Source organism: Spermophilus citellus (genome assembly GCF_964194105.1).
Source record: "Spermophilus citellus genome assembly, chromosome: 1".
Classification (NCBI taxonomy): domain Eukaryota; kingdom Metazoa; phylum Chordata; class Mammalia; order Rodentia; family Sciuridae; genus Spermophilus; species Spermophilus citellus.
The window spans coordinates 264,128,251-264,250,146 of NC_138182.1; the positions used below are offsets into that span (position 1 = coordinate 264,128,251).

Consider the following 121,896-nt stretch of genomic DNA (forward strand, 5'->3'; position numbering starts at 1 on the left):
GTTTACTTTGACTGTCACACACATGCACATGCACTGTCATACACACAGGGGGCAGAGTGGGGGATGGGCATTCATTCCTCATTGAAATCCCTTCATTCCTGCACACTACAGTTAAGTCTCAAGAAAGTGATGTATGCACCTTTTCTAGTAGCAGCACACTCAGGTAAGTTTTAGATTGGCAATTTGGATTGGTAGAGTCAAGACCAGCGATGCCAACATTCTTAACCAGGCACATGGCTTCAAAAGTAAATTCTTTTCTTCTAATCAAAAATAATTGTTAATTATCATGAAAAATTTTTAATCAGATAATCACTGCATACAGATGTATATTATTGAAAAAAAGTCATGGAACTTGTGATTATTTATTTATATGAGTCCCTTTATAAAGATAAGATAGTCTCTTAATCATCTAAAGAGAGATTCAGTTAGAAAATCTTTCATCAAAATTAATATCCCTAGTAATGGTCTATAAAGGAGATTCTTTTAAAAGTAAAACTTTGCAAGCTGTAAAAGGAGAGGTAAGGTAATTTTGATTAAGACATATAAAATAATGAAATAGCATGAAAACTGACGAGCTGCTTTTAACCATATGGCACTACTAAAGAGAACATGGGCAATGGGACCTTTGTGGATTGCCTTCCCAGAACACAAAGAAACCTCCTAATGCTCCCCTTGTGGGGACCCTGGGGGGCCTAGCCTAGACCTTGTAACCCTCTGCTACCTCTTTCCCCAGGCTCAGCCCCAGGTCCAGAAACTGCCTGACCAATCAGAGCTGCTTTCTGTGAAATTGGAAAAGGAGCAAGAGAAGAAATTTACTCTTTTTCCCACAGCTAAGCTCTGGAACTACAGATGATGCTTCTCTGCCCTGTGGACTGAACAACAGAGGAGGCCAGTGTGCAGGGAGACCAGACAGGCTGAAGCACAAACAGGAGAGTGCTGATGGCCTCTCAGAACCTGCTTCTAGGCCTTTCCCACAGCCCTGCAGTGTTAGAGTCTGTAAACAAGTCGGGATGGCGCCTGGCATTTTGCCAGGGGGAGTGGTTTGTGGAGTAATGCCAGCGAGCCATTAAGTGTGGAGATTCCTTATTGGTTGACTGCTGTATCTAGTTTATGTTAATTAAGATAAGCTGTGTGGAATGTATATATACCCCTCCTGTCCTACAATAAATGGCTCCTACTCCTGCTGTATCAAGCTACACAAGTTGTTCGTCACCCCACAGTTATTTTGCTGCAGCCGGACTGCGGCACTGCAGAATTCCCTCTCTTAAGTTTCCTGGATAAACTAATTCTGCATATTTGCATCGATCCCATACTTTAGGGTATTATATCTTACTAGGAGGCCTCAAAAAAATCACATAAAATTTTGTAATACAAAAAGTGCTATCCTTTATGTAATTAATGCTGTCACTTGAACTGCTCAGAAGCAAATTTATCTGTTCGTTCTTAAAAAGTAGTTATTTTAACTATCTTTGATTGGTAGCTTTATGGGATTTGAAAGATGGTATATGGCAAACAATTAGAGATTTCCTTTGTGATATATTAACTGGTTCAATGGATGGAAAATCAACTTCATTATGATTCTTCTTATACTAAAAAAATCTGTATATCTGTCTGCTACAGGCAATCTTAACATATAACTTACTTTTATTGACATCTTCATATATTACATGCACCTTTACTAATTTATCATATATGGTAATAAGTTGATAAATTATATATACACAAATAACTTGTGGTTCAGTACATTTGCCTGCACCCACATCTGCACACAGTTTGGCCAATAATCTTTTCCACCCTGTGATTCCTGGTTTGATTGCCTTGGACATGTTACTTAACCTCCGCTGTGTCTTCAGTTTTCTCTGTCTTAATGGGGGTGGGGAGGGGGAGTCACACCACTTGTTGATTAGAATTAGATAAAATAGACTATTAAAGTAGTTTTTGAACAGTAAAGGACTATATGGACATAAAAAGCTAGTTTTTCAAGTTAAATGTATAAGAAATTCATAATCAGAGGTATGGACTATGAATGCAAAACAGCTTCCTTCTAGTTTAAATAACTACATGAAGAGAAAATGTTCAGCCTCTTTTGGTAAATTGATGTCAATTCTTCATTAGGGGGAGATCTTTTCAAGAATGAAACTCAAAGTCTTTCCACCATGCATGTGCAGAACATCTGTGCTAAAACCATTCCACACACACTTCTTTGAAGCACTAGCTGCCTAGAGGAAATACTTTGATTTTGGCTTTATTTAAATGCCTGGACTTCTATTGGAGACACAAAAGGTTTTCTAGTAAGAGCTCTCTTGGGAATAAGACCAACCTCCAACCAATTTAACTGCTCAGAGGCCAAGTGGCCTGGAATTTCTTAGAGCACTGTGCAATGGAAATCTCCCTGAGAACTTGCAGCATACACAAACACAGCTGGCATGGGATGCTACTGACCCTGGCTGCAATCACTGTGGTAATTAGATTTAATTTTCCTAATCCAACATCACCTGACTCCATCATGTCTACGTCTCCTATGTAGAAAATTGTCACTCTCATTTAATAGTGCTTGGACATGTTTAAGGCTTTTGCAGCTTAGTACCTTAACATTAGAAATCACTTCTTTGTAACTGTAAATACAGCCATTCGCACAGCCATGTGTACCAAAGAGTTTTATCTGGAGATTATCCTATTTATGTAAGTTTCCAGAAAGATTCTTCAAATAAAAATAAAAAATTTAAAAAGATCTTAAATGGCATCATATACCCCTCTTCTGCAAGTCTTGTGGATCCTTGCATTAGTTCATCTAGAAATATGGCATCAGCCATTAAGTCATTGGCGAGCCTGAAGGGTTTGGATTTTGAGCTGAACGTTTCTGCAAGCCTAGGGAAGTATGGCTTCATGCTACAATATCCTGGGGTTACTCACTCCGCAAGAGTACCAGAGACAGTGGGGCTATATTAAAATCTGTCTTTCTGAAAGCAGAGATGGAAAAGCATTGTGAATCTGTGTCTGCTTGCATCTGTTTATGTTGCAAACAACAGCCGTCGGTATTGCTATCTCAGGAGACCGGGGTTGTTCTGTGTGTGTGCATGTTACGCGTGCTATCTCACGAAGCTGGCCAACGCACAGCAAGACACGGTATCGTGTCCCTGGGAATCGTAATTGCTTGGTCGAATAAAAAAAGAACATCAGACCTTTGCTGATAATAGTACGAGGTACATTTTGACAACATACAAAAGGGATCAGATAAAGTCGCACAAGTTTTCAATATGTCATAACCCACCCATCCGCCCCCCAAAAAAATAAATAAGAAAGAAAGAAAACGAAGGAAAAGCCTGGGGCTGAGGGAGTGTTACAGAGAGCGAATTGCTCAGGACTTCAAACACTGGGAGTCATTCTGTCAAGGGGAGGGGGCGGGCGGGGGCAGGCTCTGGGCCTCTTTAACAAAGTCCTCCTCTCTTTGCTCCCTCCCACTTCATTCACTTGCAAATCAGTGTGTGCCCACAAGAGCCAGCTCTCCGGAGCCCGTAACCTTCCCATCCCGGGAGCTGCAGTTTCAGCCGCGACAGTAAGAACGCAGTGCCCGCGACCGCGGCGGCGGCGGCGGCGGCGGCAGAGGCAAGAGCAGCCTGGGCGGGTCGCAGGGTCTCCCGGGCACAGGAAGGCGAGCAGAGGTGCGTTCGGTCTCCGTAGACGGTGCTGGTGGATGTGCATGCATTTTCCATTTTTTTTTTTTTTTAATTCTGTAGCGTTGATGGAAGCCAATCAGAGAGAGAGATCCCTCTCCGCCGGGTGGGTGCCGCGCGCCGGAGTTGGGAGGGATGCTCAGCCTGCGAGCCGGGGTTGGGGCGGGAGCGCGGGTCCGGCTGCGCTGGCGGCGCTGCTGCCCCTGCCCAGGACCGGCGCCGCTTCCCGGGGAGCCTGGGCGCCGCTCCTCCGCCTGCTGGTAAGACCGATCTGCCGTGGGGTTTGACCGAGGCACATGGAGCGGGTCCGCGGGTGAACCAGCTGCGTTGCTCTCCGCCGGCGGAGGCTGCCAGGGGAGCTCCAGCATTTGCAAAGTTGGCTGGTCAATTACCAAGGGCGCTGGTGCGTGTAGGACCGGTGGAACTGTTCGGGGCTTGATTTATTTTCATCCGCTCACTTTACAAGGTGGTGCCTGCTTGGGCTGAGTTATAGCTCTTGGCTTTGGGAGTAACGCAGAAATTCAGGTAGTCTGAAAACTCTGGAATGCTCCCAATAAGGAAAACTTAAACGAAAACGATGGTTTGGCCGAGAGAAGGAGCCTAAAGCGAACTGTTAGCTTGCGTGTTCGGGGCCACGTCTGCCGGTTCACGTAGGACACAAATGCTTAGGTTGCAAGGAAAGTCCAACATTGGACTCCGAAAAATGGAGCACACTGTCCAGGGAAAAGTCATGTGCAAGACGCAGCCCGCCTGTTCTCTTCCACAGCTAGCCAGGCACAAATCTGGGGGGTGGATAACGCCTTTCTCAGACTGGTTGGCAAGCAGCTCCTGGTTTTTAGGTTTCAGATGCAAGAAAAGTGGAGCCCCCAGTGCGATCATCCGGAATTTACTGAAAGGGGGTGTTGCAATGTTGTGTACTGCAGCAGTTGCAGAGCTGGGATTACTTCTGTAGTTAGATATTCTCCTGCCAAGAGTTACCATACATCTCGAGATAGGAGATGCTGAAGAGGTCAGCGTGGTACTGAGAACTGTTGTCGCTGCTGCAATAAAATCCATATTTTATGGGGAGTTAAATGCAGGTCTCTGTGAGTACAAGAGCTAGTCACCTGAGTTAACTACTACTGAGAATGAGAACCAAGAAGTTTACTCATCCGGAATAGCCTTACATTTTCTCCTCTTTCACTTTTTTTTTTTTTTTTTTTAAGAAATCGTAATTAAGATAGTCACAGTGTAGAGGTTCATCATCCTGTGTTTCCAGGCCATCTTCATTTTCACTTACAGAAACACATAATGTGGGAAAGAAAACGTTTATTATGTGTGTTTGTGTGGTCCCCCTTCCCCCGCCTGCAACAATGTTGCTGGAGTGATTGTGGTGTACACATGTAGTTGCTGGGGGAGAAGTGGGGTGCAGTCACAAAATATGGGCTTTCTGACTGGTTAATTATCCAGGGAGTGCAAACTCCTCCTGGTGTTGGGGAAGGAACCCAGAGATACACCTAGTTAATGCACAACTCTTCCAAGAATGAGTAATGAATACCTTTGTGTGAATGGTGGCCAAGGGCTGCTTATTTCCTTTCTTTTCTTGCCGACAGATTTACCTGAAAAGGAAAACCCTCAGGATTCTACTTTAGAAAAGAAAAGAAAAAAAAAATCTCTTTCAGTTTAGCTTGAGCATCGCCTTTTGTGTACTAGCACTTGCAGGGCTCTGTGTTTGCTATTTTAAAGAACCAGAAAACCAGCTATGTGAAGAAAGGGGATACCATCAAGCAGATGTCTTCATGATGTCATAAAGAGGAGGGCAAAGTATATGCCAGAGGCCAAATTTTCAATGCACAGCTCAAAAACTTAAAAGAAATCCAACAATTGACTGCAAAATACGATCACTAGGATTGTACATCATCCCCTTTTGCTTTTTGCTGTGTTCTAATTAAAAAGATATTGGGGCAAAATAAAAGGCAGTTCTCTTCCTACCTAGTTTGATGGTTCATGCCACTACATTTGAAGCAGAGGAAGTAACCAGTTTCTTCAGAAAAAAAAAAAAAATAAGAGGTAGCAGCACATTTTTAAAGGAAAATGGCAATGATTTAGTTCTATCTTATTTGTCCACAATTATCTTTTGGTGCCATTAGAGGAGACAGGCTGGTGTCTCTAGAGGGACTTTTAATCCCTTTACTAGCTGGCTTTTACACCAATTTATTGCAATTACATTTCTCAATGCTAACTCTGCAAAGATAATATATGGAAACAAAATCATTTTCTACCAAAAATGTATACCTTTACCTCCTCCCACCACTTCCATCAGCTTTGCAAAGAGAAACTTACTGTGAGGCATTCTTCCCTTTTAAGAAAAAAAAAAATATCTTGCAAAATACTGCTTGAGATACTGGAAAACAGCTAAAATTTCTAGAAAGTGCAGCTACCATCACAAGGCATGAAATGATACTTCCTTACTGTATCAGTAAGTTGGAACAAGTCTACATGTCTAATTAGTCTAATTGAGTGCCTCACAAAGGGGATTAAAAAGAGAGAGGAAGAGAGATAAACTGTGACAAATATGTATCTTCCTAAGGAATTACTGTTTGGTCCCCTTTCTGGCCCTACTTGTTTTGCAGTCATGAATGCCAACTTGCTAAGGCTGCATCTTTTGAACTAGTGAAACTTTTTTTAAGTTGGAAGGGACCTCTAGTGGGTCACTCCATGCATTTCTCCCTGTAGCTCAGTTACTCATAAGATCATAAGAGTAACCTTTTCTTCATAGAAAAGTTAGCATTCTCCAAACACCATCTTGATATTCATGCCAGGTCAAAGCCATGATTACTATCATTCCTATAGTTCCCTTACTTAAGAGACTCGTGACTATTTTTACACTTTGCTGGGTATGTAAATTTTCAGTATCTGCTCTATGATAATAAAGATTTCACTACCTTCGATATAAGATTTGCCTATTTCTGACCTTGTCAAGGATCTACTTTCTAAATTCCAATTAACCTCATAATTATAATAACCTGATAGTTATGACTCAGAAAGTATCACTTAAAGAATTCCTACCACTAAAGACTTATTTGCAGAAAAAGAATTCAAATAATCATATATAAATAGCCCACAAGGTGTTTAGGTGAGTGTGTTGCCCCTATTCTGGTTGTTGTTGTTGTTGTTGTTGTGTATGTGTTGTAATTTCTCTTTGATATATCCACAACACATTTTAGCTAACCTACTCTCTTAAAAAACTGCCTGGAACTTGGAATAAGATAAGTACTATAGGGCGAATCAACCTCTTCTGCTGACAGTCTGCAGGTTTCAACATCCAATTTAGAAATCTGTTCTAAAATTTGAAATGTGTTCCAAATGAGATAACACCCAGCCGAAGCCAGTTGCCTTGTGCTGCTTCCTTAGTCACTGCAGCCCATTCTTTGGGGTCCATCAGAATTAGGGTCTGGTTTATAAAAATAACAAGCAGTGACAGTCTGAGCAGCATTTTGAACAGTGTTTGAGCCTAGCTAGTGTCTACTGAGCCTACATTTTGCTTCACAAAAAGTAAAAATGTAGATGATTAAACTTTCTCTGGCTTAATTCTTTTCCAAATAATAATACTAAATACAAAGACTCAAGAACATTATAGTGATAGAAGAACTGCAGGCAAAAAAGGGGAATTAATCACACATACCCACAGAGCACCCAGTTTGAAAGTTCCAAATATGAGAGAAGAAATATAGAAGCATAGGGAATGGGTTGATTTTCTTTTCAGGCTCTTTCTCTCTTTCTTTCTTTCTTTCTTTCTTTCTTTCTTTCTTTCTTTCTTTCTTTCCCCCTTCATGGGGATTTCTATTATATTTTGAGGACAGATGAGAAATTGGGACTCTTTTCTAGATCTGAACAGTAATATTTTTGTTTGAGCTTGCTTCTTGAAAAGATTAACTGGTCTGCACTTTTAAAAGACCCTATTCCTAAGGAAGGCTCCCTTTTTCAAAACAGTCCTATGAGGAACTTCAGGTTCTCTCTAATTAATGACTGAATCCACAGAATATAGTCTTTGTAACACTATCACCCACAAAGAAGGTAGATAAGGGAAGAAGGGGAAAGTACAGATAATCCTTCAAAAAGATGGTGTGATTCCATTTACTAGGAAAGTGAAACAGTATCAACTTGTAAGAAGCCAAAAATTGTTGAGCCAGAAGAAACCATCTTCAGTCTGTGGTCTAGTTGTTCAAAACTGAACTGTCCAAGAAATGTTCAACTCTTCTAGCAAAGAAACTCACTGAGGGCTGGATGCTCTGGGCATACGTACGCTCTTGAATGTAGAATGGGTACCTGTGCAGAGTGCTGATTTTCCCTCCTGCAGAATATTAGAGATTATGTCTGCTTAATCTGTTTAATACCTTTATGTTAACACTGTTGGATGCTTGCTTTCTCCAGCAATCTGATCACCTTGTTGAGATTTATAAGGAGAGGAGTTTAATTAAAGCCAGGAAGTTACTATTAAATTTGGTTTACAGTATAAGTAGGCAGCCTGGATCATAAGCTTTTACTAAAATGTGTAGTGTTAAATTATGGAAGAGAATAATTTATGAAGAAGATGAAGAATATGAAGCTAGCCACACCATAGGGTGTGATTTATCTTCGTATTTCATCCCTTGAAAGATAGTATTTGTCTCCTTCTGTCATTTCCTAAGTGGGTAGATCTAGTCAAAAGATGTTCAAGAGACCTAATAAGTTATAGTAATGGCAAATAGCAAGAAAACATTAAACTGAGGAGATGTCCAAGGGAGTAAAATGTTAACAGGTGAGGAGGTAAATATTTACTTGTGAAGGAAGCAAAAGAATTAAAATTGCCACTTCTCCACAAATATATTTCCTCTTTATAAATGGTGCTATTAAATACAACCTTATAACATGATTACATCATTAACGTGTTTGTATACACTCCTCTACTCGAAAATTATCCTTTAAAAAAATCACCATCTAAAGGAGACGATGTTGGATGGGTCATAAATTAACCAAAGAGTGTGTTTTTTAAAATGTGGCCTGAAAGTCCATTGGAATCAAGGAAGTTGTTTTCTTAGTGCTTTGAATAATACCAACTCATTCCTTGTATTATATTTTTGTCCTGCAAGCTAAATAGATATATTTTTATTCTGAAATCTAAAGTATATAAAAATGATACAGATCAAATATTCCATTTATTACCCTTTTGGACCTCATATATGATTTAACATAATGAAAGACTGAACTACCAAGACAGAACATCCCCACAACCATACTCGGTATAGGGGAAATCTAAATCTACAATATTGTTATTTATAAGTATTCAGCCAAGATTAAAAAAAAATAATGATGAGTATTCTCAGAATTTTTATATATCCAAATAATAGTAATGATAAAAAATAATAAACTAACCTTCTAAGCTTCTGTATGTCACACACTGTTCTAAGTATTTTACATGAATTTTTGCACAACAATAAAGACACAATAAGTCAAAATGGAAATTTTATACTCTTATCTTCTTTATTTAGCCCTCTTTTGGTTTGAATTTCCAGGGAATCTCCATCTGAGCGAAGCACTTAATGAATGTTCACAAATACTTGTGAGATCTTAGAAGGGAAAGTGTGACTGAGAAATACAGAGCAGCAGAGGACTTGGGAGGGACTTTATTATTTTGGCCAGAGAAAGGTACATTTTAAGGTTAAGAAAATGTTTTTATTTTTTTAAAACAAACATTTTCAAGCACACATTAAAGTGTGTAAGTGTACTAAAAAGCACTGTGTAGGTCATTTGTCTGAACATAATGATGGTACTTTTTATGGGAGAGTAAAGTATCATATCCTGCCTTCAGAGAGAGTGTCATGATGGAAAGGGTACTTCAGAAAAGTAGCTAGAATTGAGAACTGTTCATTTCATTGATGGGGAGGGGACATCCCAACCTCACAGTTTCCTCTAAGGACATCAGTCCATTCTCAGCACATGGACATGCCTCACTATGTCCATAGCATCTGGTTGTCTAGGTAAAGCTGAGTAAGCTTGTATTTACCACCTTCTTTATCTGGTAAGTAAGATTGATTATTTTCTTCTTTTATGATCATAAGTATGTTTCCTCATTATGATCATAATTCAGTATTTGTTCTGAATTATTTATTTATCAAGTAAAATTCCACACGTGTGCCCATGCACACATACACACACACCATAAAACACCCCACAAAACACAAAAACAAAGAAAATGAGGAAAGGATGGGGGAGGGGAAGAGAAGGAAGGAAGGAGAAACCCTCTTAATTCACGTTATAGATGATTGACATTTGATGAGCCATTTTCATTAGACTCTATTCTTTCTATTGCCCCCATTCAAAAAGTCATGTTGTTAATCTAGCCTTCAAGGGAAGTTTGATAATTAGAAATAAAATCAGAGAATATAAGACACAGGAAGGAGCTTAGAGATGATTTCACCCAACACCCATCATTTACATATGAGATAACTGATAACCAGAGAGATGAAGTAACTGGATGTACTAAATTCATTTTGTTCTTTTATCTCTATCTTTCTCTTTTGAAGCTTGATTTCTGGTTGCCGGATGTCATTGCATTTTGTCATCTCCACTTAATACCAGCATTAAAAATTGAAGAGGAAATTTAAATCTACAATATTGTTATTTATAAGTATTCCATGAAGGAGCAGACATGGAAACTTAATAGCAAAAATAAGGATATAGGCTTCTTCGGGATTTTCATGTGTTTGTACATTTTGTAAAATGCCTATTGCAAAGAAAAATTAAAATTTTTCTTTATAATTTTGACCTCTGCTTGGGGGACACATGTGAATGAGCCTTAAACAAATCAGTGATTCCCAGGATACCCAATGTCAAGTGTCGACCTTTCAAAATAAGTTTAGTGGCCAATGAACAGATATAAAAAATGATGACAACCTCTTGTATTTTTTCATAAGTCCCAACTTATTTTATTTTAAAAACTCAGTGAACTTCCCACTTCTTTGGAGTTAAAATGTCAATTCTTTCATGGAAGCATATGTATGGATAGATTATGCTGGTTTTTGCTTTAGCAAAATTAAAATCTAGCAAGCAATCCAATGTCATCTTCCCCCCACTCTTTAAAAATAAAACTGTTAATGTTCCATGAAACCTGAAAGTCTGATGACAAATGGGTTAGATAATGGATGGCTTTGTTATTAAAAAAAAAAGTGATTGACTTAATTCTTTTCTTTCCCATTTGGATGAGCAAAAAGTAATTATATTTAAACCAGCCAAAAGGACAAACTAAACTAAAACCACTAAATTAAAAGGTATTCTTGGGTCCCTTCATTAAAACTTATACACATTAATATTAATGTTAGAATATTAATATGATCTTTGACCAAATTAACAGGTCCTCTAAACATGTGTTTTGTCAAACTCCTAGTCGGAGTGTGTCAGAAGCAATACATCTGCCCACTTGACTACATAATGGATGATTCACTGGGAAGTGAAAAGTTTTATCTAACTGTACCCATATAATTCATGAAAGGGGTGTCTCTTTTTCCCCTAAAACAAACTTTAAATAATTATGGAAAAACAAAATTTTTATAAGGCATTGATTTGTATTTTAAGGTACACATTTTTGCTTCAAAAACAATTGCATGCTGGGTGTGGTGGTGCACACATGTAATCCCAGCAATCTTAGAGGCTGAGGCAGGAGGATCACGAGTTCAAAGCCAGCCTCAGCAAAAGCAAGGCGCTAAGCAACTCAGTGAGACCCTGTCTCTAAATAAAATACAAAATAGGGTTGGGGATGTGGATCAATGGTCAAGTGCCCCTGGTACCAAAAAAAAAAAAGAAAGAAAGAAAGAAAGAAAAAAAAAGTGTTGCCTTTTAGGATATAGTACAGATTTTAGTCATGAAAATAAAATTATATTTTTAACTGCAAAGCTTACACCTCCTATTTCAGAATTTTAAAGAGATAGTGTTTCATTAATCCACTATCATCCATCTTATAAAATGTTTGAAACTGTTCAATTTCATATTCAACTAAAATATTCTGAGCTCTCCTTAGCAACAGGTTCTAATTTAACACCAATCAGAATGGTGTGTGGTCAGACTAAGAAATCACCAATGCAAAATGATAAAACCCATCATGAGTCTTACATTACTGATGAATCCTAATTTGAACCAAGTCAAGCTACTATATCTTCCAGCAATTATTCTCAAATTAAACTACTTGTTTAAAAGTATCTAGTTAGGATTTTGTCAGTGTTTCATAAAGAATTAATTCTATGAGGATGGCCTTGTGATAAATATCAATGCCAGTGTTTTATTCTCTGACTTGACTGCTTTTTATCAAAAAGAGAGAGGAGAGGACAGGAGAGGAGAGAAATGTTTGGGCCAGGTCTTAATTAAGACAAAAGAATGAAGTGTGGTTCCTTACTAGTTACTCAAGTGCAGTGATCCCATCCCACTGGTACATCCCACCCTTGGATACCAAAAATACCAGCTCTATAGTAATTTTTGCATTTGTGGAAATGTTTATCTGCAAGTAAACTGTCTTTGGAAAAGAAAAAAAAAAGAAGTACAGGCATGCCAAGCACAGATCTTATACTTAACATATTTGTGTCATGCTGCATTTTCCTTCTCCAGTTTCCTTATAATTTTTTGCTACCATATTCCAAACTATCTTTCCAAAGAACACTGTGGTTTTATTTTTCTGAGGGAACTTCCCCACTCCTTGAATTTAAATGGCACATACTTTGTGTCCTGAAAAACAATTAATTAAAGAGATGACCACAAAAAGGGGGTAAGCAGTGCAAGATGTCTTGTGCTAATCCAAATAAGCACTTTGTCCCCAAGTGGGACACTAAATAGGACAGTGGCTTCATTTAAAATGTGAGTTTGCAAGGTACATAAGAATAAAAAACTCTCAAACAAATGAGTCTAATGTGATGTAATGAAAGAGTTTTATGTGGTGGACAGAAGAGAAATTATTGAAACCCTAGGCTAAACTGATTGGGCATTAGAGAACAAAAAATTTGCTCTGCACCCCGGATGTTCTGAACATTAGTAGAGCATATGTTTGCTTCCCAATTTGCCACTAAGCTAAAATAGATTTTTAAATGACTTATTTTTTTCCTTTTTTTCTCTGATAATCTTTTCATCATGGTTGATTAGAGAAACCAGTCACAGAAGACAAGAACCAGGCTTGCCCTACTTTTAAATTAAGAAATATACATTAATATCCATAATGGTTTGAAGAGAGACTTTAAAGCAAGGAGAGAAATTTATACAGGGTTAAACTGAACAATCCAGAAAAGCAGCTCTGAAGACTCTGCATGCTAAAGAGATGCTCTGCCTGTCAGACACTTCCCCATTTAGGTTTTAGCTGATTGACAAGTGTTCCTAAGAATGATATTCAGCCGAGACTTTTGGGAAAATCTTTATTTGATTCCCTGCCCACCTAATACAAATAGAAGATGCTTTACAGAATAGATAAACCCAAGTTGGGGGAAACTAGAAAATGGTTTTAAATATCACTTTTCCATTTCAAGTTCAGAATTTTGAGGTGTGGGCATCACTAGTAAACTGTTAGTATAGATGCCCAATAAATTCTCACTGGGTCAAATTCTCATGCAAGCTCCAAAAGATCTCTTAAATAAATATTTTCCCAACTTATTTCCTTTTCAAGCTCATTCATGCCAGTGGAAATATCGTTTTTCTAGCCTTGCCGACAACTTAATTTTTAATAACTCTGACTTCTTTAGAAGGAGTCTGTTTCAAAAGAAACTGATTCCATGATGTCCTGAGAGCCAGAGGAACCAGGGTTGATAGGGCTGCCCAGCTTTCAAAGCCCAGCCACCAGCCCTCTCTTTCCTCCAGGCAGACTTTTATTAAAGTTGGTATTAAGCATTGTCACCTGGAGCCTGATTAACAATTTATGCCTTCCTAAGCAGATTAGCAGACGTCAGTCATTTTGATTTTTTAATTCTCAAATTGTCTTTGGAAGCAGAATATACCTCTGAGTTTACACTTTCAACGTATTTTATTTTGGAAAATTCAAACCTAAACCAAACATTGTCCTTTCCAAGTTTTTTTTTTCTTTTACGATTTTAGTACCCACGTGTGTTACTATATATTTTCTCTGATAAATGAGGCAATTGCTTATTTGCTAAGTGAATGACTTTTTCCCCACCCCCTTATTCAAATAATCCTAAATATTCTCTGGAAAATATTTTTGATTCTATTACTTAAGGAGAAAAATGAGCAAGATGATTGGGGAAATAAAGTAGTATAGTAAATAATAGCTAACACTTAACAGTGTGTCAGACACTATTCTAAAGGTCTTACATGAATTTAATGACCTCAACAAGGCTCTGAGGTAAATATTGTGCATCTTCCCAATTTCAAAGATAAAACTGGGGAACAGAGCAGTCCAACAACTTGCCCAAAGTCACATGTGAGCCCAAACTAAATCCTAGCTATCTAGACAACCCATGTGGTTTTAACTATTATATTCTTGTACCTTTTGTACCTAATATAAATGTATGTGTTACATGTATAAAAAGCAAAATAAAATAATAATAATGGATGGATCTATGGATAATAGATTAAATAGGCAGATGGATATATCTAGATAGAAAGATGTGTGTTTCTCAAATACAAAAAAAGTCAAAGGTACAGAGGTTACGTATATGTAAACAAATGTGCGATGTACACAGTTCTCATGACTCAAAAATACAGTTAGAAAGAAAACTCATCTTTTTTTTTTTCATCCCTCAATGAGGATATCAATGTATTCTGTAATGTGAGATCAATTAATTACAGCCCAAGCTTCAGATTTCAGCCTCACGGAGGCCTTTTTGCTCAAGGACTGTCTCTTTAAGTCAGTCTTATAATCACTTACTGTTGATCCCAAGGGAGACCTGGGCAGAATGTTTGGTAGATTCATATTCATCATTGATTTATTTATCCATTTCATATTTATTGAGCACTTCTCCTGCCATCCTTAGTACCAGAGAAACCATAGGTAATTGGACAAATCTACACTAGAAACTTAGGGGAAATGGCTCCCTTCCTCACACCCCACTCAAGATCAACCATACCAGCTTTGGGAGCGGGACATTCAGAGTTAATTATATTTTCTCTTTGCCCCATGTTTACATCTTCCATGAATACAGAAATCGGCTTCTTGTTTCAGGTTACATCATGATTAGTAGGGTTTCTGCTCATTTTTAGGTTTGGCTTTTGACCTCCTGCCCATCATAGAAAGAACCACCACATCCATCTTCACTACCACAATCTTGAAATAGTTTTATGTTTTTGACAGTATGTCTCAGAATATTTTTCACGGTATTTTTTTCTTTCTCTAATTCATAAATCTCTAGGGATTTTGTCATAAATCTCAAAACAGTATATTTACCATCAGGAGAAATACCTTTCAGCAAGAAATCATTTCATGGAACAAGACTAGCTGAAATTTGGGATTTAGGTGATGACATTTCAGTTCAATAACCATTTAATGAACATTTTTGTGCAAGTTGTGGTGGGTGCCTTGAATGACACAATGCTTTGATACCAGTCTGGGTGCATTATGTATTCAATATTTAACATAACTGTTGGTGTCATTTTATAAACTCATTCCATGCATAGAGGGGTGTTCTGTCAGGATTCAGTCTTTTAGTCACTAAGTAGATTAGGATCTACCATTGTTATATCTAGAGTTTAGTTGACACCAAATCCTGTGCACAGTCAGCTTGTGTGCATGTGAACAGCTGTCTTGGTAGCTGACACCCCTCACCCCTGTGTCACCACTCATCTTCACCTAGCCAAATCTTGGACCCTTCAGGGAAAAGGTCAGGAATCAGTCAGGAAAGGGTGCCTGGCCTCCACCTACCTATCCTGCCCTCATTACTTACATTACTCACTGTGTGGTTGTGTAAGAGTCTTTACTGACTGCCAGTGTCGCTGTCAAGATATGTTTCAAAAAGTCCATGTGACTATGGCTGGGGTTGTGGCTCAGTGGTAGAGCACTTGCCTAGCATGCGTGAGGCACTAGGTTTGATTCTCAGCACTGCGATAAATAAATAAGTGAATAAAATTGAAATCCACCAACTTCTAAAAAAAAGGATTAAAAAAAGTCTATGTGACTGTCCTAATGAAGCAGCCGGCAGGTACCACTACCATAGACACCCCCACCATAATTGTAACATCTGGTCTTTCACACAGCTTCAAGAAAAAGGCCACAAAGTCTTACTTTAGTACTAAGATCTAACACTGCTTTTGAAAAACAGCAAGAAAACATCAAATGTTGGTTGAAAGAATAAATGGGGACTGCTCATCATGAAATTCTGGGCTACCTTGATATGCTTTTCCATTATTCATGTTGAATGTTAGTTTTCCTTCCTTTTAATCTTATTTCCTTTGGATTCATTGTGGGAATATAGTTGAGAAGCAAGAAAGTCCATGCCAGCCTTCTAGACTGTCCAAAGAGGTACACCCAACAGTAGGAAGATGCCCCAAATCCCTAGGATGACTGTGGTGCTTCTGGCCAAATGTCTGAAAAATTGTTACAGGTATTATAAGCAATAGTTCTCCCAGAAGAATAATTAAATATCTTATCTGTAAGTTGGCATTTCTTTGGTCACTCTACCTCCAGGCATAGAATTATTGCAGTTTTTATTTATGAGTTCATGTTGTTAACTGTGGCTGTATATTTTTTCTCATTGGCATAGTCTAGTATGATAAACTCGGTTATCTTTTGCTTTATCATCCACCCATAGTAGTACATCAAACTGAATCTACAAAACAAACTGTGAAACACTCTGATGTATGTGTATTATGAGTAAAATCATTTTTTTTCTTAAATTACTACCTTGGAAATGTTTCTCCAGGTTCTATAGAAAGCCAAATACCAGATTCTCTATACCTTGTAGCCTTGAACATGGCTGTACAAAATAGATGGAATTAAACTCAACTGATTATGCAGTCCCATTTGATTCTTAAGTGGCAGTCAATGCATAGAACAGGAACTTCGTAAATCTTGCTTGGCAATGAAGTATGCATTTCAGCTAAGTTCTATCTCCACATGCCAAAATGTCTTGTAAGGTGATGAGATGAAGTGGGAGAGGTTTGGATCATGGCTCATATTTCCCCTGTTTCATGTGATATTCATTAGTCTGAAGTCAAAGGTACATAAAGAATTTTAAACTCGCTAATTACCAAAATAGAAATTAGTTTGTTTTACATAAATGGATTTACTAAACTGGAATAGGTACCATGGTATCATCTGGCAAATATTTCTCTTGCATCTGACCTACTGTGGGAAATTATAGCTTCCAAGAAAGAACAGTAGAGAGTATGGGTTCTGAAATAATTAGAACAGTGATCCCTGATGTCGTTTTTCTGCCTTGTACTGTTCCTTTGATTAACACTTTCCAATCAGTAACATCTCTGATTAGCACCAGTAATCTAAACAGGTTAAGGGCAGTCCTCTCCTATGCTGCACAACACTAACCTTAGAATAAGTAGAGAATTAAAGGATTTCCAAAAGTGATCAAGCTAGTGGGAGTAAAGTAACCCTATTAACAGGAAAAAGATGATCAGGAGAATGAGCTAATTCATGTTCAACATCCTAAAGATCAGATTACTTACTTCTTACTCTTTCACTAAGTGTTTTTAGTCTATCTATTAGGATGCTTTGGGTTATGGGTAAAAGAAAACTCTCATCTCAAACTGAATTTTAAAATAAATAAAATTATCATTTTTACATAAAGAACAGCCTCTAGGAAAGCAGACTCCCAGAGATCCATAGAGCAATAATATAACCGAAAACTCTGGATCTCTCTCAGTATCAGTCATTCATCCCATGGCAGATGTTTGCCAGTGGCAATTGAAACTACAAGCTTCCTTATTCATGTCTAGCTGAAAGGGGATGGAATAAATTCATAATCAAGGATTAAAAACAGTGCCCTTTAGTTGGATTGAGCCAACTTAGGTCTTAGGACCACCCCAGTGTATATTAATCCCTGGGCACTCTTCTATTTGGCCCTTAAGACTAAAGATCCATTCTTGGAATCAGCTCTCCTTGAAGTGTGTGTGTGTGTGTGTGTGTGTGTGTGTGTGTGTGTGTGTGAGAGAGCAGATACCTACCTGATATCTGAACAAACCCAGAATTCTATTGGGAAGACAGAAGAAGGAGAGAAAGGGATGCTGGGTAGTCCATAAGCACTGTCTTCTACAGTTGAGTCACGTCAAATCAGTATTGCTCTAAGTGAAAATATAAGCATTGTATAAGTAAGGGGTCCACTTTAATAAACTACAGCTTTAGAGGAAATAGATTACAAGACCAAACCCATCCACCCTATTCTATTGAGGGAGGGTTACCTGAAAAATGGCAATTTAGAGCAATCCTGCACCTTTCCTTTAGTCTGTGTGTGCAATGGGTTTTTAGTGTATTTGTTTTGGGAATAGACTGACTAGAAATACATCACTGTCCAAAAAGAAAACATTTCTTTTCATCTAGGGATTTGAGTCTTAACTAGCTGGAAGGAAAATATAATTTCATTTTGTTCTCATAGTCTCATTTAGAAAATAACCTTAAGAGATTCAAAGGACACCATGCCATGTGAGTACTTTCTCTGCTCTCAGGGGGCTTAGCTTGGACATCAGCTTTTCTAGCATGTTCTAAAGTATTTTCTCTGCCTTTAGCTCTGTCCTAACCACTGGAGCTTTGAGAAACTTCTAAAAGGTGTTCTTTAAAAATAGCATCACAAAATAATTTTCTTTTTTCTTTCTTACTATAAATATCCCAGACCTTTCTTAAGATTTTTTTTCTTTCAGGTTCTATTTGAAAGGCAAATAAGTGAAATGCATATGTTTATCTGGATCCACATCAAAACAGTACAAAAAAATAATTGTGAAATATAAAATAAAAAAAAATCTACAGAGTTCCACCCCTGTTAACTGGGAAATTTGGCATAAAAGTGATGTTCTGAGTATGTTTTATATAAATGCATTTATGTACTTGTGCTATATGCCACACAAAGGGATGTTCCTGAAATGCAATACAATCTATAACTTTTAATTTTTTCTTGGATTTTATTTGTGGTCTCTTACAGCTGACTTGGCCACAGTCTGAGTTCAATTCTCTGTGAATCTAAATACAACAGAACATTCTTCCCCTCACCCCACCCCGAAGGAATTCAGGGGACAGAATTAAGGAGCCATGACCATCAAAGCTTCATATTTCATTAGGAGATGAGCTATATTGCAATTCAAAGGAAGAGAGCATCTTTATCATTGAGCTCTTAAACTGTCACACTTCTGGGTGACAAAGAGAGTCTCAGGTTGACTGTGTAGATATAGTGACTACCCTACAAGACAGATACCCTGGTGAACATTTCCCTAAGATTGGTTTCCTCCAAACAAATGAGAACAGGGATAGTTTTGACTTTGTAACAGTGTTGTGAAGGAGTGACTAGGATATATGCTGAGAAGAGCGTAAGCATGATGCCTAGCCTATGGGAAGCACCCTAAAAATGTTAGCTGTTTCTTTTCCTGCTACCTTGGTTGTTGTTATTATTTCTTTTGAATTTTTAATCAACTTGGATTGGGTTATTTTTAAGCATTTTTCAAGCTTTTTAAAAATATTTCACTAATTGGAATAAGCCACCACTTTTTTTTTTTTCTTATGTCACAAATGTACTGTGCCACTGGGGGCAATATGCCCATAATTCTTCTCACTGAAATGTGTTTTGGCTGACACAGGGAATGTGCCAAGTGTGGATTAAATTCAGAATTTCCTTAGAGCCTCTTCAGCACTGTTCCCCAGAAAATATGCAACCCAAGCTGGGTATCTCATTTGGGTTTGTGACGGTGTGAACCAGCTACAGCCAAGATGAAGTAAGAATGGGACAGGCAAATGTCCCATGTAAGAAGTTTGTTGCTTTGACCTTTGGATATCACTCCATCCTCTTTGCCAGCCTATGCTTGTCCACGTGGTAAAGACTAGAGAAAAGCAAGGGATCAATAACTTTGTGGCGCTCACGTGAGCTGTGTGCACACACAATAGCTCCACTACCAAACGTAACTCAAATAAATCAGGGGAAGTGAGTTACAGTTCTAGAATCAAGGCTCCTAGCCGGTTGGAGCTACTGTTCTAGTCCAACTCTGTGCCTGTGAGCACCTGCCTTTGCTAGTCTCAATTCTTATTTTGCCAATGGTCATTCATGCATTTTTTTATGATTCACTTATTCACTCTTATTTCCAACAAGTCCTCCTTGCTAGCCTACCACGTGGTAACTATGGCAGGAACAATGATGAATGTAATTTCTTTTCTTCACTGGGAGCTTTATGTCTCCAGGAAAAGCCTCCCAAAGGGCCCACAGAAGGCATTTTGAATGTATCTTCCTCACATCTGAGAACACGATCCACACACTACATCACTGGCTGGATAACAGATGACGGAAAACAAACAAACATGACATGAGAAGCATAAAGGCTGAATACACCCATCAGAACCCGTCCCAGGCAGCACAAGTTGCAGACATTCAAACGTGGGACAGAGGGCATTTTATTGCAAGGATGAAAAGCTTAAAATCCAAACTACATCTCCAGACCACACAACAGGGACCTCGCTGTTGGTATCTCTATGGCATCTGAAGCTCAGCTAGAAAACAGAGGTACCTGGCTCTAAATAATGGGTGGTGGGCTGGTGGGTTTGTAGGTAAGGGAAATCAGCTGACTGTTAAGAAGCATCCCAGTCTGAGCAATAAACTGCTGCTTAAACAGGTTTACACAGGATGTGCTTGTATGTCTTTTTAACAGCCTCTAAAAGTCTTTTTTTAAAGCCTTTTCGGAAGTAGTTTCCTCTTTTCCTGTTGGACTGTCAGTTGGCAGATGCCTCTGGGAAAGAGGGATCTGCTTTCTAAAAGCCTCCTAAATAATGTTGGTTAAAAATTACTTTTTAAAGCTATCTGCTGCATAGCACCTTGCCCTCTTCCTCTCGCCCTCCCCAGCCCTATCTGATTTGCCCATTATTTCCTTCAGAAACCGCTCTCATTCTCTGACACCTGTGCTGACATAACATCCTATCCTGGCAGGCAACTGCCAATTCTCATTGAAAAATGATTGCTAAACACTTCAGCACCAGCTCCCAAGAACAGTTGCCTCCTCTGCCCATCGGTGCCATAGAAACCACCATTGTTACTCATGGTTGTAGGTCCAAGTCCATTTTGTAACTCTCGGCCCCTGTGACCCTCTGCCTTCTGGAACAGTACCAGGTTGTGGGGAGGGGTGAGACTTTAAAGGACCATGGCTTACCAGAGGATGCCTTGAGGACCAGAAAGTTTCACAAAAAGGAATCTTTGCTTAAAAAAAAAAAAAAAAAAAAAAAGCTGGACAGCAGGCCGGGAAAAGCCAAAGCATGGTGGGGCTGATTTCAGAAAGAGGTCACGGGGGCATGTCAAACACCTCAACTATTCTTGTTTTTAACATTTTTCTGGATTAAATTCTGCAAACCATTTTCATACATCCTAAAGAGAAAGAAATATCATCCATAGATTTTTAAAAGGCATTAATTAAGTTTAGATCTGACACCCAAGAGTAATGGTCTCTGACCTCAGCCCCGACCTCCAACTAGGGAATTCAGATGAGGCTAATGGTTGTTGTACAATCAGATCTGTGTCACAGATTGAATATAGGTCAAAGGATGACTGCTCCCCGCAGAAAACAAAAATAACCTTTCTAAGACACCATTTCATATTAGCATAGGCCCATATGCTCAGGATCAGAAAGAAATTATGTTGTATCTAAAAAGAAATCACATTGGGAGAAACCTGCACTCAAAGCTAAGGCATTGGCAATGGAACTACATTTCTATAAGCCTTTATTTACTGATTGCAGATAAATCTTGACCTGTAATTAATGAAAAAATGTGAGCACATCCTGGTAAAGTTCTGTCAACTCATATGAACTGCTGACTTTGAATGATTTTAATGACTCTCTTCTTTCTACTATCAAAATATATGCCTTCAAAATGTTTGCAACACTCATGTAAAAAAAAAAAAAAGTATTGCATTTCACGTTAGTTCCTTCATGAAAGTCAACAGAACAGGATCAAGTCACATATACATTTAATAGTGTTTTTTTTAATCCATTGAAATTATAGTTCTGCCGCTGAGGACATAATTTACCCAATTTGAGATAAATTGGCAATTCCTGTCTACTGTAATTCCCTCTGAATATTCTCTTGAATGATGTCTATAATTAACGTTAATATATTTTTCAACTATAATTGCAAGAAAAGTCCTTTCGTAAGCACCAATCAACCAGTCAGTGATACTTTATATGGCACTTTACTTTTTTATTTAAAATACTGAATGATTTTTTATTTAAAATACTGAATGATTTAACTACAATACCAAGTAGAATTAGATACATTTATTGGGCCATAATAAATTGATGTAGATATGGATATTGTTTAATATATGCTTCAGTGTAGTTCCTACATTGGGTTCCCAAAGTAAAACATTTAATTTTCTATTTTGGCTAAAACATTTAGTTCCCTGTTTTGACTAACTATGTCTTTAAGAATTCAGCAAAGGTACTAGGTTTGCGATACCACCAATACTTAGGTAATAGAAAATGTATAAAAAGCTTGGGGCCAAGTTAATTCTACCATGTAAAATAAGTGTTGATTGAAACAAATCAATGCTTTGATAATAGAATCTAATTGAAGAATATAACTTTGATAAAGTTGAGTAAATTAAGAATTCTGTGGAGGGTGTGCAAAAGACTCATTACTTGTTTCAAAGCAGCTATTTTAATATTTCTGTGTCTAAACTAAAGAACACTGCCACATGTGAGCAGATTCTGAGTGACAATTAGTTTAGGAATCAGGGTCCTCGTCTGGATACTCACTCACAAGGTGAGCTTCAGTTAATCACTCAATCTTTCTTTTTCTTTCAGTATCCTACTTCTTTAAATCATTGTGAAAGATTGAGTAGGATTTGCAGTAAGGACTTTACGCAGTTGGTGTCTCATAGTAAAAACTCAATAAGTCTTAGCCATTTTGATTATTATTTCAGGCTTTAAAATCTATGCATGAAAAAAATGGAACTCCCAAATCCTCCAAGCTATACACACACACACATACACACACACACACACACACACACACACACACACCCTACCACCACCATCACTACACCACACCAAACACTTATATGAAAACCAACCACCTCCTTTCATAGAATTAAATCTAGATCATCCAATTTGACAGTGGACAAAGAAATTCCACATAAGTACCAAGAGACAGATAACTTAAAACCTACATGTCCTGACAGTGACTGTGCTAAAAATGTCATACACCAAGAGGAAGACTCCGGCTCTTTTAAACTCTGTGTCCTCCTACATCAGAACTCTATAGGGATCTTTATAAATTCTACCAGATAGTCGATTATATTACTTAAATTATTCATTTATGCACACATTCAATGTAGTTTTAGAAGTCCCAGTACATCTGACATTGTTTTTAACTTGTTTTTTTTTTTTTCTTTTAATGATATAGTTTCTGGGCCTAAGAAGTTTGTTTGCAATCTTATGCTCCTTTTATTGATTTGGTGGAACAAAAATATTACGTAAAATTCTTGGTCCATAATCTATGGCTTCCAGGCCAAATCCAGCCATTGACTGTTTTTGTATGGTCCACAAACTAAGAATGTTTTTTTTTCATTTTGTTTATTTATTTGTATTGGTGCATGTTAGATATATAGAATGGTGGGCTTCATTGTGGCATAGTCATATATCTGTAAAAAAAACACAATTTGACCAATTATATTCCCCAGCACCCTCCACCATGCCCTTCTCCCACCCTGACCCCTGTTCTCTACCCCGATGGTCTTCCTTCTGCTTTCATAACATCCCTTTTGTTCCCCCATTTTTTTCCCTTTCTCTGCCATGTGAGAGAAAACATACATTTTTATTGGTTAAAAAAAAGAAGAATATTACTTCATGAATATATTTTATATTATAATCTTACATGTTATATAAAACTCAAATTTCAGTTCCCATAAATAAAATCATATTGGAACGAATCATTTGCATATTATCTATGGCTACTTTCACACAATAGCAGAGTTGAGTAGTTGCATCTGAGATTATATATGGTCCACAAAGCTTAAAATCTTTTATATCTGGCCCTTTAGGAAAAGAGTTTGCCAGGATACAGATGTAGTTCAGTGGTAGAGTGTTTGCCTAGCATGTAAGAAACCCTTGGTCAATCCCTAGCCCTGGAAAAAAAAATCTACTGACTCCTACTTTCATGTAACAAACCCTCCAATCATTTTTTTAGAAAATTGTATGAGCAATATCAATTTAAATTTCACCAGATTTTATACTAAAAAAATTCATTTGAAAGTCAGATGTTTGTGAAAACCAAACAACAATCTGATTCCTGGGCTAGCCCACAAATGCTTATGAAATTATAATTTATTTTAATTGTAGTACCGAGCCTGAGTTATGACGTGCTATTGTTTGGAAGTGTTCCCCAAAGGTCCATACGTTAAAGGCTTAGTCCCCAACCTATGGTGCTACTGAGAGGTAATGGAATCTTTAGACAGTGGGTCTAGGGAGAAATTGCACCAGTTGTCAGAATACCCTAGAAGGGGACATTGGGACTCTTGTCTCTTGTCCTCACTTTCACTCCCTGGCCACCATGAGGGGAGCAACTTAGCTCCAACACACTCTCCTCATAATAATATTCTGCTTCACCAGAGGCCCAAAAGCAATAGGAAAACCAACCATAAACTGAAAACTCTGAAACCATGAATTGAAATAAACCTTTCTTCTTTTTAGGTTGATTTATACTAGGCATTTGTCACATGACAGAAAGCTGACTAGCACATGAAGTTTGGCAGTAGGTGGCTAAAAGTTGCAGAACTTTTCCTGGTTGAAGGACTATAGTTAGACATAGGTAGCCTTAGGACCTTTCTGCTGGTGTTCTCATGCTCTTTGAGAAGAGCAGTACATTTTAATATTCCTCTTTGTACTTACCAAGGGCATTTTTAAGTGTACAACCTATACTTGTTAAATAAGGTGGGTTCTTTTTATTTCTATGTTACATGTGTTAAATGGTCAATGTGGCCTCAATTTTACCATCCAGTCCTTGTATCCCATTATTAGGCAAAAATTTTCACAAATTCAGGTTCTTTTTTAAAAAAAGGTTATTTTAACTTTAAAACCTAGACCAAGTGGTTTTCACCTTTTAAAATTACAAACTGCACTAAGAAATACACTTTACAGCACAACCTAGCACACACATCTATAAATATCTATAACTAAAAGAGAAGTTTTACTGGAAATAGACAAAAAAAACCACCTTTCTACATGTGAAATTGTCTATTACATTTTATTTCATTTAATGATTTTTAAATTCTTCTCAGACCTACCAATTTACTGGCCTACTGATGGGTAGTTTGATCCATAGTTTGAAAAGCCAGGTTTACAGTATTTCAAAATAAATAGCTGGATACTCACAGGTGAATTGATCTGATCCGTTATTTTAAAACTTTTTTTTTTTTTTTTGGTACCAGGGATTCAATTCGGGGACATTCAACCACTGAGCCATATCCCCAGCCCTAATTTGTATTTTATTTAAAGACAAGGTCTCAATGAGTTGCTTAGTGCCTCACCATTGCTGAGGCTGGCTATGAATTTGCAATCCTCCAGCCTCAGCCTCCTGAGCCACTGGTATTACAAGCATGAGCCACCGGTAGCACCCAGCTATTTTAGAACTATTAATGGAGATTCTTAATAAGGCCTTGTCCAGACACTGAGCCAGACTCTGAGATGCTGTAATGAGCAATAATGAGCAAGGTGCCTTCCCTCAGGCTAAGGGCTAAGTGCCTAAGTGGGTAGGTAAGACAATCAGTGATAGGAAGGCAAGAACTTCTCCACCAGTTGCAGCAGCAAATCCACAGCAGGAAGAAAAGAAATTCAAGTGCCAGGCCAGTTGGACTTTATTTCACTAGTATTTTCATTAACCTTAGGTTTAGGACTTGGCTTCCTGTTTTGCTTTTTAGATTTAATCACTCCCCCAAATTAGAGTTTTTGAGAATAGAAAAAACATTAAGCTACACTTGCCTTAAATACAGATATAAATTGAGTACAAATAATGCAGTTGAGACTAGGATTAGGTTTTTAGAAATTTGCTTGCTTAAATAGAGAAGGCATTTATTTTTCCATTTTCATTAAAGTCTTTAAGTTTATCTTAGTTCAGTTTTATAACCAAATTATAAAATAACGGTATTATTATTATTATACACATTTAAAATTGAAGAGCATTTATAATTATAGAAAGACCAACTTGAAATATACTGGTAACTATTACTATTTTAGGCTTAATTATTCAATGAAGCAATTAGACATTTTTAAAGCAGAGAAATTCACAAAAACAACAAAAGGACACAATACCCTATTATTGTACTTTAAATTATAGCCGAAAGAAAACTGTACCTGAAAGAGGTTTATCTCATATGTCTGAAAGATTTATAGTTAATTAAAGTAAAACATGGGTAGGTAATTCCAAATGCGCTGCAATTCCCTTCATTCAACAAAGAACTTATTTTACTGGTATAAATTGCAGATATAAGAAAACATAGTCTGTAGTCTGTCTTTCTTTCTGTTGTTTTTTCAAGAAGTTATACCTATGTCAATAGAAAAACCCCCAAGTGCTTTCCTCCTGGCCTTCCCCATCAAAGTCAACACCTGGGGAAAGAGCTGGATCCCTCCTCTACCAGCCCTACAGTCAGTGCATACAAGCCCCATCTGCTTCCCGGATACACCCAAAATTTGCCTCTTCCTCCCTCGCCATTCAGAACTGAAATCCAAACCATCGTTGCTTCCTGCCCAAACTCCCACAGAAACCTCCAACTTGGCTCCCTGCTTTCTGTCTCTTCTGTAAAATCCAGGCTGTACTCGGAGTCTTCTGTAGGATTGAAATCAGAACGTGTTACTCAAAAACACCAGATTCCCACGGCATTCCCCTGCCTCCTGGCCTCCCAATACTTTCTGTACGTGACATTGAACTTCTGTCACATTGAACTGCTTCTCTTTTTCTAGATGTGATGGTTCATTTTAGCCAACAATCTGGCTGGGCCAAGGTGCCCAGATATGGACAAACGTAATCTGAACATCTCTATGAAGGTGATTTGGGTTGGTTGGTTGGTTCCTTTTCCTGTTCAATTTTTTTTTATTGGTGCATATGAATTTTGATGGTGAGTTTTACTGTGGCATGTTTGTACATGCACATAATATAATTTTATCAGTTTCACTCCATATTTCCTCCCCTTATCCTTCCCTCCTGCTTACCCCTTACTCTGCCCCAGTGGTCTCCTAAAGGTGATATTTTGATGATGTTATATTAAAATCGGTAGATTTTAAGTAAAATAAATCATTTTCCACAATATGGGTGGGACTCATGGATGCCTCTGCTGAAGGCAAGAATAGAACACAAAGGAAAAAGGAATTCTGTCAGCAGACACACTTTGGACTTGAACTGCAACAATTTCCTGAATTTTTATCCTACCTCTCTGCTGCTGCTTCTGATTTTTGTGTGAGCCAATTCCTTAACATTTCTCCTCCCCTATGCATAAATTCATTAAGTCATCTACATTTTCTTGTTTACAAATTGGATATACACACACACACACACACACAAACATATATATGTCACACATATGCACAAGGTCACACATGTACATTCTTTGGTTCTATTTCTCTGGAGCACCCTGGTCACAATACACCACACATGCCAAACCTTCTCTCGCTGTAACTCCTCTGCTCTTGTTGTTGCCTATCTCTGAGACTCCCTTCCCAGGATCAGCATAGAACTACCTCTTTCACACCATTCATGCCTCAGCTCAAAGTTGCTCCCCTGAGAACTCCACCACATCACTCCGCATTCTCAAATGACTGCTGTTCATTCATTTACTTATATTTTATCTATTTGACCCTGGTGGATTTCAATTCCAAGAGGAAAAAGACTGTAGTACCTTGCTCTCTGTTGGGTCCCTAGCACCTTGAACAATGCCTGGGACACAGTATTCAGAAAGTAGTTATCACATAAATGAAAGAACAAGTCAACTAGAAAAGCATGTTTTCTAAGTTTCAAATGATTTGCTAAACACTACCCTGCACCAGAAGGTGTTGTTCTGTCCAGAAGGTGATTCTCCATACAATGAAGTGGAAAGTCAGAGAGCACATGAAAAAGTGTCAGTACTCCTCTTAATTTCCACACATAATTTAGTTCTTCTGTCTTAAATAGGAAAACTTGATATATACTAAAATTGTCTTAAGTCTGTCATCTGTCTTCTTCTTCTTCTTTTTTTTTTTTTTTTTGCAGAGTCTACTAAATCTGATTGAATCAGAGCAAGAACCTTACTCTTTCTTTATAACTATCACAGGTGAAAACAGTTCATTATATTTTTCCCATGACAAATCTTCACTCTTGGAGAACCATAAGGGGTCCAAACACAAAGTGTGTGGACTTAGTTTCAAAGGTTCTATCTGCTAACCAGTTTCTTTTTTGAATTCATGAGATAATACTGTCCATATTGCCAAAATCAAAGGGAAAAAAAACATTGATTTTTTTAAAATGTGAGAGCTTGGGAAGCAGGACCAACTCCAACAGATATGCTAAATCCATTTAAAGGGTGTTTGGAATATTTTAACTTCATAACCACATTATATTACTCTCCTCGGATCTCATATTGTCTTATTCTATTAATTGTTAGAAACAGCGTAGGTGATTAAAGCAAGGAAGGTCACATTCTCCATTCATTCATTCATTCGCTCGTCTATGCATTCATTTCCTTGTGATGCGTTTTCCTTGTGAAGCATTCCATAGCCGGAAGGAAGACAAGGAGAGAATCAAGAAAGAAATTGAGGTGGAAAGATGGAGACAGGTAGAGAGCATTAGGAGAGAGGGCAGGATGGTAACAACGGGAGGAAGATGTGCAGTGCAGACTGTTTTCACCTGTGATAGAGCCAATGAAGAACCAAATGGGTCTTTTTTCACGGGCATCTCCTTGACATCTTGTGGAATTTTTCTTTCCTTAGCCTTTGGCCAAGTTCTTATAGTGTCTTGCCTGAATTTTTATCCTATCCTGGATACCTCATGTGGAGGGAAAGACATTTAAATAGAAGCCATGTAGTTTGTCATGCACATTGAACCTCTTGAACAGAATTTGTTCAATTTAATAGCTGTCCAGGTTGCTCACTATGCAAGCTTAGCCTGACCGCACATTGACAAAGTCCTTCATCAGCTGTGGCGACTCAGAGGGTCCCTGGTCACTCCTTGTTCACATGTCAAGCCTTGTAGCACACTACCAGAACCCTTCAGAAAGTAAACACTTATGATTAGATGCAGGGATCAATCGTTCTTTTCCTTATATACCAAAAGTGTTGATTTTGTAAGCCAAAGTCAGAAACCTTTTATTGGTCTTGCTCTCAGCCCCATAAATTTGTCACCTAAAATCAGCTTTAATTCTGTCCTTCAGAATTAATGCATAACAACTCCAGATCGTACTCTCTTGGAATTAAGGGAGAACATTGTTCTCCAGATTTTTAGAAAATTTCTCATTGATGAAGATTTTACCTTTGTTTGAGTATTTTTTTTTCACTGACCTTTACTCGACATTTTATAAAATACACTGAGAGAAGATTGTCATCAAAATTCCATGAGTCATTGAAGGAATTGGAAGGAATCAGAAAAGCTGACTTAGAATCTTGATGGAACTTAGTGGCTGTACTTGATTGATGACATCATGCCATCTTGCACTTTCTTTTATCCATCATTTATGAATAAGAGAATGAATACCATATCTGTAATGAAACACGTGAATTAGCAGACTTAGGCATGTCACAGTTCATCAATGTTGTTTGAGGTATTGAAGGGAAAAGCTGTTAAAGAGAGAAGGAAGGCATGACATGATAGGCAGGCTCGTGTGGGGGGAGTTGTTCTGGAGACTTAAGATTCCAACTTGGACATTGCTAGTCATGAGCTTTTAAGACAGATAGTTCCTCGAGTTCTTTAAACCTTGGTTCTTTCATCTGTAAAAGTATGGATGAGAACTGCTAAATCCATAAGATGGATTATGTGAGAAATCATATATAAAACCATCAGAGACACTTTATCTTTACCGTAAGCTCTGGGTATATCTTAGTTTGTCTTTCTTTTACCTACTAGCATTTTCAATAAAAATCATAAAATACCTTTTTCCATGGTACTTTTAAGAATAGGAAAGACTTCCCAAAACAGATTTTCTGTAAACTCCTTAAAAAAGAGAAATAAATCTTAAAATGACCCAAGAAACTTAACTTTTTGTGGATAGAAATACTTTCTCTTGGGATGTTTTAATATTAAAAATATATAGCCTTTAACACATGATATACAATGACTAAACTCTGCCAATCGAGTGAACATTCTTTAGTATCAATTTTTCCCTACTCTAAGAATGTAATCCTTCCATCTTGTAAAAGTGATTGGTAGCGATTTAAAAATTAGCCCTGCATGTAAACCACAGAGAATGAGGTATGTTAAGTTTCTTATTTTTCTGTTTGTCACACACATCAAAGTCTTACACACTTTTATTTTGCCTGGCATAATGCTACAGATAGTTTTTTAATTAGAAAAACTTTCCCAAAGAATACATTAAATTGAGCTTAACGTGAAAATGTTTTCTTGTGATGATTCAAATATCAGTATAATCAGAACCAGCTCCTGGGTGCCACAATCAATGCTAAGACTTTAGTACACTTTATCTTACTTAAACCTCTCAATACTTATAAGATATAAATGCTCTGTATTTGCATATATAGACAGATTCATTATACAGATGAGAAAAATTGAGATTCAGAAAAGGTAAGAAACTGAAGGTAGAAAAATCAGTGAATAACAATTTTGTGACCTAAATGGAAGTCTAATTCCACATAGCCTTGATTCAAATTGAAAATGGCAAAAATAAAATTAAATCAATCCAATATAAATTTTAGGCCATCTGCTAATTTTATTATTTTGTTCGTTATCCTAATTAATGCCACAATCATTAGATATTTACATGTTCTTGCAAAGTCCACTTTGTTCTTCTTGAGATGGTGAATTCTTTTGTCTTTCTGCAACACCACCCCTCAACATACACACCACGCACAAAGTTTTCTTTTTAACAGCATACAGATTGTCTTTCAGAACCTGAAAAAAATACTTCCCATTTTCTCTCCCAGTTGCCTGGTCTGTAAGCTCATTGATACCACCTTTATCATTTGAGTAGTGGAGATTTTGTTTAGAAACTTTTGAAAATGAACCAGATTTTAAGGCTGTAGTTCATAGTGAAGGATAAAAATTGCCCTTAAGATTTGCTTGAAACATTTTCATCTCTCTTTTTTAACTGCTTTGCTCACATTACTCTGGCTTAGTGTTTATTTCTCCTTGAAGAATTTGTTGTCACAAAAATTAATTACTTTGCTGCTAATAAAATTAGGATTTCAGAAAAACGGAAGCTTTGTAACATTATCCCTCCTTCTGGGAAACATACTTGTGCTCTCTAATGTGGAACTTAGGAGTTTTATAAATCCAGTACTTTGTTTAAATAGTTTAATGAGATTCTTATTTTATTCTTTTTTGTAATTATTTGTAGAATGTGCAGCTCTTGGTGATTTAATTCTTAAAAAACTAATTAGTGTGCTATGGGATGATTTGTCTTTTGTTAATTTCCATTGACATTACATTTTGGTTTTGGTGGTATGTGTTGCACTGGGGTTCCCTGTGGGCATCACTGGATGAGATGCATATTTAACTGTGTCCAATATAATCATTACTAATGAATAAATGAGACAAAAGAAAAAATGGATATTTCAATGAGCTTTGCATTAAGAAGATTGAAGTTTGAAATTCTATAAAGGAGTGAAAAATGTACTTACCCATATGATTATCTTTTTGAAGCTCTACTTTACTATTGAGGAATATTGCCTTACAACATAGAGAAAGGTCTATCGCTGATGATATGATGATCGTGGTGGTAGTGTGGTAAACAACAACAAAAGTACAATCATCAACACTTACTAATCCTTTTGTAGGCCCAGGATCATGAAATAACCTCACTAATCTTCACAACAATCCCATGGACATGTGTGATTTTTATCCCCATTTCACAAAGGAGAAAACTTAAACTTTGAGAGGTTAGTCATCTAAAGTTACATGGGTAACTAATGATAAATTCAAAATTTCCAGAGGCAAGGATTTTTTTGTTTGGGTTTTGTTTGTTTGTTTGTTTGTTTGTTTTGGTGCTAGGAATTGAACCCAGGGGTGATTTACCACTGAGTTAAGCTGCCCTCTCTTTTTATCTTTTTCTTCTGAGATAGGGTCTTACTAAGTTCAAGGCTGAGACTGGCCTTGAATTTGTGACCCTCCAGCCACAGCCTCCAGAGAGGCTAAAATTACAGGCATGAGCCAACCCTGGCTCTAAAGACAAAATTGTAAATACTCTCATTATCATTTTTAGTCTTTATGAATACAAGTAATCTTACTATGTGTATAATTCAGTCTAGACCTCTGCATTGTTTAACTAATAATTTTAAGAACTAAGGGTTCTAAAGTAGGGTGACCCCATCCCTCACCCCACAGAACATTCATCAATATCTTGAGCAATTTTTGGCCTTTACAACTGGGAGATGGTGCTGCTTCCATCTGGTGGATAGAAGCCAGGAACACTGGTCAACGTCATATTTTGCACAGGACAGCCCCACAACAAAGAAATATCTGGCCCAAAAGTCAGTAGTACCAAGGTCATGAAACCTTGTTTAAGGAGTTGTCCAGTGAAAGATTTTTCTGGTAATCGTGACTTTATATGGCTTGATTTCTGTTCGAACTGCTCTAATGCATAAATGACTCTGGGCTTTGTGTTTATAAGAGACTGCATAAATGCAGAGAGCTTAGATCATCCCTCAGAGTCTCTGAGGGTTTAAGCCATGTGTCCTTTGGGCTGGATGACATTTTTATTATTGCTGTAGACACGGACAAGAGCCCAATCTAGACATATCCATGTATGTTCCATATGCAAATGTTCACAAAACTGCATGGCAAGCACTATCTTCCCTGAGCAGTACAAAGGTTAAATACCTTTTCTAAAATTGCATAGCTACTAAGTAGATGAAGCAGAATTCTCATCCTAAATACAGGCTCTGTTCAACATACCCCAGATATAATTAGCCAAAGAAATGTAGAGTTCTAGTTCTACCCTAATCCTTTGCAGCACTTAAATAGAGTTTTTCCTGAAATAAAGTCAAGCGCTTATTAAGTCGGCTTGGATTTAATTGAGTAGCCCATTGGATGGGAGAATTTGAAAGGAAATGTTCTCATACCACAGAAAAGCACATTCCAGTATCTCTTAAGCATTCTATAAAAACAGAATTGATTTAGGATGGGGTATGAATGACCATCTCTTCTGCTCCACCACTTGCTTTTATCCCAAGCACAGAGAGATTGTGCAACCTGACAGTGTTCACACAGCAGGTTAGGAGAAGCTGATGACCTGGGCACGATTCTACTTCTGGTCCCTTTGCTACTTCCCACAATGTGCCCACCCCTTTCCTGACTGAAGGATAGCAGTTGGTTCATCTTCCTTTTGAACAAAATGATTTTATAAATTAGATATACAAATTCATTATCTTTGTTATTTTCAGAAATTGTTTAGGACCGCAAATATGTTGTGAAAAATTGGGCATTTGGAGAAGAAAGATGAGGCCCATGAAATCCCAATATTCTTATTATTATGCAATCAAATCACTCTGTGAAACTAATTAAGGATTTTGGAGTATTTTATTCCTCTCAGAACCAAATGGGAAGAAATGTGATCTCGTGATTTCATACGAAAATGGTGGGGCTGTTCAGATCACAGTAGTGCAAAGCCTGGAAACTGCTCCCGCCTGAAAGCTAGTCCCCCTCTCCCAGCACAGCAGGTCACCCTGGGTGCAGACACATGCCCCTTCAAACAAGAGTCATACTCTAGGCCGGGTGTGGTGGTGCATGCCTGCAATCCCAGCAGCTTGGCAGGCTGACATAGGAGGATCATGAGGTCAAAGCCAGCCTCAGCAATTTAGCAAGGCACCAAGCTTGGACCCTGTCTCAAAAGAAAAATATAAAAAGGACTGGGGATGTGGCTCAGTGCTTAAGCGCCCCTGGGCTCAACCCCCAGTATCAAAAAAACAGAAATAAAATAAAATAAGGCTCTTTGGGTCAGGGGTGTAGTCCAAGATAGAGGACTACACCCTGAGTAAGAGACCCTGGGTTGGATCCGCAGCACCAAAACCAACAAAAACAAAAAAGACCCAGTGCTCCAGCTCTACAGACTTCAAAGTGCACAACTTCCCTACCTAGCAGCTTGCTCACGACATCCCACTTCTCTCCCTTCTGAAATGTAATTAGGCAAAACAATGAAAGGAAAATGTGATGGGGGAGCACCTCCACCCAGGAAATCACATTTCCCAAACCTCCCTCATGCTCTATAGCACCATAGTAAATGTGGAAGACAATCTGCTAGAGTGTGGTGGGAAAATAGTTGAACTTCTATATACATGGTGAGCATCCCTAATCTGAAAATCCAAATCTGCAATGCTTCTAAATCTGAAACTTTTTGAGCGCCCACATAACAGCACAAGTGGAATAATTCCACATCGTGAATCCGTTTCACACACAAAAATTATTAAAAATAAAATTATCTTCAGTCTATAAGAAACACAAATGAATTCTGTGTTTAGACTTGGTTTCCATCCCCAAGATATCTCATTATGCATATGTAAATAGCCCAGAATTAAAAAAAAAAAATTGAAACACTTCTCATCTCAAGCATTTTAGATTAGGGACACTCAACCTGTGTGATTATTATTATCACACATATTTTCAATTTGTATTTTTGTTTGCTCACTATCACAGACTACATGGTGTGTATGGAAATACTTGAATTTAATAAATAAATATGTATATTTGGGGGTTCTATGCTTTCTAGTTTGGGGAGGTCACTGCTGTCTACCCTGGGACAAAAGTACTTCCTGGGTTCTCTCGCAGGGTGCATCAGAGGCAGAACACCCCAGTTCCTTCAGCACCCATTGTATGTCACAGGCCAAGGTTCTTATGGCCAGCATTCTTCCAGAATTCACATCTCTGTGGCCTCCAATTCCAATTTTATTTCTCTAAAAAGTCAATCATAGATCCCATCCCAGCCACAGGACGTTGCTGCCCTTCTCAGACACTTCCTGCCATCAAGCCCCTAACTTCCATGATTCATCCCACCTCTCGAGTGACTGAGTCACCCTATGTCTGAACAATGAAGCTTGAGGACTCCTGGGAAGACAGGATCCAGCAGTAGTTTCTTCCTTCTGCTGATACATTACCACACACTTTTGTTTATTAAAAATTTTAATTTATTCTCTTACAGATGTATAGGTCAGAAGTCCCCTAAAGCTAAAATCAACCTGTCAGAATGCTTATACTCTTTCTGGAGACTCTAGAGAAGTGTCCATTTCCTTGTTTTTTTCCAGCTTCTAGAGGTCACCTGCATTCCTTGGCTTAGGGCCCCTTCCTCCTTTTTCCCAGTGGCTTAGCATCTCCAAACCTCTCTTTGTCATGGACTTGTACCTCAGGATCACATCTCCTTCTTGAAACCTCCTGCCTCCCTTTACAAAGACCTTCTAATTACAGGGGATCCCCCAAGTTATCCAGGATAATCTCCCTGGCCCAGGACCCTTAACAAAGTCCTCTTTCCCATGTAAGGTCACGTAGGTTCCATAAACTGCAATGTGGACATATTTGAGAAACCATTTTTCTGCCTGCCATAGATCCCTAATGCCAAGGCATAGGAGGTGAATCAGCTAAAGAACAAAGCTGCATTTGATTCCAAACTTTTAGAATTAGAAAACAGTATGATCCCAAGCCAGACATACCTTGATTATCATTCTAGTTTTGTCAATAGCAAAGTCGTGGGATGCTTAAACATGTCACTTAACCTCTGTGTAATTGTTTCTTCTCCTGTAACGTGGAGAAAATAATACCTCTCCCATAGGGCTTTAAAAATGCAAAACCACCCAGCATACAGGCAGACCCTTAGTAGGTATTCAATAAAGACAAACCAAATGTTTTTACTTCATATTCTGTACTTTTTTAGTTCCTAGACCAGACCTCTTACCCTCTTCTGGTCACCACACTGGTTAGAAATTAATTGTTTGACCAAAATAGGTCGGTGTATAAGAAATGAAGCATATTGCCCGTTATCTTTGTGAAGTTTGCAGAAAAGCAAAACAGGATGAGGAACTGTAGGCTCAGGAAAATATTTTCTCTCTGGAGCTGTTAGGCATTTCCAACGAGTTGTTAAGGCAGCTTGGCGGTTACGACTGTATGGCTGGTGCCAATTTGGAAGCTTTTATAGGTCTCCAGTTCCCCTGATATTATTGGCTAAACCAGTAAGTGTGGTTAATTTTTTATGTTAAAAGAACTCTGAAAACACTTGTGTGAATTTGAAAGGCACTAGAGGCCCACCTAAAGATTTCTTAGCAAAAGAATTAATTATGACAAAGAGAAATCCAGTTGTCTGCAATTACAGTAACTGAATAAACATTTCCCAGTACTTACTATTACAGAAAATAAGAAGTTTTCATTGTTTTATTGCTGGTGGTCCTAACTGGGACTATTAAGGAGCAGTATAATCATGGCCAGAGGCTTCCTGCCCTTGGTGATGGAAGGTACTCTTCTATCCATTCTCCTGGCTGGTGATTAACAGGACAGTGAGTTGGAGCCTGGCATGACAATTAAGATTGGCTAGTGTCATCTGTTACATAATTAATTCCTATCTTCCATGTCCTTTGAACACTACATTGGTATTTAATTGGCAAATACTATTTCCTCTGCAACCAGGGCTGGTCTCCCCAACAGTGTCAAGATAACAGTGATCCTACCCACAGCAGAATACCCCAGTTGAAGAAAACTTGCATAGTCTTTGGCACAGAAAGAGCCCTGAAGTCCCAGTTTAAAATCAATAGTTAAGAACCTGAGGCCTTTCTGTTCCTCCAGGGTTTCACTCAGGCTATTGTTTAGGGTATAATATTAGAAGATCAACTCAGCACATATGGGAGACAGTTCTTTCTGTCCAGTGGATGACTTTTCCAAAGACAGAACTCACTAAGGGATGATTGATATTGCTTAACAGACTATACACAGGATTGTCTGTTTAGCCATCACAGACAAAAATTTTTAAAAAAGAAGAATGAAGCCTGGCTTGTTACCACTCTTGCCAAATGAACAGCCTTTGTGAGTATATATTAAACTCTTCATGTTCAACACCATGAAAATACATTTCCAATTTATTTATTAACAACGAATCCAGAAGTATCAGGCTTCCTCAACAGGCATATCTTCCTGTTTCATCTTTAAGAAAGTCACCGAAGGTGTTTAAGACCATGAAGTAATGTACTTAATAAAAAAATGAGGAAAGAAACTTAAAGACAAAGCAAAGAGATACAAATCCTCCATGAAAACAATGAGTGATATTTTTGAAAAGACACGAACCTGTGATTAAAAAACCATCTGCAAGATAATCCTGATTCTGTTCTCAAGTAGAACAACAAATCCATTCGGTTTAGTCAAAATCAAAATAATGCCGCAGAGAAATTGTAGACACATATAAAAGAAGCTTAGCAGTGCAGTATTCCATACTGTTAAAAATATTATGTGTTAATTAATGAGTAAACAATTGTAGGAGATTTCACAAACTATGAATGAAAAGATCCACATGAATCTTTGTGCAAAATGCTTAAGGCCATGTTAAGACAAACAAAGTCTTTAAAATGTAAATCCAAGCACATAAAGAATATGCAGAAAGCACAATATGCTCTTTTTAATTTTCTTCTAATCACATGATTATATTTTAATTATAGTTCTCATTCGTTGAAAGAATATTCAAATGTGTTATTTTCCTTTTCTTCTGGATGGCAACCTCCATTGCCTTATTATGATCTTTATATGATTCAGTCTATAATGATTTAGGGCCAAATGTTCAAACTCTTTTTAACAGATCCATCATGATGCAATTAAAACTAAAATATGTGCATACAATTGATATTTTAATCAAATCACTGTGCATCTCCCTAGTGGCTTAGAAATAAGGAGACTCCTGGAAACTCCTTGGTGGCCCTTGGGAATCTCTTCCTTTTTTGGTATCTTTACCAGATGATTGTTTGGGGGGCAGAATTCCTATGAATCATATTTAAAGAAATTATTGCTTATCCACTAACGGAAAGAGACAAAGGGGCGGTACCATGCCCAGTTTTAGAACTCTGCTCTTAAAGGGAAAAATATTCATTTCAGAAGGAATGTTAGCCTACTCTAATTATATTTAAAATCACTCTGATTTGTTTCTCTGGTTCTAAGGGGATTCTTTCGTATCTTCCCATACTTGACCTCTAAGTCAAATGACTTTTTCACACTTTGCAACTTAGGCATTACCATTTAGCTTCTACTTCTGGTCTTTCGCTACTTTGTTTCCAACTCTTTAATTAGAAATGGCTAATTTGACTTCTTGTCTTAAGGCAAGGAGAAAATGAGTCTTAAACAGTATTAAGCTCCCATAAATATTTCACTTTATGCTAATTCCCATGCTTCCAGCTGAGCTGTTTGAAGTTCTCAAAAAAGTGTTTCTGTTCCCCTCAATTAAATACATAACTGGAAAACAGTAAAAAAATAATTATCAGTTTTACTACCTCATTTTTTTTTCAAAAAAAAAAAAACTTTTATTCTGGACATTTAAGAAATTCACATTACCCAAGCCCAGCGCCAGGGTGCCTGTCCCAGGGTTGGTTAGACACTAAGACCAGACTGCGGAAAATCTTAGAGCTCCCTCAAGTGGAAATATGTTTAATGCACCTTTAATCTTTAGAAACATGTTTGGCTTCATCCTCCATTCAGAACAAAAACATTTAATTATCCTAATTTAGAAGCAAAAGAGGTCTCCTCTCTAAGCTAGAAATATTCCAAAATGAAATGAAAATTCAAATCCCTTACTTCAAAACGTGAACATGCACAGCCAGTGGAAAATATCAAGTCAGGCTTTTTATTATTGATTTGAAGAATGTACATTAGAACAAATAATTACTATATATTCTATTTGTTTGAATAAAATGCTATTTGCCAAAGAAATTGCGAAAGCAACACTTACCTAATACTTGTGTTGTGTGCCATCCCTTCTCACAAGCTTTGCACATTAATTCATTTAATTTTCTCCACATCATTCCAAAATATGTACTTTAATACCCCTATTGTACAGATGAAGAAACTGAGGCAGGGAGAGGTTAAATAACCTTTAGAAAGTGACAGAACTGCAACACGGGAGAGCCAGAATGCAAACCAGAGAGTCTGAACCCCTCTATGCCATGCTGTTCCTTACCATGCAAGGAACAACTTGAATATACAAGTACACACACATGCACATATGGATGTGCCTATATATAGGCATGTATAAATACATGTGCAAGTACATATTCACATATATATATATGCTCACATATAACATATGCACATTCAGCTATACACACAGAGTATGTATATTTTAAGGAGCATGTTTTATACAAAAAGTAATATTTTAATGTATAAAAGCTGAAAGAAGAAAGGAACGTTGAAAACATTTCAACCACTCAACGTGGCTCCTTACTTTGCTCCTGACCTTGTTTCCTTATTGCAGCTTATCATTACCCATGAAGTCAAGAGTCATCTTGCCTCAGACTCTACCTATTATTCTGGCCCTGTTCTATTAAGACCACTGAAAATCTGTTTCCTCTACAGCTGTGGCACTTGTTGCTTGCCATAAGCCTCCACCAGCTCTTTCTGTGACTGGCATTTATCAGAATCTCAGTATCTCCAGAGATGTTCTCCGTGACATTATATAAAATACTCACCACCTCACTCTCTCCTGATAATAGTATGGCTATGATCAGGCTAGACATTTAAATTATGATATCAGTATTCCTTTACCTGGTCCATTTTGTCTGCCGGAGCCTTATAGATGATTCAAAAATGTATGGTCTTCCTATCATTCCCTCATTGAGAGTCTGTCTCCTCTACAGCACGCAATCCCTGGATGCAGGACTTTGTGTCTGTCTCAGGGCTGGACAGACCCTAATACCAGGTTTGGGACATGAAAGGAATTCAGAAGATAATTCCCCATGAATATTGAATGATCGAATTTTTGGTTCTGATGACTGTTCCGAGAATGAAAATTTGTAACGATGGTCAAATTCTCAAAATTTCGTTTGCCTAGCACTATTCTGTTTAAAAGTACTTCTTACACTTTATATCATAATTTAAATATCATATTTTAAATGTCTAGCCTGATAATAGTTATATTTAAAGGTGTATTTTTGTCTTTATTAATATGTTAGTGTTGTTCAAAGTTGTAACAAAAACAAAAAAAATTATGCTAAAATAGTATCAAAAAGAAAATTTGGAAATTTCCATACACTAGGATAATTTTTTTAAAAAGACTTTTTAAAAAAAAAATTAATGGACTGTATCATAACTTCAGAGTCATATCACAGTGAGTATATGTATGTGGCTAATTATGTCATAGTTTTAGGTTTAGCAGATCTATCAAAGACTGGCAATGGGAAGATAGGCACAGAGAAACACCACCAAAAGAGTTCCTAATAACTACATGCCATTCTTCCAATGCCCACCATGCAGAGCCCTGCAGGTCAAGAAGGAAAGACAAAGTGAATAGGGAATCACATCTTCACTCCTCCACTGGCCTCACTAAAAAATCACTGAACACCTTCATCTTTCCCTTCTACTTTTTTCGCTTTCCTTCTTCTGTGTCTCCCCTCCACCAATGATGTAGTTAGAATTTGTAAATGATATACCTGTCTTCTTTGATAGGATCCAGGCCTCTATTATTATAATGATGATTAGCCCAAATTACATATATTTTATCGAGAGAGATATACGCACACATACATAGATGCACACAGAGACATGCATATTTATGTATAGATACATATACATGCAAACATGTACATATATATATATATATATATATATATATATATATATAGACTTAAAATATACACACACATATATACTCTTTATGCATTGGAGCTATATAAGAATTATTTTCTTGTCCATTTAGTCTAATTAGCTCAAAGCATTCAGTACCCAAGTACTCTATTATCCACAGAAGTGCAACATAAAGGTCTTCCCAGCACCACCATGGGGGAGGGAGCCTGCCACACTTCAGTTAACATCATCAGTCAATTGATTGATTTGATCTATTTTAGATTTTGAGATACCGAATGAGTTGTCAAGTCTCGGAAACTAGTTGAGGAAACCAGGGAGTAGAAGGAAATTTTCTTATCACCCATTAAATCCAAGTTTTTACTACTGTAGGGTCTCTTTAAGGTTTAAAGTTATGCTTATAAGGCTGAATTCTCCTTCTTTTTTTCTTTTGCCTTCTTTGCTTTTTAAGACATTGTTTCAAGCCCCAAATTAGAAAAATTCCACTTTGTGGTCAATATATTATGACAGAGCCAACAAAAGAAGAGTAATTTTGTGATCGGAGAAGTTTCTCTGTGCCCCTATATTTGTAAGGAAATAGTATCCTGCAATTTCATTTCAAAGTCGACAGTCATGTCGATGTCCACCATCATGGTACATTTAGAGTTGTCCTCTATTTGATTTCTGCTTTTCTCCCTATTCTTCTGTCTCCAGTTTTCTGTAATGACAACTCATATGATTTCTCTGCAAGCAGCTAGCCGACTAAGTGGAGGGGAAGGGGGGGGGGGAATATGCATGATTGACTGCATAAACCCTTCATTTTAGAGAAACAAGCCCCAACTGAGTAATTTATAGCAATGGAAACCAAATGAATAATTTCTTGTTTTCAGAGAGCAAATGAAAGACAATCTCATTTCCAAACATATTTTCTGATTTTTTTATGTCAAAATGAAAGGTCAAAAGCTGAGCATACTCTACATATGTAGGAAGCAATACTCTAGAATATTAAGGAAATTATGGAATTTATTATAAAATAAGTGTTTTATACTTTTTATATTACTTTAGCCAATAGGGAGTTGTGGGCATTTTGAGACATTAGTTTATCTTATTTGTATCAATTTATGTTATTATTTATACTAACTTGATTGATATTTGCATTTTTATTTGCTTTCAGTTGCTAAGGATTTTATTCTTTTTTTGCCATTCATTTTTTGAACCTTAGAAAATATTTGTCAGGTTTTTTTGAATAAGAACCAGATGTCTGCAAATATATAACAGTTTATTATGAGGTACAAATTTTTTATTAATAGCTTGAGTATAAATAGCAATTTTATACTTTGGCAAATGATTTTTATATTCTATACTCGGTTGGCTAAATGGAAATAATTTTGTTTAATCACAGGAAAATTTGAAGACAATACTAAATAACGATAGTGCTCACACCAATTATTCTCATTGCACTTTATCTTTTGCTAATAACCATCTCAATCAAGGTGTCTTTCATTGAAACAAATCACTCAACTTTATTTCAGTTATAGTTTATAATGACCCATTGAAGTGTCATAATACACTTCCCTAATTAAGAAGTGACAGGAACACAATGTGAATTCTGGTGACGTGAATCAAGGAAAAGGGAGGTGATTTTCTATGTGATCTACCTAGTTCTGAGAGGTGCATGCTCTGCCACATGCTTCATCCTGCCACATGCTCTGCCACATTCTCCATCCTGCCTCAAACACCTTTCAACTCTCTCCAACTTTTTTGGCTGGCACTGCTGCTTTTAATCTACTGAAACTCTAGGGGGGATCAACAGGAACACTCTACTTGGAAGGGATCCCTGCCCCCATCTCCCAGTGTCATTTTGTCCTCCACCTGAACTTGAGTGTGCTGGCTATGAACCTGTTTTGATCAGCAGAATTTGAAAATCTGGTCTCTCGTGCAGGGATTTTATGTCATTATTTGTGCCCAGGATCTAAATGGGGAAGGGGGTCCCCATGCACCGCCTCTCCTCTAACTGTCTTTCATCCCAGTGTCTGCCTTATTCTATGCGATTCCTGATGCTTAGGGAGTACTGTGAAATCATGCTGATAAGATGGTAAAGAGCAAAATTTATCTCATTTTGGAAGGAAATCCACATAGGTTTGTACATTTAAGAATACATTGCCATTTAGCCATCCTGTATTTTTGAACATGCAGGGGGGAAAAAATAGCTTTTTGGCAAGAGAGTGTGTTTAAGAATGAATGAACCCAGTTTGTTTATTTAAATCTTGCCTTGTTCCAGAGAGGATTTAAGGCAGCTGAACAAGACAGGTAAGCATAAGGAATAATGTTTAATAAATGGTTAGCAGTCAGAGATAGGTTGTTTGGAAAAGAATGAGTCAGAGGATCTGTGTTATCCCAAGGCCTAAAGGAGCTCTCAGTAGGATCTCAGGATGTTGTACAGCCTGAACAGATCTGTGCCCCTAGGTAAATGGAGATGTCAGCAGGTGATGAGAGCCACAATGTTTCCCACATGGTATCAGTGCCCTAGAATATAGGACATATGCTGTAAACCACATTATCCATGAGCTTTATATTTATTGTCCAGAGAGATCATGTTTTACATGGCTTATACCCGGGTCAGAGCAGGCTGGAGGTGGAGATTCCAGTCTCTATCAGGGTTTATTCCTCACAGATAGTGATAAATCTGAGCTTCTCTCATATTTAATCTCCAACCTTGAACTCAGCATTTTTGATGGTTTGGCCCCAGGCAACTGTACCCTTATAATTAAAAATTGACTTTTCAGTTTTGAGATAGAGGTAAGAAAATGGATTTGACCTTTTTTTCCCCCAATATTTCTTTGTGTGTAAAATTAGGTTTCACATCCTCAATTCTTCTTTCCTGTGTCATATTCTTCCTTTCATGTTTTTTCTGGAAGACCAAGCAGGAGGAGCAGGAAGACAGAATGAGCTTCTCAGTCAAAAAAGCCCAAATCTCTTGACCCTTACCATCATTCACAGTGGGCCATTTATTCAACTTCTCTGAAACCCCAGAGTCTCCATTTCTGCATCAGTCAGTGGAAATGATAATGTTCACACCCGGATAGGATTGTTGCAGTCATTAATATCCCAAAGATTTTTAATCTCCTTCTATAAAAACAGGTGTATAGAAGATACTCAATAGATGTTCATTTCTTTCTCTTTAGGTTCTTTCCCTCGGTGAAAATTTGAAGGAGAGAACAAAGGTAAACTCTGAAATTAGGACCACTTAAGTCTTTCTTTGTCCTGATATTATTGTGCTTCACTTTTATGAAAATAACACATTGATTTTTTTACATTATTCTAAAACTTTACACTTAAGGAATTTTAAATCTGGGGAATAATCAGAAGACAGTGGCAACTGATGATAATTTCATCAGGTTGTATTATGCACTTTAAGTATTCTAAAAAACAACCAAATGGAAGAATTGCTTTGCATCTTGAGTAGAATGCCGTATGCACTCTAGCTGAGAACTAAAATATGTCCATTGCAAAATGCTATTTCAAAGAAACTAAGGCCGGGCATAGAAGGGACCACTCTATTTTCATACCTTCTCACCCCAAAGCTGTTCTCCTTTTCCCCAACCCAAGTCAGTCTCTTTCATTTCATCTGTCCCCTTGAAAGTAGACAGAAAGAACTGTCTAAGTTCTCTCTCTCTCTCTCCTCTCTCTCTCTCCCCCACCTCTCTCTTTTTTCTGTTTTTGCTTAGTTTTGTTTTTACTATTGTCATTCAAAACAAATTACTGAAATCATGGCAATAAATAAGACACTGAACGGATTATACATGACTTAAAAAAAATGAAAACCATAAATTTCAAAATAAAAATAGCATACGTGAAAGGATTTTAAATCTTTGGAAATGCCCCCAAAGTCCTCTGAAGAACTACATTGAAAGTATTCATCTTGTCTTTCACCATTGGTTAGACAGGATTGACCCAAGCATAAATAATCAAATAATCAAAAACGTTTCTTTTTATTTTGCTTGTTAAATTATTGTCACTCCAAATAGTACTGTTTTCTAATTGCTTATGTGCAAAATTTTAGTTGCATTTAAGAATAAATAAGCTTCAGCTCTGAGCTGGGAAACTAATCAGTCTTTCATAATTGTTCAATATAAACTTTGTATTATTTCATATTGTTTCAATGTAAAAATCATTTTAATTGAGAGAAAAGTAACACAAAAATTTAGAGCTGAGCCTGTTTAAATATTAGGAGCTGCTTATATTGATTAATACCTCAATGGGGATAAATTAGAATAATTGGAATATAGTGTTGATAACCTAAAATATCTTCACTTTCATTAGCATCACAGACCTTCTTAGAACAGTACTGTCCACTAGAAATTTAATGAGTCACATATGTAATTGCAAATAGTAACCGTTTTTAAAAAGTAAAAAGAAGTAAGATTCATTTTAATAATATATTTTATTTAACCTAACATATTCAAAATATCATTGCAAACAAGCAACCAATATGTTTAAAATTACTAATGATGCATTTTCACTCTTTTTTTTTTTTGCACCCAGTCTTCAAAATCTGATATTTTATTCACATCCCAATTCAGACTTGCAATCTCAAGTTCTCAATAGGCCATGTAGCTAAGGGCTACTGTATTTGGTGGCACAGCTCCAGAATTGTGGACCTCTTTTTGATCTTACTCTTAATTGCATTGTAAGGTATCCAGAAGTTAAAAGCTAGTCTGAGTGTTGGATCATATGTTTACTTCTCTATATAGGTTTAAGAGAAAAATGACACACTTAGGTAGCCAAATGCCAAAATACAATTTTGACTGATAGCTAAAAAAATGATGCCCATTCATCCTTTATAAAATAATGGGGATGATATTGCCAGTTAGGGCATCTAATTCAATGCACCATGCGTGTGTGGTTCTGGAAATCATAACCATTCCTCTGCAGGGCATCACAATGATAAAGATATACTGAAATCTGGTAGATGTGGAAATATTAAAAGAAATAGTATGAGAATCTTAGAATTTTATAGCTTGAAATGTCCCTGGAGGAGAACATCTCCAGCCCTCTTATTTTACAGTTGAAGAAACCAAGGACTAGAGAAGTTAAATTTGCCAAGGGCCACAGAACTTATTAGGAATACAGGGAAAAAAAAAAAAAACAGAAAGTAGATATCATGGTTTCAAGTTCAGACCTATTTTGTAAATAATGAAAAGTTGTTTAGTTATTGCTTGAATACTTTAAATTATTTCCCAATCCATATTTCTAGTTCATATCATTTCAGTGGGAGATTGTTTCTCCATTTATGTTTAGAAGCTTTTAAAAATAAAATTCAGCTTATAAGAAAACATTGATATAAAGACATGAAATGCTATGAAGAACCATTCCTAGAAGTATATAGAAATACACACTTGCAAATGAATGGTTAATAAAACCAACCTTAAAAGCAAGTTGAATTTAGGCTTTGTCCTGATTGTAACAAAATATGTGACTTGCCAGGGCTACTTCTCTTTATCCTCATGGGCAGTTTAAAGGTGGTGCATGTGATGAAAAGTGAAGACTCTGACAAGGCAAAAGCACAGTATTCATTTTAAAGCCCACTTGCACAAAGGTTATATATTAGATGAGTCACAGAGGAATCCACAGCTCTTTGGCGCTGGATGAAACATGCTTTCCAGTTTTACCAGCCTTCGCTTTATCAAGAGATGGTCTGGCTTCTCTCTAGTCCAGGGGAAAAAAAAGCCCATAATTTTAACACAGACTATTCTTCAAATGGTCTTTTAGATAAATGAACAGAATTTCACTGTCTCTCTCTTTTTATTCATATCAATTCATTACCTGTGAATTTTTCTGCAAAGCAGGGAATGAATTAGACCAGCAGGTCTCAAAGTATGGACTGATGAACCCTCAATCCTCCAAGACAATCTGGGGTAAAAAGAAAGTCCCTGGACTTAGAAGTCTGTGAGATTCTGTTCTTTGTATCACTGTCATAAGATCTGCCGCACACGTTAGCATATTAAAGACTCTGAGAAGACCTGTGATAAAGGAAAACCTATTCCCCTTTGTTGAATATTGATTTACCCAAGTTATATGACCTTAGCTTTTTTTTTCCTCTGTAGCATCTGTAAATATCCCAAGGAACAAAGGTTCTGTGGAACACAATTTGGGAAATGCCAGCTTTGTGTATTCTTTGATTTGGGGTGAAGAGGAAGCAGCTGCACCTCATCAATGATGAGAAGCAATGATGCATGTAGGGCACTAAGGGAGTATGGCCGCCAACATTGGCATTCTGAAGCACCTTGACCTTCACTTAAAGACAAGGTGTTGTGATACAGATAATTCAGGTCACTCTTGGAGCAGAAAATATGACGCTATATAAATGACACCACCACTTTATACCCCATGAGCAGCAGCTCCCTCAAGAATTCCCCACCTTTATGAAAACCTCACTCTTGCCGGGCACAGTGGCGCATGCCTATAATCCCAGCAGCTCAGGAGGCTGAGATCGGGAGATCACGAGTTCAAAGCCAGCCTCAGCAATGACAAAGCGCTAAGCAACTCAGTGAGACCTTGTCTCTAAATAAAATACAAAATAGGGCAGGGGATGTGGCTCAGTGGTTGAGTGCCCCTGAGTTCAATCCCCGGTACAAAAAAAAAAAAAAGAAGAAAACCTCACTCTTCTCAGAAAGCTACCAGCTGCCAGGAAGAAATAGCCATTTTTATTTATTAATATCAATTCATTTTCCCCACAATTAGAAAACAGTGCCAGGATTCATTACAACTCTTCTCCGTGCTTATCTGAAAACAGAGTAGAGAGTAGAAAAAAAGGGGCTGTAACAATATTGTCATTCTAAGTTGTGTGGAACAGAGTGGAATAGTATGGCATGCTTTTATTTTTCTGCAATTGCTACATTCTTTCATGCTCTCTTGAACCTTTTTTCCAACCCTATAAATGCTACCCTGGACAAATTCCTCAACTTTGTGGTTGCTCTGTTATTTTTATGGCCCAGTGTAGTCCTGTTCAGCTTGGCCTCCCCCAGACTGGATTGTAGATAGGCTGCTTCCCCTTTTTCCCCCCCTCAGTCTTCTATTTATAACTCCTCATCACCAGGTGCAAAGAGGAGAGAGATGAAGAAAGCTTGTCTTCCCAGTTACAGTGTCCCTTGACCGACCCTTCACTAGCCTCCGTGCTCTCTCACATGGGAGCCAAGTATGAGTTTTCAAACGTCCAACACACACCTACAATTTCCAAGGTGAGAGATCCACTCTAGCTCAGCCTCTTCCATCCCTGTGTTTGACCTCCTTGTAGTCTCTAGCTGTTTGGATGTCCTCATCCACAATGCATCCCTCTTGGATGGAATACAGCATAAAGGCTGTGACCAGGCTGTCTTCTGAAGTTCCACTGATGGATGAGGAGATCATCCTCTGAAGTAGTGTGCAATCAGTTGAGGTAATGCCAGCTGCTGTAACAGGAAAACCTGAAAATTAAAGTGGCTGAACCTAGCAAATGATTTTTCTTTTAAGTAAAACTCAAAGAAGGTCAGATGATGATGTCCTTCAGAGACCCTGGCTCCTTTCATTTTATAGTTTTGTCCTTCTGTCGAGCCCTGGGGTTACTCACAGTCAGCCTCTGAGGAAAGAGATTGCAGAGGATTACAAGGGAGGTTTTTAGACAACAGACCTGGAAGTTGCATATAATACTTTGCTCACAACCTATTGATAGACATGTGTCATATGGTCACACCTAGCCGCAAAGTAGATTGGGAATTATAGTCTCTCTATATGCCTGGGAGGAAAAAGGAAATGTGTTTCCTTTATTAGTGACCATATTGTATTCTCTTATGTAGAGTTCCCTGCTCCTCCATAACATTTCACCACCTTACATGGCAGTACTTGGTGTCAGATTCCTGAGTTTTGGGGCTCTATCAAACATTCCACAACACACTGGCATCTTTTTTCCCCCATTGACCCAATGGCATGCAGAGCCTAATAACCATATGACAATCTCAATGTTCAACTAGTGGGCCTGTCACGACGCCCCTAATAGAAGCAGTTTTCCTTTGCATTATAAAATCTTGAATCCAGCAAAGCCCAAATCTGTGGGTTTGAGCAATAATGTTTTTTGAGATCAGATTTAGATGTTAATAATAAAAGCTGTCATTCTACCCCATTAATTCTGCTTATAGAGAAACTGCACCCTATGTTACTGACTACATCAGAGGATCCTATAGGAGAGTCATCCAACTTCCCAACGTTGTCTCTCAACAGTTGTTATATATGAGTTCTCAATATGGCCAATCCACTCTTTTTTTAAACTTGCTGCTTCAGGTTAATGGGGTACATGGTAGAAGTCAGAAATTTCCATGGACATCCACCCACTGCTTTGCTTTTCCTTCCCCCTTGTCCAGAAGCAATGTTAGGGACTCACTGTATCAAAAAAAAAAATCTTGCCACATAAGTCCATGGATGGTTGTAGTGACAGAATCATGGCACTCAGGGAAGGCAAATTCATATTCAGGGTTAATGTCTGTTCCAGGAGGGAAGGGATCTAATGGCACTGACCTGGAACCAAGTTACTGCCTGGTCCTCCCCATACAAGAAGAGTTTATTTGCATTTGGAGGACAGCATAGGCTATATTTGGACACAATTCTCCAAGTCATTCTCTGCTTAAGCTGTAACACTTTGAAGAGTTCCCCAGCAATTGAAGTCTCTCTGATCCTAATCAATTTATGGGATGACTCAGTTTACTACCCCACCAAGAAAATAACCACAGTGCATGTTCCCAGACCAATGGACTGACATAATGATCCCACTAAGGGTTGGACTTCACCCAAAATTCCATTTTTCCTTTGACTTCCATAAATCTCCATTCTAACCAATGTACCACAGCGGTGTCTGGGCCCCTGAATTATCCTCGGCTCAGAGCCACTGTCCATAGCCCTACCCCAAATCAGTTACTCAGCATGTAGTTAGAATAAATAAATCCAGGAACTAGATCTCTACGTTGCCTCCCTAACTTTTAGAATGTGAGCATGATAATGGAAAGACCAAATGGAAGTCAATGGTGGTCCCTCTTTAATAAGTACCATACCACCAGTCGAGTCTTCGAGATCTGCAACCATCAAAAACATGAAGAATACAGGATGTCTCCCTTTCTTTATCACAGTAACTCTGATAAACAGCCACTGTCCCTTGGAGGAAGGCTAGAATATGACATCAAAAGATACTAAACCTCCTCTTTGTTTAAAAGTACTAAGTCATGAAACTATCCTGAGTCTTGGAATTTGCTTAGTGATTTGGTGTCTCTCTGTGGTGATTCTGCATTCCAAATCTGGAGTTTTTCAGCTCTACAGATGAAGAAAGACCTTAGCAGACTATCTTAATTCTAGGATTTCCATGCTGCATTGCCAAAGATTTCTGGGAGTCACCCCTCTCTATTCACTATTCTGCCTGTGGTACCTGCTATGATGCCACACCCACCTCACCTCTTGAGGTCACATGCTGCACCTTGCCTTTGCCACCTGGCTCTAATAGGTCACTGTGGCAGTATCAGCATCTCCATATTCATCATCAGCCTATAGAGAACAACTTCTCAGCACTTTGCAAAGATGCTGGTGTATTTTATCAATACTCCCTTAAAGAATGGAGCATTCTCTGTGGCAATTGGGGGCTGGAACAAGAAGACTAACTAATGGTGATAGATGAACAGTCACAAAAGATAAGGGCACTTCAGCCCCCTGTCCTGCTAAGTCCCTAGATTCCTTCTGCTATGTTATATCAATGAATCTGACCTTTCAGCTAAATTTAACATGGGCCATAATTAAGGCCAGTTTTGAGCAAGCGGAAGAATATCTTGTGAATGCACATGTGCCCAGTCTATAATTGTGCTCCTCTCTACTTGGTATAACAGTCTTCAAATCCATTTCCATGCATATTTCTGGAAATCTGGAAATTCTTTTGGTGAAAGAGACCCCTCGTAGATCTGACTTTGTAATGGCCACATGAAATCTGCTGAAATCTACTGCTGGATATAGAAGTAGGGGCAGTGAGGGTTGGTAGGATGAGAACCTGAGGAGAATCGGCACCCCCTGCAAGCTTACTGTCCTGATTGGGGTCACTAGGCCATTGTCAAGCCAGACTGCATCATTCTCAATAGACAGAGGAGGAGGGCCTGCCTTTTCTAGCAAAGCAGATTCAGGGAGCTAACAGGCTTTCAAGTATTCAGGTCACCTGAATCTTCAATGTCTCAAAGATTTTAGTGAAAATAGCTCTTGCAGTTTCTACTTGCAACCTCCCTCTCCCTAGGACTCACGCCTGAGTCCCTGGGGGGACAGATCCAAATGGCAGCATCGTGCTGTGCTCAGAATTGTTCTTCCCCATGTGATGGCTGAGGTTTCACTCCTCGTTCAAGCTTGCCCGCTTGACACTTCTCCCCTGAGAACCCTTGTCTCCTGGGAAGCCTCATAGTGCCTGTCTCATGCTCAGAGAGTCTGGGCAGTCCAACCCCAGGAGTCTGGCAGACACATCTAAACCCGTTGGATCCCAGAGGTAAACACAGTTCATGCTCAAACAGGGAGTCCTGCTACATATATCTTTAAAGCAAACCTGCATTTTACCCACTGTCTGTTCAACAGAGTCAAAGATATCACAGGAAAAGTTTGCTTCCCATCTCTTACAGATTGGAGACCAAATCTATAAATATTACTGTTAAAGGAAAAGCTCACGATGTGAGTTTGATACAGTTTTAAAGCTCATTTCTTTTTATGACAATTTCACACCGATTTTGTACAGACTTGGTTTTATGGTCAAATCAAACTCTAAGTGCTAGGTTACCTGCCTAGGGAAGTTAAACATGTTGCAATGACTTCCTTTTGGTGTCATATTTATGGGGTTTTTTAGTTTTATTTATTATGGGGAGTTTGCTTATTTTTCCTAACTGAATTAAATCAGATTTGTATATCACAGGGATAAAGACTTTTCCTAACTCAGCTGAAACTGAGTTACAAAATAATGAGGAAAATGATCTATAATCTGGGGCACAAGAGAAAGGGCTGATACACTGTTTAGGTGACAGTGCCTTGCTGGAATCAGCCAGAGTCTGTTAGCAGATAGATGTGTGAATGTTTCCCAGGGACTGGCCCCATGGGAAAGGATAGGCCTGGGGCCATCTGGGGCTCTGTACAACAGGGCTGCCTAGAGGAGCAATGCAGCCCCAGCAGAGTCTAGAAGTGCCTGGATTCTGTGGAAGATGTCCTTCGAGACCAGTTCGAATAGAACCATATTTGCCTAGGGCACAGGATCTGTAGTAGAAGAGAAACCAGAGTTAGGGGACCTCTGAGAATCTCATCAGAGTGCCTCCTGGACAGCAAAAGCTCATTCTGATCATATGCCTGAGCTTGAACAAGCGTCAGTTTGAATCATTTTCCAAGCCCAGAAACATAAAGAAGCATCCCATAGCCTCGCCATTCCTCCCCAGCAACTACTTAACCACTTACCCAGCACAGAACTCAGAGCTAATGGATTTGGGCTAGGAGCTGGGGGAGAGGGATGAACCGCACTTCTTTCCCAGTGGGGACCCTAGCAGAAAGCAAGATGCAGCTGAGGAGGGAGCCTCGCAACTGAATGTGAAGTTTTGATCACAGCAAGCACATGACTCAGTCTCATTACTGAAATGAGAAGTAGCCTGTGTCTATGAACTGAAAAGGGCCCACTCAGGGGCCCCAGAATCAAACATTGCTTCTACTGAATAAAATTTCAACAGACAATTGGGAGACCGTTTAGCATTTTGATTTTAATCTTTTTCTCTGTTAAAATTATAAATAGACCATCACAGTTTGTCCTTATTCTTCCTTTTTCCGTCTCCCTGTTCATCTCCCTCTCCCTCCCTCCCAACCACTGGGCTTAGTCCAAGTTACCAAGCGCCATCCTACCTCTGCAAGTTTCTCAGCCTGTGTGTTTTAGCTTACGGGGCCAGAAGGACTGGGGCTAGCAGGGGAAGCAGTGGAAGTTTTACTTTTAAGTCAAATAGTTGTTTAACCTATCAGGATGGCAGAAAGTTGAGAGCCAATACAAACCATAGCTGTTCTTTATTGTGAACTTTCATTTATGAGAAATGTCCCGTAACCTGATCAAATGACACAATTGTCTATATAGCCAGCCTCCCAAAGGATTTTTCTAGCTTCCATCTTTCTTACTCTGCAAAGCTATCCACAAATTTCCTGAAATTCCTAGGATGACATGCGACCTCTGTTGAGCATACACCATAATCTCCAGAGCAATTCTCCTCACCTCAATGTTTCCATGATGAACTCCCAAATAAGGATGTGCAGAGAGCAACATAGAGGAGCACAGGCCTTACCAGTGAATATTTAGTAAAGAATAGAAATTTGTTCTCCCCATTCTCTACCCCCATCTAATTGTTCTCCATTCCTCAGCCAAATGAGTTAATAATGTAAATTAAAATGGTGAGAATAATCTAGAAATAGGAAACCTACCTTGACTGTATTTCAATTTGGGATGAAGCAGATCATCGAAGGGAAAGAGCTCCCCTATCATTTGCACATGGCACTAAAAAGCACTCTATGGACGTACAAGTGTTTTATCCCACATGTCGCAAAAGGGCCATTCTTAGGCCCAACATTGAGCCAGACACACCATAATATCAGATTACAAGAAAATCTGAGATGCAAAAATGATTTTGTTAATAAAATAATTTAATTCTCTCATTGGGGAGAATGCAAAATATGCATAAGTGTTTAAGACAAACTTAAAGACTTTAAATTTCCCATTTGGGATTCTGCCCTCCACCCTCCCTGGTATTTTTACTCAGGACATCTTTGCTGAAAAGTTTGAAAGTAAGCCAGCTGCCATAAAGTCAAAAGTTATCAATGATCAAAAATTATAAATTCACCAAAACTTTGCTTTTAAAAAAGTGATAATAGCTATAATGTCTCTACTCCTTTTGTACACTTGGTCTTTGTGTCTCCACATTAATATCATAGGACCCAAATATGGTCATCCTTAGTTTACAGGTGAAAAAGGAAGAACTTCAAAAAGTTAAATAACATGGTCAAAGTTACACAAGTAAAATTTTCAACCCATTTCTCGTTGACACAAAGTCCATTGTCTTGACAAGAATATTCCACCTACTTCTATCAGGTGGCTTTTTGGTTTGCTCCCTTCACACTGACTGAGAGAGATGCCTTGTCCAGGCAGACAGCCAAGGATGCTATGTGGCAGGTGTCTTGGTGTCTCATAGGACAATTTCAACTACAATCCCTCATCAAACAGATAAAGTGCCAAATTCATTTCTTTTTAGTTATAAGCAGTAGGAAATGCTGTGCCTGCAGACAGCAATCTGTTGAGCTATAAAAAGTGGCAATTCACGCTCTTTTTTAAAAAACTTTTCATTTCACTTTAAATTAAAACAAATATTTTCCAGTTGGTGGAAGCATTTGAATATAAAAAATTTTCAAAGCACTTGTATTATCAAATTTATTACCAAAACTTTAGGATGACCCCTATCTTAGTTCTTCTTAGTGGTTTTTCAGGTTTATATGGAGTGTGGCTAACTCTAATTGCATTAGCAAAATAAAAGATCCTTGAAAATTACTCCACAGCCCAAACACATACAACCACAAAAAGCTCAACAACAAAGAGCTTTGAGAGGTTATTTATTTGCTAAAATCTTATTCTAGAGATTTGTTCCATATGGTTCAATGTAATTTGGTCTTAAAAACTAAAAGCCTATCATATAAACTCAGGTGCCTAGCCAACATAAGGAAATAGTTTTAAAGGCTTTTATTAAATATGTGTGTTATATATTTCTTCTTTTAAGCAATTACACTGTTCACTGTGGCCAAGAAAGCTTTCTTCTTAATGATATTAAAACAAGAAAAAAGATTCATTGGCATGAATACGATATTTAACTGTTCAAATTAAAAGCAGACCTCAAAGCAGTAATTCAAAGCAAGTATTTGAAATAACTTTTCTGTGAACTAAAGCTGGTAATGACTTAGCAGGGGGAGAAAAAAAACCACCTCTCTTTCCTTTTTCCACTCATTTCCAACTATTCTGGGCCAAGGTATTTCCTGCTAATCATACATATTTTATTTTCAACCAACTTACTAGGCCCCTTAATTTTAAAAAGAATCCCATAGTAAAATACTTATTCAACATGATGAAAGTTCTCGTGCTTGTGCAATTGCTATTTCATGACAGCCTTCCCTTTATATAGCTCTTTTCATCTCTTTGCTTTAAGGACTTGTTTTAGACTATAATTATTCTTGAGAGTACAGGTTAATACTACCATTAAATCTTGTATAGGTGGATGATAAATTGGAGGCTAACAAGTTGTACTGATCTCTTCTTCAGAATTCTCCTTGTTTGAACTCAACCACCATAAAGCAACATGAAGAAATGTCTACATTCCAGAAATCTCCCACAATCAAAACATCACACACACACACACACACACACACACACACACACACCTTAAAATATACTGCCAAAGTGTCTAGATATTATGAAGGATTGTGGGTTGTCCCTTGTAAATATCTTCCACTGGTCCCATGGCAGGCATTCTGGGGGAGATTTCTAAGTAATATATGTCACACTTTACAAATTTTGTTTGGTGGCTTTAACTACTTCTATAACATCTTAATCTCTTTCTCATCCCCTCAGTGGCAATTAACGTTTTCTTAAAAACTGGAAAGTGTTTCTTTTCTAAAAATCTTCTTCAACACAAAAATGATAACTAAATGAGATTATGCATGTGCAACTTACATTTAACCATCCCACAACCTATATATTTATCATATGCTTCAGAAAATTGTGCTGGGTATAATAAATGCATACAATTTTATCTGTCAGTTTAAATAAATACATTTGAGGGAAGGGAAGTCCAGCTGAGCTTTACTACTCAGAATCCATTTTTCTTCTCTTCAAACTGAAAGGAGGATGTTCCATTTTCTACCTTTTTATTTTTGTTAGCTGATATAGCTATGCTATCCTCTGTAGCTGTGTTCGATTCATTGTCCTCTACCCAGGTGGCAACACCATTTGGTATTATCCATGGCTTGACCCTGAGAACAATCCAACATAATTTTCTTATGTTACTCCACTGACATCACCCAATGGACTTGATGGTGAAATGAAGACTTCAAGAATTTGGAGGGAGTGTGAAAAGCAGACTTGTAAGGAGGGGCTCCCTGGATTTTCAGAAATGTAGCCATCCATGATAATGAAGAAACAAGAGTACATGAGCATAACAGAGACCAAAAGGTTTCCATATATCAAAACTCAGGGTCTCAAAATCAAACATATTTGGAAAAATGATTATGAGAAAGGCCAAACTCCTGGTAGCATCTGTACTTCTACTTAAAGTTCTACTTTCTCTGACTTCCTCTGAATCCCTCAAGGTCTTAAATAATTGATATAGGGCTAAACTGGAAGGATACCTAAGAGATGGGTGGGCCAAGTTCCTCTGAACCAACAGAATTCCAACAAAGGAGAACAGTTTTCAAACGTGAGTCAAAACCTTGCATTGTTTGAACAGAACCCATACCCAGCTATAACTAATGGAGAATGACTGGCCAAAGAAATAGACATACTAGAACACAGATTTGGTTTCAAAACCAGAGATCACAACGCCTCAGGCAGAGTCATTTGGGATCTGGATGCTCCTCAGGAGAACACCAACATCTCAGCCTGGGAATCAAGAATGTTTACTGAAAACGACAGGTGAAAATGGATGCCTTTCACTAGATTACAAACCAGTATGCTTGTTCAAGCCTTTGAGAAGAATCAGTTATCTGGAATTGCTACCAGGGAAGAACTGTCTAAACAGATCTTCTAGAATTCAGAATTCAGCTATGGTTTCAGAAAAGAAGGGCCTGGCACTCAGGCTGGAGTGGAGGTGAACTTGTGAATTGCTTGGCAGGAAACCCAAACCAGAGAACTCACATGACTTTTTGGCCAAAGCAAAGTAACCACTTTGTGCATTGTCCCAAGCAGCTCTCTTAATGTCCCTCCAATTCTTTCTGCAGCAACCAGTCATTTGTACCAGTTCTTCCTCCATACTACACATCCTCAGTTCTTGGTATCCCTCTAAGGGCTTTTTCAGCCAAGCACCATGAACCAGGGTGCTCCAGCCATCCTAAGCTATGCCAGAGAGAATCCTCACCTTCCTCTTGGTTTTTCATGTGTCACATGTCAACAGTACCAGTGCTGGAAGTGGGGCTTTCATGTACTCAGGCTCCTTCCAGCCCCCACACTGAGAAAGAAGGTAGGAGATAAGACACCAAGCACACTCGCTGGCAGTTTTGCCTTTAAAAGACTCTACTCAACCTCAAGGTCATCATCCCAAGCAATGGTTGCAGGGGCTGGGTCAGTAAAATACTTATGGGATGGTGGGCAGAGGAGCAGCATGGTGGGCAGGTCTAATAGGCAGCTGAAGAAGGGCACTTTTTTCAGCAGCCTGCACACACTCAGACATGACTATGGCAGACATGACTGTGGAGGAGCCACCTCAGCCACTTGAGCAAGGCCATCAGCCCCCTGCAGAAACCTCAAGCCATTTAGGTCAACTCCTACGAATCTCAGATTCAAAAAAGGGCACAAGGAAAAAGACCACAGGATCTACAGGCACGGACCCTCACCACTCAAACCAGCAGAGTTTCAAGCTCTGTTGGTCATGCCCTCCAGAGCACCAGCTATGAGAGGTGCAACCCCATCCAGGCTTCCCTTCCTTGGATACAGGATCAGTGTGAAACACAGGAGGATGAGTAGAAAACACATTGCATTCAGGAGCCAGACCAAGGGAAGAAGCAGCAGCAACCGCTCGAAAACCCAAGAGGAGTATTTTGACTCAGTCCTGTGACAGCACAGGGCCCAAGTGATTTCCACACTCCATCCTGCCCCTGGAGACACCATAGACATGAGACCATAGACACCTTCACTGAATTCTGAAGAAACAAAGCATTTTCAGAGTAAATATCACCTCCTCTTTGCAGTCATCTCTTCCTGGCCAGTCTGAACCATGCACGAACTGGAATCAAACCAAGGTGAGAACAGGTTTCAGGGGGACTTATCTGCCATTTTACTCTTCTGTGAAGTTCGGAGGTCAAACATGAAGGCAGATGGATGGGTAAAAAATAGGGAAGTGCCAGATTTCCTTGTCCTGTGAGTCCATGACAAGGAATTTTTATCCTGGCCCTGAGAATTGGAGAACTGAAGTTTCCTTCGCCCTCCATCTCTCAGGGATGGGCTCCACATGCTTATTCATAACACTGAGTAGTCTTCTTGTGTGGTTTGCCCTTCAGACATTGAGACAGAGAGAAAATGACAGAGAAACTTAGAATAGCAACTGCACAAAGTCACTGAACAAAGTGTGCGACCATTAATCTTCCCACATTCTTAGCATTTTTGTATATTGACAAGCCCATCTACCCGTGAAGTGATCCTCTTTATTATAAATAAATTATATGCCAAGTTTAGAAAAATACAAATGAGATTCCTAAAGAAAGCAAGCTTTTTATTTTCACTTTCAAAATGACACTTCAGAACTTTTATCAAAAACTCCAGGTCAAGCAAAATAAAGATTGTACCTAATCTCCTCATTTCCAAAGAGCTGGAACTGCATTTTCTAGATACTTTAGTCCATATCCATCAAAAAAAAAAATTCTGGGACAAAAACCCTGTATTGGAGGCCTGTACTGCTGATCCCTTGCATCTTAATTAATGGTTGCCTATGACCTGGAGCTCCAAGTATTGCACTTCTCGCTTTATTTGTAGTTGGCTGTGATTCAATTAACTGAAAATTTTTGCTGTGGCTAAAGAAAATGTGAAATGGGGTATTTATAACCATGGATACCTAATTTTTATTTACAGTTATCTAAAAGAAATTCTACATTAGTGGCAGAACCATCACATCTTCTAAACTCAGAAGGTCAGAAACACCTAACTTTCGAAGATGCTTTTAATGTGTGTCATGTGGTGTGTGTGTGTGTGTGTGTGTGTGTGTGTGTGTTTAATTAGAAAAAAAACACTTTTTTACAAAAAATAATTTTAATGTGTTATGGAAAAAATAGCAACATTCAATTCCATTAAGCAATTGCTAATCAAATAATAATCCTGGATGCTGCAAGTGAAACTATAGCTGGGTTTGACAGTAGCTTATAGGACTAAATTATGTTTTGGCTTAGTTTTCATATTCAGGGAAACTCGTTTCATAATTGGTAGGTGTGCAAATATGCTGGCACTTCAAGTTCTTATTTTATAAGGAAAAAAATACATTAGGAAATTCTATTTCCCCTGCCAGCTAAAATTAATAAGAGCAAATCAATGGCATGCTTAAGTATCAAATTGTGCTTTTTTTTTTTACCCTAGGTATAAAGTTTTCCCTTTTTTAAAAAAAGAAAAGTAATGCATACATATTTGTTTTGGTTTTTAAGAAGGTTGCCTTTTATGGTACTTTGACTTACATTCTTCACTGATATCGACTGATGGTTCTATCTGCTCTTTCCACACAACTTTTTATAGACAATAATATTGAAAACAGTCCTGGCTAAGATTTATTCATTGCTTATGGGGCACGATAAGAACACTAACTCTGTACTTCAGGGCTGTGCCCTCATGCCCTAGTCACCTCCCAAAGGCCTCACTTCCAAATACCATCACATTGTGATGAGATCTTAGGAATTTTGTGGGGACACAGACACTTAGTCTATACCACTGTGTCATACTTAATTTTTATAACAAACTTGTGACATGTAAGACTCACAACTCTTTTAGCTGGAGTGGAATTTCAAGCCAACCTCATTTAGCAGACCTGCACAGGCTCCTACCAGACGTCTGGGCTTGAGAAATTTGGTGAATTTCAGCAGTGTGGGAACAAGCGACATCAGGGCTACATCAGGACTGATGTAGGTTGTCTGTTTTTCAGAAGCATTTCTGAATGAAATTGTTAATACTGGAATAGTTTATGCGAGATCTATCTTAGCAAATAAATCTTGAAAAAAATCTTTGGGGCTGGGGATGTAGCTCAAGTGGTAGCGCACTCGCCTGGCATGCGTGCGGCCCGGGTTCGATCCTCAGCACCACATACAAACAAAGATGTTGTGTCCGCCAAAAACTAAAAAAAAATTCTCTCTCTCTCTCTCTCTCTCTCTCTCTCTCTCTCAAAAAAAAAAAAAAACTTCTTCTTTTTAAAGAAAGAAAAGGTAAATACCCATGATGCTGTTTAGGAGAATAATGTTCTTAGTGATGATAGTGATAAATAATGGAATATTTGTATTTTTATCTCTCTAAAAGATTTCAACATTACTTTGGATACTTTTTCTTCTGACTTTTCACAAAGTTACTGAGATAACAGGTCACATCTCAAAGAGATTGGTTTCATTTTGGTTTGGGCAGATCATCAATTGATTTCCAATATCAATCTTTACTAGCACAAACAATCAATCATAGCTTACATTAATATTTGGGGAAAGAGGGTAATCTAAAACAATAAAGTTGAAAAGTGAGTGACATATTAAAATTAGAACTAAAATCTCAATATCATCAAAATTTTCTACACATATGCTCTTTCTATTTAAAAAACTATTTTTCCTGTGCTTTTAAATAATTAAAAAGCCCATGCTGACCTGTTAAAACAGCAATGTCTGAACATTCTGATGTTGTACCAGGAAATAAACGAATAGATGAAAGAAATTGAAAGCACTTGAGTGGTGACTGCAGAACAGCAAACAATGTGCAATTATTTGGAGCAACAGCTCATTTGGAAGAGCTTTCCCCTGGCCTTCGTTGTGTTTTGGCACCCATTGTTGGGAATCTCGCACGTGCACTCTGACAGCTCGGTGGTTGAATCCGAAATTGAACTTCTTTGACAACGGTAGCAAAACTTGACAAAAGATGAATGTGATTTCTTTGTTGTTTTTCTTCTTCTTCTTTCACTTATTTAAACACGTATTAATTAACTTGTTCTGGCAAGTGTTTAGTAAACATTGAACAAGGGCATTTCTTTAGTGGTATAATTAAAATTCTCTTTTAAAATGTTTTGGGTGATATTTTATGCACAATTTGACTCAAGTAAACAGAGATTCTAATTAAAGTTTTTAAATGAAGGCAATCAAAATTGATACAACACCAAGCATCCCATTCAAGCACATTGTCTTCCCGTCTGGTGCAAGTTTCATTTGATGGTCAGTTAACATTAGCCCGAATTAGTTACGATGTCCCCACCATCACAAGCCCCCTCCACTTTGGTTAGTCTCAAGAAAGAAACCTTTCAGTGTTGCAGTGTGCACCTTTAATGGGTTATACATTATTTATTAAATTGCATTTCTTCTAAGTTATTACACCAAGACATTCTGAGAAGCATCTAATTTAGGTTATGAATCCTCTGCAAATAAAGTGTTACATAAAACACACTGAGTGAACAAAGCTATCCAAACAGCAAGTGCAGCTTTGCTTATTTCCTTCCTGCACCTCCGTAAATACTGCCATCCTTTGGGGTAAGAATAGCCATGGTAGCTTTTCATTGCTTACAGGCAAAGGTCTGAAGCACAATAAAAATATCTAGATCATTATCCCTCTTTGCACGCGTGGGGGTGTGTAGGTGGGAAAGTGAGGCGAGATGGAAAAGAGTTTCATTTTGCTTGTAATACATTGATTGGCCTGAAGTGAAAGATATTTTTAGGGAAACTTTAAACTCCCCATCTTTAAATTATTCATATTTTTCCTCTTAGTGATGTTGTAAACAACTCCAAAAAGCAAAACTTTAAATACAAGAATTGTTGGCAAATAATAAATGTTTTACTGGCTCTCAGCATTGCTGATGTCTCTAATATCTCGTTTTAATTAGTGGGGATTAAAACAGATTCATTCTGATCACTTTCTTCAGACCTCGGGTTGTATATGTGAGCTGGCTGGAGGTAGGAGCAGGAAGTCCCACTCTGAAAAGTAGAACTAGAGTCTGCACTTGGGAACTTTTCTGCTTTTGTTTAAAAAAAAAAAAAGCAAAACCAAATGTAACCCCAACTCTCCATGGGCCTGCCTAATTCTGGGGTTTACTTAGCAAACCCCCTTGGCTTTGTTTTAAGTAACAAGGGTGATAATTTGGTATCTCCCTAACAGTCTATTCTTTTTTTTTTAGAGTTTGGAAGAGAAAAAGGGGTGTTATTTATCAGGCACAGCCACTAAAACCCCAAGACTTTACTACTCTTGACTTAAAGATACAGAAGTGGAAGCATGTTTTATCAAGCCACTTACCAGTATCTTATACCTAGTAGTGGCTGATGCTGGGATACAGATGGGTACACTGGCTCCAGGGTACGTCTATCCATGATACTATTTTGTCCTTAGGTATTAGCATCTCAGCACTGATTTCATACCTGAAAAATGCTCAAAAAAGTAGAAGAGTTTGCTTCTCTCATGGAAAGAAGAGAGACAGAGACATAGGCACAGAAAGTCTATCTCTTCTAAACAACACTATAGCGACTTTTTTTATTTTTAAAGAGAGAGAGAGAATTTTTTAATATTTATTTTTTAGTTCTCGGTGGACACAACATCTTTATTTGTATGTGGTGCTGAGGATGGAACCCAGCGCTGCAGGCATGCCAGGCGAGGGCGCTACCGCTTGAGCCACATCCTCAGCCCACTATAGTGACTTTTGACATTAATTTTCTTCCTATTTATTCTACCCACCCAAGCTTCCTCAAGCCAAATATTTAGGAGAACTGGGTTTTTTCCTTTAAAAGTTAAGACCAACACCATGTGTTTTCTGGAGCTGCATTTACAAACAATGGTACCCTCCAGTGCTGTGAAATACTCATGTCCATTCTTGCAGTCTTCAGTCACATTATCAAAGCACACATTCAATCATTCTTACATGAAGCCAAGCATGTGTTCATCCATAAGGTCACCTATTTGACAAATATTTATCTGGTGTTACTGTATGCCACACCCTGTTCTTGGCGTGGAGCGCAGGACTTCTCAGCTCTCCCAAGGCCAGCCCCTGACTCTGTTCTACCTCCAGTTCTTCTGCCTGCCTTATGTGACCACTCCCCCTGAGCCTTTTAGCTATTCCTTCCCACTAATGTGGATACTCCAGCTTCCAGCACTCCTTGCCTTTTTGTTCAATTTGTTGGGGATTTAGAAATCTGACGATAAATTTGTTCAAGTTTTGTCTGAAATGAGAGTAAATAAAACCTAGATGCTGTTTCCAAGAGCAAAATACAAATGAAATAGTGGGTGTTAGGATTAAGAAGGAACGTCTAGGTTAGTTGGGTTTTATCCAATTTCTGCGCCTCACTTACTGTGTACCCTTGGGCAAAGTCTCCAGTCCCTCTAAGACTGTGCTTCTCATCTCTAAAACAGAATAAGAACATGGTTCTCATCTCAAAGGACCACTGTAAGACATATATATTTGTAGAGTATTTATCCTATTACCTGGCACACTGCAAATATTTGTTTGCTGTTCTTATTTAGCTTATAAACTTTGTGACAATTATTTCACTTCTTGGAGACCTGTATTGGTGCTCTTTTTTAGGGGAATCATGAAGACTCAATTATAAGGTCACAGCTGTATTGATCACTTATCATGTGGGCAACAGCCTGGCCTGTGACTCCTTCATGTGGGTTTGGAGTGAGGATACCCTAATCTGATTGCTTCAGTTAGCTTAGGTTCATTACATACATATTGCACGACCTTGAACCATTTCTTCATCCTCTCTAAGCTCCAGTTTATCATCTGCAGAAATTGGAAGAATATTACTTCCCCTCATAGAATTGTTGTGAGAATTAGATCAAAACAACTTTATGATGTGCTTAGGATGGTACCTAACACATAGTAAGTTATGGAATAGAAAACACCAAGTGTCAACCAGTGTTCTTATCTAGGAGTTAAACATCATTGATAAAAGTTTGAAAGACAGTGATAAAAAAAAATTTAGACATATGTCAGCAAAAACAAAACATTTATGCTATTCATAACACTATATACAAGATCAAGTCTTTAAAAACCATGTATGATGTGCCAAATTTATAAATACTTAATGGTAAACTTAGATATGTGATGCCTTTTGTAATTTAATAAGGTTAAGTCTGTTTTGAACTCCCCATACCCACGAAGATACCTATCTATTTACTGCTAGCCCATAGCTCCCAGTCAATATTCTCAGGCTGCCTTTTCATTGAGCATTAAAAGATGAGCAAACTCGTTGAAATTTTGAAAACATTCATGCTAATTAGTTAGTGGGTTTAGACATCTCCCACTCTTGTTTAAACTTCATTGTTTTAAGTGGCTATGTGTCCAAAGGAATTAATGTAGCTGCCAGACAACCTAACATAGAAACAGAGGGTAATGTGAAATCAAGCTTTTCATACATTTCTGCAAACATACACTCTGCTACAGGAATGTTTAAAATTCCTATCATGAATAGTTAAATGAAAGTATGAAACACATTCTCTTCTCCTTTGTTCACATGACTAAATCTTTGGGGAAAAACAGGGTTTACAAGTCCAGAGGCCCTCAGGAGCCAGGCAGGATGCAGAGAAGGACCTAAAAAAACTAAGTAGCTCTAAGAAAACTGAAGTGAAAGTGAGATGGTAAATGGAAGTTGAACCTAAGGCCCCAGAAGGGGACACAATAAGGAACAGTAAGGGCTGTAGCCACCGGGAAGCATCTGCACTGCTTCAAGAGGCTGCACCACCAACTCTGGAACCAGACTTCTGAGGTTTCAAGTTAACCCAGAGATGGAGATCTGCTGGTTTCTGAAGACTAGGAACTGGCTTAAGTTTCATCACTGCCAAAGACAAAACCAAAACTGCTCAAAAGGCAAAATCTGGTCCTAAGCCTATGTTCTGCCTGTGTCCTCTGCTAAGACATTCTTTGCTGGGTGACATGGTTTTGACCATTGTAATGCAATAGTTGAACTTGTTAATTTCATCTGCACTGCCATTCCATGAGGGTAAGTACTATTAATACCTTCCCATTTTTAGTTGAGGAAGTTGGGGCACAAAGTGGTCTCTTCTTGTCCCACTACTCTTGGGCAGGCCTGAGATTCTAACCCTGATTGTGTGGCATGCTAGATAGAGTCTGATTTTAACCATATTCTGACACTTCTCACAACAAAATAGTTTAGGCTTCTCCCTCTATGTGAAACAAGAACTTTGTCTATGTCCTCTGATTCCAATGTGTTAGTTTTGTCCTATGTGAGTATCAACCCAAATATTCCTTGAGCCTCAACTACATATAAAACCGGGTTTTATGTGCTGTAACACATTTGATTTTTATCTTCATTAATCTAATGTGCGGAATATGATTTTAGAACGAGGGTAATACTGTTGAAATGGCTTCATCTGGAAATGCATCAGTTTGCAAACAGATTGGCATATTATCCACAAATATAAACATTTACAAAAAAATCAGGCATCATTTGATGGCTGTTGCCATAATGATTCATTGGCACAGAAGAAACGCTACGTGGTGAGAGGTGCCAAAGCTGTTTGACACATTTCAGTGGAGTTCATTACACACACGAAACGGAACCAATTTTACTCAACAGTGACTTTGACATTTACAGAAAAAATGAAATGGAGGTTTAGAAATGAAGACTTCATGTGAAATCCCTACCAAAAATGTTAAATTGGTTCTATCCTTATGTCATCACTTCTAGAAGATCTACCATGTCCTACAGGCACACTCTTTTATTCATAGCAGGAAGCCACCTATTCAAAACAAAGGTTCTTGGGTGATCAGAAAATTGATCTTCAGCAAACTTAATTGGCTATAAAACTCTTCTCTCTGAACAAATAACATGTATTTTTAAAGATTTATTTGTACAAAGGCAAGTTTACCTTTGGCTTCATTTGGTTTAATTCATCCCCACATGCTATTCTGTTTGTTTAATTCACTATATTTGAATGTCAACACCATGCTTGTTTCCATTGCACCCAGAGCAGGAATGGAGAACTTCAGGCTCAGCATTGAGTGCAATGGGGTCAAGAGACTTGTTAAGTAACTGTAAACAACCAGCTGCTTCCTCCTTCATTAATTATATAACATGAGAAAACGTACCAAAAAATAATAAGTGGTTTGTGACACATATGCTGAAAAGAGTTCTATGCTTATTCGTTAGGATGACTTAAGTGTAAGTTCTTCAGTGGGTTGGGATGACTTCAGTCAAACAATACTTCAGAAACATCTTCTGTGGGTAGCATCATGCAAAGTGTTATGCCACAGTATCCTCATGCAACACCCTTTATCTGAAAAAACAATTTCATAATAGATTTTGGAGCCTTCTTTTATTAGTTCAGTAGTAAAAGTATATCTGTAGCACTGCTTTACCAAATGTGTACTGTGCTTTCAAGACCCAAGTTAAGGCACCACAAACCAAAAAAAAAAAAAAATGAATATGTTTGGTTTAATTTGTAAGTCTAGTAGCATTATAGTAATATTGTCCTCATTAGAATTAATCAAGAACACTAGAACAACTATATGCCAGGTCTGAATTTTAAAACTCTCACATAATTATCTTGCTTTCAAATATTTACCTGTTTGTCTGTAAACAGTGTTAATGGAATCAGTATCTGAAAACCAGATAATACAGTTGAGTCATTCAAACTGTTATCAAACATAAGTCACTGGAGAAGCAATTCAATCAATGGAGAAATTTTCTAATTACCATATTAATTATTGGTGAATGAAAAGTGATTCCAAAGTACTCTAGGGAACCAGTAGACATTGTAGTCTGTCTTTTCATTCTAATATCCTATGGAACATATTTATACTATTAATTTCCAATAATCTAGGACAAAGGTTGTATTAATCAAAGGAAAACTTTGCATTAATTATCACATATTCCAAATTAATAGAACCTGAATTAATGAGGCCCAGACTCCTCCTGAACGCCATGCTTTGACTAAAACCTGGACTTGACTAAGTACTTCCATAAAGATTAAAGCATATACGCATGTTTGCTGCCAGGCAAATAAATTTTCAAAGTATGCAATTATCAGTGTTGTGTGAGTCTTGCCCAGTTATCCATAAACATCTTAATTACCTTCTACATGTCACTAAAATCAGGCTTCTGCAAAGATTTTTCTGGATCAACAACTTTTTCCCATCAGATTTCAGAGCATATCTATGATTGCTTATAAGAAGTAGAAAGTTCTCCCCGCAAAAGCCTAGACCCCAACAAATAGAAAATCCAAAGTTGAGACAGAGTCTTGCTAAACTATCATTAGACTGTAATTAGGCAGTTGAATTTGAATTTTTATAGAGTTGTTTATTTTCCTGAGTTTCTCTTAATGCCAAGAGGAGATGAAAGGGAGGGGTTGGGGGGACACAAAATGGTACAATATTTGCCTTCTCTCCCACTGTCAAAACTTCTGGTTCCTTCTGTGTATATTCTTACTTGTCCTTCCAGTCAACCTCCTGGCATCTATAAATGAGTCACCACCTCTAATACCGCTGGCCCTGCACTCCTCCTGTGTTTTGACTATTCAGAAGTCAACAGCTGCCCACGTTACTTATGAGCACTTTTCTTTGCTTGAACTCATGACTATTCCTCATCTTGAATCCTGGTTTTTCTGATTTTTTTTCATTAAAAACCCTGCTAGGAGAATATTCACTTTCTTTGCACTTCATATTTTCAGATTAAGTAAAAACCTAAAAAATGTGTTTCATTTTAATTATATCTGATTCTTATCTGATAAAACACACGAATCATGTCAGTATGTTAATTGTCAATACCATTTGTACAAAGGCAAAATTACTAAGTGGAAGCTAGTTCTGGTTTTTCCCCTACCTTAATAAAGTAAAGATTTTTTTTTTTTAAGATCTTAGCATAATAAAATGGAAAGGATAAAAGAAATGAACAGATTCTATAAGTGGATTGGTCCTCTAGCACACTCTCCTTTATCCATGCTCTTCTCTGTTGTGCAATCAGTGGTTACAGAAATAGCGTGTCGCTGCCATCCCTGTGTCTATTACTACTAAGTGCTGAATCCAAGTCCACACAAAAGAAAACAATTAGCCAGAGAATTCATTCTGATTTTCAAGTGCTTCTTTGCTTCAAATTTTAAATGAATTTTGACTTGCTTGAAGATGCTTTCTGAACAAGAAAGTATTTAGGCCTAAGAGAGAACTCAGCTTCTGCAGACTCATGAAATGTGTGATAGATGGAGTCTAGACCAGCAATACAAATAGTAGTAACAATAATGAAAGTAATATAACAATAAATCACACTTACTAATATCTTTCTAAGGCCCTGGTACTGTTCTAAGTACTTTGCACATAAGGACTTGTTTAATCCTTACAAAACCCTATGAGGTACATACCATAATTATCCCCACTTACAGAAGAAGAAACTGAGGTAGGGTGAGATTATTTTCCCAAATTCATAGAGACTAAATTTCAGAGCCTAGATCTAAACACAGGCAATCTGACTTCAACATTGATAATCTTAACCACCATGCAATCCTGCCTATTAAGAAACATTAAATGGGGATTGTGAAGCTAAAAAGATAGAATGTTATAAAGATGTGTATATTTAAAGTTTAGAGAGGTTTTTTAATCATAGAATTTCAAGATAAATCTGCCCTTCTAAAAAAGCTAACATCAAATGTGAATGGCTCGTGGTATTCAGTTTTGCATATTGAGTTTTTAACAAGGCCTCACCCTGTCAAGTTAACACAAGAAGAACTGGATTATAGCAAACTAGACATTATAGAATACTTGGAAACACTGCTTAAATTTGCATCACTTTAAAAGCTCATTGCCAACAAAGAAAAAAATGAAATACTTGACATTTTGGTATCTGTGATATTAAAAAGAACTAATATTTAATATTCAAGTGGCAACAGCTTGTAGAGTTTGCATACAACACCCACAGGGATCGATTTTTCTTTAAAATGGCCTTTAGGAGCCAGCCTTTTAAGCAGCTGACGCCTCCATTCTCTGCATCCCTCTTTCCTGCCAGCACCATGGAGCTCACACAGAGTGCAGCAGCAGACGTGTAATTCTTCACTGCAGGATTTGTCTTTGCAAATAATAGAGAATGTAGGAAATTAAGAAAAATGTAATTGTGCTGAATCAACCTCAGTGTAATCTCTACTTCTAAAAATGAATAAATGTCTTTTGAGGGCTTTTCTCCATATGCCCTCTTGTCCCCTCTATGCCCCATCCATAGTAGAGAGAAGAATCATCATTACCTAATTGATCGTCAGTCATTCCACACCTGTACCAAGGCTGCAAAATGACAAGGATACTGTTGCCTGGCATTTCTCCAGAGTGACTAATTGACACAGTACTAATTTACTCACCTGTAGAATTTTCAACTTCCCCAGCCTACTGTCAAGAAGATGCATAATAATGAGAAAAAAGGTTTTAAAATGCTGAACATCATGAAATATTTCACTTATCTTCCAACAGAAAACTTCCACTAAGCTACTTGTTAGGTGGTTATAATTACTCACTGCTGGAGGGAAAAATGGTCATGTATACATTTATGTGATAGAATAATAGGAATAAAATGAACCACTCTCTTCTGACATTAGAATTTTAAAAAGGCGGATCAAATTCCCTAAAATATGTTTCTTTATCATGGCTTAGAGTGAGTATAGCAGTTCAATTACTATTATATCCTACCCTAGAAAGTACTTCCTTGTTGTTGTTAATATTTTTTAATAAAATGCTTTTCCTCCATCAAATAGTAACATATCAGGAGGCTGAGACAGGAGGATTTCTGGTTCAAAGCCAGCCTCAGGAATGGGGAGGCACTAAGCAACTCAGTGAGACACTGTCTCTAAATAAAATGCAAAAAAAAAAAAAAAATAGGACTGGGGATGTGGCTCAGTGGTTGAATGCCCCTGATTTCAAACCAATAAAATAAAATAGTAAGATAAAGGAGTATTTTGTTAGATTGTCCTCCCACCCCAGATATGTAGAAAAGTTCAGGAAGAAGGCAGGCATAATCAACTTTAAGCATAAGCTAGTAACTCAAGTTGGGAGATCTTTGCCAAGCAGTCTGGCTCCAGAATCTTTTAATGGTAGGTTGTATTCTTGAAAATTAATATTTGCCATGGAAAATTATTACCCACATGTATAATAGCTGACTTTTCTGAAGATCTTGCCGTTGGTGGTCCTCACTGTGATTCTTAGATATGTTTGATGCATCTGTGAAAATTACATAGAAACTGTTTGACCAATTTTAATATACATATGTGATTGCTTAAGATACAAGTGAAATTTGGGGATAAAAAAATCTCAGGATCTCCTAAATGATTTTGAATAGAATTGATCATTTAATTCTTATTAGCTCTTAAATACAATTTCTATCTGTTGTTCATTGACCCATCCCCTAATGTAAGTAAATCTCAAGAGCAAAAATAGTTTTCTGGTCCAGTCTGGAGAATGTGAATTAAATAGGTTTATTGTCATTGGTGTAAAATATCACTTCAGAAACTTCAATATGCTAACCTGCACTGTGAAGAAAAGGGAACTGTCTTTTCCAACCTTACTTGACCCAAACTGTTCCAACACAGCACATTTCTGCAGCCAAGAGTCTGCAGAATAGGTTCTGCCTTGCCTGGTGCCTGGCACAACACAGGTGCGCAATACATCCTCCCGAAATTTCAACATTATCCACTTTCAATTGAATTTAAATTGTCTGTGGTATTCTTTGCCTTAGATTTCACGAGGATAAATATGCAAATAGAATCAGAAACACAAACTCGTTTCTTCTAACCAGATCTCGGCCCACATATTCCAAGGTAAAAGAGTAGTGAAATAATCCATTCTGGCATGTTGACCTATAGCAATGCTATTACTTAAAATAGGATTTTTAAGTGATAGAAAAGAAGGAAAACAGCAGCTTCCTACCGGCACATGCCTTCCACTTAGCATATCTGAAAGACCGGTTTCCTCATTTCAAAATTGATAGCCAACTCTTTTTTGTTGTTGTTTTGCTATTCAAATTTCTGCCCCCCTTTTCCAGCCTATTTGCTCTAACACTGAATTTTAAGCATCTCTAAAAATGCTTGATATGTTATTATTCTTTCCAGATATCCTCTGAAAGCCAAGCAAAGAACATTAAGGAAGAAAGGAGGAATGAGGCTGGATACCGTGCAGTGAGAAGAGGCGCTTCAAGGAGAGGGGGACTCGCTACCCGGGACTCACGGTGCTATCAGCATGAGAACTTACCGGTACTTCTTGCTGCTCTTTTGGGTCGGTCAGCCCTACCCAACTTTCTCCACTCCGTTATCTAAGAGGACTAGTGGTTTCCCAGCAAAGAAAAGGGCCCTGGAGCTCTCTGGAAACAGCAAAAATGAGCTGAACCGTTCGAAAAGGAGCTGGATGTGGAATCAGTTCTTTCTCCTGGAGGAGTACACGGGATCGGATTATCAGTACGTGGGCAAGGTAGGATTCCTGTGCGCGCTTTCACATTCTGGGTTTCAAAGCCTGAAGAAGTTACTTCTCATAAATAGACGGGGAGGCTGTGAACTGTTCCCCAGTACAGTGAGAATTGTTGCTTATCTGGTAAGACTTTTTTTTTTTTCCTACTTGAGTAGTTTCGGGAAGAAGACTGTAGCAAGAAGCTGAGAAATGTTAGCTGTGCCACAAAGAAAAAGAAAATGCTTCAGTGAAAAATGAAACGCCCACAACCATCCGCATAGGATTATCATAAATCCTTTGATTTTTACTTTAGCTTGAAAAATGGGGTCCAGCTATTTTATAAAGAAGGGTGGATTAAAATAGGAATAGAGAGATTGTGCTGTGAGGAGAGGTAGGTTCCTTTTCCTCATCTGAAAGCAAACATTCTGAGCTGGAGTCCTTTGGCCAAATTCAGATTAACTATTTCTTAACTCTGCTACCTATGCCGGCTCTGTTCTGGACCAAATGAAGATTTTTGTTGGCAAAACCCAGCACCATGGGTCAGATGGGGTGGTTATCTTGGCAGTGGTTACTATTTAGCCTTAATCTCAGTAATTGGCAAGAATGAGATGTTTTAAATTCTTATGATTTACTGTAGCCCGGTTGACAAAAGAGAAAAAAATGGTTATGTAAAGGTGCTATTTCTAAACAGTTTCTGACCATCTTACTGACTCTAGAATGTAGAGTGAGGAGGCATGGCTTATTATAGCCCTTACAATTCCTGGAGCTGAGTCAGAGAAGCAACTTGGGTTGGCTGTCATCATGAGTGTCACTGAAATTGTATCATCACCTACCTTCCTGTTGCAGAATATCTGCATACTGCAAAGAGGTAAAAGAAAAGCCAGGAATGTGGGCTCATGCTTTGCAGATTCTGCGTTCCATAAGGTGGTATTGATGAGAAAAATGTATTGATACGCATCCCTTACATAAACAAATTGAGAATGAACATAAAAATACAGATATAAAATGTCTTCATTTCTTATCATAGCAATTATTTTTGAATGCCTCTATTAGGGTATCACGCAAATAGAATAAGTCTTGCCGATTCCAAGAGCTTCATGTTCACACTTCAATCTGTGATCAAATATCCCTGAATCACTGTGTACAAAAATATTCTAAGTATTTACCACTATGAATGAAGGAGAAAAGCCGACCATGGCTTAGGCTGAGATAACCACCAATGTTCCAGCGAAGTGAATTATTAATGTGGAATAAAATAGGAAAGGGAGTGCTCAGTGAAGGGGTGAACATCAACATAGATCCCCCAAGGATGTAGCCACGTATTTGCTGTGAAACTCACACACTGTGTGACCACTGAGGAAAGACAGTTCATTGACTTGTACTGCATTTCCTTTGTGAAATTTGAAAAACGCAGTGTTAAAGCACTTTTTACAGCACAAATATCTATCTTATTGCCAAAGAAGATTAAGTTTTAAAAAGTGCTTTGTCTAAAGGATTGACCCCCCCTTCCCCCACTTTTTTTCTTTTCTGCTTTTCTTCTCAAATTGTGATGCCGTGTTATGTCAATGATGCCACATATTCTTAAAGAAAGTCCAGGATATTTCAGAATACTAGAAGCAGTGGCAGCTAAAACTGCATAAGAATCAGTTTCACAGTTATAATTGTGAGAGGTCCAATTGCCATGGGGAAAAGTTGCAAGCTGTGGACTCAAGCAGATCCGAGGAGCATCCCTGTGCTGCCAGTTGCCACTGTGACCCAGGGCAGGTTATTAACTGTTTCAGGTTTTCATCTCTTCATCTAGAACATACATGAAGCAATGCATACCTGGTGGAGTTGCAGGGTGGTTTGAGACAGGCAGTATAGGTTAGCACACAATAGGTGTGTAAAGAAACTACTATTACTGGTGAAAAATTCATTGGATATGCTCTATTAAACATATGTGCAATGCAGTCGAGTGGAACATTGACTTCTATATCACTGCAGAAGTAAAATGGGGTAATTAGCAAATCTCAGTGGGTGGAAAATGTAGAGGATAATGGTAAAATCCCTTTGCAGTGATGGCTTTAACCAGACTCGTCGCACGTGGATATTTTGAAAAATTTCCCTACCTCACCATCATCTGCTCTTCCCTCTTGCCCCTCCCTCAGCTCCTCGCATAGTTATGAGACATGAGGAAAAGAAAAAACATTTTTCAGGGGAAAAAAAAAAGAGAAACAAGTGTCCCTCATCTGTGGCCATTTGGTCACCTTTAATTGACATGGAATAAAACAGACACCTGATGTAATAATTCATATCATCCATGTCAGGAAACTTTTAGGACAATGTTAGACTAGAGCAGAGGTTCCAAAACTTTCTCTAAAGGTCTTTTTCACAGTGGCCTTAAGGTAAAAGAAACACCTAATGTCTCCATTATTAAATAAGCTCAAACAACTTAGTATTTCTGCTCTAACAATCTAGTAACTCTTCGAAAAAAAAATGTCTTAATTGACAGAAAAAATATTTTTATTTCACTCTTAACTACAGTTACTTACAAATGGAATATATGCATTTTTTGTGCATTGCACGACTTTTCAATCAGATCTGATACCACCCTCCTTGTTTCCTTTTCCACAATGATTTTTGTACTATGGTTGCTTTTATCACAGCCACTATGGAAAACTTGGGTTACAAATGACATCATCCAATGGAGTGCAGCACCACCTACTGTAGAAATTGAGAACTAACTTGAACCAGTAATTCTCAAGGGGGCTGATGGCAGTGATATGTGCCTATCTGTCCCATGAACTTTTTAAAAAAGTTCAGAGGAGTTTCCTACTGCATCCCAGGCTGCCTTGGCACACACTCCGGGGAACCATGGGACTCTAGTTAGGTTGGCACATAAGATGCACAAAAACTAAAAAAGGCTTCAATCTTGCCATTAGCCCTACTAAACAATAATTACCCAGAGCCTAACAAGGTTGCCTAAAACAGAGAAGATTGATCTGATCCGTATGTGGAAGGATAGAAGTGTGAAGTGAGGAAAAGTAACGCTGTTGAGCACATAGAACTTAAATTCTAAAGAAAAATATTTTCTATTACAAACATTTGATGTTTATATTATCTTGGGGTAAATCAGAAGAGATAGCCGCGACTGTGGTGGAGCAAGTAAAATGTGAGATGGGAGTGGGGAGCAGAGAGCTTTCAGGGGTACAAGAGGAAAAGGGGGGTCACAGAAGGTCACGAGAGCCAAAGAGGAAATCCCAGGTCCAATGATGTAAAGAAATAGGCAAGAGTGTGCTTAGAAGCTGAAGCCCAAGCTAAAGCAGTGGGACTTGCCTTCTCTCCCTGTCTTGATGCCCCTCAGCCTTCCACTGTGTTGCACAACCAGTGAGATGAGAGGGGAAACAAGAAAAAGGTAGGGCTGGGGGGAATGCATTCCCTGAGATGAAACTGGTGAAGAACAATTGTAGCTGAAATATTGATGAACCAAATTCTCATTTATGAGAAAAAATCTCAACAATTCCACTCATACAAAAAGGTGATGGCAGGTAGAGGTAACTGGAGAGGAGTCCTGTGCTGGGTAAGAGTTTGTGACCATAAGATATAAACATAGATACAGATATAGATAGGGATATTTTTTTCCTAAAATGCTTAACAACTTTTGCAGGCAACCTTGAGGTGCTTTAGCATAAGCAGCATCTGTGAGAGCTTGTTCAAAATATACCATCTCAGGCCTCACCCCAGAGCTTATAAAATCAGAATCTGTGTTTTAACCAGAACCCCAGGTGAACTGTTGGTACAATAAAATTTGAAAAATGCTGCTTTTAAAACACTTTGCTTGGGCCTTACCTCCCCAGAGATTCTGATTCACAGAGGTTTTAATTAAGTATTGGTGATCCTAACATGTTACAAAAGTTGAGAACCACAATCCTAGGATGTTATTCTTGCCAATCATAATAACAAAATGCAGCAAGTTTGGTGATAAAATGGGCATCTGTGGTGTTTCAGAAATATAAAGGAAAGAGGCCCACCAGGCTTTGGGGTTCAACAGAGCTTCCTAGAGGAGTTGATGTTTGAACCCCATTTTAAAGGGAGAGCAGGTGTTAGCTCACACTGCAGAGGGAGGGAGAGTTGCCATTATCTCCTAGTTAATTGGATACAGAAGCTAAAGGTCCAGAGTCAAAGGCTTAGAAATTGAACAACCAGGCCAGTGTAAGTGTCCCTGATGACACCAGAAACTAAGAAGAGCCTGTTTTCTTGTCAGGGACTGAAGAGAAGAGTATTTGATTTTATACAGAGTCCACTTGGGTTATCTCTGGCTCAGGTAAACTTAATAGAAAAATGGGAGGGAAACATTACAATACCAAATTTTCAGAAACCCTTGCAAGCTCTACATAATATTGCAATTCCTTGATCATGATTGATATGTAGTCTAAGATTACAATACAAAAAGAAGAGCAAAGGTAGCAAAGGTAGATTGGATTTTGAAGGTGTGGGTATTCACTAATACAAACATGAGTGTATTAAAATCTCAGAATTAGGTCTAACTTCAAGCTAAAGATTACACATTGTTGTTATTAAGCAGCCCCAGGTTAAGTCTCTTGCACCTTATCTTCTAGTGTTCTTTATACCTTCCTTCCACACAATGTACTCAGAAGACATAATTCCATTAGAAGTGTTTGAGGTGCTTTTACATCTAGTAGCTTACAAGGACATCTGTTTTATGTAATTTAATAAACTCTACTTTCATAAGTATTTTCTGACATTAGCTTTTGGAAGTTGGCAATGGTTTTCTTCTGGTAGGATTCTAAAACAGTGATATGTTGTTGTTGGTAGTGGTGTTTTAATATCATGAATTTTTAGGTTCTATTTGAGGCTCCAATGTGCAGGTTTTTCCAATATGCATTTCTCTTAAGTCTTTAAAATTGACATCTTTCAATTCAAGGAAGTCATTCTTCTCAAGATAATTAATTAGTCAGCAATGTTTTAAAAGCCCATAAAAATAAAAGTCATCATCCATATGCACCTTTAAAATTAGGGATGGGCAATTATTTGTTCCCATAATTATCTGATCCAAACTTAGCAAACATGGAGCAATATTTTATCCATTCTGCAAGAACAGTTAAAAGATGATGATGTTAAAGAATCACTTTCTTTTATTCTTATATTATGATCACTTTTCTGAGAAGGCCACAGCTTGAGTAGAGAGCTCCCAGCATTAATTAGATGGGTGGTTAGGAATCTGAGGCACGTGTCACTTCAAACAGCTGCAACAGATTAAAGTGATGTCACAGCTGGCATTCACTGAGTGTGGCTGGGTCCCAGATACTGTGCTCAGTGCTTCAAAGGTATCCTCTCATTAGATCCTATGGTTTTGATATGGTTTGTCCCCACCAAAATTTAAACTGAAATGTAATTGTTCATGTAATGGTGTTGAGACGTAGTGGGGCTCTAAAGAGGTGTTTGGGTCACATTTGCAAGGGGATTCATATAATTCCCATGAAAGTAGGTTAGATATGACAAAAGCAGGTTGTACAGCACTCTCTGCCCCTCTCTCTTCTGCACGTACTTCCAGTCCTTCCACTTTCTGCCATGACTTGAATCAATACAAGGCCCTCACCAGAAGCCAAGCAAATGCTCTTGGACTTCCCAGCCTTCAGAACTGTAAAGCCCCTTTTCTTTAAAAAATTCCCAGGTTCTGGTATTCTATTATAGCAAGAGAAAACAGACTAAGACAGATCTTTATAGCAACCTTAGTGTATTACTTATATCCTTATTTTACACATGAATAAGCCAAGAAGTCGTGTGTTATAGACTAAGGTCTCCTGATGCTAGGACCCTGGTAGTGAGACTGCACTGCCTGACCACCTAAATTCCATTATTTCCCTTTGATAGTATGTCCACTGCTTCACAGATCCATTTTGAAGCCCAAATGAAAAAACAGCAGAACATGCTTTAGCATTAGTGATGGCATTCCACTCGATGCCACAAATATCTTCTGAGAATCTACTGTCTGAAATCTAAGAGAAAAAGAATTGTTTTTAAATGCTACTTTCAAAGAGCTATAAAAATACGGTTGTATTATTATTATGAACATTCCTTTGTTTCTTAATTTTAATTTCCAGAACACATCAGTGATATTCAAAATAGTTATAGAATGTGAGTATTTTAAAATTAGATATACAATTAGTGATCTTTTTGGTCATTGTGATTTTTTTTAAAGTCTTTTTCTTTCCCTTGATAACCTTCTATAAACTTCTGTTCTAGTTCAATGACCTGCAATAATCTTTTCTCCCTGAGTCAGGGCAAGTGCCTTGGGCACATCTTTCTTCTTCATCATTTAAATTTAATGCTCAGCCATTTAACATTTTTATATTTCAACTGGTTAGTGTATTTAAAAGAGAGTGGGTGCACACGCTCACTCATTGAATATACTTTTTAAAAATGTTTCATGACGTCGCTTACCAACTGCCAATATTGGCAGCAATCCTCATTTTATTTCCACTATTGAGCAACTGATTTCACATTCTTAATGACAAAAGCTTCAATTTGTTTTTTGATGCTAAGAAAGTGTCCTGTGTAGCTGCAATTTTCTGACTCTTAAACCTCCTTCCATGCATGGTAGCTCATGTGAAGAGCAGAAAAGTTAGACTGTCTGACCTTGGTCATAAACCCAAAGGCCGCCCAGGCTGTAGAAAGAGCTCAGTAACGTATAAAGATTCAAATAAGGACAAGATCCCAAATCCTCCAACTTCCATTTCATTATGCGGGTGGAATCCTACAGCTTCCTGCTTGAATTCAATATGTTGAGCAAAATGGAGGGATCAAGGTGAATAAAAGAGAGTTAAGAGTCCAGTCCCTTTTACTGCTGATGTGCTCCCTAAGTTGAACAGAGCTAGAGACTGTTGAGGGTCATTGAAGGCCCCATACTGGTTATGATAGGTTCCCCTGAAATCTATTCTACAGATATTGCTGAGCATTACTTTACTGGTGATGACAGTTTGTTTGTGCAATTATTAAACTGTATAATTACTTCATTTGACTAGAGTTCTTCATTTTTGCCATACTTTGTGTTAGATGGGAATATAAATATGCAAAATGCCAATATCCTAGTTTATATTTCTTTTCAATTCAAAATTCCTGTTTATCTAAATGCTGAATGTTTTCTCTGATATAAGGATGCAGATTCATAATGCAGGGGCGGGGGGGAGCATGGGAAGATTAAATGAATTCTAGATAAAGCAAAAGAGGGAGGAGTAGGGAGAATGGGAGTAGGAAAGACGGTGGAATGAGATGGACATCATTACGCTAAGAACATCTATGAAGACATGAATGCTGTGACTCTACTTTGTATACAACCAGAAATATGAAAAATTGTACTCTATATTATAATATGAATTGTAATGTATTCTGCTGTTATATATAACATATTAGAATTATATATATATCTCTATTTATAATTTTAACTGAATTTTATTTTTAAAATCAAATAATAAATTCCTTACATATTTGTAATCAACTGTAAATAAATTCTTACACCACCGGTTTGTTTTGGTTTTTTTCATGCTCATTAACATGAAAAGCCAAAGATATATTGTAGCCAAAATTATAAACTGAATTTTTGGAGGCTCTCACAATCTCTAACCCAAACTAAAAGATATCTTCCTTGTACTACAACCACGTTTTGCCAAAAATAAACAGATTTTCAGTGACAGCCTCTTCCTTTGATAGCCTTCATCAAGAAGTCAGTGAGCCATTGCTACCTCCGGGAGGTGATATTTTTGTGTATGTGTAGCATGTTGGTAGCAAACTCCACCTTATACAAGACTATATGTTGTCAGTTATCAAGATGACAATGAAACAGAATCCTGTGAGCAAGGTAAATATATTGGTATCCTTTGCAAATGTATCTTTCCATCTGGCACTGAAGATGAGTCAAAAGGAAACACAGAAATTTCCATTAAGAGAATAAGAAAGAGATTTTTTGGTTGCCATTATTGATAAATAAGTAAAAGTAACAAATAGTCTGAAGGCCAGTGTAAGGAATCCGATTTGAAATTACTCACCTGAAATAAAAAAAAAATGCATGCTAAAATTAAATTAGGAAACAAAAAATATTTATTGTCTCTTCCAGTTTTCCCTTCTTAGAGAATATATATGCACAACAGAAAAGAGGCATTTTAGAAGATAAAAATGTATACATGTGTGAAATATGTTTATAAATATTTTAGGTGAGTTGGTATGTTTCAAAGAACCCGAGGGCAGTAAAGGGGGTAAAACAAAAAGCATGACTTTGGGTGGGGGATGCAGTGCTGATGAGAGGGAACAGAGATTGGAGGTAAGTCATTACCTCAGCTATGGCATTTTTAAATAGATTGGGAGAGAAAATGCTTTTAATTCATTCAGCAATTATTCACTAAAGAGTGTGAGTGCCCAGCATAGGTTGCCTATGTTGGACCCCGACCAGGCACTGCTGATGAATAGTGGGTGAGCTATTCGATTCTTCTTTCCCTCAACTATTAAAGGGAAGTGACAGAATTATGGAGGTAAGGATTAAAGAAGTTAATACACAGAAAGGACTCACACAGGGCCTGGCATATCCACTTACTAAGGACTTGAAGGAGGAAGACACCCTGCTAGAATTGTGCCTTCCAGGAGAGGGAGAAACAGAGAATGGAGAAAGGAAGGCGAATGCATGGTAACTCCAGGGGCTCCAGGGTTGTGAAGTGACATACCCTGGGCCAGTGACAGAAGGGAGCGGCCAAGGCAGCTGAGGTGTGAGATTCACCCATAGCAATTCAGCATGCTGAGCTCACAGGAAATATGACGTTGTCTCTATTATCCCATCCAAAATAGAAATAAAACGCACACCACATTCACATTACCTGGCTATTAATCATGTCCCTTGAAAACATCATCACATTTCACTGCAATCTGAGGTTAGGTTCTTTCGATTGTAATGAAATGTGAGTATCTGGTTAGGTCTTGTTTGTTTTCAATAAAAAAATTTCAGGCGTCCAGCCATTCACAAGATGACTCTTGCACTTGGAGAATAATAATGTTTTGATTTGTTAGAATAGTTAAGTTAAAATTAATATCACAAACTCCCTGTTATTGAACCAAAGTTTTATTATGGAGAAATGAGTGTTGATTTCATTATTTAATTACCTGAATGTTTCATCTTCTCAAGAACAAAACAAAATAATTAATTCCTTGTTTAAGAATGAATTTTGAATTTAACTATATATGTAGTGTTTTGTATTCAGTCCCAAGGCTATTCTTTCAATTTTCCTTAAGATATTGAATTTAGCTTTTGAAAACATATATATTTGTATACTCTTCAAAACCCTAGACTATAGAGATCTTACTGATCTCTATATTCCTGGGTAGTGCCTAAGACAGCTCTTACACATTGAAGTCAGCCAAATACCACTTGAATTAAGCTATAGGTGATCCCAAAAGATGAACATCCACCTTCCCATCTGAAAGTCACCTTCCAATTTTTCTAAGTTTGACTGAAATATAATTGACAAATAAAAATTGTATGTATCTAATGTGATGCTCTGACATATACATTGTGAAATTATTACTACATACAAGCTTGATTCACATATCACTCACTTCACCTAGTTACCATCCATATGTGTGTGTTTGTGTGGTAAGAGCTTTTAAAAACTATTCTCTTAGCCAATTTCAAGTATAGTATAAAATCATAATATTAGCTATAACTACCATATTATATTTACAGCTCCGAAGTTCCCAGTTTCTAATGCAAGGCTTTCATATGCATACTATTGATAGTGGTGGTGTTTTTGCTTTGTTATTTCCTATGACCTTGCTCTGAATAGAGCATGGCAAGACCTAAACCCATTCCAACCCTGTTCTGGCAAGCACTGTAGGAATGCATAGGGTCACTGCAGACTCAAGCACACTAGAGTCTGGCTCCCATTGATAGTGTTTTGTGTCGGGTTGACAACCAAAAATCCAAAGTCTTAAAGTTGAAGGATGTATTTATTAGATGGTAAATGTATAAACCAAATTTATTATAAAATTCCTTCTTTGGAGACTACCTCTGTAAATTTCACATCAAAATGGCACAAATATGATACAGTAGGAAGTAACTGAAGCTTCCTCGGTGTAAGCAGGAAAAGCCAAAGACAACACATGTGTATGTGTATAAACTAACAAGAAAAATTAAAATATTTAAGCAGTAATAAATAAAATGGCATATCATAAAAGTAGGTTCCTTTGAGGCTTTAACAAATAAAAATCATATATTTAGGATCATAGAGGAAAGTTTTATACAAAATAAGAAAAGTCAAAGGGAGCCAGCCAATGAAAAGCAAATTTCTTTTTCTTAAAATTCCTAAGAGGCTACATTGTGCAGACAATTCAAGTGTTCAGTAAAAGAGAAATAATCATTTAGGACCTGAGGAAATTTATTGCTATGTCTCCCTCTCTCTCTCTCTCTCTCTCTCTCTCTCTCTCTCTCTCTCTCTCTCTCTCTTTCACACACACACACACACACACACACACACACACAAGAAATGTGATAAATATAGAAACAGAAAATATTCTATATTGAGGCCAATTCTTTCTCCTTCTTTTTTTAATCAACTGTATCTTTTAATCAACATTGAGAGTTTTCACAAGAAAAAGAATCATTTCTGAAAAATAATCTCATTATAGCTCTACCACTTATTTTATGAGTATAATTTAGAAAAGAAACATGAACGAAAATGTGCAGAGAAAGTTCTACTTTAAAATATAGTTACTCAAACCTTTAGCAAGTTTGATTGTTTTGTTTTATTGTAAAACATAAGGATCTGGCTCATTTCCTTACTTGATCTAGAAACTGAGAGTGGGCTGACTAGCTTGGTTTCTTGCTTGCTTTCATTCTTGGTGGGGTCAGGGGAGCAATGAAGGTATATACTCTACAGAAAGCCAACTTCCCTTTTAGAAATCAGGTAAAGCATAATTTTTCTTATCCAATCTGTATCTTCAACATTTTGCCTATTCTCCCAACCATGTGTATTACATTAAAGGATTGGGAGGGACTTTTCACTTTGTATTAAAGTTACTATCTCCATGATGACCTATCTACCTGTTCTTAAAAAGAGAGAGTTTTAAAATCAAACCCAGAAAATTAGGTGACCAGGCAGAGTTGACTTCTTTATGCAGTCCTATCTCCTCTTTAACAACGGAGACATCACTTGCTTGAGGTTTGAAATGGCAATGTGGCCATCCAAATGCTGATTGCAATACAAACCAGTGAGTGACACTTACAGAAGAAGAAGTTAAGTTATTGTATGCTGGAGAGACCCCCCCCCCAAAAAAAAAAATTAGAGATCATTCCCTGGCAGGCAAAGAGGCATCTTGGATTTTTTTTTTCTTTTCAGAGTTTCTTTGCAGGAAAATTGTACTGAGATAAGGAGCAATGATAATATTTTCTCACATTTTATCAGGCTGTACAGTTTATAAAACACTCAGATGCCCGCGCGTTCCTCAAGCGATCTGCATAACTGCTCTTACAGCTGAGCATGATTCATTCCTTTTGCATGAGAGAAAACAGAGTGTCAGACGGGTTCAGGGAACACAGGGTTTTGCCAGCAGAAAACCAAAACTGGGCTGGAGTCCACCTGATTCGATGGGGTTGAATCTAACATCTTTCCTTGTGCCACAAAATGAAGAAGATGATAAAGATGTGGAGAGTTCTTTAGACATGGTGACCAGTGAAATGACATAATTGCTCAGAAGCTGGAGGTGGGGGAAGAGCACTGGAGTTTGTGCCACTGGCATCACGGTGAGGACACTTTGGCCAGCATGGCCATGGGACAGTGCCCATTCCTCTTCACTGAGCATTTCTATTAGTTTCCTTAAGGAAAAAAAAAATTAAAAGGAGTTTTTGAAATCATTTAAGAACTTACAGCTGGTTCCAAAGCAAGAAAAACTCATAAATGAGCCCATAATCTTCTTTCCTAGAATTCTTTATCATTATTTCCTTGACTGTATAAGCAGGTTACAGAATTCAATTTAATCATCTTTTAGTGTGCACATTCGGAAAGCTTGAGAGTTATGAGTTTGAGTAAGAAATAGTCCCTCCCTCAAGCAAACTATTTGTTTTATAAAGATAGAGCTCTAACTTCTTAGATCCTAAGTAAGAGTCAGCATATAAGAATATCCAACATGTTTTTCTTCCTGTCAAGGAAAGTACATTTTAAAGGGCTGGGGATATAGGTCAGTGGTAGAGATTTCTCCTAGCTATGTGTGAGGTCCTGGGTTCAATTGACCCTTGTAATGCAGGAAAAGAAAAAAGAAAGAAAAATACATTTTTGGGAAAAGCTATTAAGGAACACATTTTTTGAAAGTTTCTCCCATTTGAATCATCATGTCTGAAATGTCTACATTTTATCTTTTAATATTTTTCCTAGGCATGTGAGTGTCAGAGAGAAGGAAGAAGAGAAAACAAGGCACGCGCATGTGTGTGTGTTTGTGTGTGTGTGTCCTTAGATTTGGCAATGGCTAAATAGATTACACTGTAGAGCAAAAAGGTAGGATTATAATTGGTGAGTTACAATGCCTTACTAAATCAATTTTTGACTGGGAATCTGCCTCTTAGCTTGATTTACCACTGGCTTTTTGAAAATGAAAATGTTAGACTAAGCAGGAGCTAAGACGAATGTCACAGTCTGCCAAGACAAGAAGGACCTTGGACTTCAGAAGCCAAGCAAAAGGCAGTAAACAATGCCTTTTGGGGAAATAACTTCATGCAGTTAATAAACCAGAAGGCATTTGTTTAATTGATAAATCCCAAATGAACAATAACATCTATTACAGTTTGTATCATTTGTGCCAATAGAATTTACAAATAACTTAGCCTGGGGCCTAATATAATAAATACAAAGAATCCAGAAAGATTCATAGGCATTGCAGGGAGTATTGTTTTGGCAATATGCTTTGACGAGAACAAGCTTAGCCTTTAGAGTCAGGCAGTCTTGGCATGGTTCCTGGTTCCACCCTTAACTTGGAGCAAATTACTTAACCTCTCTGACCTCAGTTTCCTAATAAAGGAAAAAAGAGAGAGAGAGAGAGAGAGAGAGAGAGAGAGAGAGAGAGCATAAAGGTTATCTTCTGGAGTCACTGGGAGAATTAATTGAGGTGACACAAAAGCATTCCTGCAGTACATGATACATATTAAGTGTGCAACAAGTTCATTTCCTTTCCTACTGCTGCTATGAAAAATTACCAGAAATGTAGTGCCTTAAAATAATATAAATGGATCATCGCACAGTTCTGAAGGCTAGAGGTCTGAAATGGGGTCCACTGGGTGAACATCAAGGTGTCTGCAAGATGTTCTCATGGAGGCTCCTGGGGAGGATGTTTCCTGGCCTTTTTCAGCTTCTGGAGGCCACAGGCATTCCTTGGCCTATGGCCCTTCCTCCATCTTCAAAGCCAGCAGCATAGCATTTTCATATTCTGCCCACTCCCTCCCTTTCTCCCCTCTGCTTTTTATCACATTTCCTTCTCCGACTCCAACTTTCCCCTTCCTCTTATTAAGACCCTTGTGATTACATTGGGCTCACATGCATATACCAGGATGCTCTTCTCACCTTAATCACATGTGTTAGATCCTTTTGCCACATAAGGTAACATTATCACAGGTTCTGGGAATTAGGACATGGGCATCTTTGAGAAGACCATTATTCTGCCTACCACAACAACAATAGCACCAAAGTTTTGTTCATTCAATAGTTAGTCTGGTACTTTTGACATTAAATTCAAGGTATTGAGTGTAAAAAATAAATGTCAAGGGAATTAATAAATTTCTCCTACATTTAGACTTAAAATTCCTTTGCTTTTAGCACTTTGTCAGAATTTCTCCTTCATATCACACAAGGTCTGTTTCAGTAGTTACTAAATCTAACAAGAGATAAAAGATTAAATCAAGTGGGTCATGGAATCTCTGCAAATGTAAAATGCCTTATAGTATTATTTAAGTGGACTTTAAAAGTTACAAGGTACATATTGAGAAGAAAGATGGAAGATAGAAAGATGGATAGATGGACGGACAGATGAACAGACAGATCAACATTCTCTATTTTGTGGCCCTGGTAAACATTTGTCAATATATGGAGATATTTTTAGTTGTTATAAATTGAGAAGGCATTGACATCTAGTAGGTAAGGACCAGGGATGCTGCCAATCATTCTATGATGCACAGGACAATCCCCAAAGCAATTGTCCAACTCAGAATGTCCATAGAGAATAATTTCACAAAATAAAAAATTAGATACAAATCTTTGTAATTCAACACTATTTGGTACAGTGTAAGTTTTTAATGAATGCTCATAGAACTGAATGTAAAGACCCACAAGGGGAAAAATATGAATAAGAGTTTCAATCACATGAACTGAAACATTGCCCTTGTTTATTGTGTGATGCTAAGAAGTTACCTCTTATGTTGTCTTAGTATCCTCATCAGTTAAAATGGGATAAGAACAGAGCCAAGATGAGCAACAAATGATACAATCCATGTGAAGAATTCAGCACATTTCCTGGCTCATAGTATGTACTTAATAAATATCTACTATTATTATTTTAACAAATCCCAGCCAGAACAATTACCAAATGATGAATTATATAAGAATGCTTTAAATAAACTATTTTTACTGTTATAAAAATCAGTTAAGGGGCTGGGGTTGTGGCTCAGTGGTAGAGCGCTCCCCTAGCAAGTGCGAGGCCCTGAGTTCGATCCTCAGAATGACATAAAAATAAATAAAATAAAGGTATTGTGTCCAACTACAAATTTTTTTTAAAAAGTAAATATGTTTTAAAAATCAGTTAAGTTTGTTATATAGGAAATATAATTTTTCATGTCTTAAGAGACAACATGCTATAATAGAAAAAAAACATAGGATGTGAGTTGGGCATGGTGGCACACATCTGTAATCCCAGCTCCTCAGAAGTTCAAGGTGAGCCTGGACAGCTTAGCAAAAGCCTGTCTCAAAATAGTAAAACGGGCCAGGGATGTATCTTGGTTAGTAGAGTGTTTGCTAGCATGTGCAAGGCTTTGGGTTCAATCCCCAGTGGAGGAGAAAGAGGAGAAGGAGGAGAAAATTGTCTTCTAGATTATTTTTAGAGCCCTTTCAACATATCAAGGGGTGATCCTGGCCAAAAAGAATAAAACTCACCAATCCCATTTATAAATGGAGTCACTAAACATTACCTATTTCAAGTTCTGGGCTGCAGGTCATGTTTCCACATCTGCTCTCTTCTCCCAAAACACGTGGTGGGGTATTCCTGAAACCAATGAATTCCACAATTGTGTGCTTTGACTACCAAGCACACAAACACAGTCTCATTTCTACTGTTCCCATTTTGCTTTAGGGGGATCATGTAAAGGAGAAACCCTGTTTCATTCCCAGCACCCTTCCTGGGCTTCAGTAGGGAAAGGAGGGAGTAGTGGACGGATCCCACAGATAATGTCTACTGAGGTCAAAGTCATCCTGCAACAAGGACCACATATGCCAAGGGCAATAAGAAATCACACCTAGACCTCAGGGCTGGGGGATGTGATGCTGATGGAGGAGGCAGGATGAAACTGGCCACCTTGGACTCTGGACAGCCAAGGTCATGATTCCACCTGCCCAAACTACAGAAGCCACTGAGAAAAGCAATGGACGGGATATATTGGCTACAAATGGGGTGGGGGTCGGGGTAGGGGGCAGAGAGCAGTACAAGGACTGCCCTTGGGTACAAACACTCCCACATTTTCCACTGACACAGCATGTGGGCCTCTTTTTTTCATATACCCAGGTGTCATGCTGGATTGGACAAGAAGCAGGAGAAAGCAAGCAGAAAGACTGAGATTTGTCTAAAAGAGTTATCTAAGGAGACCATATTATTGAATCAGGCAGACTTTATTGTATTGCACTAAATTTTGGACCCGGTATTCAACCTATATGGAGTTCTAAAGTTCAACAGGACTAGGGCTTGAGGGATAAGCTATAAAAATAATAATAATAATAATAAAGAAGAAGAAGCCACATTTTCCTGTGCACATCTCAGTACAGTATGAGAAAATATGTGACCCTTCAACTGAAGGGAAGGAATGTTTCTATTTTTACTAACTTTATGGCTCTTATTACCCCCAGGCAGATACTCAAGGCCTCCTCTGATTTTCTCCCACACTGAGCCTTGAAACCATGCCATGCACTCATACAGTTGTGAAGTCATTTTTCTCCCATCAGTAACCTAAGCTTTTCCAAGAAGTCTTCCTAAACCATCAGAGAACTCACGTGTTCCCTGATTCTTGTCCAGTTCACAAGTTTCTTCTCAGCCATCTACCATCTTTTTATATACCATGTTATTTCTAACTATCACTTAATAACAGGACCCTAGTGTCTTGTTTTGCTTTTTTTTCTTCTTTTTTTTTTTTTTTTTTTTTTTGGTACCAGGGATTAAACCCATAGGTGTCTAACCACTTAGCCATATCTCCAGCTCATTTTATTTTTTACTTTGAAACAGGGTCAGGATAAGTTGCTGAGGTTGGCTTTGAACTTCCCATCCTCCTGCCTCAGTCTCCTGAGCTGCTGGGATCACAGGCATGCATAGCTGCTTCTGGCCATTCTGCTTTTATTCTATAATTTTGTATCTATGAGAGTCAGCATTCCCAAGCCTAAATTGCAAGTTTATAAAAGACAGGTATCAGATGTTTTTTGTGTATTGCTTTGTGAGATTCTTCAGGCCAACAAATGTTTTTATATGGTCTTGGTTGACGGAGTTAAATGATTTTATAATAGAATAATTTTTCTGTGAAATGGGGCATTTTCCATTAGTTTCTGCAACAGGATGATACTTGAAACATGTTTCAGTAAAATCTTGACCTCTTTTCACCATTAACAGATAACTTCTGGCCCAATACTCAATGTGTTTATAACTCTCTGTAGTTATAATTAGTCTGCTCTTGTCAAGAAATCCAACACAAGTTGGTTTTATTATTGTAGAGATGTTTAATTGATTTTTAAAGAAAATTATTAGATCTAAGGCAATATCTTAAATTACTCCCTCAGATTGTTCAGATTAGACCATGTGCCTACTGTTTGATAGTAATTGATGAATTATCTGGGAACTGCAGGAATGTGTGTATATTCTTAAAATACAGAATTATCTATCTTAAAGTCAAGCAAGAAAGAAGAGATGGAGAACACTTAAGTTTTATCAATTGTCTACTATGTGCCAAAAACCTTCATTCGTCATTGATATCTTATCCAAGTTACCCTTTACAACATTTATTCATTCACTTTTTGCTATCATTAATTATTGGGGACCTATATTTTGCCGGAATGTTGGTTACTAAGAATACAGAGTGAACCAGACAGATTTGATGCCTTCGTTTATGAATTAATGATCTAGATAGGGAAATAGCTATAAAACAGGTCATCAAAAAAATAGAAGAGGCTAAAGGCTTAGTAGGGAATGAATTGAGAGTACATAGGAGAATCTAACTGAGTCCAGCAACTTAGAGAAATTGTCCCTGTGGGGATAAATCAAGCAGACCTGACATACTAGTTGAATTAACCAGGTGAAGATGCTAAAAGTGGACCACATGAAGGAGGACCTAGAACCTGCAATTTGAGTGTTGCTAAAACAAGGAGAGTTCAAAGGAACATGGTAACTGATGAAGCTAAAGAGAGGAGCAGAGGCCAGGATGGTCTTTGGAGGTGCCGTTAAATAGCTTTATTCCAAGAGCAAAGAGAAGACACTGAAATATTTAATTGAAAGAAAGTGGAATCTTCAGAGCCGTTGTTGCATTAAATTGGTCTGGTAACAGAGGCCAACTAGAAAGGTTTTCTAATCTGAATGTGTGTTTGGAAGGCCTCCTTGCAAGAGACCAGTGGAAATGGTGATGGCTTGGACCAGGTTGGCAGCAGTGGAAATGGAGAAAGTTAAGTGAGTCAAGATACATATAAGATATATGAAAGAGGTAGAATGACAGGATTTGTGGCTTAGTGAACGTGGGGATGGCCACAGAGTGGATGGTCCGTGATGACTCCCTAGGGGCCTTTGCTGAGATGGGACATGCAAAAGGAGGGTATTTCTGCGAGATAATTGATAAAGTCAGCTGGGACATACTGAATGTAAATGATATAAAAAACTTTCCTGGGAGGTAAATATATCCTTGACTATGGATCTCAAGAAAATGGTCTGCCCTGGGGTTCTATACAGATTTTGGCATTGATGGCACATAGGTAGGTAGTGGTTGAATGAAAATGAGTAGATGATTTTATTTGGGGAAAGTATGTGGAGTGTGGAAGAAAAGAATCTAAGACTCAAGCCTAAGGGACACCAACATTTAGGGGACAGATAGAAGAGGAAGAACAAGCAAGACTGTCTTTTAGATGCCAGAACGAAGACTAAAGATTTTGATTAATTTCCTGATTAATAGGAAAGTCCAAATTCGGACTGAAATCTTTCCACTCTTCAAATCCACCTTCTAAATACTTCATGTTTATGAATGCAATTTAAGAAGTAGATTTATGTAATTTACAGAAGGCTTGCTCTGAGCGAGACCCTAAGTATTTTATGTACATTATTTTATTAATTTCCAGAGTAATCTGCTGTTAAAGTATCATTATTATTCCCAGGATGTGGATGAAGAGACAGAGACTTGGGGAACTGAACTTAGTTCCCCAAGGTTACACCACCAATACACAACATGACTTTCACCCATTTCTTTCTCTTGCCCAAATCCAGGTTTTTGGCCATTGTGATTGTCCTAGTGAAGGCAGTGGCTCCTAAACTTTGCTCTCATCAGAATTACTTGGAGGGCTTCTTAAAACAGATTGCTGGCTGGCACCCGCTGAGTTTCTGATTCTGGAGATAAGTAGGGCATAGAGTTTACATCTCTGCCTTGTTCCAAGAGGCTGCTGCAGTAGGGTGAAAATAGCAGAAAACATCAAAAAGATACTGGCTGAGTAGGGTAGTTTCCATTTCACATTACAGGATAGTCAGACAGGAGGTTATTCCAGATCCCAGGGTCCTTCCATCTCCCCAGGTACTATCCTCATCAGCCTGGAGGAAGCCAGCTTCTTCCTCACTACCACTGCAGGCTGTGGGGACAAAAATGTCTAGAACAAGCCAATTCTTGCCGATCAGGGGACACTGAAGTTGTGCCCTTCACATTCACACATATTACAATGTGAAAATTTTATCAAGAGACTGGAGAGCCATGAGCCTGCCTAGACCATTAACTACTATGGAACAAACAGAGAAGGGGTGCTATGGATTGGATTTTAACTGTCTTCCAAAGGCCCATGTGTGAAAGGGTTGGCCCCAGCCCATGGAACTACTGGGAGACAGTGGAACCTATAGAGGGGGGTCTTAGTTGGAGGAAGTTAGGTTAGCGGGAGTATACCCTCTCAGGGAATACTGAGACTCCAGTCCCTTCCCCTTTCCCTCTTTGCTTTCTAATCATTATGAGAGAAGCAGCTATCTCTATCACTCTCCAGCCATAATATTCAGCCTTACTTCAGGCCCAAAGGAATGGGGGCATGGGGACATGACCATGGAAACTGTAGGTCATAGTAAGCCTTCCTTCGTTATAAGTCTGTTATCTCAAGTGTTCTGTTACAGTAACTCAAAGCTGACTAACTAAAGGGGTTTGTAGTAGGGAACAACAAGCTCCCTACTACAATAATAGGCTGCCCTGAACTTTTTTATTTATGAAATAATTTTCAGATAAAAATTAGTTAACTCATGCTAAATCATTAACATTCAAATACAGCCTGGTGAAATTTGTCATATGAAATGTTATTAAAAGATATTTTTATTGACTTAATCCTATAATCTCTAAAACAGAATCAATTTCTAATCTCTGCCATGTACTTCAGGCACATAACATAATTTCTTCCTAACATAAACACTACCCAACTGGCTCTCCCCAGCACCCCAACATTAAGTCTATTTATTAGCATTCTGTATACATTCATTATATGGAGAGATGTATGAATAGATACAAACATCTATATGCATATTAAATTCAGTTAGCCGTAATTTGGCATAACTTGATCATGATTTCCCTAATTTAAGATAATATTCAACCTGTTTAGCATGAAGGCGTTCTCTCCTTTAGCTGCTGTTTCTCCACCTCGGTCTCAGTCAGACAGCATCTTCTCACCACAGCTCTTCTCTAATTGTCCCAGGTCATCTCAAATCAGCAACCATTACTTTCTCAAAGGACCGAATTACATTTGCACTAACACTCTAAAAACACATAAGCCGTAATTCAGTGTTTCACGGCAGACATCACATATTTCCTTCCCCTAACTCCTTTCTGTCTGTGGAAGGCACCTACGTAGGCCACCGGGGTAAGCTTTTCCTTAGACTGTTTTCTGTCTTAAACATGCTGATTCTCAGAAGATTCAGTTTGGTTACTGACTCAGATAGTGACTCGGTGACACACAGGAACTAGGAGTGATAGAGCAGCTGGCTCCATAGATCACTAAAAAAATCCATACAATCAATGTTACACCCTTGAATTTAATTCAAAATTAGGTTGGAAGTCAGCACTTGTAGCAGGTAAAAAGATGCTTCATCCCCAGGGACACACAGCGCTGCAGGCAAGGATGCTGCCAGTCCTGGTGACACCCTTCATGGGGCCAGCCAGCCACCACACATGCCTATATTGATTTGCCAAGTCAGCACGGTTATCATTTTTCTAAAAAGAAAGGAAAAAAATGTACAGAAACACAGAGACCCTGAACTTCTTCCAGCAAAGAATACTTCAGATACAGTAGCAAGGAGTCCTGCCGCCACAGGTGAGGTGTGACTTTCGGAGGGAAGTGGATAATTTTTACTTGATGGTGAATCATTAAAAGTGAACCAGATGATTAAACTTAATGGAACAGCCACATTAAACTGAAATTAGTAAAAACACGCCTCGGGCAGGCTACAACCTTTTATTTGTTGTTGTTTAACTTCTGTCTTTTACAGTGGCCGTGATGAATGACATCACAAAAGCAAAAATCCAATTAAAATCTAAGTGCTCAATAAACCCCTAATGTCTGGTCGTCGCCACCGCTTTCATGGGCACTGCAGGCTTCTGTTCCCGCTTTTCCTCTAGAAAGGACTGGCCCTGGGGAGTTCCGTGGAAGGGGAGGAGAATGGGAGAAAAGAAAGGCGCTTGGAGGTTTCTGCACACCGGGTCAGACCCAATAAAGCTCTTTGTAGGGGGAGAGAAGAGGGCAGAAGGTTAAATTGTTTTATTATCAGGCAATGCTTGAGTGAAGAGGTACATCTCCCTACTAGTTTTCAAATATTGATAAATCAGAATTGTGATCTGCAGAGCAATCCCCGTCCGCACACTCTCTCTGCATCTCCTTGCGCCTTTGTATCGTCTCGGGTGTTTGTTCTATAAGTCATCGAAATGGTCTCTCCTGACAGCTAAAAATAAGTTTCTGATTACTTTTACCTGAATAAATCTTGTGATCAGATGTGGTATTCACCTACTAAGTGTGCAACAATTACATATTGAAGTGATGAAAGAACTGGCCAAGGAGAGTGTATAATCTAGTGGAATGCAGAATATCATAAATCACATGTGAAGACAGCAAATTGCCACCAGGTAGAAGAATATAGGCTTTTGATAACAGATTTTTTACCTCAGAGATATGGGGTGCTTGCAAAATTAGGTTTTCCAAGTCCTCAAAACAAAGTTTTCAAAGTCAGAATAAGAGCAAAACCATGACAATTATGAGCTAACAGAGAACAATAGTATTGATATCTTTAGTTTGGAAGGTGCTTTGTAATTTATAAAACATACACCGAGTTTTTAATGCATGCTTACGTGGCAATTAATGCAGTGTTTGTATCTGGTCTCTAATGAGACCTCCATAGCAGCTTTATTGTTGAGCCCTTATTATCCTCATTTTACTGAGGCTCCTTGCTCAGAGAGGTTAATTAGCTCTGCTGTGGTCTTGCACTCAGTGAGGGAAAGCAAATGAACGTGACCTATTCTTGGGACTTGCACTTGGCACTCCCAACCCTGAACCAGGCTGCTGACCACAGCTGCCCTCGAGCAAGGATCTGCAGGGCAGCGGTACTGCTTGCTTTACTCATGAGTTAATGAAATGGCTCTTTAAGAGCACTCTTCGGTCATTAGGATTTGACAATGGAGAGTTAAACTTTCCCCGGTGGCTCTTTCTGTGTCATCATGGTTTCAACGCTTCCTTAGCATATCACATTACACAAATCATGGCATACTCTTGTTTTACATTTCTTATTGCATTTGTCTCACTTCTAAGCAATTTCCTCCCCGTTCACATTTATCTTCCATTATTCCTGCCAAATAGCTTTCAAAGCTACTAATTGTATGAATAATATTCTCATTCCCAAACTCCATGATTAGCTAGCTGTGGGTGTGTGGCACTGGACATGGTTTCTCTATATCCCAAAATGAGAAAGTTGCACTGAATCATCTAGAGGGCTCCTTCTTGCCCTCAAATTCTAATCTTCTGACACTCACAAATTTATTGGGCCACAGGAAACTTTCTCTCTCCATTTTGTGCAAATGACATTCCATGGAACAGTTTTAGGAAGGCTCGTTAGAGCATTTGCTAAGCCCCTTTTCGCCTGGAGAGTCGATTTCCAGATGTGTCATGGACGCCACTCTGAGCATTCTATGTGTTAACCGTGAGGATGCAGAGTGTCACCTGTTGCTGTTGCCTTTGTTTGGGGAACACAGCTTCTCTGTCTAGATGGAGCTGAAATAAGGTAGAGATTCACAGCTCTCCCACTAGGAAACAGTATGTCATTGATATCGATGATCCAGGTGTTAAATGGTTCTGCTCAACAAAAAGCACTTTTAGAAAACTTGCAAATAGATGATATGAAAACCTAAACCTGTGCTGGGTGGGCAACACAGAATTAAGGAAAGCACCGGAACTCAAAGTTGTGAGAATGATCTTCGGAGTAGGAAAGGTGGATCACCACCTCTGTTTCTGTGGTATCCTAGCTTTCCTTATCTCATTTCACTTGAGAGTGACTCACCAGAGCAGAGCCCCTGCTCAATCTCCCTCAGGAGCTGGGAGCCCCTACCTTATAAAGCCATCTGTTTCAACATTAGGCTGGCTCCTCGTGTCAGACAACCCTTTCCTAGATTACACTAAAATCTGAATGTCAAATGTTTATTCTTCCAAGTGACCTCAAAAATTATCTAGTGTGCTAGTTTTCAAGATATTGCTCATGGCAGCACTGAAGATGTCTCAAATGCTTTGAGTTGAATTTTGTAAATAATCTCCATCACCAAAGACCCAAGGAGTTTATCTAGTTTTCTTAAATTCACCCAGAGGCAGAATGTACTCAGGTCTCACTGATTGGAAAACCAAAGATTTTTTTCAACAGTGTATCATTTGGGCTGGGATTGTGGCTCAGTGATGGAGCGTTTGCCTGGCATGTGTGAGGCACTGGGTTCAATCCTCAGCACCACATTTAAAAAAAAAAAAAAAACTGAGTGAATAAGGTATTGTGTCCATCTACAACTAAAAAAAAAAAAATTTAAAAAAATAGTACATCACTTATATCGTATGTTTGTGTGCATGCAAGTAAGAATGTATTAGTAGAATCCGAAAACTGTTTCCTTCCAGCCAGGCTTATATGTCCTTGGGCATCTTAACTATTGCTCTGGCCTTTACCTTTCCCTTCTCCAAAATAAGAAGGTAACTAAATTTCCCTGCTCTGTTTTAGTTCTAGAAAGTTCTTTGATTATAAGGAAGCATGTTCATTAATATATGGCATTTACTATTGAGGGGTTATGTAAATAGCAAGGGAAAAAGTAGCTGTATGCCTTAGAAAGCATTAAATGAACGTAGCATGCTCATAAAAACAAACCAGTTTAGGATGACAAGCTTGACTTTTACTTTCTTTAATTTTTTTTTTTTTTCCCTACACTAGTTACATTCAGACCAGGACAGAGGAGATGGATCACTTAAATATATCCTTTCAGGAGATGGAGCAGGAGATCTCTTCATTATCAATGAAAACACAGGCGACATACAGGCCACCAAAAGGCTGGACAGGGAAGAAAAACCCGTTTACATCCTTCGAGCACAAGCTATCAACAGAAGGACAGGGAGACCCGTGGAGCCAGAGTCTGAATTCATTATCAAGATCCATGACATCAATGACAATGAACCAATATTCACCAAGGACGTTTACACAGCCACTGTCCCCGAAATGTCCGATGTCGGTGAGTGAGATGTGACTTCAACCAAGAACTTGTTCTCCTTTAGGGCATCCGCCAAGTTAAAAAGGGTAGGAGCTATGTGTACCGAGTTGAAAGAATCCAGATGCTATCACACTTTCAAACAATCTATATGTCCTTTCTGTAAGTGCATCACGCTGCCTAATACTAGTTCCATCTCATCTGGTGGTTAAGTTTAAGGAAACAGCATTTCCTCTCATGATGAGGGACAGCCGGGGTGAGAGTTAGAAGTGAGACCATTGGATCTGCTTTCTCTCCGCCCCGTACTCCCTCTGTTTCTTGGACTGAAAGACGGCAGTCTTCTCCATTTCTCTCCATCCACATGAATACTAGGCTCCAGGGGAATACCTCCCCAGTGAAAAATAAAACCTGAATTTATAGTTCAGTCTGAACAACAGTGATGGTTGTTTTAAGTAACTAAATCTGGAAAAGAGATTTCAAGAAAACTTTAAAAAAAAATCCATAAATAGGGGTTAGGGTTGTAGCTCAGTGAAAGAGCACATGTGGATCACTGGACACCACCTAAACATAAAACAAAGGTATTGTGTCCATCTACAACTAAAAAATAAAAACATGGTATGTGGGGGCATAACCTTTTACTAACAACTGGAAATTACGAGACTTTCATGACATTAATGTGTAAAATTAATATCGTATGCACAATTTCACTGCCAATTTTAATTTTAGTGTGTGTGGATTTTATTTGTTAGATTGTTAAATTATGAGAAGGTAAACAGGATTTAAATTCAGAAAAAAAATCCTAGTGATGTCATTCTTTGAAACATTAAAATACTTCATGGAAGACAGTAGCAAATTCTAAACCACTCATATACAGGGTTGTTTTTATTTTCACTCTGTCATATTCAGAAGAGCTGAAATTACATAATAACTTTTCTATGATTCTGTCAGTCAGATTTCAGAGAGATTGTAGTTCACAGATCCAAGACTTGAAAAATATCCAATCCAGGGAAATGATTTGTAAAGCATCTAAATTTTCGCCTGAGGAAATTGCTCATCTCATTGCTTGAAGCCACTTTGCTTTGTTAGAAAAATCATAAGCCACCACTAAAGCAAAGAAGGAGTTGGAATTCTTTGAAGAGGAAGATTTCTTAGGAAGTATAATATTTCTTAGGATGGATATAGATATATATAGATAGAGACATAGATATAGATTCCTCTAGATAAGAAAGGGAAAAAGAATTAATGAAAGACAGCTTTGTCACCAGCACCACCCAGTCATGCACTGCACAACTCCAGGGCCTGACATTCACTTTTGAAGCCATGAAAGCCAATTTACAAATACATGGAAGTAATTGACAGTGACATACATTTCTTGAGAAAGGGAAGGTTGTTTTTTTTTCTAATTTCTATGCAGGCATAATAATGTGATATTCATCATTATAAATTAATATGCAATTAGTATAATATATAAAGTCATCTTAAAGAAATTTCATTAAGGTAGTGGAACAACATCAGGGAAGTGAAAATGGATTTTTGGTACCAAACAAACCTAAATTTGAAACCATCTACACTAATAACCAGCAGTGTAGCCTTGGGCAAATTACTTGATTTCTCTGAGCCTGAGTTGTTTGATTCTCCAGTTCTGTATCTATAAAAAATAATGATAATAAATGTCAACTCCTAAAGGTTATCCTGAGGCTTAAATAAGAAAACAGGTTCAAACCCCCTAGTACAATCTCTGGCAACTAATAGGCACTTAAAACATCTACCTAATCACATTCCAAAAGCAATCAGATTTTGTATTAATGCAAATAAGAGCCTGATGTTTGTTGACTTCTGTTAGTTCTCTCTTTAAAATCCTGTGATGCTGGCGTTCTCTCCTCCTCCTTTGCCAAATTACAAGGTGGGTGCTGTATTTCATGCAGCAGCACGAGACATCCAGAGCATTCAACCCTAACAGAGAACAATTTATCTGTTCAATACCTGAAATTGGTTAGGTATCGCAAAAGCAACTTGACAACTCTAATATTCCCTAGATGTAACTTCTCTGCCCTTTTCATGGATAGGAAGACTCCAGCAGTATGTCCACTGCTTACCTAATAGGATTATCAAAAGCAGCCATAAAATGGTCTTAATGGGGGGGGTCCATTCTTTTTGAAAGTCACAAAGCCTTTTGAAAGTGAAATAAAATATGTGCATGTTCTTTCCAGTGAAACACACATGTAAGCATACACATGAAAATTAGCACGGGATTTCAGGGCAGGTAGGGATACTTTGAAAGTTATAAGGTGACTATTGTCCCTAAATTAAGAATACCAGCCTAAAATACATTAGCCTTATTTGTATATTTAATTATAATCATTGTTTGAAATTACAACTGCCAGATGTTTATGAATTCATTCTTTATCTAATCTTAAGTACCTCTTAAGGTTCAAGGTCTTTCAGGATCTTGGAATTACCAGATAAAAATATTTTTTTAGGATGGTAAGTAACAGGAAACCCAACTCAAAGTAGTTTAAAGAATAAAAGTATTACTGGTCACATTACTTTAATCCAAAAGTAAACTGGGCTATTGGAATTCTGGGTGTTTCTTGGCTGTTTTTAAGCTTATACAGCTTTGTCCTCAGGCTGGCCTTTCTCAGATCACAAATAGCTGTTTGTGGCTTCACATCAGCACCTTATAGTCCAGGAGACAAAGCATCAATGATGCAGGACTTCTAGCAAATCATGAGTGGCCCAAAGAATAGAAAGCTCCTCAATTCATGCCTATGGACAAAGTAATGCAAGTTGCTAATTGATTTAGTCCTGAATGACTTGAAAAAGTCACTACAGCAATAATCCAGTCAGATTCATCATTGGAGATGGGTTGGGAGGAGTTCCACTCAAGGTCATGATCACTCCATGCTTCTCTTCAACCTAATCCTCACAGTATTTATTAGTTGGTTACACCCCTTCAGAGTTGAGAATCCAAGGCTTTTTAACCTAGCATTCTACTGAAGTTCACCTCTTTCTTGTCATGATAACTTCACACAAATTAAGGTCATGCTTTCTTTTTATGTGTGTATCAATAAATATGGAAAACCCTTAATTTGTTTTCAGTTTATGTTTCTGTGTCATTACAGGGACATTTGTTGTCCAAGTCACGGCAACCGATGCTGATGATCCAACTTATGGAAACAGTGCCAAAGTCGTCTATAGTATCCTACAGGGACAGCCCTATTTTTCAGTTGAATCAGAAACAGGTAGGAATTCATTTTTGGCCTTCCTTTTTATTTATTTTTTTTATAATCTATAATTTTAATTGACATGCTCAGCTGAGCTAGCATATTTTTTAATAAAAACAATCAGCATGATTGAATTTTCTTGTATTCTTCTGCCAAACACTAATGATATATTTGTAAGCATGACATCCAGATCATTTTAATCAAGAAACCTGACAATGAACCTTTCATCTAACGTATTTATATAGGGCAGATTCAGAAAAATTATGCAGTCCATTCTTTTTCTTCCAGTTTGGGGTGAAGCTAAAAGATTAACCCTTTCTGGTAGGGCTATTTACCCATATTCTGGTTCTTCTGTTTCTAGCTATTGGGTAAGACTGCATCTCTCGCTTCTGCTCCAATGCTAGACATAGCCATGTGATTGATTGATTGATTGATTGGGGCAAATAAAATGTGGCAGTGATGCAGAGTTGGTGCACAACCAACTGCCACATCCCCCTCCCCTGTCCCAGTGATCGTGGAAACTCTGTTGAGAAGGGGTTACCCTGGATGGCCAGTGTTGCCATGAGCAGAGCATCCCGATCACCTCCCAGAGCATGAGCAAAGCTCACACTTCAGTTGTGTTAAGTCCCTGAGATGTTGTGTTGTTTGTTGTTACATCATTGCCTACCTCATCCTGATCTGGCTCTAATACAACAAAGCCTATCACCTTATAAAATCCTTTCTTCAGCATCTCATTTTTCTATATTTTTCCCACAGAATAGCATCCTATGTGATGATGATTTGGGGTTTTTACAGCATTTGTATTGTAGAGTAAATTCTACATGTATGTGCCAATTGTAAAAGGAGTCAAGTTTCTTTCCTACATTTTTCAAACATCCATTATTATGGTAGAAATCCAAACCTTTCCAGATGCCTACATCCAGTTTGAAATCTAGGTATTAAAAGGTGCGATAAACTTGGGAAGAATTCCAAGGAGAAAGAAAATGTAGAATTGAAAAACAATAAGAAGGAAAAATTAGAATTATTCAGCTAAAGGATAAAAAGCTAAGGAGAATCTCCTATATTTAATAGACAGGTACTATTATGTGGAGAACAGAAAGCACTGCACTTTGAAGTCAAGTCAATAGGAATAAAACTGACCTGGTGTCTGAAGTATTCTTGTTAAAAATTAAAATGATATTTTCAGCTTCATTAGTTATTAGGCACTGGAATGTGCAACCATAGAGGATTATAAAGTCTTCTCCAGTGATTTTTAGAAGAAAGTTAATTTAAGCATAAACCCTATATAGAGATCAGGCAAACTTTTAGAAGTTCTTTCAACTAATTATCTTATAACTGCCTAACAACAGAGACAAATTTAACCTAACTTTAAAATTGTTACTGTTGGGACCAGTTGAACTAATGTTCACATAAGCTTTAGGAAAAACTAAATTCTCCAGAATCATATAATACGATAATTGTGAGAGAACCAATGCTGTGTATTCTTAACACCATAGTTTTGTGGTTTCGAAAAACCTCAGAACACTCATTATGGTAGGTGTATTTGAGGAACAATTAGCCGGTTCAGTCATGTGGAACCCAGAAGTCAGCTCAGTTTCTTAACAATTTGCTCGTAATGTACCTGAATATCTTTTATCAAGCAGCTACCATAACACACCTTTATATCATAGGTCAAGTTAGATTTTGCTGTACTTAATATTTATAGAACAGGCAATCCATACCATTGCAGGATTTGACTTGTACTTGTGTTCATTCTTCTGTGTTACAGGCTTTTTTAAATGTGTCTCTCTCTCCCCTATGTGGTTGTAATATCCTTCAGTATAAAGGCTGTATATAATCATCTTTATATCACAATGACATCTGCATGGTGTTTTGCATATTGTGGGTGACAGTCTATGTTTGTTTGCATAAATAAATGATTCCGTAAAGTATTCTAAATGCATCCCTTTCCACTCCTAAATTTCACATCCATAGGTATCATCAAGACAGCTTTGCTTAACATGGATCGTGAAAACAGAGAGCAGTACCAAGTGGTGATCCAAGCCAAGGACATGGGCGGCCAGATGGGAGGATTATCTGGGACCACCACAGTGAACATCACGCTGACAGATGTCAACGACAATCCTCCCCGATTCCCCCAGAGTAGGAACATTTGATTGAAAAAGTTTCTTCAATGCCATATCATAAACTCTGACTTCAAAAATGTTTATTTTCCATTTTCATTATTGTCAAAATTAGTGGACTTCATAAGAACTGGCACTTTTATTAAAATTATTAAAATGAGTTGACAACACCACTTAAGCTCAGGAAGTGTGAACATTTATGTTCCTCCCTTGGTAATTAGCTGAGCGATTTCTGATATGGCTGTTGTAAAAACAGCATCATTATTTTCTTTTTCCTTATTAAAAAAGACTGCCAGAGACATAAATTTGCTTGCACAGAACATATGTATACAAGCATGCTGCTATTTGTTAGGAAAAACTTGTCTTTATGTTTTGTGAACTTAATCAGGCATGTAATCTCTTTTAAATCCTCACAAAGCTTCATAAGGAAAGGATTTATCATTTTCCTGTTTCTAAAAATATAACTGTGGAAGTAACTATGTACTTAATCCATTTGTAATCATAAATAGTTTTCTACATTATGGTTAATTGAGATACCAAACGCCATCTATAACATCATTAACTCTTATGATTAGGCAGGAGGAAGAAACAACACTCATCAATGCTGAGTTTGTATCAAGCATATGCTTGATTCTTTCACATAGAGCCGCCCAAGTGGGGACCAGTTTTAATGCATTTTCCTCCACGAACACAATCTCATAAGAAAGTTATCTCAATTATTACATAGAAAACCCACTTACTTCATCACAGCATTTTCTAAAAACTATAGAATGGAGAATCACATAGATCATTAAAAAGTAGTTATATTTTTTTTCAAGAATTTATTCAGAGTTAGCAACATAGCAGAGTAGCTAATTTCTGATAAAAGAGGTAGAAGAAATGTTTTATGAGTGCTAAAATTTCCCCCAAGAAACCTGAAAATATCAAGATCACCAATATTTTTCCCAAAAATCTCCTCTTCAGTGTGGCAGTCCCCTGGGGAGGGTTATGTTGGGCTTCACCAGCATCTTGGTACCAAGGGGACGTGTAACTACTCTTTCTTCACTTAGCCTGTGTCTTGTTATGTGACATTGCATTGAATATAGAAAGGTGCAGGAGGCCCTTAAAATGGAAGTTGAAGACATTAGAGAAACACTTAACCCATTTTATCATTTTACCAAGGATGAGCCCAATACTGAGGAAATTAATATTATTCATGAACCATATTTTAGTGGTGGCACAGTCTGGTTTTGGTTTTTCCAAAACCATTTGCATGAATGGTTGACAGAGTGTAATATATGACAGTAGACTAACTTTCATTTTCACTAGTTTATTTTTGTTTTATTTTTAATTAAATGATGTCCTTTCAGATCTAAACTGAAATTCACATGTAGTCTTCTTAAACTAATTTTGTAAGAAGAGGATATAAGGAAAATTCCTATCTACAAAATAGAAGTTTTGAATTAATAATACAAACATAATCATGGGAGAAACCTATGCATAGATAAAAACTATAATAAAATTTTAAAGAGTTGGTTATTAAAAACTTGCTTTATCACTCATTGTATTTATCTATATCCCTAACTCAGCAACTAAATCCAGATATGTATATGAGTAAAAGGATATATTCTTTAGACATATTCATCAAATTGCTATGATTTTACTTTCACCTTCTGCTAAAATTAGCAGAAAGAACTTTTTAAAAGAACACCTAGTAATTGCCTTCAAGTCACAGTTCTGGCTAAGTTCTTCTCTCCTCTTTCTGATTGATTAGATTAACAGGGGGCATTGAAAACTTGTGGTTTCTCTTATAGAATTCAATCATTTTCATAATGACACCATAAACTTAGAAGCCTACTTACAGAACAAGATAAATGCTCTCCATTTGCAAGGATGTAGATCATGAAATAGATGGGGGGAAAAATTTTTTTGTACCAGGAATTGAACCCAGGGGCACTTAATCACTGAGCCACATCCCCAACCCATTTTTTTAATATTTAACTTATTTAGAGACAGGGTCTCGCTAAGTTGCTTAGAACTTCACTAAATTGCTGAGGCTGGCTTCAAAATTTTGATCTTCCTGCCTCAGCCTTCTGAGCCACTGGGATTAACAGGCATGCACCACCTGACCCAGCAGAAGAAATATTCTTAACAATCATGATAGTGAAGATATAAGGAGAATAGGGCACCGTTAATTATTTTGAAGAAAGAATGAATCTGTCTCCATCCATGTCCTAAGGGACTCTTCAAAAATAGGTTTTGTTTTTACCCTAATCCCCGCCCTTATCCACAGTCTTTGCTTTTTGCAGTTTCACTTACCCAGTGGGTGTCAACCACAGTCCAAAAATATTAAATAAAATATTCCAGCATCAACAACTCCTAAGCTTCAAATAACTGACTACAGTATAATTGTTATAATTGTTCTAGCTCTTATTATCAATTATTATTATCTCTTACTGTGTCTCATCTGTAAATTAAACTGATCATAGGTATGTATATATGAAAAAACAGAACATACTGGTTATAGGACTTAGTACTACCTGTAGCTTCAGGCATCCACTGGGGGTCTTAGAACACAGTCCCCATGAATAAGAGATTACTTATGACATAGCATTCTTAGTCTGTGTTTGACTCTCATCTCTCTGGTGATTAATAGGTACATATCAATTTAAAACCCCTGAATCTTCTCCACCGGGTACACCAATTGGCAGGATCAAAGCCAGTGATGCTGATGTTGGAGAAAATGCTGCGATTGAGTACAGCATCACAGATGGTGAGGGGCTGGACATGTTTGATGTCATCACCGACCAGGAAACCCAGGAAGGAATCATAACTGTCAAAAAGGTAATACCACCTCTTAAATCTCATACAAATAAACATGCTTTTCTCTGGTTCCCAAGTTACCAGGGGCAGTTAACATCTCATATAAACATTCCTTTAGACTCTGAGTTTGTTATTTTAGGAAAATGCCAATTCTAATGATATTAAGACCTCTTGCATTGGCTTTTGGGGGCTCTAAATAATTTTATGCCTTCATTAATACCATACTTTTAATAGCTTTTATATACAAACAAAAATATGAAAAATTGTGCTGTATATGTGTTATAAGAATTTTAATGCATTCCACTGTGATGTATTTAAAAAATAAAATCAATTAAATATTAAAAACAGCAAAAAAGAATCTCCTAAGTAAATAAATAATATAAACAAATGTTATACATAAAAAACATGGAATAAGTATTATAAATGAACAATAAGGAAGGAGACAGTGCCAGATATTATTCTAGGTCCTGGAGATGCAATGGCACCTACAAATGGTCTCTGCTGTCATGGAACTTCCAGTTCATAGGGGAGGAAAAAATAGAAAGCAAGAAAACAAACTAATAAATGTGTAACTAAAAATTGCAATAGGTATGTTAAAGGAAAAGAGTAATTCACATAGTGATCCAGATGACCTGAATTAGAGAAGATATGTAAAGACCACATATTTAAGTGATACAAATTTTCTGCAACTACTTTAAGCTCTTTTCTGAAACACGATGATAATAAATCTTTTATGTCCCAAATTCCTCTTATTTGCCAGTGTACTTATGCATTAATTTAACCCCTCCCAAAACTATTGCCACAGTGTGGCAAAAGCTAAAAACCAATAAATTGTATGCTTTGAGGCTAAACACATTAATTTGGTTGATTTTTTTATGATTCCCCTTTTATCAGGTAGAGTGTAATAATTTCTCCCTCCTTTAGCACACAGTTGTGTTTGCTGGTAAATATAAATGTAGGTGGATATAAATAACAAAAATTTTCCCCTTAAGCTCATGTCCTAATATCTGGAAATACAATAAAACATGTTTAAGTGACACTGAGACCAATGTTTTATATCATAATATAATTAGGAAGCCCATTAGTGTGCATTAACCTTTTTAATTTTCTTAGTGCCTGATAAGATTTGAACTAAAATTTTGCCTGGCCAACTAAATCACACTCACTAACGTCTTGATTAATTATCTTTCTAGTGAGCCTTGTCATATTCCCATCTAAAACTAAAAGTCAGCAATAAGCATTTGGGTTTGTTGTGTCTCCAAAAGCAAAAATTTTCTTTCTAAAGATTTTTAACAACAATGATTATTATTCCTTTCTTGGGTCAATAATTAGCTCCATGCCCTTATCAAGATGTCATTTGGAATATTTTATTAACTCATGCAAAAAAATTTTTAATCTATTTTATCTGAATGAGGAATAGGGAAACCGTATGCAAACCTGCAGTTCCCATTGCTGACGTCACACCTTAGAAAAACGGGGGGGGGCGGGGGGTTGAAAGTATAGATTACATCCCCACCTCAGGTATTTGCCTTAAATATGTCACTTTCCTTCCCAAGTTTTTGGACTTCGAAAAGAAGAAAGTGTACACCCTCAAGGTGGAAGCCTCCAATCCCCACGTGGAGCCCCGATTTCTCTACCTGGGTCCGTTCAAAGATTCAGCCACGGTGAGAATCGTGGTGGAAGATGTGGATGAGCCTCCAGTCTTCAGCAAACTGGCCTATGTCCTACAGATAAGGGAAGATGCTCAGATTAACACAACAATAGGCTCGGTCACAGCCCAGGATCCAGATGCTGCCAGGAATCCCGTCAAGTAAGCACACTCCTGCACCATCTCTGTCATATGTCTCCACCAATTTATATTCAAATATCCACCTGCACCTTAGAAAAAGAGGAATGGCTTTTTTCCAATTAAACAGTTGTGTTTTCCTGAAAAAAAAAAAAAAACTACTCCAAATATCACCTTTGACTCTGTACTTAGTGCATAAAGATTATTTTAGCAGCAGCATGAAGCTAAAATACACTAAAATTGAAAGGAAAAAAAAAAAAAAAAGATGAGCTCAAGATGTATACTGCTTGCACTGGAGGTAGTGTGAGGTAATGCAACTCAGTGTCCTGGGCTTTCTTTAAGGTTCAAGATTTTCCTAGGGTTTAAGATTCGTCAAAGTGGAATGGAGAAAATAACAAACTAGGCACTGGGCTTGAGAGTCTGTTTTCCAAATGTTGGAAGAACCTATCATGTAACACTTAGAGGCAGAATTATGTTCCATTTGGATGCATAACTTTTCCTCTTGCAGATGTAAATAAAAACAAGAACCATTTCATGCTATATGTCTGTGAAATCCAGGGGAAATTAATAAAGCAGAATCCAAATTTATGCTATGTAAGCAAGCTCTGTTTTCCCTGTACTTCCCTGACACCTTTAGTTGTAAATCATGTGTTCCAGAAAGCCTCATTGCTCTTGGGGACCACTAATGCTCTGAATATTGTAGAATCTTATGAAAATACTGGAGTCTAGCAACCTCTAACCTTCAGCCAGTAACTAAGGTGACTAATGAGAAAAGTGCTAAGCCGAATATCATTGTGTAAATTATTCCTCATAAATATAGTAAGCAAACAAAAATGCTGTATGAGAACTCTTGTGAATCCCACAAATATATTCTGGTCAGGTCACCTACCATATGTCAGGCATGTCCTGGAACTAGGGAATGCTAGACACAGAGTCCTGATTGCAGGGAGCTTATAGAAAGAAATAAAAAATTGATAAATATATAATGTGTCCGGTGAAAATAAATTCTAAGCAGTAAAATAGAGCAGAGTATGGAAACAGAGGTGCTATTTTAAATAGTGTGGTCAAGCTCAGTGGTAGGGAATCAATGGGGCAAAGATTTGAATGAAATGAAGGAATGAAGAATGCTAATATCTGGGGGAAGACCATTCCCAGAAGGGGTAGAGCAGGGGTGAGGCCTGATATCAGCTCTTGCTTTGTGTGTTGAAGGAGCAGCAAGGAGGCCTGTGCTGCTAGAAGACAGTGAGGGAGGAGAGGCCAGGTAGGAGGCAACAGGGAGGGCTGGATGGCGGAGGTGAGCATGGCAGGTCCTATGTGGCCCCTATAGTCCATGGTAGAGATTGGACTTTCTTCTGAGTTGAGAAGCCACTGAACACTTTGAGTAGAAACATTACCTAATGCAAAGCTACTTTTTAAAATGATCACTGGGTTGCTCCATGATGAATGTTACTGCAGATAAAACAATTTGAGGCTGTAAGGCAATTGTTTTCCAACTTTTTAGCCATCGAGACCTCTTTGTTTCCATGAAACTTATGACACCCCCACGTCTAAAATACAGAAATGCCTGACTTATTTTCAAGCAAATAGACTTGTCACATCATTCTACTGGAGTTTCTATAAGATACCTTGGATTGGACTGTGTCAACCCAAAGCAGCCACATGTGAGCCTTTGGATCAAGTATTTCTCCATCCATGCTTAATATTATTAATAAGGAAAAGGAAAGATGGCTTTCACTTCCATAGCACAAGTGATTCAAGTGCTCTCACAATTATTCTCTCATTTGGAGTACATTCTAACTGCATAAGGAAAAATAACTCAGCAAATCAGTGTCAAGTCCAATTTAAAAGTGTTAATGCTCAAAGGTTTACAAATACAAGCTTCACTTACCTCTTGAATAGATCAACTTGTTTTTAATTTAAGAGATAATGTCTTTTGGGAATATAGGCTATATACTTCTATATCTATGTTACTTTTTATATGAAATACCATTTTTACCCACTGCATTATTTCATGTTTTATGAAAGGAAGTAGTTAGCTTGTCAAACTGGGTTAACTATTAGTTAATTTTAAAGGTTTTTTTTTTTTTTTTTTTTTGCTTCCAGACTTCCCTTGGTGCATATGGATTTGACATACAAATATAGATTTAAAGCTAGAAATACACCTAGATATATTGATATAGAAATATATGTTCCAGTGATTCCTTTTCTAGGATAAAAGTCATTCTTATATTAGGAAAGTACAACTACACATAGTTTTAGGTTATTCTAAGCATAAATATTGAACAGCTAGGTTCTATGTAGTATGTTAGGTGAACAATTAAGATCCTTCTTCCCCAAACATTGATTTATTGTTAGGCAGCTATAATATTTAATTCTTTAATCACAAGAACATAATTTTCTTCCAACAATTTTTATCACCAATGCCTTTTGAAACCCTTGAAAGAATCTTATGTCACTATTAATACCTACTATGAAAAATTTGCATGCAAACACACCTCCTTTCCCAGCCCAGAGATCTTCCTGCCTTGAGGATACGTTAGAAGACAAATTATTCAATCACAAATACACTGAAGCCAGGGTGGGGGCGGTGGTTTGAGAACATCCCAGCAGAATGATCTGCTACAATCATAATGGGATTGATTACCTTGTTTTCTATTAGTGATGTTTACAATCAATGTTTATAGATGGTAAATGTCTCTGTTATAAATTGAAATTGCTTTAGGGAAAAACAAAAAGCAAATAAGGCTTTATGTAAAAGAATTTTTCATACGGAAAGTGGGCATTTTAGATTTTTCTGCTAATTTTTTAATCTCCCAATTAGGGGAAAGTAATACAAAGTTCAGTATTTCTTAAATAGTTCCTCTTCCTTTAAAATTTAAAGCTGCCTTCAATGAAAACTTTCTCACTGCTTACCCTTTATTTCAAGACTTGATGGAAAAAATATGATTACTTGTAAAACTTTAAACTGTAACAGGAGGCAAAGAGACAAAGAACAAAAAAAGATTACTGCTGTATATAATTGTAGCAGCTTATAAAGGCACTAATCGGCACTTCTTAAGCTTGACATTTTTCATGAGAGAAAAAATATGTTTGTAGATAATTATTGAATGTCTCACAAAGTCTATGAATATTGAGATTTCCTTTTGGTAATTAACCATGTGTTATAAATATTTATCATCCTCAAATTTAAAATGAAGAAAGGTGATCAAGTAAATTCAATGTTGTTGCCTAAATTCTTAGTAAATGTTGAATGACAGATAGGGCAAATGCAATAGCTTTTTCATCTGTTTTCACTGTTTTGATAATAAAAATCATTGGATCACATACACTGAAACTAAAATTCCAACCCAACTTGTACCCATTGTAAACTTCATTAATTCTGTATAAAGTCAGATTTAAATAGCCTACAATAACTGAATGTCTATTTCATCTAGACACCTGCTAGATGACAAAAATAAATTTTATTAAGGTAAAACACATTGTTTATTATAACTCACTACTTACATTGTAAATAAAAATGATTCCTTGAAATAACATTTTGGACATAGTATAATATTATCAATGAGTAACAATTTTTCCCAGAGCATTCATAATAATTCCATATTTCCAACTAGTTAAGTCATTTGCCTGAATTGTATTTCTAAGATGACATGTATAAAGCTCCTATCATAACATAAGTTTTGAGAATCCATCTAAAATGCACATTTTCTACAGCCCTTAACATCAACTTTCTTCAGTGTTTTCTCTTTTTTTTTAAATTCTCTCTCTCTCTTTTTTTTTTTTTAGAGAGAGTGAGAGAGAGAGAGAGAGAGAATTTTTTAATATTTATTTTTTAGTTCTCGGCGGACACAACATCTTTGTTGGTATGTGATGCTGAGGATCGAACCCGGGCCGCACGCATGCCAGGCGAGCGCGCTACCCCTTGAGCCACATCCCCAGCCCTTCAGTGTTTTCTCTTAAATGCCTGTTTGCTCATAAACATGCATACATAAGTACTTTTTCACCTTACATGGCTACTCTAAAAACATAAAAAATACATACATATGTAAATAAACTTTTTAAAAACTGATGGTAAATTTGTAAATAAGATTAGATTTTCAAAATCCATGAGTCTTCTATCAATATCAGGGTTGAAAACTCTGTCCTTTGGTTTCTAAGACATCACTTTTGTTCTTTGAATATCTCCAAATTCCCCTTCTCAACTATTCAGCTCCTGCTCTGATCCAACCACTGTTCTGTCCTGGTGGGTCTTTATTCTCCCATTGGTGCTATCAGTGATCCTGTCCTTACTGTTTTTCCCCTTTCACTGGATGTTGAATGAGAAATCTAAGTTGTCAGTCCAGATCTTTATCCTATGCATCCAACTAGGTATCTTCCCCTGGACCTTCCTCAGGCATCTCAACCTCAATGCATTAAAAATGGAACTGAAGGCAGTCCCCACAACCTGTCTTCCCTCCTCTTCCATCAGCTTGTGGCAGAACCATCCAACCATTCTCTTCCATTCAACCTGCAATCTTTGCTAAACATGATTTAGACTATGATACTACCTTGCTTGGAAACCTTTGGTAAATTTATGGTGAATTTAGAATAAAGCCCAGCTCTTCATAAAGCCAACCCATCATTTCCGCAGTCTGGACTCTGGATCCCTCTCCAATCTCATCTCCTACCTCCTTTTCCTTCTTCACTAAACTTGGCCACACTAATTTTCCTTTGCTTCTTACAAAAAAAAAAAAAAAAAATTAATTAAATGAGTAACAGAAAAATAACCAATGCCCTACATTATACACAAATACACATACACATTCTGAGTTCTATAAACTTGAGTTTAAAATACGAAATATGTAATTACCATAAAAACTTGATCCAAATTATATATTTTTAAAAAACTGTAGAGGTGACTCTTAAAAGCGTGCACCTTGTTCTAGTGAGCTTACTGGTAACACCTCAATTGTAAAGAACTGATTTCTCAGGATATTTTACTTAATAGTAAGTTCTAGGTATTTAAATATGCAGTACAAGTAGAAAGAAATTCATATAACATATATTCTGGATATTGCTTTTTGATGTGAGGATAGCAATTCTAAAGCCTTTCTAAATTCTACCCTGCATTTTCAGGTATTCTGTTGATCGACACACAGATATGGACAGAATCTTCAACATTGATTCTGGAAATGGTTCAATTTTTACATCAAAACTTCTTGACCGAGAAACACTACTGTGGCACAACATAACAGTGATAGCGACAGAAATTAGTAAGTCCAACCTGGTACTGCTGCTGTCCCTGATTGATGGAGCGCGTGTCCCAGCTAGGGCTCATGGAGCATGGCCAAAACTCGCCACCACACCTCGATGATCTTGCTCAATATGTATTGAGGGAAAATCCCTGGAATGGTTTGAAGTGATGTTTCTTCTAACTGTGGGGTGGTTCATTCCTAAATGGAGAGGAAATTGTGGAAGTTTATAGTTTGGAAACAGTGGAATGAGAGTGTGACTTGATTGAGAGTGAGACTGGATTGGTACTATTAGATTTGATTCTAAAATGCATGTAAAGTTAGAGCATTATAGAAACAGCTGGGAAAAAAATGGACTTTCGGACATTGCAAAGACAGAGGAGGGAAAAAAAGAGTTCAAGTGTCTTTAAAATGTAGACATGGTCTAGAAATCTTGTGAATATTTATTCCTCAAACTTTCTTAGAATTTCCATTTTGAAATTTGTACAGAATTAAGAGGCACAAATGATCATTTTTCCATAGTATATCAAAGTAAGCAATACAGATCACCAAGTAATCAATAAAATGTTCAGAATGAATTTTATGGTTCTCCCTGTGAAAACTAAGGCAAAGAAACACAGTGCCAAAAGAATACTTCAAATAAAATGATTATACTTCAATGAAAATTAATATGAATTATAAACACAATGTTTGGACTGAGATACATGAAATAAAAAATGGTCTTTAAAATAATGTTTTAGTGTTTAAAACGAGACTTCTAAATGAGAGCTATTTTTAGTTTTTGTTTTTAATTCTTAAAGTTCTACACATTTTCATCTCAGTTGGTTATCTAAAGTGAAATATTCCATATCAAATAGTCCATTACAGTTATATTTTGTCAACATAACTCATGAGATTTGAAGTAGCTGAAGGATATGGGGTGGTATAATAAGTAACCAATATGGGCCAATGAAGCCCTGCTTTTGATAATGACAAGGACAGCTCATTAGACATTTGTATCCACTGTGGATACCAGTAACAGTGCACCGTTAAAGCTTGAAAATTACAAAGTTATTGTCCACTGAGAAGGACCATTTTTCAAAACTTCATGAAATTCACTTCATAAGTATTTTAAGCTTTCTGCCTTAAAATCCTGTTTTTAGGATTTAATGTTTCTATGACACATTTGAAAGTATCAGTAATTCAGACCTTTAAAAATTCATATTTAGCCACTCTAACTTTGGAACAATGGCGTGAGTAAAATGTTGGACACAAAGGATTTTCAGAATCTTATTGTCACAGCCTCTGAACTACCTTTGATGTGTCAAAAATCAAGAATTTGTATAAAGTTAGTTCACTCCCACTATGAGGCCTCTGCGCTTGCTGCTTCCTCTGCCAGGACCTCCAGAAATACCTAAGGGGCCTAATCTTTCTCTTCAGTCTCATCTCTGGGCAAATGGTGACTCATCAGAGAAGCCATTTCTTGTCATCCTATTTAAAGTAATACCAGCCGGGCTACGGAAGCACACGCCCGTAATCCCAGCAGCTCAGGAGGCTAAGGCAGGAGGATTATAGGTTTAAAGCCAGCCTCTGCAAGTTAGTGAGGCTATAAGCAACCTAGTGAGACCCTGTCTCTAAATAAAAAAATAAAAAGGGCTGGGGATATGGCTCAGTGGTTAAGTACCCTAGAGTTCAATCGCTGGTACCAAAAAATAAAATAAAATAAAAAGTAACACCCTTGTCTGTCTCAATCCCCTTTCCATTTAATTTCTCCATAGCATTGACCATCTGATAGGTGATATACTTATATGTGTACAGCTTGTCTATTCCAATAGCAGAATAACTCTCCAGGAAGCAAGCTAATTTTATGCTCCCTTGTTTCCCAGCACCCTAAACAATGGCAGCACATATGAATCTTAGATGGTCTAATATTAGTATTAGAATTTTTATTAATGTTAGCATTTAATGAAGTGAGCCAACAAATAGATATAAGAGTGAAATAGATGGAAAGGGTGAGGCAAGAGATTCTAACTCCTGTTTCCTGTACCAGCAATGTCTTCCAACTAACCAGGAGAATATAAAAGACAAAAAAAAAAAAAAATACTTCATATCTTAAGACATTGTCTGCACTCAACCATTATCCAAGATGAACAACCTGGACTTTGGAATCAGACAGACCCAAGTTTGAACCTAGGCTCAACTTCTTACTTATCTCTGTGAATGTGGATAAATTACTTAACTTCTCTGTGCCTCAGTTTCCTCATCTATAAAATAGGGGCAATAACTGTATCTACCTCAGAAGTGTGTGTCAAGTCAGCTAATCCAGCACGGTTCTTAGCATGATGTCCAGCTCTTATTCAGCACTCACACAAAAACTAAGACCAATAACATACGTTGATATCCTGGTGGTTCATGCATTTCTCATCTTCCTTTTGTCCATGTTTTTCCTATCTTCCTGCTTTGTTGGTGTCCTTGAAACTCTACCTCTAAAATGCCTATTCTTACTTTGTGTGGCCTCAGGCTTTATTATGCAGATGTAATCGTATCAACACAAGTAGGAATTTCCACCAGGTGTATCAACCATAGAAGAACCAAACCATTGCATTCTTTCTCATGTCCTCAGTGGTGCTCAATGCCTCTAGAGTATTCACAGCAGCCCAGGGGAATCTCTGTGTGAATAAGGAGGAAAGAGAGAGGGAATGTTGTCCACAGGGAACTGGCGATCAACATATAAATGCCTGGTTTTTTTTTTTCTTTTTGGTATGTGGCAGATAATCCAAAGCAAAGCAGCCGCGTACCTCTGTATATTAAAGTTCTAGACGTCAATGACAACGCCCCAGAATTTGCTGAGTTCTATGAAACCTTTGTCTGTGAAAAAGCAAAGGCAGATCAGGTAAGTTCATCAGAAAGTACATTCAAGTTGAAAGATTAATTTAAGTCTCCTAATAATTCATATGATACACAGATCTGAGGGCTAGTTTTGAATTATCAATGAAGTGAGTGTTAAGAAGATCAATACCATAAATAAGAACTAGGGTGAATGTTTAAATTGCATAAGAGAACAAACAATTTTTAAGAACTGGAAGTTCGTCACTCCTGAAAACTGACGCTGATACCAAATCGGTCTTTTTCATTAAAATAGATGAGTTGCAGTGTTATTGGAAAAATCTTTATTGGCGAACAGATAGTTAATTATCATATCTTTTTTTGAAAGTAACAACTAGGACTTACTTTATAACTGCCTATAATTTATAGTTTTACTTATTTACATTGCCCATCTGTACAAGTAATACAGATTCATGAATGTTTTACCATTTTACCCATTTCTTGCCACCTGAAATAAGTCTTTGCTGCCAGTGATATAAAAATTATGTTCCAGTTGGTCAAAATAGAAGTGCACTATTAAAGTACATGGGAAAGTGGGAAGTGGAAGCTGTGTTTTATATGCTAATTTTCTTTTTAGTTTTTTGCCAGTTAGTAGCGTATATCCATGCCAAGATTGCACTTCTAAACAGGCTGTCCAATGAGTGCTTCCATTTAGTCCTGTTGCAAGGCTCTTTCATTCATTGTGGTGTTTTATAACTTTGTACCACTTCCCATCAGTGTTTCTCAACCAGGGAGTGGATATTTACCTGGGGCTATTTGGCAATGACTGGAGATATTTTTTGATTGTACAATTAGGAGGGTACTTCGGACATCTAGAGGCTAGAGACCAGGGTTGTTGCTAAACATCCTACAATGCACAGAACAACACCCCACAGGAAGGAATTATCCCATGCTCTGTGGCTCTCTATCTAGCCCTTCAGTTCTTTGAACAGAATGGATTTGTTGGAAGTTTTTAAAAGCTATGATTTTTAATTAGAAGCAAAAAAAAATCATAAAATCAAGCAACTCACTACAAAACTATAAGAAACACTTGTGAATTATCAGAACTTTAGAGCAGCCATATGGTTTTTATTTCAGTTGATTCAGACTCTACATGCTGTTGATAAGGACGACCCTTACAGTGGACACCAATTCTCCTTCTCATTGGCCCCTGAAGCAGTCAGTGGCTCCAACTTTACCATCCAAGATAACAAAGGTAAATAAGTTCATTACATTCTCTATCAATGTATCTATACATACAACTATCAATTCCCATCATAACTGGTCCAATACATGATGTAGTGTCCATGTACACTTAACACTTTGCTTTTTGGTTCCAGACAACACAGCAGGAATCTTAACTCGGAAAAATGGCTATAATAGACACGAGATGAGCACCTATCTCCTGCCTGTGGTCATTTCAGACAACGACTACCCAGTCCAAAGCAGCACTGGGACAGTGACTGTCCGGGTCTGTGCATGTGACCACCATGGGAACATGCAGTCCTGCCATGCGGAAGCCCTCATCCACCCCACAGGACTGAGCACGGGGGCTCTGGTGGCCATCCTTCTATGCATCGTGATCCTACTAGGTAAACTGCTTCTCCCTGCATCTTATCTCCCCTTGGTGAGGGGCACACACTGTTACTGTGACACTCTAGATTTTTCCGCCTCCCCCATTAAGGCATACAGCCTGATCTAGGTGAGTAGAGTTATATGCTGAGAATCTGTGTTGTTCAAACATGAACTCATTTTGCTTGAAATGGCTTTGGAACTTGCCCATATCTTTGCTTGCCCGGGGAATTGGTCCACCAAAAGAGCATCTTGTCTATCAGACTGGAAATGAATCTCAGGGGGATTCAAGGGCTATATACATATGGCCTTTTCATTTCATTTGTTGTTGAATGTTTAACTTGGCAAATATTGTTAAATTTGAAAGAGTGAAAGTCACCCAGCATGGAGGATGTGGTGAAGGCCACTTCTATAAAGGTAAAGTTTATGATCAATGGAAAAGTAAAAAGAATAGTGTCATGACTTTTTCTCTCTCATACAAGAAAAATTAAAGTATGAAATTTTCTTTAACCCAGTAAACTTATTTTGATCTACCCACTTAAATGACTATTTTCTTAGCTTTGCTCTCCGGTTACTGCATACAAAATGTCTAATATTTTCACATCCTCAGTAATAAGAAACTTCTGTGATTAAGGGAACAAACCAGAGACTCCAAAGAAATGAATGTAATAGAAATGAAAAGCAAGGTTTATCAATCAGGCCCATGACTGTGAACTAAGAAAGGAAATGTTCCAAAAACAAAAGCAAGATTTGTAAAGCTTGCCTATGCAATGAAAAAAATAAATGAAAATAAAGGCAGAAGTTGAGTCACCTAGATTACACAGGAGGAGAAAGTCTTTTAAGAAAATGAAGACAGAGTCATTCCAAGAAGAGTAAAAGAAGACCTATGTGTCTCTAAGAACAGAACGCTAAGGGATCCCTGCCCAAGAGCTTCACATTCCAAATCCATGCTGCTAATTATAACAGGAGAATTGAAACTCCCCTGCAGAACCGTGGTTCCCTTTGTCAACTAAGATTTGGGCAAAGTATTTTAAGACATTTAAATAGAAACTGACAGTGAGCAAAGACAATTGGCATTTCCAATGGTGTGGGTTTATAAAACTGTTTAGAAGAGAAGGACGTGAATATTCTTTTTTAAAGGGGTATTTTCAGAAGTGCTCGGCTGTCAGGGATATACTCATGCATGCAGACTCTTTTTGTAGTCTATGGAAGGAGAGCCAGCTTTCATCTGCTAAATCAGATTTTTCCTTTCCTTCATCATCAATCCATTTTCTCCTCTTCCTTTTCTTCTTTCAAACTAGCTTACTTTTCTGTTCCCTTTTCATTTCCTTCCTCCAAGTGAATTCACTGTCTCTTCATTATAACTAATTGACCTCAGTGCCTCCCATATCTTGTCTAGTCTTTTGGGGGTTCTATACCCAATAAAAAAAGGAAAAAAAATGGGATTTAACCTTAACTAACTCCTGGCCACAATGCTGGGCACTGTGTTGTTCCCTCTTTTTACAGATAAGAAAATAGGCTCACAAAGGTCACACCATTTTACACTAACCCAGATCTGCAAATCTCCTCGTTTTATGATGTGATTTAAGCACAAACTTACCCAAGTGCCCTCACCTTAAGCTAGATGCTGGGCAAGGAGTTGTACTAATGTTTTTCTCACTTCTCAGAAGCACCTGGTATATATTTATCTGCACTTTAAACATCAAAGCTGAGGATCCAGGATGCAAAGGCACGTGGTCAAGTCACACTTGTAACAGATGGTGGAACCAAGTTCCAAACCCAGGTTTTCTCCCTCGAGGCTGGGTGCTTCCACACTGCACTCCACTTTCCTGCAGCCCTGTGGAATGCAAGGTGATTTCCGGCTGAAAGAGGCCAAACTTAAGTGGGACAATTGAAGAAATGTAGACAAGAAGAGGAAAAGTCAGAGGAGGAAAATTACATTGATATATGAGGAAATCCAACATCAATAAAGTGAATCAGGCTGGAGCTGTTGCTTAGTGCTTAGAGTGCTTATCTAGCCCACCTGAGGCCTCGGGTTAATCCTCGGCACCACCAAAGAGAGAAAAAAGTAGACCATGAGGCATCTAGTATTTATAAAAATGTGACAATTATATCTCATGTCTCTATAGCACTTCAGAGTTTGCAAAACTTTACATTTATTAACCCATTCCTGACAACAATGCCAAGTACTGTGTTATTTCTTCTCTTTTACATATAAAAGAACAGACTTTAAGGGGCTGGGGTTGTAGCTCAAAGGTAGAGGGCTCACCTAGCATGTGTGAAGCACTAGGTTTGATTCTCAGCACCGCATATAAATAAATTAACTAATTAAATAAAAGTCCATCAACAACTAAAAAAATTTAAAAAAAGGAAAACAGACTTTAAAAGTCAAATCATTTAAGTTAAGCTGAATCTGATGATCTTCTAGTTTTATGATAGAATTTGAACACTAAATTTGCACAAGTTCCTGCATCCACACTCAAATCTCACTGCTATTCTCTGGCCCTGTAACAGTAGGGAAAAAGGAGACTCAGTTTCTGGTAAGGGCATTTCACAGGTATATTACCTTTTTAGAATGTTACTCCTCATGCTTAGGAATTACGTTTTCAGTTTATAAAAGTTAGCTTTAGAAAGATCTCCCTTCTAGATGATTATATTGAAGCAATTTTGGTTCAGATGTGCTTTGGGCTAATAAGAAAAAATATAGGCAATTTTAGCTATACAAGAATTAAGCTGTGAATAAATGCCTTTGAATTGTTTAACGTGATTTCTCTGGTCTAGATGGTTGTACTTTCAGATGTGCATAAAACTAGAATAAAAGATCTAGGTACCTTAAGCTAGAGAAGAACTAGGAAATGATAGTCACCTGCTGTCTTGCCTTAAATAAGTGAGAGAACTCATGCATATCAGAGTGGAAATCTTTGAGGGATATTTGGCTTGGTTCTCTTCTCTAATTCCAATGGTTGTCCTACTTACAGCCCTATTTTGCAAATCCATGTCACTTGTCACACTGGAAACCAATGTAAAACTAGATCAGGGGCATCCTTCTGCCCAAAGCCCTGCAGGTTTCCACATCCATGCTCACCAAGGGAAAGATGAAAGGTATACAGAAGCCTCAGAGCCCCCTTGGAACGTGGCCAGTCCCGACTCTTCTCCTCCCCTGGGTTCCTTGTGGTTTAGCCCGTGAGCCTCCTGGCTCTTCCTCCTACTTGGCAGACACATACCTACCTTGGGGCCTTTCCCAGAGCTCTTTCCTCTTTGCCACATAGAGCCTTGTATAACTACTCATGTCTTGGCTTAAATGGCATGACCTCCCCTCAAAAGACATGGCACAGCCCCTGAAACATGCAGATAAGCTCCTGCTCTCCTTGTACCGCTCAGCTTTTCTTTGGTTACATGGCACTTACCACCTCATAATTTCCTTCTATATCATACATATTGTTCCCTTACTGTCTCCATGCACCATTTCACTGTCTCCATGCATCATTTCAAAGCCCTGCCCATTATATGAACTTTCACACTTAGAAAGTGGGCAGGGCTGTGTATCCTCTTTTTTTTTTTTTTTTTTTCAGTAGAACCTAGAACTGTATCTGGCACAGAGGAAGCTTGACATAAGTATTTATTTAAAGAGTGAATGGATATCCAGGGTGGATGTGACAAATGAGGCATCAAGATACTCCTGGCAGCAAGAGACACTACAGACAATTGCACAACCACACACTTGACAATGGCAAAACTGCATTTCCTTTGTAAATAGAATCAAATATGCTTCAAGCATGACAGTTAAGAATGTGGGTCTTTGAGTCTGACAGCCCTGGATTTGAATGGCTCATACATGTGATATCTCTAAGCCTCTACTCTCTGGTATATAAAATGGGATTATAATGATGGCACTACTTTGTAGAGAGTCAGTACATTAAGCACAGTGCTTGACATGGAGACAGTTTTCAATAGGTAGCCTATTATCATTATGACTATTAATGTCTGAAATTATAACATAGACACATGGGTGTACACACATTCTTATTACATAGGTGGATGTACTCACCACTAAAAGGCCATTATTGTAAAAATCCAATCTTCACAGCTTATAAAAACTGGACCACGCGTGGGTGTGATAGTAAAAAGACATTACTCTACTTCCTGTAATAAACTCCTCTGGACAAACCTAGGTTAATAATGCATTTTCTGCCCTGGATGGCTGTTTTCTCTGTAAGCTGTTGCTACATTTTTATTTCCCACCCATAGGTCCATTTGTAGATAGATGTGCCTCTCTACAGGTAGCCAGCTTTGTTCTACCAGACCAGCTGTGAAGAAAGATCAGGAGCTATTTAAATGTACTTCTTGCTTTATCTCTAATTTGTGTTAGAAGGAAAAAGTTAAAAGAACAAACATTCTGGGTAACAAACTGATGGGCCATGCACCTTTGGAAAAAACAAAAAATAAAAGTCTCCTGTAAATGTCTGTTTCATTTAGCTTGAATAAAAATACTATGGAATGTGTATTACTATTTGCCCATGCAAGTTGGTGGATCTTGAGGTCCAAAATGACTCTCTGAATCTGGGTCTCTCCAGGAATTATCTGCAATTGTATTTCTTTGTATGTTGCGAAGGTAGGCAAACATTCACATCTCTACTTTGGGTTTTAAACCAACTTTAAACTTTTCTCAAGAAAAAAAAAAAGAAGGTATAGTGCAAAAGTTATTTTTGATGTGGAGTTATGCAAGCCCTTCGACACATCCCAAAGGTGCCAGCCTTGTCCTCAAAACCAGTTTCAGGGCATTCTAAGTGTTTGGCATAATTTGCACCCTTATTGCGGTACTTCCACCATGGCCACGCATTTTTTATTATTATTTTATTTCTTCTTACCGTGAAACAAGTTTGCTGTTTCAAAGCCAAAAAGGAGCTACTGACAAAACATGATGGTGTTTTATCTTCTATTTAAATTATAACCTTCTTTCAAATATTTGGGGTTCTGAACTGATTATTGACAGAGGCATATGCATCCTTAAAGAAGTAAAAGTCGACTCTGCATTTTCAAGAGAACTTCTAAAATTTCACATTCAGAGCAGAGTATTTCTTCCTGACATTAATTGGGCAGCAAATTAACTTTCCCTTCCCTTTCTATTTTGTTTTCTTCTTCCAGTGACCGTGGTGCTGTTTGCAGCTCTGCGGAGGCAGCGGAAGAAAGAGCCTTTGATCATTTCCAAAGAGGACATCAGAGATAACATTGTCAGTTACAATGATGAAGGTGGTGGAGAGGAGGACACCCAGGCCTTTGATATCGGCACCCTGAGGAATCCCGAAGCCATAGAGGACAACAAATTGCGTAGGGACATAGTGCCTGAAGCTCTTTTTCTACCCCGACGGACTCCAACAGCTCGTGACAACACCGATGTCAGAGATTTCATTAACCAAAGGTTAAAGGAAAATGACACGGACCCCACGGCCCCCCCCTACGACTCCTTGGCCACCTATGCCTATGAGGGCACCGGCTCCGTGGCCGACTCCCTGAGCTCTCTGGAGTCAGTGACCACAGATGGAGATCAAGACTACGATTACCTTAGTGACTGGGGCCCTCGGTTCAAAAAGCTGGCAGATATGTATGGCGGGGTGGACAGTGACAAAGACTCCTAATCTGTTGCCTTTTTCATTTTCCAATACGACACTGAAATATGTGAAGTGGCTATTTCTTTCTATTTATCCACTATTCCGTGAAGGGTTCTCTGTTCTACCCGTTCCAAAAGCCAATGGCTGCAGTCCTTGTGGATCCAATGTTAGAGACTTTTTTCTAGTACACTTTTATGAGCTTCCAAGGCAAATTTTTATTTTTTAGTGCATCCAGTTAACCAAGTCAGCCCAGCAGGCGTGTGCGCGGGGAGAGGACAGGGAGCAGTATTTTCACTTGTTCTCTTAGGGCGAGTTTGGAAATTGCTGGCTACCACTGACCACTGATTTACTAGACTCCATTGCCTCAGGTCAGCAGACTGCTCCACCTGTACATTTCACATGCTAACGGGATAAGGGATTGTGCTTTATTGATAAAAATATAGTTATAGTTTTTAAAAAAGTAATAATAAAGAAGGAGCCACTGGGAAGTCAATCCTGATGTATCAGCTCATGAGGAGATAATAACCTACATAAAAGAATTTCTCTTGCAAAGTAAATGACATTCAGCCCATCCTGTTTGTGCTTTAAGAACTTTTGCTGACACCAACTATTATTCAGAACATCAAATCCACATTTTAAGATTCTCATTTCTCTTAAGGAATAAAAGCAAATGAAATGATAACATTCAAAGATAACAATAACAGAAAAGTAATAAGACTTCATTAATTTGTTATATATGAGACATGCAAGAGTTTGCCATAACACCATAGGAAGAGAAAGAGAAAATAGCGAATGATATTAACAAATGAAATGTTTAGCATATTTGAAAGTTTTGGCTACCAATGTATCACAGATCACTTGAAATTGTTTCAACTATCAGTAGGCTAATGACAAATAAGTATAATTGTTTAAAGTTTTCTGAAAGAATTTTTTTGAGACGAATGTTGTCTGTGCTTGTTTTCAGTATTATTCCACTATACCCAAAAGCAGCAATGTAAAGTACAATATCCTTCAGCTACTTCTCACCTAATTCACTTGGCTTAGTACAATTAGATTAAATGAACTCAAATCCTCCTCTTGGAGATCCAGGGAGAGGTTAGAGCTAGCCACATATGAACCTAACACTCTGCCCTTCACATCCAGAAGCATTTTCAAACTTACCCAGGTAAAGATGGACATCCCTGAGATCATTATGAAAATATACATTTTGTGTCTGGAAGATGCTTACAAACTTGGATTCCCTTCAACAAGAGTGTTTAATATTGGAATTAAAATGATAGTTGACTTTCATATGTATTAACTTTTTCCATTGTTTTTAACTTTGCTTCCATAGCAATCTTTCCATCGTTGTCTCTGAACTAATGATAAAGTAATGGTCTCAAACTATGATAG

At 37.8% G+C, this 121,896-nt stretch overlaps 1 protein-coding gene across 3 annotated transcripts; it reads left to right on the top strand.

The window, feature by feature from the left end:
• The first annotated feature begins 3,490 nt into the window (after positions 1-3,490).
• On the top strand, positions 3,491-120,572 carry CDH6 (cadherin 6). Of its 3 annotated transcripts, none has more exons than XM_081282081.1 (12): positions 3,491-3,662; positions 70,781-71,135; positions 95,043-95,337; positions 98,436-98,555; positions 100,512-100,679; positions 103,296-103,483; positions 105,019-105,272; positions 110,364-110,500; positions 113,230-113,351; positions 114,422-114,539; positions 114,664-114,915; positions 120,041-120,572. In XM_081282081.1, exons 2-12 carry the CDS (start codon positions 70,908-70,910, stop codon positions 120,529-120,531), a joined length of 2,373 nt encoding a protein of 790 aa, XP_081138207.1. In that variant the 5' UTR covers positions 3,491-3,662; positions 70,781-70,907; the 3' UTR covers positions 120,532-120,572. The 3 variants fall into 3 exon arrangements, with proteins under 3 accessions (XP_081138207.1, XP_081138208.1, XP_081138209.1); XM_081282082.1 differs by lacking the exon at positions 3,491-3,662 and adding an exon at positions 3,808-3,934; XM_081282083.1 differs by lacking the exon at positions 3,491-3,662 and adding an exon at positions 43,909-43,949.
• Positions 120,573-121,896: the final 1,324 nt, after the last annotated feature.

Excerpts from the sequence above, each read along its gene's own strand:
- CDH6 (XM_081282081.1), top strand. The coding sequence starts at position 70,908 with ATGAGAACTTACCGGTACTTCTTGCTGCTCTTTTGGGTCGGTCAGCCC. Across the intron at positions 98,556-100,511 it reads TTCAGTTGAATCAGAAACAG|GTATCATCAAGACAGCTTTG; the intron begins GTAGGAATTCAT and ends TCACATCCATAG. Across the intron at positions 105,273-110,363 it reads GCTGCCAGGAATCCCGTCAA|GTATTCTGTTGATCGACACA; the intron begins GTAAGCACACTC and ends CTGCATTTTCAG.